This window comes from Rhinoderma darwinii, chromosome 6, assembly GCF_050947455.1.
Source record: "Rhinoderma darwinii isolate aRhiDar2 chromosome 6, aRhiDar2.hap1, whole genome shotgun sequence".
Taxonomy (NCBI): domain Eukaryota; kingdom Metazoa; phylum Chordata; class Amphibia; order Anura; family Rhinodermatidae; genus Rhinoderma; species Rhinoderma darwinii.
Genome location: NC_134692.1, coordinates 136,512,480 through 136,656,028, shown reverse-complemented (window position 1 = coordinate 136,656,028; position 143,549 = coordinate 136,512,480). Strand labels below are relative to the sequence as shown.

Sequence of the window (143,549 nt, the reverse complement as noted above, 5' to 3'; positions counted from 1 at the left end):
AGGGACATTATACTGTGTGTGGGGGGCACTATGGGGACATTATAGTGTGTGGGGGGCACTATGGGGACATTATACTGTAAGTAGAAGCACCATAAGTCCATTATACTGTGTGGGGGGCACTATGGGGGCATTATACTGTGTGGGGGGCACTATGGGGGCATTATAGTGTGTGGGGAGGCACTATGGGGACATTATAGTGTGTAGGGGGCACTATGGGGACATTATACTGTAAGTAGAAGCACTATAAGTCCATTATACTGTATGGGGGGCACTATGGGGGCATTATACTGTGTGGGGGGCACTATGGGGACATTATAGTGTGTGGGGGCACTATGGGGACATTATACTGTAAGTAGAAGCACTATAAGTCCATTATACTGTGTGGCGGGCACTATGAGGACATTATAGTGTGTGGGGGGCACTATGGGGACATTACACTGTAATTAGAAGCACTATAAGTCCATTATACTGTGTGGGGGGCACTATGGGGGCATTATACTGTGTGGGGGGCACTATGGGGACATTATAGTGTGTGGGGGGCACTATGGGGACATTATACTGTAAGTAGAAGCACTATAAGTCCATTATACTGTGTGGCGGGCACTATGAGGACATTATAGTGTGTGGGGGGCACTATGGGGACATTACACTGTAATTAGAAGCACTATAAGTCCATTATACTGTGTGGGGGGCACTATGGGGGCATGATACTGTGTGGGGGGCACTATGGGGACATTATAGTGTGTGGGGGGCACTATAGGGACATTATACTGTGTGTGGGGGGCACTATGGGGACATTATAGTGTGTGGGGGGCACTATGGGGACATTATACTGTAAGTAGAAGCACCATAAGTCCATTATACTGTGTGGGGGGCACTATGGGGGCATTATACTGTGTGGGGGGCACTATGGGGGCATTATAGTGTGTGGGGAGGCACTATGGGGACATTATAGTGTGTAGGGTCACTATGGGGACATTATACTGTAAGTAGAAGCACTATAAGTCCATTATACTGTATGGGGGGCACTATGGGGGCATTATACTGTGTGGGGGGCACTATGGGGACATTATAGTGTGTGGGGGCACTATGGGGACATTATACTGTAAGTAGAAGCACTATAAGTCCATTATACTGTGTGGCGGGCACTATGAGGACATTATAGTGTGTGGGGGGCACTATGGGGACATTATACTGTAAGTAGAAGCACTATAAGTCCATTATACTGTGTGGCGGGCACTATGAGGACATTATAGTGTGTGGGGGGCACTATGGGGACATTACACTGTAATTAGAAGCACTATAAGTCCATTATACTGTGTGGGGGGCACTATGGGGGCATTATACTGTGTGGGGGGCACTATGGGGACATTATAGTGTGTGGGGGACACTATGGGGACATTATAGTGTGTGGGGGCACTATGGGGACATTATACTGTAAGTAGAAGCACTATAAGTCCATTATACTGTGTGGGGGGCACTATGGGGGCATTATACTGTGTGGGGGGCACTATGGGGACATTATAGTGTGTGGGGGGCACTATGGGGACATTATACTGTAAGTAGAAGCACTATAAGTCCATTATACTATGTGGGGGGCACTATGGGGGCATTATACTGTGGGGGGGGGCACTATGGGGACATTATAGTGTGTAGGGGCACTATGGGGACATTATACTGTAAGTAGAAGCACTATAAGTCCATTATACTGTGTGGGGGGCACTATGGGGGCATTATACTGTGTGGGGGGCACTATGGGGACATTATAGTTTGTAGGGGGCACTATGGGGACATTATACTGTAAGTAGAAGCACCATAAGTCCATTATACTGTGTGGGGGGCACTATGGGGGCATTATACTGTGTGGGGGGCACTATGGGGACATTATAGTGTGTGGGGGGCACTATAGGGACATTATACTGTGTGTGGGGGGCACTATGGGGACATTATAGTGTGTGGGGGGCACTATGGGGACATTATACTGTAAGTAGAAGCACCATAAGTCCATTATACTGTGTGGGGGGCACTATGGGGGCATTATACTGTGTGGGGGGCACTATGGGGGCATTATAGTGTGTGGGGAGGCACTATGGGGACATTATAGTGTGTAGGGGGCACTATGGGGACATTATACTGTAAGTAGAAGCACTATAAGTCCATTATACTGTATGGGGGGCACTATGGGGGCATTATACTGTGTGGGGGGCACTATGGGGACATTATAGTGTGTGGGGGCACTATGGGGACATTATACTGTAAGTAGAAGCACTATAAGTCCATTATACTGTGTGGCGGGCACTATGAGGACATTATAGTGTGTGGGGGGCACTATGGGGACATTACACTGTAATTAGAAGCACTATAAGTCCATTATACTGTGTGGGGGGCACTATGGGGGCATTATACTGTGTGGGGGGCACTATGGGGACATTATAGTGTGTGGGGGGCACTATGGGGACATTATACTGTAAGTAGAAGCACTATAAGTCCATTATACTGTGTGGCGGGCACTATGAGGACATTATAGTGTGTGGGGGGCACTATGGGGACATTACACTGTAATTAGAAGCACTATAAGTCCATTATACTGTGTGGGGGGCACTATGGGGGCATTATACTGTGTGGGGGGCACTATGGGGACATTATAGTGTGTGGGGGGCACTATGGGGACATTATACTGTGAGTATAGGCACTATAAGTCCATTATACTGTGTGGGGGGCACTATGGGGGCATTATACTGCGTGGGCTGAACTGGGTGTATTTGGGGTGGGGCGGGGTTAGAGGCGTGACTTAATACTACATTTTTTTGCAGGTGTTGTCCCTCTTTGCAATCTAAGATAAAGGGGCATCGTTAGGTGGGGGGCGGCTGGTGGGGCATGTGCCATGTATGCCATTTTTCTTGGCCAGGGTTTTTACATACAGGGCTGGCCCAGTGAACTGAATGATGAACAAAAGCCCAGCTTTGACTCTTGCTGCAACTCTAGATATTTTTGCCATTCAGGATGCTAGGAAAGCTGGGTGACATTAAAGTGGCAGTTATAATGGCAGCGACGGCATATCTTAAAGCTCCTAGGCCCCTATGCAAAAGCTGTCTAACTGGTGTCTACTTATGTGGCAGAGGGGCCAAATGCACCAGGGCCCGTATGCAACTGCTGTCTTTGCACCCTCTCTAATATGACGGCCATATTGGGCATCACCCAGCTTTTCCAGATTCTGATATACATAAGGAATGTCTGATTTATTTTGTTGAGGATATAAAATGTAAGGAAGTATTAAGGGTTCAGCCTTGAATCCCAGCAGCCCCATGTCTCAGCATGGTGACGGGCCGAGTCTCCAGTAATATAATGTAACCAGGGTGACAGCGCATTATGTATTATGGGCAGAAGTCGTAGTATCGGCTCCCTGTCCGGTCTGGGTCGGTATAATATCTTAGCCGGGGAACGCTTGGCTCTGATATACAGATTTCATTAAAAAAAAACCAGCGCCAATGAATCCCAAGTGTTTGTGCTGAGGAATTATTGTGCAATAATCCCGGTTTGTTTTATGATGGCGGCCTGCGTTCCACTGCATGTGAGATACCACCGAGTCGATGACCCGGTGACATCGCCCTATATCTCACAGTATGGACCCCATTTACACACCGGCACTTTATCCACATTGTCACAGGTACATTTCACCCCGGGTGAGATATCATTAGGATATAAATACTCCCGTCCCCGCTTCTACTGATTTACTGGGGCTTTTTTAATCAATTCAAGGATAACAAAACGGAAACGGTGAGGCTGTCACCCAGCTTTCCAAAGACCCTGAAGGTCACATAAATATGCATTGTTATTTAGAGTTGCATATACAGCTGTGTTTTATGAAATATTATTCGGGATCTGAGGAAAGCTGGGTGATTGCATGTTGTGTTTTTGGGGGGCAAAAATGCAACAGAGGGTCGTTGTAGTGACACCATTGTTGCAGGTAATTACCCACAACTGTTGGATGCGGATACAACATGCAAATGGATATGTGGCCATGCTCCGTCAGTGGGAATTCAACCCCACAAAGCAACACGGGTCGATTACCCACCTTTGATTAACCTTTGCTATATAGTCAGAAAATGTAAAATCCACTTTTTTACTTTTACTCCATGGAATGTAGAATTTTAAAAAAAACTCCTGTTGCTACCTGGAAACCATCAGCAAGTAGGTTATCTGCTGTTGACGAGAATTACTATATTTTAATTCCAATTATAGTCTGTGTACGTGTACATATATAGAGGAGTGAGTACATAATAAAGATCAAAATGGTGCCCCCACCCAGTTTAGTCCAAACTGGGACAGGAAGTCCTAATTTTTGTTTGCCCCCCTCCTTCCTCCTTCCATGTTCCTTGGGTTGATTCCATTTATTGTAATGTGCTGTGCAGATTTTCATCCCTCACTAAGAAAAGGGCATTAGTTAAGATGTTAATGAGCCAATCAGCTCTCAGAGTGCTGCGTATTAGGACATATTAAAAATAAGAGATCCACCAACGGCAGCTTGCTGACAGTTTCCAGGTAAAAACATGTGGTTTTTTCTTACATTACATAAAAAATTAACTGACAAAAGCAGCAGAAAAAGTAATATAGACGCAAAGAACATGGGACGGGGCTTAATTTAAAGAAACCTTCCATTTAGATCACATGACCTGACGTATACCACCATGATTCGATTTATCCTGGCGACAGCTAACTCAATCTCTGGCATTTTGCAGCACTGGCGGATGGGAGGCAATGTGAACATTGTACATGGAGCGCTCATCCACTTCCGGGGGCTCAGATTATGTCTGTGATGGGCCAACAAGGGGCAAATTAACTTGATATGAACTCCATATATTCCATTCCCTATAGAGCCGTATGCAACTTACTTAAAGAATTCTTCCAGATTATTAGAAAACAAATCTTATTTTTCTGACCTTTGCCCATGAAACCTCCTCCTGCTGTGGAGAGTGAGAGGACGCTGGCATTATATTCTGTGTGTAAAGTGTTCTTAAAGGGACAGTAAACTAAAGTCTATTTTCTCTCCGTTTGTTGTGCAGTTGAATACAATCTATTGTTTCTCTTCTGTATGAGTATTAAATATGTGCCGTGTGAGTGCTGAGTGGATACTATTTTGGTTCTGTTTATGTGCTGAGAGTAATATATGTGTGTTGTGGGTCTACTGTTTGAGTAGTGTGTAGTGCTGTGTGGATACTATATTGACACTGTATACGCCGTGTGTACTGTATGTAGTGCTGTGTGTTCTGTATGTGTACTGTGTGGGTATTATATTGGCACTGTATATGCTGCTTGTACTGTATGAAGTGCTGTGTGGATACTATTTTGACACTGTATACGCCGCGTGTACTGTATGTAGTGCTGTGTGGATACTATATTGGCACTGTATATGCCATGTGTACTGTATGTTTGCTGTGTGGGTAATGTATTGTTACGGTATATGCTGCGTGCACTGTATGTATACTCTGTGGGTACTATATTGGCACTGTATATGCTGTGTGTTCTGTATGTATACTCTGTGGGTACTATATTGGCACTGTATATGCTGTGTGTTCTGTATGTGTACTGTGTGGGTACTATATTGGCACTGTATATGCTGTGTGTACTGTATGTATACTGTGTGGGTATTATATTGGCACTGTATATGCTGTTTGTACTGTATGTGTACTGTATGGGTACTATATTGGCACTGTATATGCTGTTTGTTCTGTATGTGTACTGTGTGGGTACTATATTGGCACTGTATATGCTGTGTGTACTGTATGTATACTGTGTGGGTACTATATTGGCACTGTATATGCTGTGTGTACTGTATGTATACTGTGTGGGTATTATATTGGCACTGTATATGCTGTTTGTTCTGTATGTGTACTGTGTGGGTACTATATTGGCACTGTATATGCTGTTTGTACTGTATGTGTACTGTGTGGGTATTATATTAGCACTGTATATGCTGTGTGTTCTGTATCTGTACTCTCTGTGTACTATATTGGCACTGTATATGCTGTGTGTTCTGTATGTATACTCTGTGGGTACTATATTGGCACTGTATATGCTGTGTGTACTGTATGTATACTGTGTGGGTATTATATTGGCACTGTATATGCTGTTTGTACTGTATGGGTACTATATTGGCACTGTATATGCTGTTTGTTCTGTATGTGTACTGTGTGGGTACTATATTGGCACTGTATATGCTGTGTGTACTGTATGTATACTGTGTGGGTACTATATTGGCACTGTATATGCTGTGTGTACTGTATGTATACTGTGTGGGTATTATATTGGCACTGTATATGCTGTTTGTTCTGTATGTGTACTGTGTGGGTACTATATTGGCACTGTATATGCTGTTTGTACTGTATGTGTACTGTGTGGGTACTATATTAGCACTGTATATGCTGTGTGTTCTGTATGTGTACTGTGTGGGTAATATATTGGCACTGTATATGCTGTTTGTACTGTATGTGTACTGTGTGGGTACTATATTAGCACTGTATATGCTCTGTGTACTGTATCTGTACTCTCTGTGTACTATATTAGCACTGTATATGCTGTGTGTACTGTATCTGTACTCTCTGTGTACTATATTGGCACTTTATATGCTGTGTGTACTGTATCTGTACTCTCTGTGTACTATATTGGCACTGTATATGCTGTGTGTACTGTATGGGTGCTGTATGGATACTACATTGTTACTGTGTATACTAGGTGTACTATATGAGTGCTGTGTGGCTATTATTAGCGTATGTGCACACACAAAATTAAAAACGTCTGAATATACAGAGCTGTTTTCAAGGGAAAACAGCCCCTGATTTTCAGACTTTTTTTTAGCAGCTCGCGTTTTTCGTGGCGTTCTTTACAGCCGTTTTTGGGCAATGAAATACGGCTCCAAAAATGGCTCAAGAAGTGACATGCAATTCTTTTTCGCTGGCGTTTTTTAACAGGGCCGCGTAAAAAACGCCCCGTCGGAACAGAATGACGTTTTTTTTTCATTGAAATCAATGGGCAGATGTTTGGTGGCGTTCTGCTTCCGATTTTCCAGACGTTTTTCATGTTATTTATGGCCCGAAAAACTGCTGAAAACACTACGTGTGCACATACCCTTAAACAATAATCAAGCTTTATATACATAACACCGGAAGACCCCTTTAATCATAAGGTAGTCTGAAAGAATATTGAAAAACCCATAGACATGACGGTGGTCAGTGAGTCATGAAACCATCCTGAAATCTCCAGTGTGGCCAACACCTCCATTACTCATGGAGTAGAAAACAATCATGTTCTTCACATATCCTGGAAATTGTAATTCTGCCATATTGGATCCTTCCGAACAGCAATGACGCTCATTATCTGCTAAGGCCGATCGTCATATTGTCCTCGGTGGTCAGAATAAACCGTTCGGACTATGACCCTATAACTGATATAATGGAGGAGAAAATGACATGTGATTATAGATAATGACTTATCATCCCGGTCTGACGACAACGCCTGCGGATGGAACAATTGATATAATCCTATAGAACTGTGGAGATGTCAGACGTATAGATAATAATGAGACCGAGCCATCGAAATAAGGACATTATCCCTTCAAGCTTCTACGTAAGTGAAGTCTAATCATTGTAGAATGTAATAAAAAGTTATAGAACTTTTCATGAAACAATAAAAAAAACCTTGAATGACTCCAGACCAGAAGTAACAAGCCGTGTCTGAGGACGCCCTGTTCTGCGCTGTGATGATACCGTAACATGTCAGTGATGGGACGCCCAGATTAGCGCAGCAGCTGCTGATCTCCTCAGCTCTTCATATCTCAATATCATGTGGGACAATCTTAACGGAACTTCGGTTGCACTTTAACAGAAAGTCGGGTCTTAGATTTGTTCTTATGTAAGTGGCAGGCGGACGGGCGACAAATGACTGGGCAGTTGCGATTAACTCCTTCTTTACTGTGGATGCAGCAAACAAACTTTAAATGGCTATGTTCACACAGGGCGGATACGCCGCCTAAAAGCACACAGCATATCCGCTGCAGGGGGATTTCGGTCGAAAAACCGCACCAAATTGTGGTAAATTTTTTCGCCCGGAATATCCGCTGCGGAATACTGCACAGGAAAAAAAAATACAATGGCGACGCGTCCCTCAGACGTCCTGACATCATGACGTTCTGCAGCCCTGGGATGACGTTTCATCTTATGTGAGCCTGTGATTGGCTGCGGCGGTCACATGGGATGAAACGTCATCCCAGAAGGCCAGCGTGGATGAAGAAACACGGAATTCTGGGTAAGTGCAAGCTTTTATTTTTTTCGGAGTTGCGATTCCACTGGAAAAATCACAACATCTATTATTTGTTGTGGGTTTTACCTCCCCATTGAATTCAACGGGAAAACCCGCAACCAATAAGCAGCGATTACACAAGTACAATTGACGTGCTGCGGATTTTAAAAAAAAGAACAACGCACCACAGGCCAATTTCTGAGCGTTTGTTCCGTTTCTCATTTACGCAGCGTGTGGATGAGATTTGTGCAAATCTCATCCACTCTGCTGCTACTGTACTATGTTGCGGATTTTCCGCAACTATATCCGTTGCGGAAAATCCGCAGTATTTACGCTACGTGAACTTGCCCTAAGGATATACACACTAAACAAAAAACGGCTGTGAAATGCGGAGCTGTGTTTAAGGGAAAACAGCCTCTGATTTTCAGCCGTTTTTTAAGCACCAGGCGTTTTTTGATTTGTTTTTTTACGGCTGTTTTTGGAGCTGTTTTTCTATTGACCCAATGAAAAACGGCTCCAAAAACGGCTCAAGAAGTGGCATGCACTTCTTTTTTACAGGTGTTCTTTTACGGGCCGTTTTTACAAACGGCGCGCAAGAAAAAACGCCCCGTGGGAACGAAACGCCGTTTTTTCAATTGAAATCATGGGCAGATGTTTGGAGGCGTTCAGCTTCCGTTTTTTCAGCCGTTTTTCGGGGAGGTTTACGGCCTGAAAAATGGCTGAAAATAAGCCGTGTGAACATACCCTAACAGTGCAGTAGCAACAGGTTGAATGACTATGAATATATATATACACGCAGTCAGTCTGTTACTCCGAACTCCGAGCGACAATGAGGACACTGCAATGCTTTTGGAATTCCCACCTTATATCAGAACAGTCTCTTTTCATTCAACGGAAGATAATATCAGAATAGTCCAAAGGGACAACTCAAGCCTCAGTATAAAGTCTGGGTGGCCGCTCCCTTTGTATTATGCTCTCCGGACACAGGTGATCTTTTCTGCATCGATGGCCGCTTCCTGTCCTTCTCCGATGCAGCCACAGTTTTGCTAAAGATTTAACTCTGCTGTTGACCCCAGCACAGATGCCCAGTGTCTGGCCGCCTTGTCTGCTGCTCAACTTCCACTCAGGTACTCACTGGCCTGCTCCTCTGCACAAAGCTTTTCTGCACGCAGCAGCTTATCTGTACACAACTCATACAGACCCCTTCTGGAGCAGATCTCCTTACACGTGCACTGACCGAAAACACCTCATGTACCCACTTCCTGTTCGGGCCAAATCTCCTTCCCTGGAAACAGCCTCTCCAACTAGTCACTTCTTCTATAGGTTACAGATTAACAGTTATTTTTCTCTCCCTTGGGGTGACTGAAAGGGCGTATGCATCATGAAAGCAGCCCAAGCAGCTGCTATGAGGCCCATGAAGAGAGGGGGCCCAGCTTGGATTGCCACTATTCCCCTTTCCAGTGGGAGATATCACCCCATGAAAGAAAGCTCCATTGTGATGTCATTATAGTTTCCTACCTTGTAGATTGTTATATAAAGGGTCATGAAGCTGTAGATGAGACGATCACTAGCCATATTGGACATATAGACAGTCAACTGATACATTGTATCTGCCTACAGCCACCACTAGGGGGAGTTTAATGCATACTGTATTATTATTGAGTTCTATATAAAAGCAGTATGCAGTAAGCTCCCCCTAGTGGTGGGTGAAGGCAAACAGAATTTTATCACGTGTTCAAGGGTGGACATTCACTTTACGGCACTTCTGATATCGGGACATACGTCAAACCTAAGTTCATTAAAAATAAACTCCAATCTGCTAGGAATCTGTAATTTCCAGATATGCAGATATTTACCCTCATCATGAGGTTCATTTTACAATGACGGTAACAGGAATTCTTTGTTGAAATTTCATTTTGGGACATCAAACTAGTTATTGTAATGGAATTAGGATGATAATTCTTCCCATGTTCAGAATTTCCCTTCACTGATGTTTCTCTAAACTAATAATGGTGAAATAAGTCTCTCAAACAAAGAACCTTGTATTTTTTTGATTTGACATTAATTTGTGTTCCTTTGGCCCGGGGCACATCTAGTCTGGGTCTGTAACGTAAAGGTCACTGGTTAAAAGTTCAGGATGTGATCTGCATCCATTGAGGGATCTGGCTGCTGTGCCCTCTAGTGGCAGGATCTGGAACTGCAGGTAATAATAGTAAAGTAATAACACAGTATAATATAAAGTGTAACATCCCCCTACTGCAATTTATAAGAATATTAGACGTCACCAAGGAGTTCCATGACCATATAAAAATACGAGGCCGCCGGCTTAGTGCTGTTAAACAGGCCACATGAACTCTGCGGTGACCTCTTATTATATAATTTATAGCAGAGGGCATATTATTCCATATAATTCACACAGTAGCAGCTGCAGAACCTCTTTGTGAAGACATATAGATAGCTCCTGAAAAAGCTCTGCAGCAGCTGAGGTTTGCATTAAACAGTATGTCCCAACTCCTACAGAAGAAGTGGCGCAGCAATTTTGTCTTGCGCTGTCACTTTGCACCAGTAGAAGTACCACCCACAATGTCCCCCATAGCAGTGCCATCCATAACATCCCCCATAGAAGTACCACCCACAACGTCCCCATAAAAGTACCATTACCAAAGTCCCCCATAGAAGTGCCATCCATAAAATCCCTCATAAAAGTGCCATACACAAGGTCCCCCGTAAAAGTGCTATCCAGAATGTCCCCGTAGAAGTACCATTTACAATATGCACCATAAAAGTGCCATCCAATGTGCACCATAGAAGTGCCATACACAACGTCCTACCGTAGAAGTGCCATCCATAATGTCCCTTACATAAGTACCACTTACAATGTCCCACATAAAAGTACCTTACACAACGTCCTCTCATAGAAGTGCCATCCACATTGTCCCCATAAAAGTGGCATATACAACGTTCTCCTTAAAAGTGCCATCCACACCTTCTCCCATAGAAGTGCCGTCCATAGTACAGCAACCGCTATTTACCTGGGTCACTTCACTAGAGTGGCTATTGTTCAGATGTTACTTTTACCTTCCATTTTGTATGTATTTCGGACTGTGATTGTCGCGGTGACCAACGCTTATTTTGCTAAATTGCAGAAAATTTTGTCAGACTTCATATGGGCAGGGCGGAAACCTAGAATTAGATTCAGGACCATGACCAGATCCTGGACCAAAGGCGGTATGGGAGTACCGGATTTGAAAAAATATTACTTGGCGGCTATTTTGGATCAAACAAAATTCTGGTGGAACAATTCGCACAAAAAAACGGTGGGTGAACATTTTGGGATCCCATTAAATGCGTTATTCTGTTTGTCATCATCGCCCCTTTACAAGGTTTCTAATAAATTGTCCAGTATTTCAGCTTCCATTTCTGCATAGAGATCGCTTTGTACATGTACCTCCGCATTAGATATGACTATTCTTGGAGATTTACCCATCCAATTCTTGAACACACGTATTCCTGAGCTGGACCTCCGTAATTGGACGGTAGCAGGTGTAAAGACAATTGGACTTTTATTCTCTGGAGATTCCCTACACACGTTTGAACATATCTCTCGTACTTAGGCGATGTTCACACGCAGTGACCAAAAACGTCTGAAAATACGGAGCCATGTTCAGACGAAAACAGCTCCTGATTTTCAGACATTTTTGTAGCAACTCGCGTTTTTCGCGGCGTATTTTATGGACGTTATTGGAGAAGTTTTACAATGGAGTCAATGAAAAACGGCCCAAGAAGTGACATACACTTCTTTTTCGCGGGCGTCTTTTTAGGCGCTGTATTTTCACAGCGACGTGTAAAATAAAGGCTTGTGGGAACAGAACACCGTAAAACCCATTGAAAGCAGTGGGCAGATGTTTGTAGGCGTATTAGGGGCGTTTTTTCAGGCATATTTCGAGGCGTAAAACGCCAGAATTACGTCTGAAAACACTGCGTGTGAACATACCCCTATTCTCTTCCTGCAAGAGATTTTTATAAATTCCTCCAAATCCGTCATGCATTACACAAAACTTCAATACACTCGCCAACATTCCCAGCGGTTATATATCAGTTCTTTGCATCTCTTAGGCCTGCTCTTTGAGGGATTTCATTGTTTTATAAATTGTTAGTGCAACCACAATTGATAAATGACCCCTCTTATATTCTTAAATGGGAACAAGATCTAAATGTTACTATAAATTTGGAAGAATGGTATACTGCCATCAAGGTTCTTAAAGAGGCTCTGTCACCCCATTATAAGTGCCCTGTCTCCTATATAAGGAGATCGGCGCTGTAATGTAGGTGACAGTAATGCTTTTTATTTAGAAAAACTATCTATTTTTACCACTTTATGAGCGATTTTTAGCTTTATGCTAATGAGTTGCTTAATGCCCAAGTGGGCGTGTTTTACTTTAGACCAAGTGGGCGTTGTACAGAGGAGTGTATGAAGCTGACCAATCAGCATCATGCACTCCTCTCCATTCATTTACACGGCATATAGTGATATAGCTATATCACTATGTGCAGCTACATAAACACACTAGAACATTACTGCAGTGTCCTGACAATGAATATACATTACCTCCAGCCAGGACGTGATGTGTATTCAGAATCCTGACACGTCTGAATCTTTTCTGTGAGATTTCCAGCAAGGCAAACGTAATCTCGTTTCAAATGACAGTTTACATCGTAATCTCGCGAGATTACGTTTGCCTTGCTGGAAATCTCACAGAGAAGCTACAGAAGTGTCAGGATTCTGAATACACATCATGTCCTGGCTGGAGGTAATGTATATTCATTGTCAGGACACTGTAGTAATGTTGTTATAGTGTGTTTATGTAGCTGCACATAGCGATATAACTATATCACTATATGCCGTGTAAATGAATGGGGAGAAGTGCATGACGCTGATTGGTCACTGATTGGTCAGCGTCATACACTCCTCTGTACAACGCCCACTTGGTCTAAAGTAAAACACGCCCACTTGGGCATTAAGAAACTCATTAGCATAAAGCTAAAAATCGCTCATAAAGTGGTAAAAATAGATCGTTTTTGTAAATAAAAAGCATTACTGTCACCTACATTATAGCGCTGATCTCCTTATGTAGGAGGCAGGGCATTTATAATGTGGTGACAGAGCCTCTTTAAAGAGGCTCTGTCACCAGATTTTGCAACCCCTATCTCCTATTGCAGCAGATCGGCGCTGCAATGTAGATAAGAGTAACTTTTTTTTTTTTTTTTTAAACGAGCATTTTTGGCCAAGTTATGACCATTTTTATATTTATGCAAATGAGGCTTTCTTAAGTACAACTGGGCGTGTTTAAAGTAAAAGTACAACTGGGCGTGTATTGTGTGCGTACATCTGGGCGTTTTTACTTCTTTTACTAGCTGGGCGTTGTGAATAGAAGTGTATGATGCTGACGAATCAGCATCATCCACTTCTCTTCACAACGCCCAGCTTCTGGCAGATCACGCTGTGACGTCACTTCCTGCCCCAGGTCCTGCATCGTGTCGGACGAGCGAGGACACATCGGCACCAGAGGCTACAGTTGATTCTGCAGCAGCATCAGCGTTTGCAGGGAAGTAGCTACATCGACTTACCTGCAAACGCCGATGCTGCTGCAGAATCAAATGTAGCCTCTGGTGCCGATGTGTCCTCGCTCGTCCGACACGATGCAGGACCTGGGGCAGGAAGTGACGTCACAGCGTGATCTCTCGAGAACACGCTGTGTGTCTGTGCACTGCGAGAAGCTGGGTGGTAACGAAGAGAAGTGGATGATGCTGATTCGTCAGCATCATACACTTCTATTCACAACGCCCAGCTAGTAAAAGAAGTAAACACGCCCCGATGTAACACACACAATACACGCCCACTTGTACTTTAACTTTAAACACGCCCAGTTGTACTTTTGCAAGCCTCATTTGCATAAATATAAAAATGGTCATAACTTGGCCAAAAATGCTCGTTTTTTAAAAATAAAAACGTTACTGTAATCTACATTGCAGCGCCTATCTGCTGCAATAGCAGATAGGGGTTGCAAAATCTGGTGACAGAGCCTCTTTAAGGGAATATCCAAGAGCACAAGTTATTGCGAGACGTCCTTTATCTTACTCCCGCGCACATTTCTAAAATGAACCCAACTTATCCACATTATTGCTGGAGAGGCTGCGGCTTGATAGGCACATACAGACACGTCTGGTGGGATTGCCCCCTAGTTTACTCGTTTTGGCTGGCAACGGCGGGTCTAATAAAGTCTGTTACTGGTCTCGGCGCTCACATACAACCGACATTAGCATTGTGTTTTATTGGCATGTCAGAATTTGATGTGGAGGTGCGAACAGTGATAGATCATATTATACTTGCGGCCAGATCCATGATCGCGAGAACTTGGAAATCCAATTCTCCTTTAACTGCCAAAGAATTACGTCAACATGTACAATCCGCACATAACATGGAAAGACTGTTGGTTAAATCGTCCCATTCTATTACTCAGTTTGATAAGAGATGGGATCCATGGGTTCCATATTACACGTCTCAGGTCCCTCATATAAGCAACTCTACTCCATCAAAAATTTGCAGGTGTCACATTCTTCAGATAGGGGATGTGGATTACCCTTTGGTCCGAGGGTCCTATTAGAGGTCTTTTTTTTTAGGATCGCGGTCATTAATATGCAAAGGTGTTGATATTTGTAGCGATGTATTGTATCTTCAGGGTGAATATGTGAGCAATGTTTTAAATGTTCTATGTGTTTTTCTCTGTTTTATTTTATGTTGTGCACGCACTGTTGTATATAAGTGATACATTGAGATTTATTGTTTGGGTTCCTGTGAGCACCCCATCTTTGCGGAATTGTATCATTTTCTGAAAGTTGCTATTTTATATGACTTTGGAAACTAATAAAAAATTAAAATTTAAAGACTGTCCCCATGGAAGTGCCATCCACACCTTCCCTCACAGCAGTACCATCTACAACATACCCATAGAAGTACCATCCACATTGTCCCCCATGGAAGTGCCATCCACACCTTCCCTCACAGCAGTACTATCTACAACATACCCATAGAAGTGCCATCCATATTGTCCCCCATGGAAGTGTCATCCACATTGTCCCCCATGGAAGTGCCATCCACGCCTTCCCTCACAGCATTACCATCTACAACATCCCCATAGAAGTATCATCCACATTGTCCCCCATGGAAGTGCCATCCATATTGTCCCCCATGGAAGTGGCATCCACACCTTCCCTCACAGCAGTACTATCTACAACATCCCCATAGAAGTGCCATACATATTGTCCCCCATGGAAGTGTCATCCACATTGTCCCCCATGGAAGTGCCATCCACGCCTTCCCTCACAGCATTACCATCTACAACATCCCCATAGAAGTATCATCCACATTGTCCCCCATGGAAGTGCCATCCATATTGTCCCCCATGGAAGTGGCATCCACGCCTTCCCTCACAGCATTACCATCTACAACATCCCCATAGAAGTATCATCCACATTGTCCCCCATGGAAGTGCCATCCATATTGTCCCCCATGGAAGTGCCATCCACATTGTCCCCCATGGAAGTGCCATCCACATTGTCCCCCATGGAAGTGCCATCCACATCGATCCTCATAGAGGTACCACCCACACCTTTCCTCACAGCAGTACCATCTACAACATCCCCATAGTAGTACCATCCACATTGTCCCCCATGGAAGTGCCATCCACATTGTCCCCCATGGAAGTGGCATCCACGCCTTCCCTCACAGCATTACCATCTACAACATCCCCATAGAAGTATCATCCACATTGTCCCCCATGGAAGTGCCATCCATATTGTCCCCCATGGAAGTGCCATCCACATTGTCCCCCATGGAAGTGCCATCCACATTGTCCCCCATGGAAGTGCCATCCACATCGATCCTCATAGAGGTACCACCCACACCTTCCCTCACAGCAGTACCATCTACAACATCCCCATAGTAGTACCATCCACATTGTCCCCCATGGAAGTGCCATCCACATTGTCCCCCATGGAAGTGGCATCCACGCCTTCCCTCACAGCATTACCATCTACAACATCCCCATAGAAGTATCATCCACATTGTCCCCCATGGAAGTGCCATCCATATTGTCCCCCATGGAAGTGCCATCCACATTGTCCCCCATGGAAGTGCCATCCACATCGATCCTCATAGAGGTACCACCCACGCCTTCCCTCATAGCAGTACCATCTACAACATCCCCATAGAAATGCCATCCACATTGTCCCCCATGGAAGTGCCATCCACACCTTCCCCTATAGAAGGCACAACTTAAACTGTTCCCCATTAAGAGAAAAATCCCAGTTGGTGAGTTTGCGGTAGTCACTAGGTCGCTTGGAATAATCTGACTGTAAGTTTACCACAATTCACACACGATCTATGTACACGGCCATATTATGTATCTGTGTTGAGTGGATCTGTCATATGACGTCCACCACCTGTATGGGCCAATACTGAACCTGTACCTTCCATTTTACATGTAAGCACATAGAGGTGTTGGCATATGCCAATGCATGCCGTCATGTGGGTATTCTTTCCTTTAAGTATTGTTCTTAGGGGACAGTATAGGAAGTAAGGCACCACATCCACAGATCTCACTGGGTGCATTAGAGAATGATCCCCCCATAGACCAGTCCGAATATCGTCCATACAGTCAGCGACTGGTACTATATCGGGCAGGTTATACCCCGGTGCCATCATCTCACATCATTATTATTTTTCTCTCAAGTCAGGAGCCTCATGAGGGAACCATCAAGGAATCAAGATAAATCGTTTTTCCACAAAGGCTGAAGATGGACGTCAAGTCTTTAATTTCCTCCAGACGTTGCGTGATTCCTCGCTGGCAGGTGCCGCGGTAATGACTCATTAATGAGTTGAGTGTTTCACCTTAATTAGGCTCCGATTTTCTGCCAGTCGTTTAGGCTGCCGTACAAACCACGCCGTTACCGCAGTATTGCAATTAAAACCATGTTTCACCAGTACCCGAAAAATAAAACTGAGTCGCAGAACGGCGGCAAAACTGCGTGTGATTTTGTGCCCTCGAACCTGTGGCTCTGAAGTGGTTGTGGAACTACATCTCCCAGCATTCCCTAAGAGCCTGGAGACTACTGCTGTAGAGGAGCTGGAGAATATGAATGTCTGCTATAGAGAACATAGATGTAATAGAGGGGGAGGCGGATCACCCTGTGATTATGCACATTGGTTTAGGACCAATCACATAGGTAGTGGTTCTCCAAACTGGACGAGCCCCTTTAAAAAAAACATATCCACCCCTAATGTATAGATTTTTTTAGTCCTGGGTTGTAAGTCTACCATTCTGTGCTGCTTCACTTCATAATATCGCCACAGCTCCAAATCCCCTGCATGGCTATATAGTGTTAAATAATACAATTCTTTCCACCACTAGGGGGAGCTCAAGGCATGTTTTATTATTTTGTAGAACTTTATTATGGGGATTTGGAGATGTATTAAGAAATTATTCAGACCAGAAATGTGGACATATATATATTTTTTCCCCCTTCAAAATCTATGCTTGCTGTCAGTGAATGAAAACCTCCAGACGTTTGGAAAAATTTGTACAGACCTAAAACTTCTCAAAGCTGAGAATTTGCTACAATCGCATCCATTCTAGTCAATCCACTGGGAGATAAACCATCTAGACTCCGGGCTGGTGCATTTTACCCGCACTGGTACATTGGAGCAAACTGTTAGGACCGGAGAGATTTGGACCGTTGATGTATTTAGGATGGTCTACACTGGATACAATTGTAACAAACCTTCAGCTGTGAGATGTATTAGGTTTGTACAGGTTGCGGACCACTGAGCTACACAATAGATGGGTCAGGGATACTCGGTGACATCTGAGGTAGACCCTGAAGAGCTTCATGAGAGAATAAATGAGGCATTTTTCACGGTATTGTCCTGCGCTTGTATAAAGGCAACGATGAGCATCGCAGCCCCTGAATATCATTGTGGAGAGGAGCGTCCCATCTGCTCAGCATTTCTCCAGGCAACAATAAATATCCCGTCCGGGGCTCAATGACCAAGCTGCCCTGTCAGCACCACTTCCCGACGTTAACAGAGGGACATTCAATCAGGCCCATTGTGAGGCCGTACACCTGATCCGCCATTATACCCGTACTTGATAGGAATGATAGATAAGGACCATTCAGAGTGAATTCTGGGAAAAAATGCTAAATAAATGGAGCTGGCGGACGGATACCATGAGAGGGGTGGAAATCTCACTGCGATCCTCTTCACTCACTGAATTGTGACCGCTAGTACTGCGATATAGATTGCTTTAGACCGCGGTAAACAAATCCGCCGCTATTAATCCAGTTAACACTATCTCACATGTGGAGAGGGGGCACATATATATATATTAATTTTTTTTGTATAGCAAAGCGGTTTAGACAACAGATACATAATGACACCGCTGTATATATTATCCCGATTACTCCCATCCCTATTGTCATAAACAGCTGCAATTTGTCGCAAATTCCACCACCCTGCAACTTTGTTCTCCATGCCAAACCCAGTTACCAGTAGTTAAATCGGCTGCACCAAGTTTTCACACTGGATTTTTAAAGGGGTTTTCCAAGCATGTTGGTGTCCATGGTGGATATGGCAAAAATTCCCTCCCCCCTTTATATGGACTGTCTAGGAAGTTACGGACTATCGGTAACCCTGGTAAATACCTAATGACGTCTAACTAGGGCTTTGGAATGGTGCAGGGGTTAATGGGGATAGTAAAGGCAGGTAAATGTACCTATAATTTAAATTTATTTAATCTTATTCCAAAATTCTTTCTAGGGGTCAGAGCTCTGCTCCCCTTCACACAGTCATAGTTTCATAATAAAATTCTGTTTCCCTGCAGCCACCACTAGGGGAGGGAGGGGGGGGGGGGGGCTCACTGCATACAGCTTTCATTGACCTATAGAAATCTATATGCAATGTGCGCCCCCTTGTGGCTGCAGCAAGAACTTTATCATTTAATTGATTTCCATGAATGGCTAAGCGCGCCCGAGGTTGGAAAAAAAACAAAAAATGTCAAATCGCACATTATACATATGGTGCAGGGGTGTGCGCCATTTTAAATACAAGCGAAAAGGCAGTACTCAAATTATCTTTAGGGTACATTTAGAGGTTACGGGTTTTTTCTAGTTGCAGCAGTCGTAATACAGATGCCCCTGCTGAACAGAGCCAGACAGCATCTACATTTTCCCAATTATTCCCCCACCCCGTTTATTCGGCCTCTGACAGGATATAAAGTTCACATTCTTGCAGCTCGTCCACCTGTGACTCCATATTAACCGTCTTGTCCTTGTGGCTAGGGAAGGGATAAGAACCGGGGTGTATAGCAACTGTATACTCCCAAGCGGCACATATCACTATAGATTGTAAAGTTCTATAACTTTCTAATATACTTTGTGTTTCAATTCATCACCATTTTCAAGATCTCCGCTGTCTGTCAGTGAATTAGGACATTCCGGTTTACATTCAAAAGCAGAAAACACATACAGACCTAATACTATTCACAGCTGGGGGTTTGCTGCAATGTATCCAGCCTCTGGGATCTAAGTACCAGCTCTTTCGAAGCCACTGTTCTCGTCTCACCCTCCATCATTTCGGAGAATAGGATCAGCAATGCAAGTGCACCATCTAGTGGACATTTCTGTGTACTACATCCTTCCTGGTGGGGGGGGGGGCACTTAGGTTTAGCTTTATCTTACCCACAAACAGAGTCCATTTTTCTCAAGAAAATAAAATATTTTAATTCATTTGTGCAAATTATTAAAATAAGAAATGTAAATGTTGCAGCATTAGATCTATTCCTTAAATTATTATTTTGTGCGCCATTTATTGCAGGAAAACGGTAGGGAAATTGGCACTTTTTTTTGTCACATGAATAAAGTCATAAAGCTCCATTCACTGACATGGCATAGCTAGCTGCGGTGCATAAAACCAACCTTTGGGCCCTTTCACATCACGTTGAGCGGCTTATTCATACGGCTGAATTTTTGTGGCGGATTCGGACGCAGAATTCCGCCTCCCATTCATTGAAATGGGAATTGGACATTTCTTTTTCCCGCTAGCGGATTATTTCAGCTAGCGGAAAAAAAGGAGCGTCCTGTCTGATCTTCGGGTTGATTCTGCCCAAATCTCACATTGAATTCAATGCGAGGAGGAATCTTTCTGTCAACAGCAGGAAGAATTTCACGCCAAATTTTGCGGTGGGACCCGCCCTGCAAAATCCGCCGTGTGAACTGACCCTAACTGTACAGGCGTCCTGTTTGACATCAGGTATTTTTAACATGTAAAAAAAATACAGGACATTTAAACAGGATGCTCAGTCATGATGTGAACGTCGCCTTACGGAGACATGAAGCCACGCCCCTCTTTACCTCCATAATAAAAGGACTGTATAAGGCTTCGTTCACATCTGGGTTGGAGGATTCGTTAGTGGTCTCCATCACAGACCTGGTCAAAAAAAAATGCCAGCGAAAATAGCGCAGCATGCTGCGCCATTTTGTCAGGTAAAAATTACAGGCACCATGGAGGAAACTCGACAGAACCCATTAAAGACGTCAAGTTCTGTCGGGCACCAATGGTGTCCACCAGGCAACGGATCCGGTGCTTCCGTTTTTTTCGTTGCTCTGCTCCTGTGACGGAGCAGAGAAACGGAAATACCAAACGCAGATGTGAACGAGGCCTTGTTTTTCTTTGCCCCACTCTTGTCGAGACCCCACCACTAAACAAAAGTGGCGCTGGCTATGGGACAACAGGAGACCCTTTACTTTTCTCGTACAAGCCTTTTAAATATGAAAAACGTCAACCAATCCAACAGGTCGGTATGAGCAGGCAACAGGGTGAAGGGATATTCCGATCTCAGACATCGCGGATATGCCATAAATGTCTGGTAGGTGCCGGCGCTGCTTGCGTAACTCCCATAGAACATAATTGAGAGAGGCGCGCGCATCCTCGGCCACCTGTCCATAGTCCCAGCAGGAACGGCGGTCGGGTGACCCCCGTTCTCAATGTAAGTGCGGGTCCCAGTGCTTGCACCCACATTTTTCAGTCACTTATGGCACACGTGGTTATGCCATAAATGTCCGAGATTGAAGTAACCCTTTAATTACACGATTTGGCTGCGGCACTTTGTGAGAAGACGAATCACAAGCACCGCGCCTCATGTTTACCGTCTTCACCAAAACCATCTTACAGCTACTATTAAAATACCGGCAGGCAATCACCAGTTACGTTTAACCCTTTGCTGCCATTCCTGGCATGATTGTCTGTATAAAATAACCAATGTGAGACCCTGGTCGCTGTGACCCGGGTGGGTGAGGTGGGTGAGATACTGTGCGTGCAGCTGAAAACATTGCAGGTACAATGCGGGCGGCTGTAGAAAGACGCTTCGAACCACATCCGACGCCATCACGTTATTTTCTTCAGGTGAGACGTCCAGCGGCGGCTTTACCTCATCCGATTCATCCGGTGATGGGCTTCGGGAAAGGTTCTGTGCGTCACGCTGATTTTTTTTTAGGCTTTAAGCTCGATTCGCTCCCCCATCGACTTTGTCTGTACAAGGAGAAAAAGGTGATTAACATTTAGTCTATTTTTAGGGAATGTAAAGTACCACAGTCTTCCTGTTGCGGAAAAAAAAAAAATATATCCGTCCTCAGCAGCTGCTAGTTCGCGCAGGAGGACGGATATATCCGTCCTGTGATGGCGCGGGTACTGAGACTGTACCCACGCGATCAGCGACAGGAGCACGGCTGTTATACACAGCCTGACTCCTGCTGCAACTGCCGGAATCGAAGCGCGCTCCGATTCCGGCAGTTTAACCCATTAAATGCCGCTGTCAATAGTGACAGCGGCATCTAATGTGTTTGACAGAGGGGGGAGCTCCCTCTGTCACCCCATCGGCGCCCCCGCAAACAAATCGCAGGTCGCCGTCGGGTTTCCATGGCAGCGGGGGGTCTAACAAAGACCCCCAGGTCTGCCTTCAGCATCTGCCTGTTAGGCGATGCCAGAGGCATGACCTAACAGGTTGCCTGTCAGTTTTACACTGACAGGCAATAATGCTTTGGTATACTAAGTATACCAAAGCATTATATATGCGATCGGCACATCGTATAGTGAAGTCCCCTGGTGGGACTAAAAAAAATGTCAATCAGTTAAATAAAGTTGGTGAAAAATAAAAAAATTATAATTACAGTGAAAATCAAATAAAACGACTTTTTTTGCCCAAAAAGTGGTTTTATTTAGTAAAAGTGTCAAAACAAATAACACAAACATATATGGTATCCCCGCGTTCGTAACAACTTGAACAATAAAATGAACACATTAATTAAACCGCCGGCGTCCAAAAAACAACGGCAAAATTCTCTCTTTTCTCCCATTCCCCCCATAAAAAAATTTAATAAAAATTCATCTATAAGTCCTATGTACCCCAAAATAGTACTAATGAAAACTACACATTGGCCCGCAAAAATCAAGCCCCAATACGACCACATCGACGGAAAAATAAAAAAGTTACGGCTCTTGGAATGCGGCGATGCAAAGACAAGTAATTTTTATCTAAAAGGCTTTTTATTGTGCAAACGGAGGAAAACATAAAACCTTTACATATTTGGTATCCCCGTAATCGTGCCGACCCATAGAATAAAGTTAACATGTTATTTACGCTGCATAGTAAACGGCGTAAATTTGTAATGTGAAAATCAATGCTGGAATAGCTGCTTATTTTCAATTCTCTCCTAAAATAAAGTTAATAAAAGTTAATCGATATATTATAAGCATCTAAAAATGGTGCAATTACCAAATACAACTCGTCCCGCAAAAAACAAGCCCTTATACGGCTATGTCGACGGAATACAAAAACAGTTACGACTCTTGGAATGCGACCGTGAAAAAACAAAAAATAATCCTTGGTCATTAACGTGCAAAATGGCCCAGTCATTAAGGGGTTAATGACCATCAGTGCCCAAACCCACTGCAACCAATCCTAGTTGAAGGGCAATTGCACCCAATATATAATATACATGGAAACTTCATCCATAAAGAAAGGGTCAGCGTTGTCCATAGCAACCAATTAGACTCCTACTTTCATTCTCCAAACTGTTCAGGAAAAATAAAAGCAGGAATCCGATTGGTTACTAGTGGCAACGATGACACTATCTTCAGCTGACTGTTTTCGCCACTAGGGGGCGATCTGTATACAATTGTATATGGCTCCTATTGACCTGAATAGGAGCTAAATACAGATCGCCCTCTAGTGGCAGCAGAAATTTTTACAAGCAGGTGTGTGGGGCAATGGTGCGTGTACTGAAGAAACAAAGCGCCGCAGCCTGACGAAGAATAGATGGAAAACGCTACAAATTTATTATAATTTGAGCATTATGGCAGGTGCACTTTACTATCAGTGCTTCGAGGTACAGATCCTATGTCTGTAGGTGTTGCACTCTTTTGTCCCCATGACAACACTTCCTGTCCTTGTGTAGATCCAGATCATCTTCCAAATGAATGCACATAACTACCATAATTAAAGCCAGTCAGGACGTGGACAGTGATGTGGACGGAGATCTGGATCCACAAACAGTCCCTGTGACGAGCATATAAACTATATATTGTTGGGGGGGCTTTTACCTTTAGGGACGAACTTAATCGAGTTGCTGAATATTCAGAAGCGGGACTGGCCTTTCTTCGGACCATCGTTTAAAAACTCATGGCCGAGTCCATTGCCGCACTTCCCACACGAGACCTGCGGGGAAAAAAAACGGCGCGTGAGATCACATATAGAAGTTTCAATAATAGCCAGTGATATAGACAGCGCCACCAGGAGGCCTGGCATAACCTCCCGTGACTACTGCAGCACCATTGTAATGTATAGAGACCACAGCGGTCTGCAACCTGTGGGTCTCCAGCTGCGGTAAGACGAGTGACCCGTCAGGGAATTCTGGGAGTTCTAGTTCCACCACAGCACAGGACCCACAGGTTGCAGATCACTGCCATACTAAAGGGGGTTTTACACTGGGCAGCGATCAGCAGATGAACGAGCAAACGCCCAATCATCGCTGATCGTATCGGTCTAAAAAAGTTAAATATTATCGTTGTCGGCAGCGAATGTGTGAACAGGGAGACGCGCTGCCGACATGATGATAATGTATAGGGACGAGCGATCGGAGTAACGACCGCTCGTCCCCCTCCATAGCTCCGTGTGACAGGAGCAAGCGAGCGCCGATCAACGAGGTCTCGATCGGCGCTCGCTGCCCCGGCTGATTATAAAGGGCCTGGAGTCTCTTATGTGTATCTGCCGCCCTAACCCCTTGTGCCCATCCCTTGTCTTACCTTAAGAGCATTGGGCCGTTCTACATACTTGGAGACGCTGTCCTTGTGAACGGTCTCTGAGAAAGCGGGCCAAGGGGAGGAATGCTCAAACTTGGTGCGGCTGGAGAACAGCTCATACCCGCACTTGGAACATACGTATACTCCTAAGGACAAAGTAAAAAAGAATAATTGCACATCATTATATAACGAAAAATGATACAACTTTCTAATATACTTTGTGTAGCAATTCCTCACCGTTTTCAAGCTCTCTGCATGCGGTCACTGAATAAAAACATTATCAAATATCCAGAGGCTGAAAACCCATCCTTCTCACAGCCGAGGGTTTGTTACAATTGTATCCAGGATAGACAATCCTCTTATCCAAGCACATCAACTCTCTCTTGTCTTGAGTTTGTCACAATGTATCAGTGAAGGTAAAATGTATCAGGCAGGATTGTCAGACTGGAGACCGATGTAATTTCACTTCAATGGGAGAAGGCTGCAATACTGTGAATCGTTGACACAGATGTAACGGCGATTCACAGTCAGCAAGTAGATATGAAGGGGAAGCAGCGCTCGTACGAGAGATGCACCCCCTTCAAAACAGCTGATCGGCGGTGGTCCTGGGAGTCAGACCCGACCCATCAGCTATTGATGGCCTATCCTGAGAATAGGCCATCAATTTTTAGGGACTGGAAAACCCCTTTAAGTATTAGGTCTGTACATGGTTTGGAGTCTGGATGTCAACAATTATATTCCCATTCACCGACAGCAAGAAGAGATCTTAACAATGGAGAAGAACTGAAATGTGAAGTCTATTAAAAAGGTGAACTTTTTATTATAGAATTATTAAACTTGGACACAAAAGCCCGTACCTGCAGTTCATAGACAGAATACAGGCTGCCATAAACAGCACCTCGTATTCTGCTGCAGGGGATCACTCCCTATTGCGTCAGGAGGAGATCAGGAAATTGCATAACTAGTAATTCCTTATGATAAAGAACCTTTGCTTTACATCCTCCCAGGCTTCACACTTCCCCTCAGTATATCCTGTGAACTCAACGCCTCTTGCATAAAATCCTATTGTGACAGCAACACAGGTGTATGACAGCAATCAGTGAGTGAATTCCGAGAAAATAACCTCAGTGAACCGTCTCCGCTGAACATCACTATAGGTAATGGGTAACTGCGACTGTAAGGATTAGGAACGATCTTCAGCGAGCTGCAATTTATTAACCCGACACAAAACCTCATGATTACTGAGAAAACTGATACACTGTGTAAAAGAAAACCTCTCACCTCTCCTGTCATGTGTTTGCCATGAAATAACAATTCTGGAGCATCTTTTCTTAAAACGTTGTGTTGTACAGTTCCTCTGTTATTCCTCCTGCAAATTTATGACTAAATTGTCAAATGGGGTTACCAGTTTGGGGGGGGTGGGGTGTCCCTACATAGACTGACACTGTCTAATCAGTGCTGCCAGAGTGATACGGTGAAGGGACACACTCCCAAATGGTAGCACACAGTTGTCAATTTATTCATAAATTTGTAGGAAGAGTAGCAGAGGAACGGCACAACGCAGAATTCTAAGGAAAGATGCTACAGAAGTATTTACTAAAATAAAAATGTCAGGAGAGGTGACAGATTCTCTTTGGGGTTGTGTCTGATACTGAAGTGAATGTTGCTGAACTGCAATACCACACACAACCTTTGGGGCAGGTGTGGTGCTGTTTTTTGGAAGGAACATGCCCTATTTTTGTAATCACGGACAAGGTCTTAAAACCTAGTGCTGGACCTGAGTGGGAGGAGCATGACACAGGGATCCCCGCACTAGACATAACACAGTGGATCAGTTTTGCGCAGTTTTCTTAGATGTTTACGGGTCACGGCCTCCATTTTCTGATCGTACCATCTGAGCTGCATCTCATGGATATTAAATCGAAGGAGATATTGCCCAGAGGAAACGCAACGAACAATCTCCAGACTCCTCCATTCCGGAGGATCATATCCCTCGCTATACGTGCGGCAGTTACCGGAGAATCAGCCTTACTACACCGGTGATCTACTTACTTGTAGTTAATAATTATTTGGTCATTGCTGTAATAGAAATAAACTCTCTATACAAGGACTGAACTGAATAAGTGGAACTGCAGTGTAAAGCATGGGGGATGAACAATCCACAAATGCTAAAACAGACAATCAGTGTGAGTTTCTGATCATAGCTGTGCCCTAAGTGGGTGGAGCTTAAAAAAAAATAAAAAAGTCATTGAAGAATGTAAACTGGTGCAGCAACATTTTCTGGAAGGGAAAACAGACAAGCCATTGAACGGCAGCGCCGAGCGGTCACATATTGTAGAAGTGTAATATATATTTTAGCCTAAACTCCACAGGGACACCCATGATTCATGGTAAAATTGTGCCCTTACACAACTTGTGCATGGTTATGAAACTACAAGTCCCAGCATGCCTTGACTGGCGCTGAGTGTCATGGCATGCTGGGACTTGTAGTTTCCAAACAGCAGACGACTGCGATTTTAGACTTCAGTAAATAAAAAAAAAATTACAACATTCGCAACGCGTAACGACATAGCAATGCAACATATTCCATGTGGTCAAAAACGCAGCGCACTATATCCCATGACGATATGTAACATATTACACAACACTCAGTAACTTTCAGCGGCGCGAATGACAAGCAGATCGTCTCATCCAGAACTCCCCTTATCCCGATCTAAAGTGATCAATAAAGTCTCCATTACCATTCTCGAAGTGATCTTTATAAACCTCCCCACCAAAGAACGAGCAGAACGACATGGCGTTGTTTCACGGGACCTTCCAATATTGACCCTCGCCGGCCACCACCTTTCACTGCTGAAACAAACCAGCCGTCAGTATCTTGTATAAAGCGTTTGGAGGGGCGGGGCTTGGCATTGCGTCATCAACATGCGTGGTTGCGTCCTTTGCGTGTATCCGCATTTGGCGGCCATATTGGTTGTGGTAGAAAACATTGAGGAAGATGTTTTGATATGTTTAGGGTGCAGTTTAGTGTCTTGTGACTGGTTTACGTTTTGTTGTGTTAAGAAATTGTTGTTATTACCGTAATTGGAGGTGAAATCATCCCTCTCTCATGTGTAAGGTTTGTTATTTTTTATGCAAGAGGTTGCATCAGCTAGTTCCCTGTTTTGTAGTGTTGCAATGAATCAGGGAGCTGCAGATTGTGTTTTAAAATGCATGTAAATAAACCTTTAATAAATAAGACCTGATATGTGCGCTGTAACTAGACCATGATGCACCCCAATATACGTAAATAAAAAATAGATACAATACAACTGGCGGAATATTCATAATGTATATAATATGCGTACCGTAGAGAATTTTACATATGAGAGGGTACAAAGTTCCCACATAAGAGAGCAAGCTGCACATGCCCCCATAACTGCGTGCCAGACATAGAAAAACCTATAAGTGCCAGCCATACATAACCCCATAATACTGTGACAATGCCAACCACAGAAGCTCCTTTAAGTGCCAGCCACAGATGCCACATGACAATGTGCCAGCCATAGAATAACCTATAAGTGCCGGTCAGAGATGATGCCATAGCAATGTGCCAGCCACATGCCCCCCAAAACACTAACATTACCAGCTACAGATGCTCCTACAAGTCTCAACTACAGGTGCCCTATAACCATGTACCAGCCACGGATACCCCCATAACACTGCCAGCTACGTATGCTCCCACAAGTGCCAGCCAGAGATACCTCCATTAAAAATTGTACCAGCCACAAATGCCACATAACAATGTGCCAGTCACAGATGCCCCCATAACAATGTATTAGCCTCTGAAAAACCTGTCAGCCAGAGATTACCCCATAACAATGTCAGTCGCACTGCCAGCCACAGATGCCCCCATAACACTGTAATACTGCCAGCAGCAGAAGCTCCATCAAAAGTGTTCCAGCCACAAATCCCCATAACAATATGCCAGCCACCGAAGAATGTAAGTGCCAACCAGAGATGATCCCATAGTAACGTGCCGGCCACAGATGCCTCACATAACACAGATGCTCCATAACAATATGTCAGCCATAGAAGATCCTATATTGTGCCAGCCAGAAATTATCCCATAGTAATGTGTCAGCCACAGATGTCCCATAAAACTGTGAGTCACAAATAGTCCCACAAGTACCAGCCACAGATGTCCCATAACAATGTACCAGCCACAGATTTCGGATAACAATGTGCCAGCCACAGATGTCCCATAACAATGTATCAGCCACAGATGTCCCATAACAATGTACCAGCCACAGATGTCCCATAACAAAGTGCCAGCCACAGATGTCCCATAACAATGTACCAGCCACAGATGTCCCATAACAAAGTGCCAGCCACAGATGTCCCATAACAAAGTGCCAGCCACAGATGTCCCATAACAATGTGCCAGCCACAGATGTCCCATAACAATGTGCCAGCCACAGATGTCCCATAACAATGTATCAGCCACAGATGTCCCATAACAATGTGCCAGCCACAGATGTCCCATAACAATGTGCCAGCCACAGATGTCCCATAACAATGTGCCAGCCACAGATATCCCATAACAATGTGCCAGCCACAGATGTCCCATAACAATGTGCCAGCCACAGATGTCCCATAACAATGTATCAGCCACAGATGTCCCATAACAATGTGCCAGCCACAGATGTCCCATAACAATGTGCCAGCCACAGATGTCCCATAACAATGTGCCAGCCACAGATGTCCCATAACAATGTGCCAGCCACAGATGTCCCATAACAATGTGCCAGCCACAGATGTCCCATAACAATGTGCCAGCCACAGATGTCCCATAACAATGTATCAGCCACAGATGTCCCATAACAATGTGCCAGCCACAGATGTCCCATAACAATGTGCCAGCCACAGATGTCCCATAACAATGTGCCAGCCACAGATGTCCCATAACAATGTATCAGCCACAGATGTCCCATAACAATGTGCCAGCCACAGATGTCCCATAACAATGTGCCAGCCACAGATGTCCCATAACAATGTGCCAGCCACAGATGTCCCATAACAATGTGCCAACCACAGATGTCCCATAACAATGTGCCAGCCACAGATGTCCCATAACAATGTGCCAGCCACAGATGTCCCATAACAATGTGCCAGCCACAGATGTCCCATAACAATGTATCAGCCACAGATGTCCCATAACAATGTGCCAGTCACAGATGTCCCATAACAATGTGCCAGCCACAGATGTCCCATAACAATGTGCCAGCCACAGATGTCCCATAACAATGTATCAGCCACAGATGTCCCATAACAATGTGCCAGCCACAGATGTCCCATAACAATGTGCCAGCCACAGATGTCCCATAACAATGTACCAGCCACAGATGTCCCATAACCATGTGCCAGCCACAGATGTCCCATAACAATGTGCCAGCCACAGATGTCCCATAACAATGTGCCAGCCACAGATGTCCCATAACAATGTGCCAGCCACAGATGTCCCATAACAATGTGCCAGCCACAGATGTCCCATAACAATGTGCCAGCCACAGATGTCCCATAACAATGTATCAGCCACAGATGTCCCATAACAATGTGCCAGCCACAGATGTCCCATAACAATGTGCCAGCCACAGATGTCCCATAACAATGTGCCAGCCACAGATGTCCCATAACAATGTGCCAGCCACAGATGTCCCATAACAATGTATCAGCCACAGATGTCCCATAACAATGTGCCAGCCACAGATGTCCCATAACAATGTGCCAGCCACAGATGTCCCATAACAATGTGCCAGCCACAGATGTCCCATAACAATGTGCCAGCCACAGATGTCCCATAACAATGTGCCAACCACAGATGTCCCATAACAATGTGCCAGCCACAGATGTCCCATAACCATGTGCCAGCCACAGATGTCCCATAACAATGTGCCAGCCACAGATGTCCCATAACAATGTGCTAGCCACAGATGTCCCATAACAATGTGCCAGCCACAGATGTCCCATAACAATGTATCAGCCACAGATGTCCCATAACAATGTGCCAGCCACAGATGTCCCATAACAATGTGCCAGCCACAGATGTCCCATAACAATGTGCGAACCACAGATGTCCCATAACAATGTGCCAGCCACAGATGTCCCATAACCATGTGCCAGCCACAGATGTCCCATAACAATGTGCCAGCCACAGATGTCCCATAACAATGTGCCAGCCACAGATGTCCCATAACCATGTGCCAGCCACAGATGTGCCATAACAATGTGCCAGCCACAGATGTCCCATAACCATGTGCCAGCCACAGATGTCCCATAACAATGTGCCAGCCACAGATGTCCCATAACCATGTGCCAGCCACAGATGTCCCATAACAATGTGCCAGCCACAGATGTCCCATAACAGTGTATCAGCCACAGATGTCCCATAACAATGTGCCAGCCACAGATGTCCCATAACAATGTATCAGCCACAGATGTCCCATAACAATGTGCCAGCCACAGATGTCCCATAACAATGTGCCAGCCACAGTATGTAGCCATAACAATGTGCGAACCACAGATGTCCCATAACAATGTGCCAGCCACAGTATGTAGCCATAACAATGTGCGAACCACAGATGTCCCATAACAATGTGCCAGCCACAGATGTCCCATAACAATGTGCCAGCCACAGATGTCCCATAACCATGTGCCAGCCACAGATGTCCCATAACCATGTGCCAGAAACAGATGTCCCATAACAATGTGCCAGCCACAGATGTCCCATAACAATGTGCCAGCCACAGATGTCCCATAACAATGTGCCAGCCACAGATGTCCCATAACCATGTGCCAGCCACAGATGTCCCATAACCATGTGCCAGAAACAGATGTCCCATAACAATGTGCCAGCCACAGATGTCCCATAACAATGTGCCAGCCACAGATGTCCCATGACAATGTGCCAGCCACAGATGCCTTCATGGTCTTAAAACGCAAATATACAAATGTAAGGTCGAGCCCTGGTAAGGACCGCAGGGTTAGTCGTAAAGATGATACAGTAGGCCCCAGTGTCGCAAATGAAAAGTCATTTACTGACCGATGATATATAAAATTTGGCCGCAAGGGGAATAAACACAGCCTCTTAAACGTTCAGAAAATACAAAATGGCGGCTCACCAACTTCTCTTGGCTTCTAGTAAAGATATTTAAACTCCTCCCTGGTGCAGGGAGTAGATGAACATCCACTTTAAATCCTGTCTCTCAATCTCTACATCTGCTTTCTTTTGTCTCTTTCACAGCAATAATCTGCGGGGAGGATCCTGCACTCCACCGGCCGCAGCAATGGACCCACTCTGAATTCAGGGCTTATTTGCTCCTGCTGGCGCAACAGCTCTCCTGCTGCTCTATGGGCCGCGCACTGAACCCCGGTATGTGGGAACAATGACCTTTTATAATTTAGGCGCCTCCCCCAGCGCGAGGCACCCAGCGTTACAACACTGTGCGTCCTCACTGTTATGGAGCTGTAAATTATATTCACCGATGGCGTCCGGGCTGTTTCTCCTGACACCCACGATAGACAGGGTAAGCCACCATTCTGTAGTAAACAGCTTTTCTGGTTTTGGGACCTGCCAGCTATCAAAACATGTGACCACAGGTCCTATGCACATAGCAACACAATGCATAGTAATGCAGCCTGGCCACTAGGTGGCAGCATAGCAATGGAATTACATACGTAATAAACTTGTAGGAAATGTTAACAAAAACATAAATTTGCACATTTCAAGAAACAGTTGCATTTTTTTTCGGAAGGGGCTGCTGCACATCCTTACATCCCCTGCATGCCGCTCCTTTCCACCCCTTTTACACCTATAACTAGATATATTTTTAGCTATTAATCTGGAATGTCACTTTAAGGTGACTCCAGGGTGCAGGTTCATGTTAAAGCTGTGATCATTCTAATTGTATCCCACAATCCTATCGGAATTTTTTTTTAATTTTTTTAAAGTGGTTACTGTGCCTTTAAGACGTTACAAGTAAAATCTTAGATTTTGCTGAGTTCTGCGCTTCGTGTCGAATCTCGTCAGTAATCTCCGTGACAACTTGGACTTTGTCTTTAAATTCCTCTGATCAGCAGCTGAGAGGAATTAATGCAGTAATGGAAGGATACCCTAATGAATTTAGCCGCTCAATCCCCTTTCAGTCAGTAAATCAGGCTTAGGGAGGGCGCAGTTTATATTTAATGTGTCTGATGCTTTGGGATCAACATCCTGGACAGAATTACTACACAAGCTTCCCGACAGAGATCTCTGTTTTTAAAAATGAGAACCATTTTGTTATGATGAGAGAAAAATACCCAGCTTTCCTCAATTCCAGAACGACCAATCTGCCCGTTTATAGGTGATACACTGGCAGGGGGTGTATCACCACAAAAAAAAGCATAATTGTCATTCAGGATACAAGGAAAGTTGGATGCCAACCTCTATAGGCATTGTAATGTCGTCCATATTAGATGTCACCCAGCTTACCCAGACAGATTTACCCTTCATGACTCAAGGAGAGCTGGGTGCCAGCCTGTATAGGAGCTGTAAAGGTGTCCCTATTAGATGTCCCAGGTAAATTTCCATGTATGACTCAAGGAAAGCTGGGTGCCAACCTCTATGATACTGCAATGGCGTCCATATTGGATGTCACCCAGGCAGATTTAGCCTTCATGGCTCAAGGAAAGCTGGGTGCCAACCTTTATAGAAATTGTAATGGCATACATATTAGATGTCCTAGGTAAATTTGACATTCATGACTCAAGGAAAGCTGGGTGCCAACCTTTATGTCACTGTAATGGCGTCTAAATTAGATGTCACTGAGCTTTCCTGGTCAGGTTTGCCATTCATGATTTTAGGAAAGCTGGGTGCCAAACCGTATGGGAGCTGTAATGGCATCGTCATCCAGCTTTCCCAGGTAGACTTGCCATTGATGATTTAAGAAAAGTTGTGTGCCAACCAATTGTTGGGAGCTGTAATGGAGTCCATATTAGATGTCTACCACCTTTTCCAGAACATGCCCCACAAATGTTGCCACCCAGCTTTTCCCAGGTCCTGAATGACAAATCTGTCTAATTATAGGCGATACAGGGTCTCGGGATGTATCACAGTCAGATTTGCCATTCATGACTCAAGGTAAGTTAGGTGCCCCTGGTTTCTGATGGTGTCCATATTAGGAGATACAATTTTATGGGGGATTTTTTTTAAAGGGGAAAAAATCCTTACAGTTGTGGTCCCTGTCACCTCCACCCCAGGTTTTGGCCCCCGGGGCCCGCTCTCCTGCTGCTGCCTGGTGCTTGTATTCCTGCATACGCCGGACTTGGATCTTTTACAGGGCTAATAAAAGCACCGAGCTGTAAATCTTGTCAATCTCCAGGCGTGTTCTTACAGTGCATTAAGAATTGATGAATAAATAGAGCTTGTGTTCAGACGCGGCCGCTGCTGAGCGTAGCAGAAGCTTCCTCATCCTCCGGAAAGTTGAACCCTATGAAACCAAATCACCAAATCTTAGCTGCCGCGAGTCAATAGGGCAGAGTTGGGGAATAGGCCGCTCCATAGCAGAGGCAAATCCTAGAGAACCTGTCCCAAGATCGACAATTCTCAATAAATGTCTGATCGCTGGCTGCCCCACCACTGGGACCCCCACAGATCACTCGAACGAGGGTCCCAAGCCCCCTGTTCCTCAATGTACGATCGCAGTGAGCAGACGTTTGGGTGCTGTCGCTTCATTCAAAGCCTATGGAGCTAACGGAGATCTCCGTCAGTCCCATAGACTTTGAATGGAGTGGTAACGCGCATACTCGACCTCCGATCTCAGGACCTTCATTCTAGTGATTGGTGGTTGTCCTACTGATCAAACATTGATCACCGATCCTGTTGATTTTGGCACAGGCCCTTTAAATAGTGCTGACTCCCTCCAGACTTCAGACCTTCCCTCCAGACTGCAGACCTTCCCTCCAGACTGTAGAGCTTCCCTCCAGACTGCAGACCTTCCCTCCAGACTGCAGAGCTTCCCTCCAAACTCCAGACCTTCCTGTTAGGCCGTGTAGCCGGCACAGATAACCTGCTATAAATGTCCGCCTGTCTGTGTGATCGGTTTGTATTTGTATATTCTATCACTGATCTTCTTTATGTTTGGAGAGATCCGCCTCTTATAGCAGCGAGTGACAGTATGTGGGTCAATTGCTCAAAGTGCAATTCCATAATATTTGAGAACGGGACAGCACCGTCATAGGAATGAAATATTTAAAAATCCATAATCTGCTAATCCTAATCTGGACATTATGAGGTGTCTATAGAATTTACATTTCCATAACTGTTGAAAAAATACAAATTCTCTGTTCCTGCTGTAAACCTTGAGGGCTCGTAGCTGTTCATGGTACTGGACTGTCAGTGACGTAGATCCAGGCCAAGGACAGGTCAGTGCTGTGTCCCTGAAATGAAGGCCGGTATATGACAGATAGAATATATTTTCAAGAGCTTCTTCTTTAAATGACATCCCTCCTACATGTCACCTAACAGCTGTACTTACTCCTGCTATTACAGCGCCCGTTCAGGTTGTCACCCAGCTTTCCACAGACCGTGAATAGCATATAAATCTGCATTGTTCTAAGTGTATATCTAAACTCCCAGCTTCTTACTGTTATGCCCATGTGTCAGTCTTTACTGTTGTTCTTGCATTCTATTCTTGAACTAGGTAGCTCAGCTGGTACAGTGCTCTAGATAGCGTTATATTGTTATAATAAGCCGGGTCTTCTCTCCTTTACTTTAATTGCTATAAAAGCCATACTCGTGTGCGAGAAATGAGCCAATATTAGCAATGAAGACAATGGCAGCAGCATCAGCATACCCCCATTAATAGTGCCATCATAGACAGCAGAGTGGCCTCCATGAACAGTGCCAACTGAGTGCCCCCTATGTACAAAACTGGCAACAGAGTACCCCCATAAACAATAATGCCAGCAGAGTGCCCCATATATACAGTGCTAGTTACGTACCCCAGTACACAGTAGTAATAGAGTATAGAAATGGTGGTCTTTGCCATTTAAGTGGTTAATGTATACATCCATGGTGGTTTAGGTTAGTGAAGTTGTCCATGATTATTACTATAATATATCTTTATGGGGGTCAGCACTCAAAATCACATTGTTTTTCAATGATAAGATTCTTGCTTCTTACAGCCACCACTAGAGGGAGCTCACTCATTAAAGTTAATGGAAGCTGTCTAAATTCATGTGTTCAGCTCCCCCTAGTGGCGGCTGACGGAATAAACACTGTACAAGCGCCTACACCTCTTGGACAAATAGTTCAGAATATCTGATAAACCGGCGTCTATCAGGTCCCATAATGCTGGATTAAAGGAATTTTTCTGTATATTTTGTCACCTTTGTGTGTATACTGCGTCTTGTGATTGTCAAGTGCTGCATTATATGCTCCATGAAGTATATTAGTATCATCATCATTATTATTATTATCTCCAGGTCCAAGCCGGACTCCTGCTAATCCCTCAAAGTGCCCCCCCCACGACTGTTCGCGCTAGTGAAGCGCAGCAGCCCCTGTGGATTGATATCCAGTCCAGTGCAATGCAGCATTTATCAATGGCAGGAGGAAGATCATCTCCCGGGATGCTCCGGATTCAGCTGCAGGCGTCCCCCACAATGTGCTGATCTGAGAAGAAGAGAAGGAAGGAATCTTGGAATAAACTAGGATAGAAGGCTGTGATATAGTAACACATAGCGGATACTGTAACGCCACAGCCAATAGAGGCAGGCACAGGCTGCGAGCAGGGGACGCACAATCCATCTGCAGAGCTATTAGTGCAGCTTTTATCCGCTCAGCATCCAATGGCATTGAGCTCCTCTCTTCTCCAGCAGCACATTTCACCCCTGAAGGAGTTGGAGGCTTTATTTTGGAGTCAGTCCTCCAGCAGCACCCCCTGTGTGTGTGTCAGAGGGGGGCTGGCTGCTCCAGTCACCGCACACATCTCTGCATTGCCCAGGCTGCCCGTCTGCTGGAGAAAAGACGCAGAGATGCTGATCCTTCCTGATCAGAGCACTCACCTGAGTCCAGACCGTAGCCGACGAGACGCCAGCTGTCTCTTGGGGTGAAGCCCAGACTCCCCCCCCAAATCACGATCCGGGGGCATTCCCAGCAGGTAAGTCATTAGTACATATTGCACTTCTCCTCAACAACCATTTTGGGTATATTCTACCAAGTGGCGAGGGCATCGGTTTCTACATATATGAGAAGTAACCCATTCTGTGCCCCCTGGCAAGCTGCTGGCACCGCACTTTTTTTTACCGCTTAGATACCAATTAGTGGAATACGTCGCAGTCATGCCAGGCAGGTGCCCATAACCGCGCACATATCACTGCAGCTGTTGCACCCATTGCCTACTCAACCAGTAACTGGCACGACACACAGCTGGTATCTTACCGCCTATTCTGGCTGGTACTGGTGAGATGGAGAAGCGGCCTTTAAAGCAGAGCCAGGGGGGGCACAGATTGGATCCAAGTCTATGGTCATTTTCCAGTACGTAGGAAGGAGCGATGATTCTGTAATAAGACCGTCTGATCCTTAAATCGTGTTACTATGTTCAAGTGTAGCAGAGCAGAGTTTGTCAGATGTAGCAGAGCAGAGTTTGTCAGATGTAGCAGAGCAAAGTTTCTCATTTGGCACAATGCCTCTGTTGTCGGTGGGTTTCCATAGAACTACAGGTGAGGATACTGTATTATCTCAGAGCAGTAGAAATGTAGTCAAATTACTTATTCAGCTCTGCTACATCTAGGCAAGGTTTAATATACGTCTATTAGATAAAACGCTGAGTTGTGGGCATCCACTCTGCTTCATTGCAGCTACGGTGTAGGTGACAGGTGCATAACCCGGGGGATGGTATCCCATTGGGAATCTCATAATCTGTTTCTTGAGGCCTCACTGGCAAAATGATTTATTTCCGAGTCCCAGATTGAGAAAATATTGATTGGTGCGGTCACTGAGCAATGTCACGGCGTCCTGAGGTCAAACGGACACTAACCCTAAAGTCGGCAGCTTATAATAGTGCAGCAGCGTTATAAGGGGAGATCTGTGACATAAGTAGCAATCACGGGGCAGGGACTTTTATACACTTCATGTCTCTCCCCAGGCTGAAATGGCTGATAACAGCGGACAATAGATTATATCCAACTCGGCAGCACAGAGGAATAAGTTTAAGCTCCTGGTAATACTGATGTCTTGTTATTTGGGCCCCTCTGACACCAGGGCCCGGTGCCCCTAACCTTAACCCCTGGTGCAGGTAATGGAGATAAGAGAGTTTCTGATTTGGATTAGCTAATTGGTCAAATGTCAACATTTATATCACCCCAAACAAAGCGCAGCACCCCATGAAGGAATATTAGGGGCTACAATGGCTAATTAAGGGCCCCTACCAGGAGGTGTTGTTTTGCAACAAGGCCCTGAAAGTATCATCAGTAGAATACAGGCGCTGTTAATGGCAGCCTGTATTCTGTTAGATAGTCTGCCATCAGTGCACTGAGAATATAGAAGCTGCTGTACACAATGCCCAAGTTTTGATGTTCCTGACTGTGACGTATTAAGGACCTGAAATGAATGCAATTCCCTGATATGATCATTACCCTAAGTGACCCCAAATGTTTTGCTTCTCAGATAGATAGATAGATAGATAGATAGATAGATAGATAGATAGATAGATAGATAGATAGATAGATAGATAGATAGATAGATATGAGATAGATATGAGATAGATATGAGATAGATATGAGATAGATATGAGATAGATATGAGATAGATATGAGATAGATAGATAGATATGAGATAGATATGAGATAGATAGATAGATAGATAGATAGATAGATAGATAGATAGATAGATAGATAGATAGATAGATAGATAGATAGATAGATAGATAGATAGATAGATGGATAGATGGATAGATGGATAGATGGATAGATGGATAGATGGATAGATAGATAGATAGATAGATAGATAGATAGATATGAGATAGATATGAGATAGATATGAGATAGATATGAGATAGATATGAGATAGATATGAGATAGATATGAGATAGATATGAGATAGATATGAGATAGATAGATAGATATGAGATAGATATGAGATAGATAGATAGATATGAGATAGATAGATAGATAGATAGATAGATAGATAGATAGATAGATAGATAGATAGATAGATAGATAGATAGATAGATAGATAGATAGATAGATAGATAGATATGAGATAGATAGATAGATAGATAGATAGATAGATAGATAGATAGATAGATAGATAGATAGATAGATAGATAGATAGATAGATAGATAGATAGATATGAGATAGATATGAGATAGATATGAGATAGATATGAGATAGATATGAGATAGATATGAGATAGATATGAGATAGATAGATAGATATGAGATAGATAGATAGATAGATAGATAGATAGATAGATAGATAGATAGATAGATAGATAGATAGATAGATAGATAGATAGATAGATGGATAGATGGATAGATGGATAGATGGATAGATAGATAGATAGATATGAGATAGATAGATAGATATGAGATAGATAGATAGATAGATAGATAGATAGATAGATAGATAGATAGATAGATAGATAGATATGAGATAGATAGATAGATAGATAGATAGATAGATAGATAGATAGATAGATAGATATGAGATAGATAGATAGATAGATAGATAGATAGATAGATAGATAGATAGATAGATATGAGATAGATAGATATGAGATAGATAGATAGATAGATAGATAGATAGATAGATAGATAGATAGATAGATAGATAGATAGATAGATAGATAGATAGATAGATATGAGATAGATAGATAGATAGATAGATAGATAGATAGATAGATAGATAGATAGATAGATAGATAGATAGATGATAGATAGATAGATAGATAGATAGATAGATAGATAGATAGATGATAGATAGATAGATAGATAGATAGATAGATAGATAGATATGAGATAGATAGATAGATAGATAGATAGATAGATAGATAGATAGATAGATATGAGATAGATAGATAGATATGAGATAGATAGATAGATAGATAGATAGATAGATAGATAGATAGATAGATAGATAGATAGATAGATAGATAGATAGATAGATAGATAGATAGATATGAGATAGATAGATAGATAGATAGATAGATAGATAGATAGATAGATAGATAGATAGATAGATAGATAGATAGATAGATAGATAGATAGATAGATAGATAGACTGTATGTCTAATGGATGAGTGAGATGAAAATTGCTTTTGTGGATCACATATCCATTCTTAGATGGGAGAGCTTAATGATCTGCCAGATGTTTGTTTTTCCTTAATCCGGGCTTATTATTCTGTCTGAACCCCCTGGCTGGAAGAAGCTTTTTCCTGCTCCCCCAGATCCTGTCACTATAAATTAGGTCATTCATATATCTGCAAATCCATGGAACACTATAGCTTCTAACTCGACGGAGAGACTAACATGAAATATAGCGGCAATTCAGCGTATCTATGTATTTCACTACCCTGTAGTAATATAGACATTGTGTGCAACTTCTCAATCATTCTGACCCTCACATACAAGAAGATCACAAAAATATAATTATACTGCAGTTTCTAAGGCTGTCCTACCAAACATAAAGGGGATGGCAGTATAGTAGTTATTGTCCTTGTACATAGGGGGCAGTATTATAGTAGTTATATTCTTGTATATAGGGGGCAGTATTATAGTAGTTATATTCTTGTATATAGGAGCAGTATTATAGTAGTTCTATTCTTGTATATAGGAGCAGTATTATAGTAGTTATATTCTTGTATATAGGAGGCAGTATTATAGTAGTTATATTCTTGTATATAGGGGGCAGTATTATAGTAGTTATATTCTTGTATATAGGGGCAGTATTATAGTAGTTATATACTTGTATATGGGGGGCAGTATTATAGTAGTTATATTCTTGTATATAGGGGCAGTATTATAGTAGTTATATTCTTGTATATAGGGAGCAGTATTATAGTAGTTATATTCTTGTATATAGGGGGCAGTATTATAGTAGTTATATTCTTGTATATAGGAGCAGTATTATAGTAGTTCTATTCTTGTATATAGGAGCAGTATTATAGTAGTTATATTCTTGTATATAGGAGGCAGTATTATAGTAGTTATATTCTTGTATATAGGGGGCAGTATTATAGTAGTTATATTCTTGTATATAGGGGCAGTATTATAGTAGTTATATACTTGTATATGGGGGGCAGTATTATAGTAGTTATATTCTTGTATATAGGAGGCAGTATTATAGTAGTTATATTCTTGTATATAGGGGGCAGTATTATAGTAGTTATATTCTTGTATATAGGGGCAGTATTATAGTAGTTATATACTTGTATATGGGGGGCAGTATTATAGTAGTTATATTCTTGTATATAGGGGCAGTATTATAGTAGTTATATTCTTGTATATAGGGGGCAGTATTATAGTAGTTATATACTTGTATATGGGGGGCAGTATTATAGTAGTTATATTCTTGTATATAGGGGCAGTATTATAGTAGTTATATTCTTGTATATAGGGGCAGTATTACAGTAGTTATATTCTTGTATATAGGAGGCAGTATTATAGTAGTTATATTCTTGTATATAGGGGGCAGTATTATAGTAGTTATATTCTTGTATATAGGGACAGTATTATAGTAGTTATATTCTTGTATATAGGAGCAGTATTATAGTAGTTATATTCTTGTATATAGGAGCAGTATTATAGTAGTTATATTCTTGTATATAGGGGGCAGTATTATAGTAGTTATATTCTTGTATATAGGAGCAGTATTATAGTAGTTCTATTCTTGTATATAGGGGCAGTATTACAGTAGTTATATTCTTGTATATAGGAGGCAGTATTATAGTAGTTATATTCTTGTATATAGGGAGCAGTATTATAGTAGTTATATTCTTGTATATAGGGGCAGTATTATAGTAGTTATATTCTTGTATATAAGGGCAGTATTATAGTAGTAATATTCTTGTATATAGGGGGCAGTATTATAGTAGTTATATTCTTGTATATAGGAGCAGTATTATAGTAGTTATATTCTTTTATATAGGAGGCAGTATTATAGTAGTTATATTCTTGTATATAGGAGCAGTATTATAGTAATTATATTCTTGTATATAGGGGCAGTATTATAGTAGTTATATTCTTGTATATAGGGTGCAGTATTATAGTAGTTCTATTCTTGTATATAGGGGCGGTATTATAGTAGTTCTATTCTTGTATATAGGGGCAGTATTATAGTAGTTATATTCTTGTATATAGGGGGCAGTATTATAGTAGTTATATTCTTGTATATAGGGGGCAGTATTATAGTAGTTATATTCTTGTATATAGGGAGCAGTATTATAGTAGTTATATTCTTGTATATAGGAGCAGTATTATAGTAGTTATATTCTTGTATATAGGGAGCAGTATTATAGTAGTTATATTCTTATATATAGGGGGCAGTATTATAGTAGTTATATTCTTGTATATAGGAGCAGTATTATAGTAGTTATATTCTTGTATATAGGGGGCAGTATTATAGTAGTTATAGTCTTGTACATAGGGGGCAGTATTATAGTAGTTATATTCTTGTATATAGGAGCAGTATTATAGTAGTTATATTCTTGTATATAGGGGGCAGTATTATAGTAGTTATATTCTTGTATATAGGGGCAGTATTATAGTAGTTATATTCTTGTATATAGGGTGCAGTATTATAGTAGTTCTATTCTTGTATATAGGGGCGGTATTATAGTAGTTCTATTCTTGTATATAGGGGCAGTATTATAGTAGTTATATTCTTGTATATAGGAGGCAGTATTATAGTAGTTATATTCTTGTATATAAGGGCAGTATTATAGTAGTTCTATTCTTGTATATAGGGGCAGTATTACAGTAGTTATATTCTTGTATATAGGAGGCAGTATTATAGTAGTTATATTCTTGTATATAAGGGCAGTATTATAGTAGTTATATTCTTGTATATAGGAGGCAGTATTATAGTAGTTATATTCTTGTATATAAGGGCAGTATTATAGTAGTTATATTCTTATATATAGGGGCAGTATTATAGTAGTTATATTCTTGTATATAGGAGCAGTATTATAGTAGTTATATTCTTGTATATAGGGGGCAGTATTATAGTAGTTATAGTCTTGTACATAGGGGGCAGTATTATAGTAGTTATATTCTTGTATATAGGGGGCAGTATTATAGTAGTTATATTCTTGTATATAGGGGCAGTATTATAGTAGTTATTCTCCTTGTACATAGGGGGCAGTATTATAGTAGTTATAGTCTTGTATATAGGGGCAGTATTATAGTAGTTATATTCTTGTATATAGGGGGCAGTATTATAGTAGTTATATTCTTGTATATAGGGGCAGTATTATAGTAGTTATATTCTTGTATATAAGAGCAGTAATATAGTAGTTATATTCTTGTATATAGGGGCAGTATTATAGTAGTTATATTCTTGTATATAGGGGGCAGTATTATAGTAGTTATATTCCTGTATATAGGGGGCAGTATTATAGTAGTTATATTCTTGTATATAGGGGCAGTGTTATAGTAGTTATATTCTTGTATATAGGGTCAGTATTATAGTAGCTATATTCTTGTATATAGGAGCAGTATTATAGTAGTTACAGTGTATATACTTGTATATAGGGGGCAGTATTTTAGTTATATTCTTGTACATAGTGGGCAGTATTATAGTAGTTATATTCTTGTACATAGGGTGCAGTATTATAGTAGTTATATTCTTGTACATAGGGGCAGTATTATAGTAGTTATATTCTTGTATATAGAGGCAGTATTATAGTAGTTATATTCTTGTATATAGGGGCAGTATTATAGTAGTTATATTCTTGTATATAGGGGCAGTATTATAGTAGTTATATTCTTATATATAGGAGGCAGTATTATAGTAGTTATATTCTTGTATATAGGGGCAGTATTATAGTAGTTATATTCTTGTATATAGGAGCAGTATTATAGTAGTTATATTCTTGTATATAGGGGCAGTATTATAGTAGTTATATTCTTGTATATAGGGGGCAGTATTATAGTAGTTATATTCTTGTATATAGGGGGCAGTATTATAGTAGTTATATTCTTGTATACAGGGGCAGTATTATAGTAGTTATATTCTTGTATATAGGAGCAGTATTATAGTAGTTAATTCTTATATATAGGCGCAGTATTATATTAGTTATATTCTTGTGCATAGGGGCAGTATTATAGTAGTTATATTCTTGTATATAGGGGCAGTATTATAGCAGTTATATTCTTGTATATAGGCACAGTATTATAGTAGTTATATTCTTGTATATAGGAGCAGTATTATAGTAGTTATATTCTTGTATATAGGGGCAGTATTATAGTAGTTATATTCTTGTATATAGGGGCAGTATTATAGTAGTTATATTCTTGTACGTAGGGGGCAGTATTATAGTAGTTATATTCTTGTATATAATGGGCAGTATTATAGTAGTTATATTCTTGTATATAGGGGGCAGTATTATAGTAGTTATATTCTTGTATATAGGGGCAGTATTATAGTAGTTATTTTCTTGTATATAGGGGGCAGTATTAGGGCATGACCACACGTGGCGGATTTCCTCCGCAACTGTCCGCATCAATGCCGCACAGAATCTGCGTTGCAGATTCTGCTGCGGATCTGCACAAAATGTGCAGTAAATTGATGCGGACTAGCTGCTGCGGACTGCGGGAAAAGTGCTTCCCTTCTCCCTATTCAGTGCAGGATAGAGAGAAGGGACAGCACTTTCCCTAGTGAAAGTAAACGAATTTCATACTTACCGGCCGTTGTCTTGGTGACGCGTCCCTCTTTCGGCATCCAGCCCGACCTCCCTGGATGACGCGCCAGTCCATGTGACCGCTGCAGCCTGTGCTTGGCCTGTGATTGGCTGCAGCCGTCACTTAGACTGAAGCGTCATCCTGGGAGGCCGGACTGGAGACAGAAGCAGGGAGTTCTCGGTAAGTATGAACTTATATTTTTTGACAGGTTGCTGTATATTGGGATCGGTAGTCACTGTCCAGGGTGCAGAAACAGTTACTGCCGATCGCTTAACTCTTTCAGCACCCTGGACAGTGACTATTTACAGACGTCTCCTAGCAACGCTCCCGTCATTACGGGAGCCCCATTGACTTCCTCAGTCTGGCTGTAGACCTAGAAATACATAGGTCCAGCCAGAATGAAGAAATGTCATGGCAAAAAAGCAAGACGTATCCGCAGCACACATAACATGTGCATGACAGCTGCGGACTTCATTGCGGAATTTAGAATCTCCATTGAAGTCAATGGAGAAATTCCGCCATGAGTCCGCCACTGCTCCGCAACAGACAGAGCATGCTGCGGACACCAAATTCCGCTCCGCAGCCTATGCTCCGCAGCGGAATGTTACGCATCGTCTAAACGAACACTTCTAAATAGAAGTGGAAGTCAATGCAGAAACGGCTCCGCTGCGGATTAACGCTGCGGAGTGTCCGCAGCGGAATTTAAGTGAAATTCCGCCACGTGTGAACCCAGCCTTATAGTAGTTATATTCTTGTATATAGGGGCAGTATTATAGTAGTTATATTCTTGTATATAGGGTGCAGTATTATAGTAGTTATATTCTTGTATATAGGGGGCAGTATTATAGTAGTTATATTCTTGTATATAGGGGGCAGTATTATAGTAGTTATATTCTTGTATATAGGGGGCAGTATTATAGTAGTTATATTCTTGTATATAGGGGGCAGTATTATAGTAGTTATATTCCTGTATATAGGGGGCAGTATTATAGTAGTTATTTTCTTGTATATAGGGGCAGTATTATAGTAGTTATATTCTTGTATATAGGGGCAGTATTGTAGTAGTTATATTCTTGTATATAGGGGGCAGTATTATAGTAGTTATATTCTTGTATATAGGGGGCAGTATTGTAGTAGTTATATTCTTGTATATAGGGGGCAGTATTATAGTAGTTATATTCTTGTATATAGGGGCAGTATTATAGTAGTTATATTCTTGTACATAGGAGCAGTATTATAGTAGTTATATTCTTGTACATAGGGGGCAGTATTATGGTAGTTATATTCTTGTACATAGGGGGCAGTATTATAGTAGTTATATTCTTGTATATAGGGGCAGTATTATAGTAGTTATATTCTTGTATAGAGGGGCAGTATTATAGTAGTTACATTCTTGTATATAGGAGGCAGTATTATAGTAGTTATATTCTTGTATATAGGGAGCAGTATTGTAGTAGTTATATTCTTGTATATAGGAGCAGTATTATAGTAGTTATATTCTTGTATATAGGGGGCAGTATTATAGTAGTTATATTCTTGTATATAGGAGGCAGTATTATAGTAGTTATATTCTTGCACATAGGGGGCAGTATTATAGTAGTTATATTCTTGTATATAGGGGGCAGTATTATAGTAGTTTTATTCTTGTATATAGGAGGCAGTATTATATTAGTTATTTTCTTGTATATAGGGGCAGTATTATAGTAGTTATATTCATGTATATAGGGGCAGTATTGTAGTAGTTATATTCTTGTATATAGGGGGCAGTATTATAGTAGTTATATTCTTGTATATAGGGGCAGTATTATAGTAGTTATATTCTTGTACATAGGAGCAGTATTATAGTAGTTATATTCTTGTACATAGGGGGCAGTATTATGGTAGTTATATTCTTGTACATAGGGGGCAGTATTATAGTAGTTATATTCTTGTATATAGGGGCAGTATTATAGTAGTTATATTCTTGTATAGAGGGGCAGTATTATAGTAGTTACATTCTTGTATATAGGAGGCAGTATTATAGTAGTTATATTCTTGTGTATAGGGAGCAGTATTGTAGTAATTATATTCTTGTATATAGGGGGCAGTATTGTAGTAGATATATTCTTGTATATAGGGGCAGTATTATAGTAGTTATATTCTTGTATACAGGAGCAGTATTATAGTAGTTATATTCTTGTATATAGGAGGCAGTATTATAGTAGTTATATTCTTGTATATAGGAGGCAGTATTATAGTAGATATATTCTTGTATATAGGGGCAGTATTATAGTAGTTATATACTTGTATATAGGGGGCAGTATTATAGTAGTTATATTCTTGTATATAGGGGAAGTATTATAGTAGTTATATTCTTGTATATAGGAGCAGTATTATAGTAGTTCTATTGTATATAGGGGGCAGTATTATAGTAGTTATATTCTTGTATATAGGAGCAGTATTATAGTAGTTATATTCTTGCACATAGGGGGCAGTATTATAGTAGTTATATTCTTGTGTATAGGGGCAGTATTATAGTAGCTATATTCTTGTATATAGGGGCAGTATTATAGTAGTTATATTATTGTATATAGGGGCAGTATTATAGTAGTTATATTCTTGTATATAGGGGCAGTATTATAGTAGTTATATTCTTGTATGTAGGGGCAGTATTATAGTAGTTATATTCTTGTATGTAGGGGCAGTATTATAGTAGTTATATACTTGTGTATAGGGGGCAGTATTATAGTAGTTATATTCTTGTATGTAGGGGCAGTATTATAGTAGTTATATTCTTGTATGTAGGGGCAGTATTATAGTAGTTATATTCTTGTGTATAGGGAAGGCAGGTAACATCTTAGCTCTAGAGGGGGCCATTAAATGCTGAAAAGTCACGTTCCAAGCATTTCCAGTAACATGAATAAAGGCTCCGTGTGAACTTGACAGGGGGTCCCAGACTCAAGTTCTGACACCAATCTAAATTGTGAGCGTGACACTTACTGCAATCTGCTGTCTAACAGATCAGAGGAAAATAACTTAAAAGTGAATAAGAAATGTGGCTAGGAGTTCGGAGAAACCAGCAGGATGCTGTGTTGTGTGAAAATATGTCAGCAGAAAGAGAAATACATTATCCAGCTTTATTGTTCATTATTTCAATGGTTGTGATCCCCTATATATGCTATAGGCAGCCATCTTGTAGGATGAACCAATAACAACACTACTTATTGGTTCAATATAAAGTGCATGTATCCAGTAGACCATTTCAAGGTGTTCTTCAGAATATAGTAAAATATAGTAGACAACAAAAACGTGTGCGTGCGCGTGTGTGTGTGTGTGTGTGTGTGTGTGTGTGTGTGTGTGTGTGTGTGTGTGTGTGTGCGATAAATATGTGCTGATGGCTGAGCACCGTGATCTCCCAAAACAGAGCTGTGAGTACAGAACTGTCAATCACATAGAGTGCCACCTACATTCAGCTGCCGAGCACAGTAAACACTGGTGGTAACACAGCAGTGGATAGTAAAAGCATTCTCAAGCTCTCATATGTGTGTACATGAGGAATTACATTATTTCTGGCCATTATATGACTTGTATTCTGCATTATTTAGCCATTTTCTCATCTGCAGACTCTCTCTCTAATTCTCAGTTGTCCATGGGCTAGTGGGCGAAGCCTAACGGCTATCAGGTCTTCTATACACTGCACACATAGAAGAGGAGAATCCTGCTCTCCTATCTATCACGTATATAGAAGCTGCAGCAGCAGCATGGAGGAGATTATACAGCAGTAATAAGCAGTGTAGCTGAGAATCCAGCACTGGGGTGACATAGAAATCTTACCAGCAGCATGTGTCTTTCACTCTGCTCCTACATCCCCTGCTCACCCCTCTCCATAGACTTGTATGCAGCATATATTCTCTCTCTCTCTCTGCTCCCTCCTCCTGCTCTCCCCTCCCCTCTTCATAGACTTGTGTGCAGCGTGTCTGTTGGTGTCTCACTCTCTCTCTGCTCCCTCCTCCTGCTCACACCTCCCCTCTCCATAGACTTACTTGCAGCATCTGTGTCTGTGTGACACTCTCTCTCTCTCTGCTCCCTTCTCCTGGTCTCCCCTCCCCTCTTTATAGACATGTATGCAGCGTGCCTGTTGGTGTCTCACACTCTCTCTCTGCTCCCTCCTCCTGCTCACTCCTCCCTCTCCAAAGACTTACATTCAGCATCTGTGGCTGTGTGACTCACTCTCTCTCTCTATCTCTCTCTCTCTCTTTCTCTCTGCTCCCTCCTCCTGGTCTCCCCTCTCTATAGACTTGTATGCAGTGTGTCTGCTGCTGTCTCACTCTCATTCTGCTCCCTCCGACTGCTGCCCCTCCCCTCTCTATAAACTTGTATGGACAGGCAGTAAAGTGGCACAACCCCACCGTCTGCTGCCCAGTCTGGTCTATAACCAGGGACAGACTTTGCTTGGCAAAAGGAGTGGACAGCAGATAACAGGAAGGGAGACACCTAGAGGCAGTAATTTCACACAGAATTTGCATGGATAAAAAAACTAAATTTTAACAGTAAGTAAATTACAAAGTTAATCTATATCAGGTATAATATTAGATTAGCATAGTTGTTTGAAAAGTTAGTGTCCATATAAAGTTGTGCTTAAATAAAGAGGTAGGCAGAATGCCAAAAAGGCTGACATAAAGAGAGTAACAGATTAGTAATAGTTTGGGTTTGGGTTGGACTGGCCAACAAGGGATTCTTTAGGGGGCCGAAGTTCTGACACACAAAAATGGTCTCCAAAGGTCCAACAGAAGACAGTGCCAATCACTTGCCACTAAGGTCTATAACCTATTAGGCCTTTTTTGATTATATAAATAAATGGAGGATGGGCACTCAGAATCATCTTCTTTGGTGGGCCGAAAAAACCTCAGTCCGACTGGTTTAGGTAGAGTTACATCTCAGTTCTTTTATTTATTTGACCCATGTTTCCTGCTCTATTCCAGATAGAATAGCCATGCTGTGAAGAATGTCTAACTCCGCCAAAGATAGTCCTGTGCCTGGTTCCCCTGCACTCAACCATTCTTTGCCAGGTCCCAAAGATGGACCAGTTACTCAACAGACCCCACAAAGAATAACAATCCAGTTAACAAAAGTCCACAGTGAAGACAACTGGGAGGACTTAGATGAAAGTGAACTCATCTTTACTTTGGACCAGGATGAAGAAGAAGCAGCGGCCTCCACTTTAGCATGTAGAACTGCTACTCCGCTGTACGGACCGTCAAGAGAACAAGATGGGACTGTTCTTAATGAGCTGGCACTGGCTGCTTATGAGTGTGCCGGTGATGTTTTGCTGTCCAATGAGACGCAAAAACATGGTTGTTCCCTCTTGCCAAGTTCACCCACATCCAAACCGCTCCTCAACTTGGTGAAGTCTGCCTCTTCAGAAATTGATGTCAAAGACCCCTCTCTTCATAAACCTCATCCCTTCGTCAATTTAGTCAAGTCCATTTCCACGGAGATCTCCAGACTGGAGCCAGAAGTAACACAATCCAAGTCAGACTCTAAACTCAATGTTCATCTTTGGAGACAGATAACACAACCCAAGAACAAAAATGGAGACTCTCGGACCGCTCCATCCTCCCCTAGCACATCACCTTCCGAAAGCAAAGGAATGTTCTTCAATGTTCAAGATGTAGAAGCTAAGTTAGAAGACACCAAAAGACGATTGTCAGAAGCTATGCAAGAACCGTTCAGTATGCTCAGTAAAATTATAGGCGAGGAGACGACTAGCCCGAACCCCAAATACAGAACTATGTCCCCGTTGTTCTTAAACCAGGAATCCCCATCGGGTCATTTAAAAGATCAAGGTATTTTTGAATCAAAGAACTCGTGTACGAACTATGGAAGAGTAGAAGAAGGAGACATCATGGACTATGCAGATACCCCTAAAGCTATCCACAGGGAGGCACCAAAAAACCATTGCAAATATAAGATCTGCTCTTATGGGGACATGATCCAGGTAGTAGAACTAAGCAGCGAGGGTGTAGAAGATCAAGGCTTGCCTTCACCCATGGACAACGACCAATCTCCATCCCACAACAATGACGTGCCATGCAGTGCCCTGGTCTGCGTAGCAATCCTGGCATATAACTTTTTCATCTGGCCCCTTCCTGCCTACATCTCTGGGCTTTTCATGGGCATTGCTAGTGGATTTATTTTAGGATTTTTTCTGGTCTTATTGTTGGTGCCCAAGCGTTCCCATTCCAGGAGACACAAGCGTTACCTGCAGGAATGTTCAACGTTTCCTCTAACCATTCATAACCTCCAGGAGCCAAATGTGCTGCAGGTAAGACTTCTTTTACGTACAGTGATATTGGCATTTTGTAGGTTTTGTTGCCTTGGCTTTATTGGTTGAACTCCTTAGCATCTCAGGGTCGATTGGCACTGTGTTATTACTTGGATCGCAGCCACATGTAGGAGAGGTGGCCACACATGGATAGTCCTTCTCACTTAATGGCCATCAGGGAATCCCCTTTTTCCTGAGTAGTGGGGATCCTAAAGTTGAGCAGTTTGTATACTACTCGTATAAATAGTGACTGCCCGGGGTGTAACTCGAAAATGTTTGGCCTCATAGCACCATAGGTGCACTCTAGTTGTTATTATGGGGGCACTGTGACTGACAGTGTTGTGTTGGGCACTGTGACTGTCACTGTAATAGGAGCAGTATTACTGTCATTATAGGGGCACTGTGGCTGGCATTATTATGTTGGCTCTGTCTATATTTATAGGGACATCGTGGCTGTCACTGTTATAGGTGCACTTCAGTTGTTATTATGGGGGCATTGTGGCTAGCACTGTTAAGATGGCTCTATGTCTGTCTTTATGGGGGCACTGTGGCTGTCACTGTTATGTTGGCTCTATCGCTGTCATTATGGGGGCACTGTGGCTGTCACTGTTATGTTGGCTCTATCACTGTCATTATGGTGGCACTGTGGCTAGCACTGTTAAATGTTTGTCATTATTGGGGCACTGGAGCAAAAATTATGTGAAAATTGTCAGAATATTTGAGGAACTGGCTTAAATATGAATAATTGTGCCCCTCATCCATGAAGCCATGTCCTCCAGCTGTCACTTTGCAGGTTAGACTTTGTATTGTACATGAGGTGCATTGTTCTCTTTGCGGGTCCCTCCAGCATTGTCCTGGCAGCAGCTCATCCGGGCCTCTCGCTACATGAAGGATTCTCTGGCATGGGGTAATTCTAGGGATGACTGCACACTTTCAATCACTTCACACTTTTCCTCCGAAATGTAATTTCGCAATGACTACAAAGGGTATATAAGAAGCGTCTTGAGCAGCTGCAGGAGCCGGGGGCTGTCATTATGGGCACTGCAGATCACACTTGATGAGTGACATCCTCAGCGGGCAGCACATTTTGCCAATACAGATTCTAAAATGTTGTCGCAAAATTTCATAGACAATTATTCTGCAAGTTTTAACAAACCCACAAGTAAAACTGCAATGTAAAACAACAAGGCCCGGAACAGAGGCAGCTGTGAACAAAAACACTCATGAGCACATATAAGTTGTTGTTTTTTAAATGGTTTTCTGATTTTATATAACGTTCAAGATTTCTGCTTGCTGTCAGTGAATTAAAACATTATTGTTTACATTCAGAGGATGAAAGCCTGTCCTTATCATGTCGTGTAAACACAGGTGCAGGGCTCATTACATCTGAGAGAGTCCTAATAAACGGTAATGCCTCATGCCCAGGGCATAGCCGTGTGCACAGTGACAGTCGGAGTCCTTAAGGGTCTGTACTATGGAGCCATAGAGACTCGGTGTATAGGGCTTCCATGCAGCACCATATTCTCCTCTTAAAACTATCCTTCCGGGGTAGAATAACTCTGTGATATGGCCTCCGATGGAACATGGCACCATTTTTTTTCTCACGGACTTGATATGAAATTGAAGGCATATGGAGCTATAGTATGGGCCTATAGATTTCTAAGAGGTCTGTATAATACTATTTCATAATACCGTTGTTCATGCATCGGTGTGAACAGGAATAGTTCATTAACAACCCTAACAATGCTGGCCCTTAACCATGGTGCCCTAGGCAGGGGCCAAGTTTGCCTACATATGGCTGTGTTAACCATAGGGGCACAGGGTGATGTCGTAATCATGGCAACAAAACGAAAGTGTAATATAAGCATAGAAAAAAAATCACTGTTTTTTCCTTTTAGGGCTGGATGAATGAGATGTTTTCTTACGACCCTGAGACCTATCACCCGGCTCTCACCCATTCTGTGTTTGTGACACTAGAAGGTACAACCTTGAAACGCAGTTATCCAAAAAGCAGCCTGCCCCGGAGGTCTATCTATGGGGAGGAGATTCCAGAGAATGTGTTTGTCGGTGACGAAACCAACCACTTGTCCAACGCCCAGGTAAAGGGGTCAAATGCCCACCAAAAATTAAATTAGTGACCAGAGGCGACAAGTTCTCCATAGTAGTCATTCATTGAGGTCCTTCAGATTCCCTGATGAATAATTTTGAAGGAGTTTGGCCAGCTGCTTATCAACAGGCACCACCACCAGATGTGACCACGTTGGGTCTTCACCGGCTTCTATACGACTGAAGCTTTCCAGCTCTCATTTTTGTAATGGGGCCATGATGAGTTGCTGGACTCCCCTATAGCAGTTCATGGTCCATACCTTGTAGTTTTCTAAAGTGGGGTGAACATAGTCAATCATGGTCTCCAGAAATAATTTATGGACCCAAACCCTATACTGATCCTATTGACCCAAGTAGAGACCCATATATAATATTCTACACCATCATGACTGGTGATCATCTATAGCTTTTGGAATTTGTATGCAGGAGGTTATGATGATGGTGATTGTTTCAGGTATTCCTGTATCCAGACGGACTGGCAAACAAGAGACTTTGGAATAAAAAATATCCAATCTGCATCCAGTTATGTGATCTTGAGGATCCAGAGGTCCAGAATGTAGAACCCGTGGAACAAGAAACTGAGAGCGGAGAATCTCCAAAAACGGATCCAGATGACTGTCAGAAGTCAAGTGGGGAGTGCAAGGCAGGGACATTATATCTGTTTGGACGGACGGGGAGGGACAAGGAAGAATGGTATCAACACTTGGTGAGGGCCTCTCGAGGGTCTATGGACGGAAAGCAAGATGCCAACAGAAGTGACGGCAAAACAGGTTAGTGGTGGTTGATTAATAAGTGCCTTCAAATGTCTTGGGTTCTGATGGCCACCCTCTGACTCAGACTCCTTCTTCATCTCATTTAGGGTCACTACCAAACCCCCTTTCCAGTCCATGCAGTTGGGGAGGCACAAGTAACAGTAGTGTGGAGAGCACAGAAGACACTTCACAGATGTTTAAACCAAAAGACTTGGCCGGGAACGTCAAACAGAAAATCCTCTTGGACTATGCCACATACATGTCCAGGTTCATCTCAACAGACCAAACCAGCCCAGCCCAGAGCCCTCGTCAGAGCGCTGCCAACAGCCCCACCCCTCCAAAAAAGGTGGCATTTTATCCTGCTTTACTTGGTTGTAATAATGTAAGAAAAATTGTATAGAGATGAGATAATATGTTCTTGACTAAAGCTTCTCCACCCACCATTCATAGACTTTTGTCATATCTGTCTCTGGTTAAATTACAAGCCTAATTCTGTGTTTTTACCCTAAACCAGCACCCTATAGAACCATTGCTCTCCAGTAACCTCCATGTGTGCTGGGTCAATGTCTTCATTGGACGTATTTTCTGGGACTTCTTGAGGGAGAAGTATTGGGAAGATGTAGTGGCCAATAAAATCCAGAAAAAGTTGACCAAAATCAAGGTAATATTGTGAGTAGACATTGACAGATTAAACTAGATGGATACCCATCCTACACGATGAGATGCTGAACACCACACAATACCACATCCCATAGGAATAACTTGACTCAACACAATGGGTGCAAAGTGGCCACCACAGAGCCTGGCATAAGGGCGATATTGTTGTTGTGACCTGGCCAGTTTCCCCCCCCCCCCCCCCATAAAAGTCAATGGAACTCTCTTATAACTGGGATGGTCACTCATGGTTTCCCAAAAAGTTGGTGGGAAAAAAAGTAACTAGAAAAAAGTTATGTCATGGTGTTCAAGTCACATGGTACTTTTTTGTGGGCATCTCGTGGCACAAGTAGCCATGGAATTATGTCCTATAGGGTATACAATAAGTCTGTGGCAAAGTTTATACACCCTATAATATTCTCTGTACATTTTTTTCACCCAGCTGCCAAATTTTATGGATGAACTGACACTAACAGGCTTGGACATGGGGACATCACTACCCCAGATTCTCACCATCTCCACCCCAAGCGTGAATGACAGAGGTGAGTGTTTTCCTCATACCCAAGGGCATTGTACCATAGAGCAAGACCCTACACAATAGTGCCCATGGAGATAGGGTCCAACTCATAGGCGGGCGGATGTGGAAAGAGAGTAAATGCCAGGATGAGATGTAGTGGTGGTGAGAACCACCACCGGAAAAGGAGTCTTTTTGACTATTTACGCTGGGCATTGCTCGTTGTAGACTTTTTTACATCCCTTTGGCCCTACTGCTACTTAGTAGGCATGGGCCATATCCCATAGAGATACCCATTAATAGGCCGCTGACTTCCGAGGCACAAAAAGAAGATCAGAACATCTATTTATAATATACGCAGCTACAGCTTGAGCACATTACATTCGCATTAGACTCCTCATCACAGAGATGTAATACAGAACAATGGAAGAGGATACACATTTTATGCATTATTAAATTCTGTTCTCTGAAGTCATTCCTGGAAAATGAAGATTCAGAAAAATTTGAGAAACAAACCAAGAGAGAAAACTTAAAAAAAAATGTAAACTACAATATACATATATAGTAAAAATCCTTGCTGGATTATCAAATATTACGGATTATTGGATGTTGATAGAAAAGTATCTAAAGCCCACTTGTAAAACCAAAATCTATCAAAAGCTATTAATTTAATTATTAATCAGATAGACTTCCTAATTGATTTTTTTGCATTTGGCCAATTGAAATTCTGCATTATAGTGCAGCTCTGCACAGGAAATAAATGCCAGATTATCTGATTTTACAGATTATCAGATATAAAGGGATTTAGAAATCATAGCTGCCTTCTTCTAAAAACAGTGCCACACCTGTCCATGGATTGTGTCTAGTATTGCAGCTCAGCTCCACACACACAACCTAATCCCGCCGGGCACGCCATTCTATTTGAAGTTTCAGGCTATCGAGATAGTTGGAATTTTATCATATATTGTGGATAGCTCTATATGAATATATTGTTTTTATACTTTCACCTACAATCTAGAGCTGTCCCGGTCTTGGTTCTGTACAAGATCCGACTTGTATGGACATGTAATATGGCACACATAGAAGTCCAAGGTGCCCTACTGAATCACTGTATGCCTTTGATTTCATATGACAGCATACAGTCGGACACATATGATGTTCCATCGTATTCCGTATTATGGAAGTATTACAACCTAAAAGTATTGCCTATAACGGAGAATGGAGGCACTATATGGCGGTACATGGAGTGCCTATGGCTCTGGAATATTGGAGTGTTATTCACATTGGTCTATGGGTATACCAGGAGAAGAATTTAGCTCCGTTCTTGCTTTTGTAATGAGGATGAGCATGATTTTTTAATCTTTCCTGCTTACTGCCAAGTTGCTGTCACCCCACCCCCACACTCATGTTCCCGGGTAGTGTCGTATAATCAAAAAACATGTTCTCTGCCTTGGACTATGATGATATATAAAGTCCAATCTATTGAGTGACATTACAGTTCAGATGCCAGAGATGTTTTCCTTGTGCCATTTCAGGGCTTAGTCAGGAGCAGCTGTTGCCGCTGGCAAGGGACAGTGCAATGTACTCAATATTAGCCACAGCAATTAAACTCCATTATGAGACAACAAGTCATTTTAAGGAGACTGTAAATTACAGGCTGAAGACTAAGCTCAGGATTATGAACATCTACTGTGAAGTACTGTTAACCCCTGATCAGCTTCATTTGCTATAAGATTACATGGGATGGAAAACCATGGTACTTGTGTCAGGCAGGAGCTAGAAAGGTAGCAAGGATTTTGGTTGTTTTTTAGTTAATAGTATAGAAATTAAAATTTGTATATTTGACATTTATGTTGTTCATTGTATTACACAGCCTTCTCATTCCATATCCTGAGATTTATTTTCCTAAGGCCTTGTTCACACTCCGTTTTTTTGATGCATTTTTGCCGCGTTTCACGTCAAAAACACGTCAAAAATGCATGCTTTAGGCCTCCCATTGACATCAATAGGAAAACGCGTTGTTGTGGATACGACGCGCTTTTTTTTTACGCACGTGTGTTTAAAAAAACGTGTAGTGTAAAAAAAGGTCTAATCATGTCAATTCTTGGCACATAAAATGCTCCGAAAACGTGCCTAATTCCCATACTCAATAGAAGTCCTAATTACACGCCAAATAACGCGACAAAATTGCATAAAGAAACACGACAAAAAAACGCATTAAAAACGCCTGTACTTTAAAAAGCGCTTTGCAAAACAGCTAGCGTTTTTGATGCATTTACACTTAGTTTTTTTTAGCGCCCTATGAATAAGGCCTTAAAGGGGAATTCCACCAAAAATACTGCATCTATCACTTTTTTTTTCTTTGGCCATTTAAATAGGTCCATAATTAAAAGTTGATTCATTTTATAAGGGCTTTAAACTCTGTTTCTTTGATAAAGAGCTCCAAATCACCAGTTTTTCTTCACATGCTTCAAATTATAAAATTTTGTCTGCATGCAGCCACCACTAGGGAGAGTTCTAATCAAAAGGGCTCATAGCACTCTGTGAAGCACCAAAGCGTATTTGGCAGTGCTCAGAGATGTGCATTACTCTGACCCCCAGATTTTAATCTTCTGGCTTGCCATAATGACATTTAAAAAAAAGTTCTTAAAATCTATTACCATACATCAGGAATAAATGCAGTACCAATTTTGACCAGCAGGGAGAGACGTAGACTTATCTAGTTCTTCTATACTTCAAAATAGTGAGCATTTATCATCTATTCTACGATTATACGCCTATAAGTATGCACCATATGTTTGTTTTTTCCCTCAGGGTTATGGATGGATATGGATGTGACTTACAGCGGATCTTTACAAGTAACATTAGAGACAAAGATGAATCTATCCAGGCTGAGAAAGGAGACGACAGTGAATGAGGGTAAATCATTTGACAACAGGAGACATCGGTGAGTTCTCAAACCATCACTTTATTGCATTCAGTAAGTATTTGAACAATAATGCAATGTAAGAATAAAGGAAGTTCCTCAGCACATCCATAAAATATAAAAAGAGCTTTATTTGGTCATCTTAAAAAAATCCAAGGAGGACACAGGTAAGGCATGTTACAGCTTACGCGTTTCGAACATGAATGTTCTTGCTCATAGCCAATGGAACTCATAGACATACATTTGAACAATAATACTGGTCCCTATGTACAAAAATATAACTACTATAATACTGCCCCCTATGTACAAGAATATAACAACTATAATGCTGCCCCCTATATACAAGAATATAACTACTATAATAATACCCCCTATGTACAAGAATATAACTACTATAATACTGCACCCCCTGTATACAAGAATATAACTACTATAATACTGCCTCCTATATACAAGAATATAAGTACTATAATACTGCTCCTATATACAAGAATATAAGTACTATAATACTGCCTCCTATATACAAGAATATAACTACTATAATACTGCACCCCCTGTATACAAGAATATAACTACTATAATACTGCCCCCTATATACAAGAATATAACTACTATAATACTGCTCCTATGTAGAAGAATATAACTACTATAATACTGCCCCCTATATACAAGAACATATCTACTATAATACTGCCTCCTATATACAAGAAAATAACTACTATAATACTGCTCCTATATACAAGAATATAACTACTATAATACTGCCTCTATATACAAGAATATAACTACTATAATACTGCTCCTATATACAAGAATATAACTACTATAATACTGCCCCTATATACAAGAATATAACTACTATAATACTGCTCCTATATACAAGAATATAACTACTATAATACTGCTCCCTATATACAAGAATATAACTACTATAATACTGCTCCCTATATACAAGAATATAACTACTATAATACTGCCCCTATATACAAGAATATAACTACTATAATACTGCTCCTATATACAAGAATATAACTACTATAATACTGCCCCCTATATACAAGAATATAACTACTATAATACTGCCCCCTATATACAAGAATATAACTACTATAATACTGCCCTCTATATACAAGAATATAACTACTATAATACTACCCCTATATACAAGAATATAACTACTATAATACTACCCCTATATACAAGAATATAACAACTATAATACTGCCCCCTATAAAGAAGAATATAACTACTATAATACTTCTCCTATATACAAGAATATAACTACTATAATACTGCCCCCTATATACAAAAATATAACTACTATAATACTGCCCCCTATATACAAGACTATAACTACTATAATACTGCCCCTATATACAAGAATATAACTACTATAATACTGCCCCTATATACAAGAATATAACTACTATAATACTGCTCCTATATACAAGAATATAACTACTATAATACTGCCTCTATATACAAGAATATAACTACTATAATACTGCTCCTATATACAAGAATATAACTACTATAATACTGCCTCTATATACAAGAATATAACTACTATAATACTGCGCACTATATACAAGAATATAACGACTATAATACTGCCCCCTATGTACAAGAATATAACTACTATAATACTGCCCCTATATACAAGAATATAACTACTATAATACTGCCCCCTATATACAAGAATATAACTACTATAATACTGCCCCTATATACAAGAATATAACTACTATAATACTGCCCCCTATACACAAGAATATAACTACTGTAATACTATAACACTTTGGTCAGAAGGGTTTGCTGGCAATAAGACGATCACAGGCTGTTCCCCTGCAGGGTAACCAGCGATTGGCTGTAATCTGTGCAGGAGCCGTCAGCAAGTGTTAAATTCCCCTGTAGCGCCACCACAGGAGAAATGGAGAATTACATAGTGCCAATTGAAAGCAGTGGACTGTCGGTGTAATGCACGGATGTACGGGGTCCTCCAGAGAGAGATACTCCAGGTGGCTGCTCTCCTCTCCGGCTAAATAAAGATTACGAGTGAAGACCCCCCCCCCCCCCCCTCTATCAACTCACCATTCGCTAATATGGGGTATGAAAATGGCTCTTCATAAGCAGACAGCCCCTCAACTGATCTATTCTCTATGGCGGGGGGTCTGCAGTGTTTCTATCATGTCCTGCCCCTCCCCCGTGTCGTTACGTAATCTCTTCACAAAGTTAATAAGACCTGTCACTGCGGTTTTTGCTCACACAGACACTTTAAACACTGGATTGTAGAAGGTTTAATTTTCTGGAATTAATTAGATGGTGCTCGTCGGCTTAATTAGACCTTCTGCTCCATCTCATTTTAATTAGGGCATACGAAGTTCACAGATGTGCGGATCGTCCTGCAGTTAACCCTTGTCACGCTGAGTACATAGTTCAGATGTCCAGTGATTGGTCAATATAATAGTTATTTCACTCATGTGAGACAGACTCTTATAGGTCTCATGCACATTGTACGCAGCATCCGAGGGATCTTCCTACTAAGCTTGGATTTAATACCATCGTCCCCAAATAACTCAGTTAAAGCGAAAATAGTACTGTGACAGTCTAAGCTACATTATAGAGCTGAGCTTATATACAAATCTAGTTCTACAGTCTTATCTACATGATAGAGCTGAGCTTATATACAAATCTAGTTCTACAGTCTGATCTACATGATAGAGCTGAGCTTATATACAAATCTAGTTCTACAGTCTGATCTACATGATAGAGCTGAGCTTATATACAAATCTAATTCTACAGTCTAATCTACATTATAGAGCTGAGCTTATATACAAATCTAGTTCTACAGTCTAATCTACATTATAGAGCTGAGCTTATATACAAATCTAGTTCTACAGTCTGATCTACATTATAGAGCTGAGCTTATATACAAATCTAGTTCTACAGTCTAATCTACATGATAGAGCTGACCTTATATACAAATCTAGTTCTACAGTCTAATCTACATGATAGAGCTGAGCTTATATACAAATCTAATTCTACAGTCTAATCTACATTATAGAGCTGAGCTTATATACAAATCTAGTTCTACAGTCTAATCTACATGATAGAGCTGACCTTATATACAAATCTAGTTCTACAGTCTAATCTACATTATAGAGCTGACCTTATATACAAATCTAGTTCTACAGTCTAATCTACATGATAGAGCTGACCTTATATACAAATCTAGTTCTACAGTCTAATCTACTTTATAGAGCTGAGCTTATATACAAATCTAGTTCTATAGTCTAATCTACATGATAGAGCTGACCTTATATACAAATCTAGTTCTACAGTCTAATCTACATGATAGAGCTGACCTTATATACAAATCTAGTTCTACAGTCTAATCTACATTATAGAGCTGACCTTATATACAAATCTAGTTCTACAGTCTAATCTACATGATAGAGCTGAGTTTATATACAAATCTAGTTCTACAGTCTAATCTACATGATAGAGCTGACCTTATATACAAATCTAGTTCTACAGTCTAATCTACATTATAGAGCTGAGCTTATATACAAATCTAGTTCTACAGTCTAATCTACATGATAGAGCTGACCTTATATACAAATCTAGTTCTACAGTCTAATCTACATTATAGAGCTGACCTTATATACAAATCTAGTTCTACAGTCTAATCTACATGATAGAGCTGAGCTTATATACAAATCTAGTTCTACAGTCTAATCTACATGATAGAGCTGACCTTATATACAAATCTAGTTCTACAGTCTAATATTATAGAGCTGAGCTTATATACAAATCTAGTTCTACAGTCTATTCTACATTATAGAGCTGAGCTTATATACAAATCTAGTTCTACAGTCTAATCTACATTATAGAGCTGACCTTATATACAAATCTAGTTCTACAGTCTGATCTACATTATAGAGCTGAGCTTATATACAAATCTAGTTCTACAGTCTAATCTACATGATAGAGCTGACCTTACATACAAATCTAGTTCTACAGTCTAATCTACATTATAGAGCTGAGCTTATATACAAATCTAGTTCTACAGTCTGATCTACATTATAGAGCTGAGCTTATATACATATCTAGTTCTACAGTCTAATCTACATTATAGAGCTGAGTTTATATACAAATCTAGTTCTACAGTCTAATCTACATTATAGAGCTGACCTTATATACAAATCTAGTTCTACAGTCTGATCTACATGATAGAGCTGAGCTTATATACAAATCTAGTTCTACAGTCTAATCTACATTATAGAACTGAGCTTATATACAAATCTAGGTCTACAGTCTAATCTACATTATAGAGCTGAGTTTATAAACAAATCTATCTCTACAGTCTGACTGATGCGTAACTCTACAATTCAACGTGTGCACTGCTCCACAATATGATGAGTCAACAGCAATACAGTCCCACTTATACACAGTCCCACTGGTGCACCACAGTCCCACTTATACACAGTCCAACTGGTGCACAGCTCCACAGTCCCACTTATACACAGTCCCACTGGTGCACAGCTCCACAGTCCCACTTATACACAGTCCCACTGGTGCACAGCTTTAGGGTATGTTCACACGACAGCGTCCGTAACGGCTGAAATTACGGGGATGTTTCCGCCTGAAAACATCCCCGTAATTTCAGCCGTAACGGCATGTGCAGGCGCTTGAACGCCGCGTCCATTACGGAAGGTATTTGGCGCTGCTATTCATTGGAGTCAATGAATAACGGCTCCAAATACGGCCAAAGAAGTGACAGGTCACTTCTTTGATGCGGGCGTCTATTTACGCGCCGTCATTTGACAGTGGCGCGTAAATATACGCCTCGTGTGAACAGACAAACGTCTGCCCATTGCTTTCAATGGGCAGATGTTTGTGAACGCTATTGAGGCGCTATTTTTGGACGTAATTCGGGGCAAAAACTCCCGAATTACGTCCGTAATTAGTGCGTGTGAACATACCCTTACAGTCCAACTGATGCACAGTCCTACTACTGCACAGCTCCACAGTCCTACTGGTACACAGCCCTACTAGTGCACAGCTCCACAGTTCCACTGATACACAGTTCCACTGGTGCACAGCTCCACAGTCCCACTGATACACAGTCCCACTGGTGCACAGCTCAACAGTTCTACTGGTACACAGCCCTACTAGTGCACAGCTCCACAGTTCCACTGATACACAGTCCCACTGGTGCACAGCTCAACAGTCCCACTGATGCACAGCTCCACAAAACCACAAATGCACACTCTCTTTCTCTCAGGATCAGTGAGTCCGAGTGGCAGGGCTCTCTGGATACTTCTGATTGGCATGTCACAAAAGTGCATCAGTGGAAAACTCCTGTCAATTCCTAGAAAGCTGAACTGCTCAAGACCCTAAAAATACGTCAGCCAATCATTGATCGATCCTGACAGTGTCAAATTGGTCAGATCATTAACAAATAAATTCTGTCACTTTAATAGTTAAAGGAGCATCCTAGCAATGAATTCTGCGCCCTGGTGCAGGCGGCAGCTGTTGACTATGGCAGGCGTGGGTAATGTCACTCGTGTTCTTAGCTTTTTGTCGAGAGAATGTAAATTGGGAAGTGTAAAGAGACTGTGAAGAGGCTGGAAGTAGCGCCTTGTCAGGTCGAGAACAATGCAGAGCTGAGGAACCGCCTGATTCAGCAGGAAAAGGGATAATTAAGAGTAGTGCTGGAATAGGCTTTACCCCGTGACCCCCAAACACAGGGGGGGGCGACCGCACCTGTCACATGAGGTCGCCCAATATAGCAACATGTGCAGAAGACACAGCAAAAACACTCCTTGTGAAACGTCTTCAGATGTAGTAGAGCTGGATTTGCCATTTAACACTTTAGGCTGCTTTTTATACCTTTTATACCTAAAGGGCATTTCCACCTTAAATCAAAAACTCCTCAGTAATATATATAATATAATAGACCCTTCTTGTTGTTGTTGTTGTTGTTGTTGTTGTTCTTGTTCTTGTTGTTGTTCTCTTCCTTCATGTTTTATAAAGTTCTCTTCAGCCGTTTCTTAGGTGTTTTTAGAATAAATCATGTGTTGCAAAGAATTGCATGATTTGCAATGTGAAAAACAACACCAAAAAAGTACAAAGGCAGGTACTAAAACAGCCAGAAAAAGCGCAACCAAAAAAAATGTGTAAAGGAAGCCGCAGCAACATAGGGGCAGGCAAAGTATCAAAGTATAACCCGCAGATTTATCTCTCCGAGTGTTGAAGAGGTAGGGAAGAATTTTTGGGAGACTCCCGGAAAAAAAGAGGAGACCTCTAGGGTTTGTTCACACTGAGTTTTTTGCAGGCAGAAAATTCTGCCTGGAAAAGCAGCTCCGTTTTTTTAAGTGGTTTTGCACCACATGCGTTTTTTGACGCAATTTTTGACGCGGGTTTTGCCGTGTTTTTAAAGGCGGTTTTCTTTACCTATGTCTTCAACAGACAAAGGGAGAAACCACGAGCGTTTTTTGCCAAAAAACGCGTCAAATAACGCGGCAAAAATCGCGGCAAAAAAACAAGTTTATTTCCATCTCCCATTGATTTCATTGGGGTTTTGAATGCGGAAAACGCCTCAAGATAGGGCATGTCGCTTATTTTTCCCACGAGCGTTTTTTTTGCTCGCGGAAAAAAAACACCTCCACCAATTTCGCCCGTTTTTTGCCGCGTTTTTTGCTGCGGTTTCCGCTGCACAAAACTCAATGTGAACAGGGCCTTAGACTCCCAAAAGAGCAGATGGATCCCCCTGGTGCCCTACGTTCTGACAAAAACCTCATCTCTCCCCGTTCCTCCTTCACTCCTGGGCGTCACTGTAGACAACCTCCTGACAGCAGGGTCGGCATCGGGACGTTGAGGTACGCAGGAACAGGGAGAGCTGAGTATCAGCTGGTCTGAGGTCTGTATTACTTTACAGGAGTTTGAGGTTTGTATTTAAGGGGGTCTGGGGTCTGTATTTTAGGGGTTGGGTCTGGGGTCTGTATCCGTTTAGGAGGTCTGGGGTCTGTATTAGTTTAGGGGGTTTGGTCTGGGGTCAGTATTAGGTTAGTGTCTTGGTCTGGAGCCTTGATCAGTTTAGGGGGACTGGTGTGGGGTCTGTATTAGATTAGGGGGTCTGGTCTGGGGGTCTGTATTAGTTTAGGGGGTCTGATCTAGGGTCTGTATTAGTTTAGGGGGTCTGATCTAGGGTCTGTATTACTTTAGGGGCAGGACCTTTGGGGGGGAACTGTATCAGTTTAGGGAGACTGGTTTGGGATCTATATTAGTTTAGGGGTCTGGTATGGGGTCTGTATCAGTTTAGGGGGTCTGGTCTGGGGTCTGTATTAGTTTAGGGGGTTTGGTCTTGGGTTCTGTATTAGTTTAGGGGGTTTGGTCTTGGGTTCTGTATTAGTTTAGGGGGTTTGGTCTTGGGTTCTGTATTAGTTTAGGGGGTTTGGTCTTGGGTTCTGTATTAGTTTAGGGGGTTTGGTCTGGGGTCTGTATTAGTTTAGGGGGTTTGGTCTTGGGTTCTGTATTAGTTTAGGGGGTTTGGTCTGGGGTCTGTATTACTTTACGAGGTCTGGCCTAGTGTCTATATTTATGGGGTCTGGTCTGGTGTCTGTATTACTTTAGGAGCAGGACCTTTAGGGGGTCTGTATTAGTTTAGGGGTTTAGTCTGGGGTCTGTATTAGTTTAGGGGTCTGGTCTGGGGTCTGTATTAGTTTAGGGGAAGGTCTGGAGGTCTGTATTAGTTTAGGGGTCTGGTCTGGGGTCTGTATTAGTTTAGGGGTCTGGTCTGGGGTCTGTATTAGTTTAGGGGTCTGGTCTGGAGGTCTGTATTAGTTTAGGGGTCTGGTCTGGGATCTGTATTAGTTTAGGGGAAGGTCTGGAGTCTGCATTAGATTAGGGGTCTGGTCTGGGGTCTGTATTAGTTTAGGGGTCTGGTCTGGGGTCTGTATTAGTTTAGGGGAAGGTCTGGAGTCTGTATTAGTTTAGGGGTCTGTTCTTGGGCCTGTATTAGTTTAGGTGGTCTAGCCTGAAGTCTATATTTAGGGGGTCAGTTCTCGGTTTTGTAATTGTTTAGGGGTCTGGGTCTATATTCATTCAAAGGTGCGATGTAGGGGGTCATATACTATTTGTGATATACATACCGTAGTTTGGTGTGTGTCCTATATAAAGGGGGAGGCATTAGGGGAAAAATTTAGAACTGTGCACTAAGCAGTTGGTGAGCATGAGAAACCAAATGACAGGGGAGAATTTTAAAAAACTTGAGTGGGGAGAACATCTCATGGGCTTCTGTTTATTGGTGATTTTTATTTTAGGTGGAAATGCTATTTTAGGGGGTCATGTGATTTGGAAATCCCCTTTTCATATTACAGGTCCCTCTATTACATAAAAATGTCTTAAAGGGCAACAGACAGTTCTTTTAACATAATACATGAGTTTTATTCGCAGTCCTATGTAAAAACACAGCTAGCACATCATGATATTACTTCGATCTATGGCAGATGACAAACTCAGCTCTGCTACATCTGAAGTGCAGTATTGCTTCTGTCGGCTGTCTGTGTAGGTATATCATCTTATTGCTAAGTAAGGAGGCAGCATTCAGTTAGATAATGAAGAGAAATTGCTTTGCCTCTGTACCCTGTGCATTTTGAAGAACGGGCCCTATCATTAAAAATGATCAGTATCCGATCCGGTCTAACGTCATGTCATTGATGGCGTTCCTTTGCTGCTACAAATAACACGTTAGCAAGAAAACGTAGCATTTTTTTATTTGATTATTATTATTTCTTTTTTACTTTTTGTATTTTTCTATAGTTTTTGTATTGCATGTAATACCCTCTCCTAGCCTCTAGGTGGCAGTGATAATGAACAAATTATCACATTTTCCTTTGGGCATTTTTCAGGGCAAAGATGCCAAGAGCCAAGATCTTCACAGACAGTGATGAGGAGTCTTCAAGTGCCGGCTCATCAGAAGATGAAGAGATTACCATCACAGAGACACCAGGAATCTCGGTCGACAGAGCCAACCCCAATAATGCTGAAAGGTGCCGTCAATTATAAACCACCTTCATATCCCATCATGCCGCACTCTGTCACGGCATGATGGGAGTTTTAGTTTTGCAACACCTGAAGAGCCACAGGTTGGAGAACACTGCATTAAAAATTGTATCCCACAAAAAAAACAGCATAGGCTCTTAATTCGTCCTCTTCTGTTTCTGGAAAAGCTGGGTGGCAACTCATATGTCCGCTGTTTGATTTGCTAGGGGGTCGTGAATGGCAAATCTACTTAGATATGAAGTGATACATGAACTGCTCACCACATAGCTAGATAAACGTGCCATTCAGGAGCCTTGGAAAGCTGAATGTTGACCGTATTGGTTATCACACAGCTTTACCAGAGACAGATATGTAATTTTTGAGCAATTTGACTTGAGGGTTTGTAGCTATTTGGATGAAGGCTTTGAAATCCTTGAATATTTTTCTACAGTTTTACAGGAGGAAACAGCACCAGTCGCCGGATCTTGCGATTTGTAGATAAAATCGCCAAGTCTCGATATTTTCAGAGAGCCACAGAGAACGAGTACATCAAGAGGAAGATAGAAGAGGTGTCCAACACCCGCCTGCTGCTGACTGTGGAGGTGCAGGAGCTGGAGGGGACGCTGACGGTGAACATCCCCCCACCACCTACTGACCGCATATGGTAACTGCTTCAATACGTTATAAAAATCGTCATCCCAGAAGTCCGCAAGTCGCCTCTTCTGACAAGTTCTTAAAAATTCTATTCAATTGTTTCTTACTTATATCCTTTCCTGGGAAAGCTGGGTGGCAACCAAAATGGCCGCCATTACAAGTCCAGTATACGCTGCCACTCAGCTTTCCCAGATTCCTGTTATGTCATCATTCGCTGCTCCATGTTTTAGGTACAGCTTCCGGGCGCCACCACGCGTGGAGATGAAGGTTCGTCCGAAGCTGGGGGAGAGGGAAGTGACATTTATACACGTGACGGAGTGGATCGAGAAGAAGCTGCAAGATGAGTTCCAGGTACTTGTAATGCCCCAAAGGAGATCATTTCACTTAAACTAGGAGTACCCACAATCCACCATGGTAATGGTAATTTACGCCCCTCCCTACCCGGCCCGATTCTTGCCCATATAACAAGTAAGCGGCATATGGCGAGCAAATTACTATTGACCGTTTTTTCTATCTAAATAAATCTAAAACTCTGCACTGATTAATTTCTTAATATCATTTTATAGCGGCGAGAGAGTTTTCTGTTTTTTAATAAAGAGCTCCAAATACCCTTTATAGCGTTAAATGATAAAATTCTGGCTTCCTGCAGTCACCACTAGGGGTAGCTTACTGCATACAGTATAATTATTGAGATCAATAATGCAGTAAGCTCCTAAGCACCCCCTAGTGGTGGCCTAAGGCAGCAGGAATTTTATAATTTGAGTCTTAGCAGGGATTTGGAGATCTTTATCAGAAAATGGAGCTCCGACTATTAAAATTTTAATTAGCACAGAATATTTGACCTAGCAATTAGTTTGGTCAAATGTGAACATTCCCTTTAAGAAATTATTTCCTGCTTTGTTAATCACAATACCACTTAAATACTTTTAGAATCTGAAAATACAGTCAAAAATTATTTTCAGTATCTCCCACACCCAGCTTTCCCTCATTCCTGAAAAGCTAAACTGCTCTCAGTACATTTGTCATTCAGAACTGAAACAGGAAATTGCTGACAATCCCTATGGGAGTGGCCATATTGTTTGTCACCCAACTTTCCCGGAATCAGATGTAATGGTTAAATAGAAGGAACTTTTATATTGATGAATGATATTTCCCATTGTTCATTGATATCAATTTATGTATTTTTTTTATTTTCGCAGAAAATTTTAGTGATGCCAAACATGGACGACTTATTATTTCCGATCATGCAGTCAGGTCTGGATCCGTCCAGGCAGCCACAGACTGACCAGTCAATACCAGTACCATTGTGAATAAATACAAGACCCTGCATGGTCCTACAGTCAAATACTAATATCTGGACAGAACCGAAATGCATGATCTACTGTAGGCCCCGCGCGAGGATCTCAAACCGTACATGGGATCAAGTAGATAGAGATGATCAGAGGAAGATCCTTCCATGGAAGCCTATCCCCCAATAGATGACCTGCAGATAAGATGGACCGTAGACTCTCTGTCTTTTATAGGTACCGCTACGGTACTGGATTGGACATCGCGCGACCACGACAGCGGTGGCAGCCATTTTTTGTTCAGATTCCTTTGGAGGGACATAGACAACCCCTCTCTCCATTGTTAAGCTGATCGCCGGAGACCAAGGTGGTAAATGCTCCTTTCCCCCACAGCGTTGGAGTCACATGACACGGTTCCCGTTAAAATCAATGAGCACCCATTGGTTTTAATGGATGACCCCAGTCTTCTAGATAGAAAGGGGGTCCGAATAGGGGACTCCCAGGGCCGTAGCTATAGGAGGTGCAATGGTCGCAGTCGCACACAGCCCCAGGGGTCCAAAAGCCCCTCAGCCGCATAAGAAGACACAAGTATTATAAATGATATATGGGTGGTTGGGGCCCAGTTATAGATTTTGCATCGGGGCCCCAGAGATTGAAGTTACGCCTCTGGGGACTCCCCTCTGTTACCTCAAAAGGCCCCGTTTGGGTTATGAGGGTGTCTATCCCTATAGGGCAGCATTCTATAGAGCATGACCCGTCGGCAGTGTTCTTAGATTTTTTGGGGGCTCTTTCTAGAATCTTGTGTCAGGTCCTTCTAATATTGGGCAATGTTGCTGAGGAGCAACTGCGGCTCTATGAAATATTCACACAGGAACCTGTGTGCTTAGAATTAGTGTCAATGATGTCCGTGTTTGTTTTTTCTCCATCCCATAAAATGGCTACCTCCTTTGTATGTAATGGAAAAACTTCAAGATTAGTTTGATTTTGGAACTTTGAATAATAGGGAGCTCAAGCAATAAAATATCATTTTGTCCAATAAAACAAATCTCGTCGTGTTATGTGTTCCTCCATCTCGGTGCAGTCCTTTCGTCGCTAGTAGCAGCGTACCGTCATTACACTCTTCATATTGAAATCAATGGACCAACCAGGTCTTCCAGAGGGTGATCCCTTTTTATAGCGAATAGGGGGGACCCTATGAGGGGCTTTGGATCGGGTTGTCCAAACTGGACAATCCCTTTAACCTGTGATTTACCTATGTAGTACATATTCGGCAACTTGGAGACTGTAGGGTAGAAAGAGATCTTCCTTGCTATGGCGCTTGGGATCATGGCTACCTTGGGATCCTTATTTAGTCCCTGGTGTCCGGACTGGTCTTTAACCCCTTACCGACATTTGACGTAACTGTACGTCATAGTCAGTATGGGGTAGTATGGAGCGGGCTCAGCCGCGGATGCTATGGCTGACACCTGGCCCTAACGGCCGGATCGAAGATAAATCCAATCCTGGACGTTTAAGTGCTCAGATATCGTAGTCAATAGCAACCGAAGCATCTAAGCCGTTAAAGATAGGGAGAGCTCCCCCTGTCACTCCATAACCTCTCCCGGCGACGTGTTCACAGGGGGGCTAATGGTTGTCATGGCAGCCTGGGGGCCTAATGAAGGCACCCAGGTCTGCCATCTTGGTGCTCCTATTAAGTCCTGCCAGAGACAGAGCTTAATAGGAGTCGGTAAAAAAATCACAATATACTGCAATACTTAGTGTACTGTACCAGCAATCTGACAACCTCTGGGTTGGACTGAAACAAAATGGTCTTAGTATTATACAAAAAAAAAAAAAAAAAATGTAAAAAAAAAAACTCCTTGTCAAATTTTTTTCTAAAGTAAAGTAAAAAAAAACAGAAAAAAACATAATTGATATCGCCGCATTCATAAAAGTTTAAACTCTTAGGGTATGTTCACACGAGGGCGTCCGTTACGGCTGAAATTACGGGGATGTTTCAGCCTGAAAACATCCCCGTAATTTCAGCCGTAACGGCATGTGCAGGCGCTTGAACGCCGCGTCCATTTTGGGGGCGTAATTAGCGCTGCTATTCATTGGAGTCAATGCATAACGGCTCCATTTACGGCCAAAGAAGTGACAGGTCACTTCTTTGACGCGGGCGTCTATTTACGGGCCGTCTTTTGACAGCGGCGCGTAAATTACGCCTCGTGTGAACAGACAAACGTCTGCCCATTGCATTCAATGGGCAGATGTTTGTCAACGCTATTGAGGCGCTATTTTCAGACGTAATTCGGGGCAAAAACGCCCGAATTACGTCCGTAAATAGGCCGTGTGAACATACCCTTACAATATAAAATAATTTATCTCGTAGGGTGAACACCGTAAAAACAACAAGAAAACGGCAGAATTGCTGGTTTTTGGTCACCTTAACTCCCCAAAAAAATCATCTCGGAATGCAAAAAAAAAAAAAATACAAGCCCTCACACCGCTCCATCGATGGAAAAATAAAAAAACGTATGGCTCTCAGAATATGGCGACGCAAAACAAATACATCCGTTACAATAACGGGAACGGGAGTCCGCTGCATCAAAAGGTACATCAATGGTTGCTAAGGGTTAAATCAAAATGGTTTCCTCTCTGGTGGTGTTTGATGCCGCCACACACTTACATTTCCGGGACAAGGTCATGAATTTGTTGCCTCTTCCCATTTTTTATCTATCCCTCGGGGCAGGTACAAAATATTGGATGTTGATGAACAGAACGATATGAAGGAGACGACACCGAGATCATAGGGTCATTTTTATTGCCATTTCTTGACCAAGAAAACAGAAAGGCACAAAGCCTACAGCTCTTCTGCTGGCTCCTGTTTGTCTTCTATCAGATGCTTCTTCAGGGGTCCCTGTAGGGGGCGACACAAATGTAATATTTGAAATGGTGATATTTTCATTATGAATCTGCTCAATACAACCAAGTTTATATTAAAGTGTTTTTTTTTCAATCTCTTATTGACTGTAATGGAGAGTGACTGTTCCCGTTCTCAGGATCGGTCTTCAGACTCCCACCAATCAGACTTTTTTGGCATATTTAGTCAAAGGGCCATAAGAATCTTTTGCAAGACAAACCCTACAAACCTACCATGAAAGCTCGCTTCTCCTGGTCTGTCTGGAAGCATCCATGGCCAAATTTAGATGTAGTGTCAATGAATTTCAGTTCGATGGACTCCAAGGCACGACGACTTGTGTGGACCAATAGAGACTATGGAGAAAGATATGGATTATGCGGCTGAAAAAGTGACATCCCATTAAAGGAAGTGATGGAGTGATTCTTCTATGGTTCTGATCTCTCTCATTAGTGGGCCAGTGGACGTTCTTCTTGACTAAGGGTCAGTGAAGTCCCACCATGGCCGACTTTATAGGCCATGTGTGGGTCTGATGTCAGGACCTCTTGACTGTAGGACAGATTTAATAATGACAAATCATGCTCCAATGAACTACAGAATCATTGGGTCTCAATAACTATATTTACCAAGGCCTTTACCCAGGCCAGTCTGGCATTGAGAATATTGTTATGTATTATAACAGGAAAGTGGTTCAGTTTTCCATGGCAACCAGTAGCTGCGTTCATTTCAAAACCTGCCTAAAGTGGGCGATATACATAAAGATTTGGCCCGATTTTCCTTACCGGGACGCTGGTCATCAAAGGAGCATACATTGAATGATATCGCATGTGGAAAATACTTGTTCCGACCAATGGATTAAATTTCTATCAGTTGGAAATGATTGTTATTACCACAGACATCATGATCATCATTAACGAAATTCGTATATGGTCTGATCGTCAATGATTATTTATGGCCACCTCGGATTGGTCGCTATGGGCAACACCGCTGTTTTAGTTGCACTCGTTTCTATCATCTTCTTCTAGTGGATGTGTTTCTAGCACACTTGCTTACCTTCCTGAGGGTGAGGACCCGCTTCTTGGTTCCTACAACACATCCCTTAACCATGATATAGTCGTTGTTTACTGAGCCATAATGTGGGAAACCTCCCTGGGGAACAAGTGAACAAAAAATGGTGAACATTAAAGTGGACCTCTCCAGGGGATAGGGGGCCATCATGAGTTGCTCTCGAAAATGATTGTTTTGTTCCTCGCTCCGGCATTGTTAGGCACTTTTGACGTTTAGTAGTCTGAGAAATATTGGGTGACAACGAGTGGGGTAATTGTAGGGTGCAGAGTTTGCATGAACACCCAGGTTCTAGCGTCTCAGGGGCCCAAAAAGACTACACAACAGGCCACGTGACTTTTCGGGGGGCCAGGTACAAATTTTACATTGGTGCCTAGATCTTCAAGTTACACCTCTGGTGGAGCTATAACTGTGGCCATATTGGTTGTCCCTTGACTCAAGGACATGGGGGATTTTTTTTATTTTAGGGGGAAATGCATTTTGATGTTGGGATGTCCCTCTTACTGGCTTACTTACCAGTGGTGTTATGGACTTGTCTGTGACGTCATACTGTGTTGATGCATTGTTCTTCACAACCTTACCATCCTGAAGATGGATACCTCTGCCGATACGATAAATCTGTGGGAAAAACAAAAACATCAATTGACTGTAAAAAGAAGAACATGGCGTGAGCCTCAAAAAGCAACACAGAAGACTTAGATGAGTGATACCCAACCTTTTTACCTAGAGGGAACCCCTTAAATAGTTTCTCCCAGCTGGGGAACTCCTATAACTTTCCCAACCCTACTATAAAAGTGTCATTTCTTGCTATTGCTGTCTTCCAGGGAGCCCAAGCTCAATAATCATCTGATTATAGATCCAAAAACATTTGATGTACCTTCTTGTTGATCTCTGTACGATGTTGGTATCCCTTCTGCCCAGCTCGGGCTATAGTATAGGCAACACGAGCAGGGTGCCAGGCTCCAATGCAAGCTACCTTACGTAAACCCTTGTGTGTTTTACGGGGTAACTTCTTGGTGTGCCAACGCGAGGTTACACCTAATACAAAATGAATAGTAAATACATATTTCTCTGCTATCATCATCTATATTACCTCCGTGAAATTTTTCTTGCCATTCAATTCCCTCTGTATCTTGGTAACCAAAATTGACCAAATATCTCTAGCCTTGCTACACTGGCTCCGGCTGATTAACTAGACCTAGCAAGGGGGTATATTTTTGGGGTAGTCAGTGGATAAATCCTGTTTAGTCACCTTTCATTCCCTTTCCTTTGGTGACACCGATTACATCAATCATCTCATCTTGGCCGAAGACGGTGCTCACTGGGATTTGCTTTTCTAGTTTCTCATGAGCCCAGTCCACCTTCTCAGAGATGGTCCCACCATTAAGCTGGATCTCCATGACGTGGGCCTTCTTTTGCCGCAAAGGAAGAAGTTTCATCTGCAGAGAAGAAGATCAATGACTTTAACGAGCCAAAATATTGAAATAGAAATGAGACTTGGATTTTCTTCATGTTTTTGGTCAACTAGGTGGCGCAGCAGAAGGTAGCACCTTCTTCTTTGTCAATGAGCAGTGCTCAGTGGGCTCAATGTGCCGTCGAGAGGAAGGTGCTTCATCTAATTTCTCCTCCTACTTGACCAAAAACTTGAGGTAGGAACTAGGAAGTACTAGGAGTCTATTCTTCTTCATCCATGATTCCTTACCTGTTGCTTACCTGAGTATGCGCTATAACCCGGATAACCTTGCAGTACTTCTTCATGGCAGCGAAGTCTCTTTCAAGCTGTTTTTTGCCTTGTTCATCCTGCCATTTCTTACAATACTTTGTAAAGGCCTTTTTCTTGCTCTTATACCTAAAAAAAAACAAGGATTCTTGTCAAAGAGTCCAAATAGGCCTGCAGTTCCATCCCTGGAACACTTACCAATTCCTGTAGAAACGTCTCTTGCACTCATCACTGATGTGCTCAGCAAATATGGTCTTCAAACCCCTAAAGCCTCGAGGAGTCTCCACATATCCCACTATCCCCACCACAATCAGTGGAGGAGTTTCTATGATGGTCACTGCTTCCACTTCCTCACGCTTAGACATCTCTACATTAATAAAAAGTTGAACTTATGTATTTACTTAATAAACATCAGAGATCATTTGTTTTTATATCTAGAAATGCCCAATGATTGAATTAGATAAGCAATTCATGACTTTATTTGAGGACACTTTGCTGCATCCTCTTCATTGACTGACCACATTATGTCTTATCTATAGTTGGACGTTGGTCAACAATACACAGTGACAGTGTCTCCAACCTGTGGCTACCCAGCTGTTAGAAAACTACAACTCACAGCATGCCCCATCAGCTGCTGAAGAGCCACAGGTTTGAGACCACTACTCATGGATAAGACTATACTCCTACTCCAGAATAAGACTCAATTCTACTGTATAATAAGACTAATTTATCATCTTGGATGCGGATTAGTTCTACTTTTGGATAAGGCTCTTCCCTGCTCTCGTATTGGGCTCAGACCTAGTATTGGGTAAGGCTCTTCCCTACTCTTTGATAAGACTTAGTTCTTCTTTTGGATAACGTTCTTCCCTACTCTTGGATAAGACTTAGTTCTTCTTTTGGATAACGTTCTTCCCTACTCTTGGATAAGGCTTAATCTTACTTTTGAATAAGACTCTTCCCTACCCTAAGATAAAGCTCAGTTTTACATCTTAAGGCTAATCCACACTCTTGGATAAGGCTCAGACCTATTATTAGATAAAGCTCTTCCCTACTTTTGGATAAGAGTCAGACCTACTATTGGATAAGGCTCTTTCTGACTCTAGGTTAAAGGTCTGTCCTACTTCTGGATAAGGCTCTTCCCTACTCTTGGGTAAGATTCAACCCTACTTTTGAATAAGGCTCTTCCCCACTGTTGGAGAAGGCTGCCCTACTTTTATATAAGGTTCTTCCCTACTCTCGGATAAAGCTCAGTTATACTATTGACTAAAACGCTTCCTTACCCTAGGTTAAAGCCTAGTCCTACTTTTGGATAAGGCTCTTCCCTACTCTTGGATAAGGCTCAGCCCTACTTTTGGATAAGATTCTTCGCTACTCTTGGATAAAGCTCAGTTCTATTTCTGGATAAAGCTGTTCCCTACTCTTGGATAACGTTCACCCCTATTTTTAGATAAGGCTCATCCCTACTCTTGGATGAGGCTCAGTTCTACTTTTGGATAAGGCTCTTCCTTTCTGTGGAATATGGATCAGCCCTACTTTGTATAATGTTCTTCCCTATACTTGGATTCAGCTCCGTCTTTCTTTACTCTTCTGGATAAGGCTGTTAGTTTAGGATAAAGCTCAGCCCTACTTTTGGATAAGGATCTTCCCAACTCTTGAAAAGGACATGCAATAGGTGTGCACCACCTCTCACCAAGTCCTCTTGGCTCAACAAAAGCACTAAAAGGGGCTAAAGTTTCTTTACATCCCTGTCGGGTAGATTTGTTCAAAGCAAAAATTCAGCCTTCTGTACACTACAGACTGGACAAGAGGGCTCCGTGAGAGTTGGCACATTGGGAGGGGAAAGGGTTAGTGGGTCAATTTACTATAGATCTATTAGGGCATCCTGTACATCCTATCATTTAAAGGGGCAAATATTCTTTAATAGAAGGAGGGTGTTACATAATGTTCCACATACTGAGTGCTGATCGGTGGACCTCTCGCAGAGTGTGGGTCATCCCAGCCTTGTAGCCGAGAAAGGCAGTAAGGTGAACTGGTTTGCTAGGATCATCTTTTGGCCAAGTCTTCACTTTACCACGGTGTCGTTTGCTACGCTTATGGGGAAGGAACCCAAGATGCCCATGACGGGGGGCTGAGAACTTACGATGAGACTGTAAGGGAAATACAAGCACATTTAGAAGAGGTCTTTTTGACCCATTAACCAAATCAAATTCAAGATTTCTATATTTTCTTGTGTTTTTCTTCTTGGCTTTTAAGAGATGAGATAATTTACTCAAGTTTTACTATTCTTTTGACTAAATTCAACCAGTTTTCAATAGAAGGAATAGAGTCTGATAGCCGAATCCTAGCAATAATGAGACATGCCAAAAATGAGCATTTTATAATAGAAGCATGAGATTCTCTGGGGACTGAAATTTGCGAGACATCTCCAAAAATTCGAGCTGTAGAAGTGCAGTATAATTTATGAACTATGTCGTTTTTACCACAGGGTGAACGCCGTAAAAACAAAACCCAAAAAACAATGGAGCAATTGCTGTTTTTTTTTCCATTGCACCACAAAAAATCATTTGTAAAAGTTTCTCAGTACATTATATGGTAAATTTAAACATTTTAAATGGCTGCGGCGGCAACGGGTTCATGACCCAAAGCCGAAAAACCATGAACGATAGAAATACAATCAACATCAAGTGACTGTCCCATAAACAATCTTCCTTCGGGTTCAGGTTTGCCCGAAGGTACTGAATGATTTAAAGAAGTACTCTTCAGTTCACACCATGTTTTTGCATTCTGCTGAAAGGTCCTGCTTTATTTTTGGTCAAATTTACCTTTAAAACTGGATGTAACTGATCACAAAAATTATGCCGGAGGATGCGCGTAATTTATTAAAAAGGCATGCACGTTTTAATAAATTAGGTGCATTTTACTCTAACTTTTTTGACTGACGTATAAAACGCAAGTTAAAATAGAAAAAACAGCAACTAAAAAATGACTAATACCAGGCTGCAGCATTTTTTTCTACCAAAAATTGCCAACGATTAAACGCTTGTGCCCTTTATTAAAGCGCCTGCTGGTCTTTGCTCGCAGATCCTTACTGGTGGTGATATTCAGAAACATCTCTATGACATGTCAGAAAATAGGCGAAGGTGGAAGACTCCTTTAAGACTCACCTTACAATCCACCCCCCCCCCCCCCCCCCGAAGAATAACATCATTGGAGAATAGGAAGAGCCTCTTTAAAAAAACATTCATAGCTGCTACACGGAGCAGAGGTGTAAAATGATCCATCTGTCCCTGTGAGATCATCCCTGTAAATATAACATCTGACTGCACATACACCGTGTAGGACCATGTGGTCAATAACACCAGGAAGATATTCTCACATATTCTATGGCTGGGACACGGGATATATAATTGTATAGAATCATTCAAACAAATATTAGCAATTTGCAACTTTTTTGACAAGTATTGGATCTCTCCTCCCTCCTCCACTCTATTGGTCTCCCCTTCCCTCCAGTTCTTTTCTCCCTTTTCCTCTCTCCCCTCATCGCCTTCACCCACTTTCTCTTCTACCCATCACCGTCCCTCACACCTTTCTCCTTTACCCTTCCCTGTTCTGCCCTTCCCATCCCTTTTCCCCGTCCTCCCTCTCTACACATTCTCTTCCCTTTTCCTCTAATCTCCCTTCCCTCCCCTTTTCTCCTTTACCCTCCCCTTTTTCCCGCCTCTTCTCTCCTCTACAGTCCCCTCTTCTCCAGTTTTTTTTTCTTTCCCTCTTCTAGCCTTCCTCACCTCTTCCGTTCACTCTTCTGCCCTTCCCATTCCTTTTCACCTGTCCTTCCCCTACTCCTTCTCTCCTCTCTTCTTTCCTTCTTACCACTCTTTCCCTTCCCTCTTTTTCGTTACTCTCCACTCTTTTTTTCCTCCTCTTTTCTGCTCAACCCTTTCCTCTTCTCCCCTCCTCACCCTCTTCCTTCCACTCTTCTTCCCTTCCCATCCTACTTTTCTTCCCTCCCCCCCCCCTCACCGCCCATACCCTGCGGTCCATTTCCTGTACCCACCTCTCTTGTCCCTTTTTCTTCTCCCCAATCCCCTCACATCCTCTTCCATTCTCCTCTACCCTCCCTTCTTCTCCTGGTCTTTTTTTTTCCTCCTCTCCCATTCTTTACCTCTTCTCCCCATTATTTTTCCCTTCTCACCTCCCCTACCCTGCAGCCCATTTCCTGTACTCTCCTCTCTAGTCCCTTCCTCTTCTCTACTCTCCCCTCACATCCCCAAATTTTCCCAAATTGAATGAAAAAATATACATAGAAAATTCACCATTGCCCCCTTTTTCTCCTCCTGTGACTGGCTGTAAAACAACTGGCTGCAGCAGGATCCACCTCTTCTGCCCTGTCTGCAGTACGACACACAAATCGTTAACCCCCCCCCCCCCCCCCCTCAGCCATTCACCAGCAGAAAATGGAAAAGAACAGCAGGAAATTAACCCCTGTGTTTTCTGCAGGATTTTTACAGGACTGTTCGATTCAGGAACCTGCAGACTGGGAGAAAGTTTAAATCCATTTTACTTTTATTATTCATGCTTAGGTTTGGTATTCCTTTAATAATATTCCCAAATCAGCCAGCATCTGAACACAGAATCCCAGAAGTGATCGGTAACATTAGGTCATTGGCAAGAAAATCCTGGAGGAGCTGAGATGACTAATGAGTGGGCACAGGACGTTTTCTGCAATTTGGCTGGAAATGTAAAGCATCCTATGAACATGAAAATCGAATTATTTTTTTGGACTAATTTTTGCTAATTAAAATCTATACAATTTTTTTTTCTATTTTTTTTTACTGCAAATGTTTTACTTTATTTTCAGCAGTTCCAGAGATTTCAAGAATGTGTTTTAAAGTACGTTGATTTAAACTTTTTTTTTTTTACGGTAGGTTCCCCTATAATTCTGACATGAAGCGACTGTCACTTTATATTTCACTAGTGTAAGTAAGCCCCTGATATGGGTGGCAAATTCTCACAAGAGATATAGTGGAATTTACTTACTTTTAAAACTTGTTGCTATATACTTCGGTGTTTCATTTATTTTTTTGTTGACCTCTACAGGAGCCCTAAACATTTGTATATGGTGCTGTTCCCCAAGTAGTGACCTGGGGGAACGGAGCACTACCCCTGACTAAAAACGTAGCAAGATCAAATAAATTGCTCTTTTTGTAAAAACAGCAATAGCATTTTATAAAAAGTTTTCTAATTGGACGTCCCTCACAACGCCTGGTAATAACCCACTGACTATGCATTACTCGTATCTTCAATTTCAGACCATATAACACATTTGTGCACTGCTGATATAATAGGCCCCAAATTCCCCAAAAAACAGTCATGCAACCTGATCCTCTGTCTACCTATCGACCACTTCATTCGCAATCAGTATATAAGTACAACGTTTCTCAACTCCATTTTGTCACCGACTAGGTGCCCCTTCACGCCCAAACTAATGGATATTGGGGAAATGAGATCCCGAGAAATTGTGACTGTGATAGTGAATTTACCCCTCAAAAAGTTGCATCTTCCCATGTAGTATATCCACCCGTTTATGGTGGTCCTGTTAGATAAGAAGAAGGTCACTGATGGGCACAAAATGATTGTCCCACCCGGAGTTAACCCCACTTATTACGGCTACGGCTATCAGGAGTGCGATAGAGACATACAGACCATAGGACTTGTCCCGGAGATGGTTGCAGGAGGTAAGAGGCCTGTGCCAAGTGCTGATCCAAACGTGATACTTAAGAAGTTGGAGGCACAAATTTAGCTTCGGGCGTCTATATTCATCTCAGAGACAAGGGGGATGCTGGGAACCCTTGATATTAATCAGGAGCGTCCTACGGGGGAAGGTCAGTTGTCAGAGAAGTGAACTCCCAGGGGAGCGTTAACCTAGAAAGGTGGCACCATTTACACAGAGCTTGTTATTGTCAGGGCTTCGTTGGCATCTTACCGCCTGCTACTTTATGAATGAAGCGGGGCATGAGCTTTCTTCTCTTCCCGAATAACATTAATGTCTTTTTTAGACAAAAGTTCTATCTATCTATTCCAACTTTTAGTTGTATCTGTTTCTAAGAAAGATAATTGACGGCCAACATGGCCGCCGGTATGGTTGACACCCAGCTTTCTCAGAATCCTGAATCTTTTGAGTTCTGCCATGATACATCCCTTTCTTTACTTTTTTGGAGCATTAAGGCCCTTTTACCAGGCCAATTACCGCGCAAACCAGCGTTCATAGAACGCTCGTTCACGATAATTGCGCTGTGTAAACAGGGCAGCGATCAGCAGATGAACGAGCAAACGCCCAATCATCTGCTGATCGTATCGTTTTAAAAGTGCAAAATATTCTGGTTGTCGGCTGCGCGTGTGTGAACAGGGAGACGCGCTGCCGACATGATAATAATGTATTGGGACGAGGGATCGGAGTAACGAGCGCTCGTCCCCATCCATAGCTCCGTGTGACAGGAGCAAGCGAGCGCTAATTAACGAGCTGTCTCGTTGATCGGCGCTCATTTACTGGGCCGTGTACGAGGACCTTTAGTCTGAAATCCACCTGCTATAATCATAGTCTCTGGCTGCTGCTCTGTTCCCCCCCATGATTGACACTGCAGCTTGTCTCCATCACATCGTCTGCAGTGTATGAGTAAAAGCTCACTAGGAAGTCGGTGCATTCAATTCAATTACATGAAGGGCAGAATTTAGGGGTTAAAAAAAGATTATCAGGTAAATAGTGCACATATAGTGGGGAGATGAGCCTCAATAAGGGGGAGAAGCCTGGAAATTCGCTATAAATGTTCGCAGTTCACATTAGCATCAAGGCTTCTGTTTCTAATGTGCAGTTGATTTTGCTATGCAGCAAAAAACATTAAATTCACACGGTGCGAGAATCGCAATTCAACGGCAACGGGTGCGTAGATAATGTCATGTGAGGGTCTATTCATTTGGTGAAGTCAAATTGCGATTTGTGAATAAACCCTAAGGCTCCATGCACACGTCCGTGCCGGTAATTATGACCCATGATTATGGGCATGGACCGCCGCGGACAGCAGGCCATATTTACGTATTTATAAAGTATGGGAGCACGGTCCGTAAAATAAAAAAATAAGACATGTCCTATATTTTTTTCGGCAAGTTTCTACAGCACGGACACCTTCCCGTAAATATACAAGAAAGTGTCAGTCGGCCATAGAAACGAATGGGTCCGTATTTATTACGGGTGATTTTACGGTTGTGTGCATGGAGCCTTAGTGAACAAGTTCAGTCGTTGCCTAGCAACATGTGCTGCAGCCAGTGTGTGACTACTCTGGATCTCCATGAGCTGCATAGTCGTCCATGATAAGACAGATCTGCTGAAGTCTCCATGAGCTGCATAGTCACCCATGATAAGACAGATCTGCTGAAGAACGTCTTTCGTGTCGTTTTTAAACATTGTGCTTCAACAGACAGGGAGGATTAAACTGCAAAATAATTTGGGGCAGACTTGTCAAAACTAGTGCAAAAGAGTGAAAGTGCTACCCATCAACCAATCACGTCGCTGCTTTCATTTTCAGAAGGTCCTCAGCAAACTGAGATCTGGATTCTGATTGGTTGCTATGAGCAACTCTAGAGATTTCTGCACTGGTCTTGATAAATCTCTGTCAATGGCTGCAATGTGGCATTTTCGCTGACTGGACTTAGAGCTCCCCCTGCCGGTAAACAAATAATACAACCACATAGTCCTACATGCGAGAGAAAACCGAAATCGAGGCTTGAAACGCAAACCAAGTAGTGGTTGGTTGTAAGGTACCACGTGAAGGAAGCAGCTGCCCCCCGGCGCCTGTTCTATAATGGTCACATTATATCTTTACATATGACAGATTGTAGAAAGTCACACGTGGTAGAATTACCTCATGAGAGATTAAAAATAAAATAAATTAAAATGATGCCACCATTGGCTTGTAATGTGTATGTATTATCTTACAGGGCGGCAGTAATGGGGTCCTGCATCCGCCATATTCCTTGTGACCTGGGTCGGGGTGACCTGAGAGATGCCGGATTCTGTGGATAAGGATGTGTACACGGAGCCTCCTCGCCAAACCCCGGTACCGACCCGACAGTCCACCCTACCCGACCCGATCCCCCTAGTGGTCGGTCTATTCAGTTATGCCGTAGATAAGCCGGTCACAGCCTTCCATGGTGAGAAGGGGACGCTGGGCTGATGACAGCAGAGATAATAGCTGCAGAATGACGTCTAATGCTGGCACTTGTGGTCCTACGAACCTCTTATGCTTTGCATTGCTTGCTTTTGCAACTTTCAGCTATACTTTTTCATTTCTTTGCCGTTTTTAGGATCTCTGCTTGCTGTCAGTGAATGGGAAACATTCACCGTTCACATTTTGAGGCTAACAGACCTTTGCTACAATTGTATCCAGGCTGGACAATACTCTCATTAATCGTTCTGTCTTGATAGTTTGCTACAATGTATCAGTGCAGGTAAAATGTATTAGCCTTGAGTCGGGCTGTAATCGTTCATAGAGGATTGATCAGACTAGATACAACTGTACAGGTTTTCAGCTCCTGGATGATAAGAATGAACTTCCCCATTCCCTGACAGCAAGCAGAGACTGAAAATGGTGAGCAATGCAGCACAAAGTATATAAGAAAGTTTCAGAACTTTTCAATATATAAATATCATTTTATTTCTATAAAAGTAGAAATTCTGGTGTAAATCTTCAAGAAAGGTCAAAAGGGTTTGGACAGTGTCACCCCTTTTATTTTGGGAATCGTGGGGGTCCGGTTCGGACCACCACTAATATTGCCCCTGACGTATCCATATATAAGTGGAAACCTGTATTCTCATTAGATGACATTGTTATGTTACTAGTTGGCATCCATTCACTTCTGTTAGTAACTCTGCTAATGAGCAGGATGTTTGTATGTGGTTTTCTGCGGAGAGGGGGGGGGGGGCTGGGGACCGCTGCATTATGGGAGTGGTCTGCGTATTGTTCAGGAACTCACGACTGTATATAATCTATTCCGCAGATTGGATGGAAAGTCAGCGAGCGAATAGGAGGCTTCACTATTATCACCGGGAGTTCAGACGTATCCCGGACCTGTCCCAGTGCCTGGAGGACGACTTCGTGTGTCACTATGAGGCGAACAAGCAGTGGAAGAGGGACTAGTGAGTGCAGAAAACATCCAGTGTAGAGTAAAGGTAGTCCCACTAGTCCAGCGAGGGACCGAGAAGTGCCGGACCAGCAGGAATGGACTATTGGATGTGACTACCTGGGATTTTAGGGCTTTTCCCATCTTGGACATTTATATCATATCCACAGGATGGGCTATAAATGTTCTGACGGACGCTGGTCCCACATCCGGGACCCGCACCTGTCTCTAGAACGGAACCCCCTTACCTCGTCCTACCTTTGTCTGTCGAGGTGGTCGAAGGAAAACCGCTTAGTACAGCGGTCTCGGCTCGGCTGTCTTTGTACTCTGGACCACCCTGTCCGTCAGTGAGCGAGAGGCAGCGGAAACCGGGCAAGGTAGGACGGGGTCAGTGGGCCCCATTCTAGAGACCGGTTTAGGACCCGCAAATCCTGTGGCTACTCCATAAATGTCCAAGATGGGAAAACCCCTTTAAAAGCGTTTCCAAGACTTTGATATTGATACCGGCTCGATGGGGGTCCGATTGCTGGCACCCCTCAATAATCAGCTTATTAAAGGCGCTCCAGTGAGTGTTGCGTCCTCTTCATTGTTTACCAGGCACCGCTCCGGTAGTGGTACTGCAGTTTACTGCTGCTCAGTCCCATACAAGTGAATAGGACTGCGTTGCAATACCAGGCACAGCCACTACGGAATGTACGGCGCTGTGCCTGGTCAGCAATATAGAGGATGTGATACTTGCTGGAGAGCTGCAGCCCCTTCAATCAGCTGATTGGTGGCAGTGCCAGTTGTTGGATCTTCACCGATCTGATTTGGATGGTCAATATCAAAGTCTCAGAAAACCCCTTTAAAGGGTTTGTGTGTGAGACGGTTCTCTAGTTCACCGTGCGTTCTCTGACCTCCGCAGTCACTGACCAGTGTTGACTTTCTTCCCTATCTATCTTCCAGCCTTGTGGACCAGGAGATCGTGAAGATCATACGTGGACGGGTTGCAGCGTGCAGGTCAAGAGAAGGAGACAGCGCTGACCAGAATTGCGCACAACTGCTGAAAGAGTACGCCGACGTCTGCAAGGCATATAAATCCAGATGTAAGGAGTCTGCGCTCTGCGACTAACGTTCCGTCGCTTCTATAAATTACCTTCATTTGGTTTTATGTGTTGGTCGGATGAGGTCAAGCTGATCCCAGTGTCCAGGCGGACAATCCCGTATATAAAACATGGCCGATAATATTACCTGGCAAGTGTAGGTTGTGATCAGCGTCGCTTTGTAGGTACCAGGAATCTTTGCCTTAATTACTTTTTATTAAAGATTATTTTTGAGATACAGCTGCTTTGTATCCTGTATATAGAGCAGCTGTATCTCAAAAAGTAAAAATAATCTTTAATAGAAAGTTTCACAAAACACCCTGATAGATTTTTTTGTTTTTTTTTATTAAAAATGTCTATTTCCAAGGTCTACATAGCCTTTAAGATGTGGCTGATTTTGACCAACTGATTGTCCCGACTCTCCCCAAACAGGTTCAAGGGGAGGGGGGGAGGGGAGGAGGGGGGGGAGGGAGAAGGAATTCGGCAGGTTGGATTTCAACAGCCTCGTGTTCCCCCTGTCTATGTATCACTGCCCTCTCACAGCACTAGAGCTCACGCGTTTTCTCTTCCTTCACAGATGAGGACCTTGGAGCGTATGGCGGAGCTAGGAAATGCCTCATGAAGCAGAAAGAAAGGATGATGGAGGAGAGGAAAGCAGCCGCTCAGGGCGAGGCCGGCCTGGAATAAAGACCTGTACATTTCGTGTTTCTTGTCTTGTGTCTCAGAATGGAACGATTAAAACCAAACAGAATAAAGATATTGTGCTGAATATCACTATGTTAAATGTGGCGCGTAGCTATTTAACCCCTTCCTGCACCCTGCCATACATTTACAGCGCTGGCGGGCGGTACTTCCCATACGGCGCTTGTATGGTGCAGGTCCGTGCCATCAGCTGTAATAGCCAGGATCAGCGCTAGCTGTCATCCCAGCCGTTTAACTCTACTCTGTGATCAGTAGGGACCGTGGCATCTGAGTTTGATAGAGGGAGGGGGCTCACTCTGCAGCCTGTCGGTGCGATCTCCTTTCAGCCAATTAGTAGAATACGGACCGCCATAATACACTGCACTAGGGATACTTCAATATGGTTTCGATACTGTTATTTCATGTATTTCGATCTTTAAGTATAGTAACATATGAATGTATGAGAGCGGGGCTGCGGCTGTGTGATACATTCATTGCCCCGCTCCTGACAAGTGCGTGCCGTCAGGATGATACGATGCGGCCAGCGCTGCACTAATGATTGCCGACACTGCCTACAGCAGGGCAGGCGCACTACAAAACACCCCCCTGTTCTGTCTTCAGTGCCTGAACCGCCGCTCATTAGTGCAGCTCTGGCCGCATTACCTCATGTTGACCGCGCGCACTTGTCAGGAGCAGGCAATGGCTGTATTACACAGCCCCGCTCTATAATGGCGGAGATCAGAGAAACCTCATCTCTGCCATTATTCCCCTGAATGGTGCGATCAAAGCTGACTGCAGCATTCAAGAGGAAGTGAGATGCCCCTTGCATCACGTCACGCGATTGATGGACATACCATATATGGGCAGACAGCCCAGGGTCCATTGAAGGCCCCCAGGGCTGTCCTACCATATTTATTGTTGTTAGGGCATACTTAGGTCTGTCCTAACAACTGCCTGTCTACTATCCGTACACAGGCTAATGTACTGGGATATAGATATATGCCTGTGTACTATCAGTATATAGATATATGCCAGTACATTAAAGTTTAAAAATAAATTAAAAACAAAGTAATGTTAAATTTTAAAAAAACTACACATACACATTTTTAACAAACATTAAAATAAGTCTCAATACATAAAATATACACATTTGTTATTGGCGCGGCCGTAATAACCTGCACAACAATTTTTTGGCGCCATTTATGATTTGTGCGTGATTTGTGGGGCACGAGGTGCGATGATGAATCTAACCTCCATGTGCCTCACATTAATAGTAATTAACCCCATCATGTACCTCACACATTAACCTAGTTACAAGGTTCGGATAGCACTAGGTAATGGTGTGGGTGCATGAGTAGGGACCCAACCCGATCCAGTAGAGAAAAGAAGTACTATGCACACCAATATGGAATTATTGATCAAAGTAAATTATTTATTTGTAGCCAGTGACAGTGCGTGCGACGTTTTGGTCAAAACCTTGACCTTCCTCAGGCACTTTAGTCAATGCTGGTCCTGCGTGGCTGGCGCTGTAAGATTGGTGGGTAACAGCAGTTACCCGCCAATCTTACAGCGCCAGCCACGCAGGACCAGCATTGACTAAAGTGCCTGAGGAAGGTCAAGGTTTTGACCGAAACGTCGCACGCACTTTCACTGGCTACAAATAAATACATTATTTACTTGGATCAATAATTCCATATTGGTGTGCATAGTACTTCTTTTCTCACACATTAACCTGTTATGGCTGAGAAACATGATGGGGTTAATTACTATTGGACCTTATTTACACGAGCGTGGCGCATCCATGCTCTGCGCTGCGGGACGCAATGTCTCGCATCCCCCATAGAGGAGTCTATGGAGGGATGAGTGACACGTGAAAAGATAGGACATGTCCATTTTTCTCACTGACCCTTCACGGTCTGTTGAAATAAACCACTAATATACTGCCCAGGGCTTCTGCAAACTTGCTAGAGTCCTGCAGGGTTTTATGGGCAATCCGAAATTTCATAACCCCAGTTATTTTGGTTTTAACCACCAGATTTCCTGGCTTGGAACATGCGATCAACACTATAGCTTCTCAATCAGCGCTCGTTTCACCCTTTACATGGAGCAATGGACAAAATGCATGGAAACGCATCAGGTTTACACACAGACCGGTTTTTTTTCCGACCCAAAAAAATAAATAACCATTTTCAACAAGCGTTTACTCCATCAGCTGATCACTGGCCACGAGCAGGAATGAGCATTTGTACAACTCAGTGGCCTGTGTAAAACGGCTCAGGCCTCACACACACACAACAGTATGATCATCTATCCCGAAATACTGTCCGCAAATACAGATCAGTAGGCATCCGTATATACAGAAGGGTGTCCGTAAATACGGTCCGTATTGCATTCGTATATACGGATCTGTACAAAAAGAGGGAGGTTGCAAAAGCCATCAACATGTTGCCTAGCAACGCTTCCATAAATAGACAGTACACAGATGCACATCAGTAGCCGTCCGTATTTACGGAAGCTCCCATAGAATTCTTGGTAGTCCTTGCTGTAATTACGGACAGGAATAGGACGGGTTCTTTAAATTTTTTCAGTACGGACACCCAGCAGTAAAAATATGGCCAATAGAAATGAATGGGTCCGTAATTACTGATGAAAAATACAGTTGTGTGCATGTGGCCTTAAGGCTGGGTCGTGGCGTTCGGGATTAAAATAAAAAAAAACTGAATTGTAACTGCGATGTGTGAACCCACCCAATAAGCTGTGTACTCCTCGGTGGTCATTTTTTTTATTGAAATCAATTTATTCAGTGATTAGAACCATTTTTGTAATGTACTTCTATAAAAAAAAAAAAAAAAGCTTAGTTTCACTTCTGCAGCTTCTATGTATCACAGGACGTAGAAGCTGCAGAAATCCGTTCTGAGCTGAATCAGTCAGCGAGCTGCAGTGAGTGTTCGGCCGACGGCTGCTCCTAAACTTTTTCTAAGCATTAGTCTTCGTGAAGCCATTTACTCGTAGAACTTGGTAACTTACACTCACGAGACAGCCAGGCCTCTCTTGAACTCTCCGTAGATTCCCTGTGAAAACCTCCTCTAGCCGACAGTGCCATTGTCTGACTGCTCTTACAGTAAAGAATCCCCTTCAATGTTGGTGTAGAAACCTTCTTTCCTATAGTGGTTGCCTCCTAGTGGTGTTGAGTTCACACAAAAAGTCAGCTGCGGAAAACGGCAGCACTTTGCTGGCCGGCCTCCTGGGATCACATTTCATCCCATGTGACTGCCCCTACAGCTTGTGACTGGCTGCAGTGGTCACATGGGATGAAACACCATGCCAGGAGGCTATGCTGGAAGGAGGAACACAGACTTCTGGGTATGAGGTTTTTTTTGCGACAGAAGCGCTGTGAACCCGTCGCAAAAAAACGCAACTGCTGCTATTTGTTGCGGGATTTACCTTCCCATTGAATTCAATGGGGAAAACCTGCAGCAAATAAGCAGCGTTTACACAAATACAATTGACAAGCTGCGGAATAAAATTCTGCACTGCAGGTTCTGAGTGGTTTTTCCGCACAGTATTTACTGTATTTGTTTGATCTCATCCACTTTACTGCTGCTGTGATTTGCTGTGGATTTTCCATAACGAATCCCGTTGTGGAGAATCCGCAGTATTTACGCTACGTGTGAACTGACCCTTACAGTCCTGGGTATAAATAGATCATGAGATCTCCGTACAGACATTTGTATTTATACATAGTTTAGAAAAGATGGTTGACAGAAGTAATTTTGCTAATTATTCTGGGTACTGTAGTCCACCCATTCCATGACTTTTTTTGCCTGCCTTTTAACCTGCTCCAGCTCTACGTCTTTCTTGTGCACTGGCGCTCAGTGCTGTACATAATATTCCATGTGCGGTCCGACTAGAGATTTATAAAGTGGTAGAACTAGGTTCTCATCGATGCTCCTTTTGATGCACCCCAAGGTCTTATTTGCCTTGGCAGCAGCTGCCTGACACCAATTGCTAGTTAAAGGGTAACTGAACTTTCCAAAAACTTTTGACATGTCAGCACTAACACCCCCAGTGATCGCTAATACAATGCAGCAGAAGCGCTCTAGGTGTCACTTTGTTTCCGATCTGACGAAGATCACAGTGCGTGATCGAAACGCGTTGCAGCACAAACTTTTTTTATTGTTTTTTCTGTAATCCAAATAAAACTTTTTTGCTTCACAACTGAAGATTTCTTGGAGGAAATAACCTATTCACACTTGAGCGCCCGTACATAGGAGCATTTTTTTCTTTAAAGCTTGCTTTGTTTCCAATCGGCTTTCCTCAAAGCTGAGTGAGTGGTGTACGGACTCCATACACCGCCCCAAAGAAACGAAGTGGCACATTGCTTGTGCCGCTTTTTTTTTAGCAGTTAGTGTGGAGGGGAGGGGGGGGGGGAGCGGCGGGGCACCTCAGTGCTCAAACCCCCGCCGATCAAAACTTCTGTCTTATGAAAAGCTGTTTTGTTACCCAAGTTTACAGTTTATTTCCATGTCCGTGTTCCCCTGAATTTTCCTATTTAGTATGTAACGTGACCTGTATTTTCCCTTCTCTTATATTAATCAGTATTAAACCTCATTTCTGCCTATGCCTCCAAATTCTCCAGATCCATTTGTACCAAAATATTTTGTTAATAACTTTACAGAATTTAGTATCTGCAAAAATAGCTCTACAAGGACATCAATAAGGACAGGTGTAGACCCCCCCCCCCCCCACCCCGCTGTAGACACAAGTCTTGATATAGTCTAACACTGGTTTATGCCACTTTGGTGTATCACGATAGAGCCAAGGTGACACGTCGGCTGCATAAAGTGACAAGCCACAGCACCGGCCGTACGTTACATGTGAGCGAACGGGAAGACGACACTTCAGTTTGAAAATCATGAACTTTATTTTTGTTCATGGAACACATTTAGGAGGTGGCAGGAACAGCGGCGGCCTGGGTCCTCTGCATGGACACCCGGGTGTGAGTCTTTGCCAGATGGTCCGTATACTCCTGGAGGAGAAGATTGACACGTCAATACATAATACACAACCAGCCCGGTCCTGGATGTCCGTTATGCAATGAAAGATCCATTTACCTGATATGGAGACTTGGTGAAGATGGTTTCCTTCCAGAGGTCAGGAGTCAGGTAGCTGTAGGTCTTCGAGATGGCGTCGAAAGTGGCTTTAGCTGCAGAAAACAGAAAGGAGTCACGAATGGGCTTGACATGGCGGCATTATAGAGGCCGTGGCTATAGAGCTTCATACAGGGACAAAGCCGCCATAATGGTGGCCGCCCTGCCGTGCACACGGGGTCCAGATTATTTCCTCTCTCAGAACGACAGGAACACCAAACACAAGTGTAACTGCAGCGCAGAGAGGAGGGAACCAGTAACTGGTCACTGTATACTGTTCTGACATTCATATATACACGTCCATATTGTCCAGTCAAGTCAGGCCATCACATTCTATATACAGGCCTATGGATGTCAGGGGGATCCCCAACTCCGGACAAGCCACTGCAAGTAGACTTGGGCCAGCCATGTAATACTACATTTCCCCTGTAGGGGCGGCTGCAGTACCTAGAAACTTAGACCCTGTTCACATCACGTCTATGTACATTTAGCCACTAAAGCTCCAGACGTACACGTTAAACGTGTCAATAGGGCTACATTAGCCCAAAGGGGGCTAGAACTCCGTTTCGCCTGTGAGGCCAGTACACCGCAAAAAAGATATCGGATAGTATAGTAAACACTGATCCATCCACATCCCATTTAAAAAAAAAAAACTGTATGCGTTTTTTTGTTTTTTTTTTACATGGAAGTCTAAGGCCTAATTCACACCAGTGTGTTTGGTCCGTGATATACAGTCCGCATGTCAGCAGTGTTTCCCGGACCTAAGAGTGCAGGGAGGAACGCTCCTAGCATCATAGTTATGTACAATAAACTCTGCGGTAAAACTGTTCCGTATACGTTAAACGGAGGCCGTAAACCGAGCCTTACCCAAGACCAGCTGTTTATCGGGGGTCTCTGGAGCCAAACCCATGGCTATTATCCAACTGCCACTGTGGCTTGGATATTAAAGGGGTTGACCGGAGAGACCACCCGTTACCCACTCTACATAATGAAACAAGTGCCGGGCAGAACGGATGTACTAGGATTTCATGCCTTCGAATACGTGTGTGGTGCCCTGAGAACTCACCATTGATGCCACCTATGCCAAGACCCCCCCCCCCCCCCCACACTGCACAGAATTGTCAGGAGCTCATACAAGACCGTGCACCCGATACTGAAGAGCGTTCCAGCCTCCTGGCGCTATTCTATACCATGAGAAATTCCCTTCTCCATTACCTCATGAGTCACTTCTTACAGGGCCCTGTAGTTTTATATTACTTCCAGTCAGTCATGTGACAGGCGGTGTCTGTATTTTCCAAAAGTAATAGCCAATTGTTCCAATATTCGCCAGCCCATAAAGTTTAGGTGTCAACTCACCAAAGTTACCCAAGGTAGCAGTGCAGCCCCTGGCCGAGGTGTAGCAGTCGTCGATACCAGCCATCATCAGCAGCTTCTTGGGGACGGGAGCGGACACGATGCCAGTACCCCTGGGGGCAGGGATGAGACGCACCAGTACAGAGCCGCAACGTCCGGTTACCTGAAACAAACAGTCACACCAGAGTCACCTCAATTCTAGATGCAAGACACCGGCCCTGCCGCCAACCTACACAGCGCCAGCCCTACAGGTAGAGACGCCAACCATACTACAGAGCTTAACGGGAGGGCCAGAATTTTGGGATCTTTCCTCTTTAGATTCCAGCGGTCACACATTTCGTTGTTTGGTCATCTTCGCTGTATAGGACTTTCTATTAAGACCGTAAACCGCTCCGAGGATACCAGATCAGAAACTAAGCAGCACAGCGATCGATGGGGGGGGGGGGGGGTGTCCGTGCTCGGGCCCCCACTGAACAAAACTTCTGTCATGTCACCATGGAATGTCAAAAGTTTTTTTTTTTTTAAAGTTTAGTTCCACTATAACATATTGCCATTGCTATATTCCAGTACTTTAGCCTGCGAGCCGATTGTACACAGGCGGTTATCAGGTCATACCCAAGTACACCCTGGCAAAAAATATGGTCAGACAGCCCTGGGGGTCTTTCAATAGACCCTGGACTGTCAGACCATACAAGGTATGGGCCTCATTCATCACAGGGGCACCCTATGACATGATTAAAGGGGGTTCCCCTCAGCCTCACCGTTTGAATGCCTCGATCATGTTAAACCACAGATCAGAGGTACTTCATCTCAATGTCACAGGCACAATTTTATACCCGTGATTGAGCAGAGCGGAGAACCAACAAGATTGTGGCGTAGCCGGAGCGAGAAGAGACGCTCAGCTTTAAGGTTAAGAAAATGAGGGGAATTGCTAAAATATTAGCGTAAAGTGCCATTGTTTGCCTTCTACTCCATGCCAAGCACTCCAGCCCAGACTTCGCCATCCAGGATCTCTTACCTTGCAGGGCACGGTGTGGGGTTTGCCGATCTTGTTACCCCAGTAGCCTCTACGCACGGGTACAATGGACAGCTTGGCCAGGATGATGGCACCACGGATGGCTGTGGCGACTTCTTTGGAGCATTTCACACCAAGACCAACGTGGCCGTTAAAGTCTCCAATTGCCACAAAAGCCTAAAAATTAAGTAACGAGAGAGAAAATGTTGACATTGGACATTGTGTGGGAATAATCAGCGAGATCAGGAAGAGCGGGGGAAGGGAACCCACCTTGAACCTTGTGCGCTGTCCGGCGCGGGTCTGCTTCTGCACGGGCATGATCTTCAGGACCTCGTCTTTCAAAGAGGAAGCCAGGAAGAAGTCAATGATCTCGGACTCCTAAAAACAGATGTGAGGGGTTAACCAGTGGGGGGAAAAAAAAAAAAATCTACAGTAAGGGCGGGGTTCCTGGTGACAACCACTGAGCACTATTTTACAGCAGAGACGTTGTCACTTGTCCTCAAAGCAAGTTTATCAAGTCTACCTGAGGGCAGTGAGGGGGACGGGATATATCTGAAATTGTTTGACTTTGCTCCTTACTTTACACTGCAGCACATCTCCAAAAAGGGACTTAATAGAAACTGTAGACATCACGTACCTTGATTGGCAGGGAGAACAGATAGATTTCCTCCAAAGACTTGATCTTCATGTCTTTGACCAGACGGCCAAGCTTGGTTACTGGAATCCACTGTAAAAAATTATCTATTAATGGAAACCCAAAACCATCGCCCTCCCCCCAAAGCGCAGAGAGTGGGGAAGGGGGAGCCTTGTGCGGTAAAACAGCCCCCTGCACACAAATAGATTCTGTAGTGACCGCGGTTACCTGCGGATTACTCTGCCCTTATCCCAGGTTATGTACGGCGTGAACCGTCCCTTTAAATCCGCAGAACATACTCACTTCTTTGTCATCGGCTTTGCCTCCACGGGCCCCGCGACCTCTTCCGCGGCCCCTGCCTCTTCCACGACCACGGCCCCGACCCCCACTGCCGAAGCCTCCGCGGAAACCTCCCCTGTTTGCACCGGCGTCATCCGCCATTTGCTGTAAGGAAAAGCAATACAATTAGATACGTGGAGAATCGCGGTTCTGGTCTTGTACATGGCGGCCACGACATCCTCCGATGCGCAGCACAAAAACCTAAACCACTGACACGTGGGCCCCAGTAGTGGCCACAAAGCAGATCCTAATGCCCGCCAGTGACCACCTCGTATATAGCGGGCATATGTGAAGTGTGGCAAGACAACATTTAAAGGGGTACACCACATAACAGGGGAACCCGCGTAGTCTGATCATGAAGGCCCCTTTCAGCCAATCAGAACCAGCATTTCTCAAATACTTCGGGAGGTAAATGGTCCGCATTTTCAGGCCGTTTTCCCATACAAAGTATGGGAGCACGGCCCGTAAAAAACGAAAAAGAGGACATGCTCCATAATTTCCGGCGCAGTTCTAAGGCACGGACACCTGTCCGTAGCGATGCGGAAAGTTGTCCGCAGCCAATAGAATTGCGGAGATTTTTTTCTGGTCGTGTGCACGAGGCCTTTAATGGGTTTATGTAAATAAATTCATAGAACAAAAAGACCTGCATCTTTCCAATAAACCAATTCAGCCCCATTTTCAATATATCTGCTTGCTGTCAGTTAAGGACAACACTCCTATCCACATCCATAGGCTGAATCCCTTGAAAAATCTTACACATTACTTTAGTCGCTCAGAATTTCAGCTTTCTACTAGGTCAGTGAATGGGGAAACAGTTTGTACTTCACAGCTGAGGGTTCGTTACAACTGTACAAAAAACGTGACAATCTAGGCGGATAATACCTGCACTTGCCGTAACCAACCCTAGGTTTATACAGGGTTTCCGTTACCAGAATGGTAAGTGGCACATTCACTAGGAGACATGGGTAATAAGACAGGAGGTAGGCAGCATACAAGCAGGCCGCGCAATTCACCATCGAGAACCTTCACATCTCCCCTCTAAATATCACCATGGTTACAGCACCCCACTTCCGCCCTCTCACGTAAACCCATCAGAAGTGGCTACAACCGTGGGATGCCCCCGATGCGCGCGGATTCCCTACCGGCCGCTCTCCCACCAGCCGCCATTACTTACGTGATTTCAATGGACTAGAAGGCCGGAACCCGATGGACGTAGAATCTTATACCAGCGAAATCTCGCGAGAGCTGGAGCCCGGGAACGAGCATGAGCAAATAGAAGGTTACCGCATTCTCACTACGTCCTTATGCTCCATGCTGGTTACAGGGTGATGTCCTTATAAGGGATTGTATATAAGGAGCCGCCCCGGACAGGAGCGGCCTCTTCTTACTCACGCTGCATGGAGGATGGTGAGAACCTGGGTGAGGGATGATGCGGGTTATTGTTAGTAATGGGATAATAGACTGGTTAGTTTTGCTGTGTTAAGAATCGCATGGGCTTGTAGGTAGAACAGTGGCGTCGTGGTTAAACATTTTAAGGGGTCCGTCTCTGAAGCCTCGTTATATCTGGGGGGGGGTCTTTCCTTGATACACATGGGGACAATGGTGTGTATATAGAGCAGTGCTGCAGGCTGGACACGTGTTATATATGCATGGTGGTTGTAGTCCAGGCTGGGCTTGTTATATAGGCATAGTGTAGAGCTGCAGGCTGGCCACGTGTTATATAGGCATGATGTATATAGTGCAGAGCTGCAGGCTGGGCTTGTTATATAGGCATGGTGTATATAGTGTAGAGCTGCAGGCTGGGCTTGTTATATAGGCATGGTGTATATAGTGTAGAGCTGCAGGCTGGGCTTGTTATATAGGCATGGTGTATATAGTGCAGAGCTGCAGGCTGGGCTTGTTATATAGGCATGGTGTATATAGTGCAGAGCTGCAGGCTGGGCTTGTTATATAGGCATGGTGTATATAGTGCAGAGCTGCAGGCTGGGCTTGTTATATAGGCATGGTGTATATAGTGCAGAGCTGCAGGCTGGGCTTGTTATATAGGCATGGTGTGTGTATATAGTGTAGAGCTGCAGGCTGGCCACGTGTTATATAGGCATGGTGTATATAGTGCAGAGCTGCAGGCTGGGCTTGTTATATAGGCATGGTGTATATAGTGCAGAGCTGCAGGCTGGGCTTGTTATATAGGCATGTTGTGTATATAGTGTAGAGCTGCAGGTTGGGCATGTTATATAGGCATGGTGTATATAGTGCAGAGCTGCAGGCTGGGCTTGTTATATAGGCATGGTGTATATAGTGCAGAGCTGCAGGCTGGGCTTGTTATATAGGCATGTTGTGTATATAGTGTAGAGCTGCAGGTTGGGCATGTTATATAGGCATGGTGTGTGTATATAGTGTAGAGCTGCAGGCTGGCCACGTGTTATATAGGCATGGTGTATATAGTGCAGAGCTGCAGGCTGGGCTTGTTATATAGGCATGTTGTGTATATAGTGTAGAGCTGCAGGTTGGGCATGTTATATAGGCATGGTGTATATAGTGTAGAGCTGCAGGCTGGGCTTGTTATATAGGCATGGTGTATATAGTGTAGTATAGGCATGGTGTATATAGTGTAGAGCTGCAGGCTGGGCTTGTTATATAGGCATAGTGTAGAGCTGCAGGCTGGGCTTGTTATATAGGCATGGTGTATATAGTGTAGAGCTGCAGGCTGGGCTTGTTATATAGGCATGATGTATATAGTGCAGAGCTGCAGGCTGGGCTTGTTATATAGGCATGGTGTATATAGTGCAGAGCTGCAGGCTGGGCTTGTTATATAGGCATGATGTATATAGTGCAGAGCTGCAGGCTGGGCTTGTTATATAGGCATGATGTATATAGTGCAGAGCTGCAGGCTGGGCTTGTTATATAGGCATGGTGTATATAGTGCGGAGCTGCAGGCTGGGCTTGTTATATAGGCATGGTGTATATAGTGCGGAGCTGCAGGCTGGCCACGTGTTATATAGGCATGGTGTATATAGTGCAGGCTGGGCTTGTTATATAGGCATGGTGTATATAGTGTAGAGCTGCAGGCTGGGCTTGTTATATAGGCATGGTGTATATAGTGTAGAGCTGCAGGCTGGGCTTGTTATATAGGCATGATGTATATAGTGCAGAGCTGCAGGCTGGGCATGTGTTATATAGGCATGATGTATATAGTGCAGAGCTGCAGGCTGGGCTTGTTATATAGGCATGTTGTGTATATAGTGTAGAGCTGCAGGTTGGGCATGTTATATAGGCATGGTGTGTGTATATAGTGTAGAGCTGCAGGTTGGGCATGTTATATAGGCATGGTGTATATAGTGTAGAGCTGCAGGCTGGGCACATGTTATATAGGCATGGTGTATATAGTGTAGAGCTGCAGGCTGGGCACGTGTTATATAGGTGTGGTGTATATAGTGTAGTATAGGCATGGTGTATATAGTGTAGAGCTGCAGGCTGGGCACATGTTATATAGGTGTGGTGTATATAGTGTAGAGCTGCAGGCTGGGCACGTGTTATATAGGTGTGGTGTATATAGTGTAGTATAGGCATGGTGTATATAGTGTAGAGCTGCAGGCTGGGCACGTGTTATATAGGTGTGTATATAGTGCAGTAGGCTGGCCTCACTATTGTTTGCATGCGCTCGGTGAGATCCCAGCATATAAAGGGGTCACGGTAGGAGTTATTGGAGTTTTATTCTAGGTCTAATATTATTGGGATGCGCTGAGCTTATGAATTGGGCGTCTTGGCTTTGGCACATACTGAAAATTACTTCTGGCCTCCTCGGTAGCCTTTAGTAAGATCTCTGTGCCTACATGAATTAGGAACATTAAGCTCATTACCCATTCTTTATATGCATGTAATGAGACCCGTGCTCCGACATTTATCTTTATTGTAGAGTAAGCCGTCAGCGGGTACTTGTGCCATGTATGACTGCAGCTGGGGGTATATGGGGCGCTCTGGATGAACTTAACTAAACTTTGTTTTCTTATTTCAGGCCTTCTGTGGTGACAGATTTATTCTGGCTGAACTTCAAGAATGACTGGTGTGAATCTTGTGAAGTAAAATATTGTAGGCGTTTTCTGAAGGGTTTTGTGGCAGGGCTTTGGTTGTCGATGCTCTTAAGGTGCCCGTATACCTTCAGTAGCTGTTGGTTGGGCACTCGTTTGGCTGATGGCTGTTCCCAACCTCCCCATACACATACAGGCTTGGCCGAGTGTTTGTGTTTACATTGGGAGAGGGAAAAAGCCATTGCCAGAGGAGTCCAGTAATGGTTTGGGGCCTGTTCACATCTGCGTTGGTGGCTCCCGTTGCCTCCGCCACAGATCTGGCCCAAAACGCTGTGGAAATGATAGCAGTTCATGCTACGCTATTTTACTCGTACAGTGGCAGACGCCATGACTGAGACCCAACAAAACAAGTCATTCTGCTATTATGTACTTGCTTCTGACCGAGCAGAGTAACGGAAACGCCTAACTCAAATGTGAACAGGCCCTTATCCCATTTAGTAACAAAGCATCAGTGTTAAAATCCAATATGCCTGATCCCTCCTGACCGCTGCTGTTGGGGGATAGTGAAGAATCTGCTCCATAAACATTAAGTCGTTGACCGATTTGGCTGGCTATTCTGTCATTTGTATGGGCACCGTTTTAGTGATCTATGGTCTGACGCCACGGTCTTATGGCTGGTGGCGCTTATTGCTTACCTTTTTACACTGCGCACATTCATTGATAAAGTACATCATAGGCTCAGACTGCTGGGAGTTGAACTCTGTTCACATTTGCATTGGAAGCTGCGTCGCAAAATCCATTAGACTTGATGGAATCCACTATGGTGGGTTGTATAGGCAATAGCGGTTTTGTGTCTGTAACGTAACCTCCCGCAGCACCTACAGGGTGATTTGATCACGTGACATCATGAAAACGCAGTCGCTGTGACCTAGTTGGCACACCAGAGGGGGGGGGGCAGGAACACAAAAATTGACAAAGTGTCTTAGAAATTCTGGTGTTCTCCCTTTTACAGGTAGCGACCTTGTAGACTGTCCTTTTAATAATCCATATTTCCAATTGGTTGCATCACTGGGGGAGGGGAATCTATACTGTAATAACATATTATATATAATGTATAGATTTGTGAATTGATCTCAACTTGGTTTCCTGTTCCATAAAAATAATTTATTAATAAAATTGAATTTTGTCTGAAGAACGGTGTGGTTTTCTGCATTCTCGTACCATGTTTGTATTTCACAATTTTCCTCCTCTGTGCAGTACAATGGGCGTCCATTGACCCCTCGGCTGCCATGTCCAGCGCTGGGGCTGATGACAATAGTAAACTATGTGCTCATTGATCTGTGGAGCCAATGGCCGTCCTTCCCCAGTGTTTGGAATAGCTGCTGACGGCTGGAAGAGTGTGGAGTGGGGGATGTGATGGGGTTTGCAGTCTCCCGGAGCGCCGGCTGCACATGATTTGTGTAATGAATGGGACATGGCTCTAGAAAGAGCGGCACGGTGGACGGCTGCGCTCGGACCTGTATTGTGACTCTCCCTGAGGCATTGGAGTATACGGATATGGTATGTAGAGGACTAAAGTGTGGGGTCTGCTTCCAGGAAGAGGGTCTTGTATGTACTTGGGGGTTAGTGGGTGCCCAGCAGACTTCTGAGGTCCTGATGTTCTGTGCTATGTGCTCGGGGTTCCCCATACAACACCAGAGCAGTCACAGTAGGATGTGTTGTCTGGTCCCACCCCAAGCTTTTGGGTTGGGGTACCCGAAGAATCCCGCTCCATGGGCTTGCACAAGACATTTAGCTGACCTAGGAAATAACCCTTAATTTGCTGGATACTAAACCTTGAAGGGGCTGCTCACTATAAACGTGTCATAAATGTCTGATACATGTGGAGACCTGCACCGCCCAGAAACGGAGGTCCCTTGTAACCACCTGGCATGGGGGCAATTGGTCGCTGCATCTGTGTGGGGAAGGTGATAGATTCTGGAAGTAAATGAGTTGAGGAACAAGCGTATCGCCACGGCTTCCAGAACCCCAAACACCTTCACTGCCTGGGTCTGGTGGCCAGTAGCTGCCCCACTGGGGATGGGGGCTTCTAGAGATAGGTGTGGTGGGTTCTTCCTCTGGGACCTATATTTGTGGCATCTCCACAGCCATGAACTTTTCATGAGAAATGTGAGCTGACTGTCACAAGTTTCTGCATCAAAATCTGCTCCAAAAAACGCAGTGTAAACAGGGCCTTAAGGCGTATACACACGTGGTCAATTTGGCAAAAACTGCAGTATGATCGAAACTATTGCAGACTCCCTTAGGCCGCGTGCACCGGGCTGTATTATGTCCCCATTACGTATGGCGCTGTAATAGCGTCCTAGAGGACTGAGGTCTCTTCTGTACTCTAGGACTAGGTTTTAATTCTCCGGGTGTAGCAGTTGCCCATAACAACCAGGGTCAAGCTTGTTTTAAGTATTGAAAATGAAAGTAGCAACCTGATTGGTTGCCATGGGCAACTGTCCCACATTTGCACTAATTTTGATAAATCTCACAATGTCTGCTATACATTTTAAATGCCATCTATTTCTCCATGTTATCAGCCGTCTTAGGCTATGAAGTCTGAATAGTGTTTATCGGGGTGCATAGTAACAGTATATACCATGTGTCCCCCGGTTTTCTGTACTTTCACCGGTTATAGGACACAGCGCTGTTCATCCTGGTTCTGATATAGACCGCAATGATATTGTGTGTATGAAGTTTACATGTGTTTCCAGGGAGGCGGATACGATCTAGATCTTTTTACGGAAGATCCAGACTATGATCTCCTATGTGCCATCTGCCATGGTGTCCTGAGGTGCCCGGTCATGATCTCCTGTGGGCACATCTTCTGCAGAAAATGCATTTTACAGTGGCTGAAAAGGTGAGATCTTATCATGACCATTACCAGGGAGAGGTTATTAAATGTTAGTTCAGCGTTGTGTATGTCCGGTATATTATCATGGGGGGCTCTTCTGGGTACAGTGCTCCTTAGCTTTAGACCAACCATCTAATATTTGTGCTGCCATAGGAATAAATGCAGATGTAATGTCTAATTGTATATAATGTGCATATCAGAAAAGATCAGTCAACAGCAGCTTGTATGACGTGGGACCCATCGCCTGCTCAAATCAATGGATTCCAAGCAACTAACGTGCTCCTATGGCCTTTTTTTTTTTTTTTTTTAATTTGAGGGTGTTGCCCTAGGGCTGTGTGCACATGTTGCTTATTTTATTGCAGAATATATGCATCAAAATAGCAGCGGGGGGGGGGAAAAAAACGTGTTTTTTACATTTTGATGCGTAAATCGGTGCGTTTTCATTCTGCAGGTTTTGGGGTGTTTTTCTTTAGAAATAGACAGACATACAATTTGCAAGTGGCAACGCAGGTGAATTACGTGCAGAAAAAAATAATTCAGCGTATACGTGACTTATTGAAACCTCACTTGCTTTGCTGGTACTGTGTTACTCTGCAGGCAAAACCGCACGTAATACGCATCGTGTGAATTGAGCCTTAATGCTGATACTTGCGTGGGTATCTGCGTATTAAAGAGGTCGTCTTCTGGTTTAGGGTAAGGCCCCACAGAGCGGCGTTCGCCGAACTGTGAAATTGCTTGTTAAAGGCCGTGTGATGTTGCAGGTAAAACTGCTGGTTATCTGCAAAGTCATGCGATTCTATTCGTTAATGTGGCCGGGTCAATGGCGCACTGTTATGTTCTAGTGGATGAAATCCTGCCCACATGCGGTGGCCAAAGGCTGCACGGTTTTGCAGCCAATACCAGTGTTACTAGCGAAATCGGGAGGCCATTGGCCACCGCAGGTACGCGTGGTTTTGCCTGCATGTATCCGCCGACGTGTGGGAGTGCACCCTTAGAAAACACACTTTGGGGTAGATGGAGAGCAGTTACAAGGAGTGTCTCTTGTGCTGGAGGACCCAGGCCCTTCCTATTGATGTCAATGAGAACTGTAATGCTTCATTTCCCCTGTGGTGGTGCTGCAGGGGAGTTGAATACTTGCTGCTGTGTTCCCCCACAGGTAATCGCTGGGGGTCCTAACCGCAACGTATACTACGATCAGTTTATTATCAGGGGACCCTTCTAACAAAAAGGTCTAAGAACCTGTCTTAAGTGTCAAGACAAGGGGTAGGAGTATATTATGGTGTGTATATAACGTAATCAGACTTGGGGCTTATTCAGACATTTTAAGCCATGCCCCCTAACCACACCCAATATCCTGCATAAACATATCAAATGATGAATTAAAATTTGTTGCCACACACAGCACTCTAGGTAATGCCACCCAGCCCCCCTGGTAGGTAATGCCACCCAGCCCCCTGTAGGTTGCACCCATCCCCCCCTTCCAGGAGAAGTCACTGACTTCAATGTCCATATATGGACAGTGTAGTCACTGACTTCTCCTGGAGAGGAGTCCCCGGCCACAGGGTCGGGGATTCCGCTTCAGAAGTGAGTGACGTCGCTGTGTCCATATATGGACTGTGTAGTCACTCACTTCTCCTGTAGCGGATTCCTCAGCCGGGGATTGGGGATTCCGACTCCTACAGGGAACAAAAAAAGACCCTCACATTAACTCTGCACTGTGAGGAGGAGTGAGAGTGCGAGCGACGGAAGACACGGCTGGCACTCGGGACACATCCGGTGATGGCCGTGTATTACCCGGCCCCATAGACTTCTATGGGGGCAGGGTAAACGGCCGAAAATAGGGCATGTCCCATTTTTTGCCGGCCAGGTTTACCGGGCTGTCAAAAAATCGGTCGTGTGAATAGCCCCATCACTCACTGTCAGAAGGAGGCAGGAGTCTTGCAGCGGCGTTCTCACTGGTGTCGATGCCGGCCCAGGAGTGAACCAGTCCAGTCACCTGACCGGTGACCAGTCAGCAGGAATCAGCTGTTTTGATGCAGCGCCCAGCGGGACATTTTGAAGACTGGCCGGGAGAGCGGTGAGAAACCGGGACTGGCCCACCGGAATCGGGACAGTTGGGAGGTATGCGTATAATACGTCCGTGCACGGACCTATGTTAGTCAATGGGGCCGTTGAGAGTGATTTTCACGCGCCTCGCACGGACTTGTTAGTGAATGGGGTCGTGCAGACTGTCAGTGAAACTGCGTAAAACTCACGACATGTCCTATATTTCTGAGTTTCTCGCGCATCACGCACCCATTGAAGTCAATGGGTGCGTGAAAATCACATGCACCACACGGAAGCACTTCCGGGTGCGGCGTGCGATTCGCACAACAGCAGTAAAAACTATGAATGAAAACAGAAAAGCACCACGTGCTTTTCTGTTTACAAACAACCAAACAGAGTGTCATAATGATGGCGGCTGCGCGAAAATCACACAGCCACGCATCATACGCTGCTGACACACGGAGCTTTTGCTGACCTTTGGCGCGAGCAAAACGCACACGCTCGTGTGAATCCGGCCTTAGACTATTTACAGCAGGACATTATTATGGACTCAAAAGTGTTCATTAGATGCTCCGTCAACAGCAGCTTGTCAGTGGTTTCCATAAATTTATATTAAAAATATTTCTGGAGTTTACATTTGCTAACCGTAAAGTGATTACGCATCTGCGCCATTTTCACAAAAGATTGAACTTGCAAGTCCGCAGCACGTATAGTATAGATTTTTTTTATGCTGCGAGTGAATCGGGTTTCTCACGCTGTAATCTACTTCGATGTGGAATTTCAGTGTGGATTTCACAACCAAAAATTGTGCGACAAATACGCAATAGGCGATGTGTGAACCTGGCCTTAAAATCAGTTGTGCTTTACTTTCTCAGGCAGCAGACCTGTCCGTGTTGTAGAACAGAAGTGAGGGGTAAACTCTATGTACAGATGCACAAACTGAAGAGGAAAATTAACCGTCTGCAAGTCAAGGTAAAGGAGATGCGGCGTCATTAGACGGGAATAGACGCAGCCCCCTCCCCCACCGTTCCCAAAATTGCAATGAGACTTAATGGCGGAAACAGTGGTATACCTGGATATCATTGGAAATTTCAGTGCATCAGGTATCATTTCTCCCAATAAGTTGCTCACCTATTGGTGAATATGTAACCGGGAATAACTCCATAGGAACCGATCGTTTTGGGTTTTAATCAAATGCAAATTATGGATGGTTGCCATGGGTTCTTGAAAAAAAAGTTTGGATTTATATAAATGAGGCTTAAATCATTGTATAACAATAAGTTCAGCAACTTTCCAATATAGTTAGCTGTTTAATACAGATTTCAAGATCTCTGCCTGCTGTCAGTGAATAGAAATGTTCATTGTTTAGCTGTAAAGCCTGTTACGAGATCTGCGATGCATTTGAAGGGATTTTGATATAAGGAAAAGGAAACCGCACCACTGCTGTCAATAAGGTCAAAGCGAACAATTGAACGGAGCTGAGCTGCAATACCACAGACTGCCATATAGACAAGAGTGGTGCTGTTTCTGGAAAATAAGACCTACCTGTGCCAGTAGATTGGGATTTCAGCCTCTGGGTGTAAACCAGGATGATTCAAATTACAGCAAGCAGAGGTCTTTAAAATGGTGGGAAACAGAAACCTAAAGCATAAAAAGAAAGTTGGTAAAGTTGGCATTACAAAATTAGTTTTAGGGTCGTAATTGATCATTTGTGAAGGCCGATGACCTCATACGCATGTATCTGTTTTTGATTGTCAGTGTCCTAATGCGCAGAATGGCTGTCCAGCTCTGTTCCCTCTGCTGAGGAGCGAGGAGCACGCCGACACGTGCGCTTTTGGGTTAGTGGCCTGCTCCAATGAAGGATGTCCTGCCCAGGTCATGAGGAAAGACGTAGGTGACCACAACCACAGCTGCGAGTATTGGAGCGAGATGTGTCACATGGGATGCGGAGCGCTGCTGACCCCCGAGAGCCGAGATGAACACAACTGCTACATGGAACTGAAAGAGACCTACAACAAACAGCTGCACAAGCTGCGGCAGAAGGCGCGGAGGATAGAGAGTCTCTCCTCACAGATGAGCAGGCAGATACAGCTGCTTAGTGAGGGTCTGGAGGGCGTCCAGGCCTCGGCCAGCACAGAGGAGGCCGAATAAACTGCGCGCAAGCAATGCGGTTCACTGTCATGGCGTCATAACGCTTTAAAGGAACACAGGGCAAAACTGTAACACTATTATATCAAGTGATGAGTCTGAGGGGGCGGGGCTTGACAACGGTTCTTTATATAGTGTCCTTTTAATCCTTGTGTCATGCTCCGCCCTTCAGGCTCTGTGCAGTGTACAGGTTTTGCCTGGAGATTTCCTTTAAATAGACTTCTATTAGCCGACTCCTTGTAGAGAGTTGGGGAGCGGTCCCACGTAGCGGCGTCCGCGAACCAAGGCCTCGTGCGGTGGGCAGAGGTTTCATACAAATTGTTATTGACTGCAGGATTTTGCAGGTAAACTGCAGATTTACCTGTAAAAACGATGTGCCCATTAAAGGGGTCCTCCCACTAATCACACTCATCACCTATCCACGTAATAGGTGATTAATGTATGATCGCTGCACTCGGTTGTCTCCGTCCGCCCAATAGATGTTGAATGGAGCGCTCGTGTGCGACTGCTGTCCCATTCAAAATTATCCTCACAGCGATCGTACATTGAAGAGGAACCGGGATCGTGGGGGCCCCCAGCGATCATACATTTTTTACCAATCTTGTGGATATCTCATAAGTGGGGGAAAAAAACCTTAATGTCCACACGGTTTTAGAGATAAAACTGTTTTTTTTCGGCAAAATCGTGCGACCAATACGAATCTATTATGTGGCAATGGTGTGCGGACGCCGCTACGTGGGACTACATTCAAATTATTTGGGACCGCCATCGATTGCAAGAACGGGTACTCTATCCTTCCTCACCAGGATGGACACAGGTGGCCCAGCAGCTTGCCCGGCTGTTTCTCCTCATAGAGTTGTATGGCGCAGTAACGGGCCAATCCACACAACTCATTGTGGCCGTCCTGGTGGGGAGGGACAAGGGGTTCCCCGTTATAGCAATCAATGATGGTCCATGTGGCTGGTCCCCCCCCATCTACTAAAATGGTCTTACAATTAGCTATTTTTAGATGGGGAAGGGGCATAAAATATATATACATATCCTGATGGACTTTTACTTTGAATTTTTTTTGTCTTTTTTAAAAGGGGCTTTACGTAAATCTTTTTTTGTACATTAAAAAGTTCTGCAACTTTGTAACATACTTTGTGTTAACATTTTTCACCATTTCCAAGATCTCTGTTTGCGATCAGTAAATGGAAGCCTTGTTTACATTTGTCAACGCAGGCGCAGGTCCTGTTACAATGTATGAAGGACTCTGTTGGAACGAAACATGCAGCTGTGTGGATTGGCTCAGAACACTTTTCATCCTCTTGATGTTCCCACTCACAGAGCAAGCAGGGATATTGAAAATGGTTACGTTATAGAATGGTCAAACTTTATTCACATAAAACCGTAAAACCCCTTTAATAAAACGGAAAATATACTTGGAAATGCTGTGATTTGGAGCTTTCATATATTATATGAATGTTTTCAGTGCACTTGATCTTGTGAACATTTGTAATAAATACGCAGAATTTTACAATTCTCATTGTATGTTTTTGGTTTTTTTTTAACTGATTTTTGTCACAATTCATGTTTTTGGTCAATGGTTGCAGCCTTTTGCGTTTTTCTCACCCAGACTTCCTACAGGTCTTAGGGTATGTTCACACGAGGTCATTACGTCCGTAATTGACGGACGTATTTCGGCCGCAAGTACCGGACCGAACACAGTGCAGGGAGCCGGGCATAGTTATGTACGACGCTAGGAGTCCCTGCCTCCCTGCGGGACAACTGTCCCATACAGTAATCATGTTTACAGTGCCCTATAATACAGCAATATTTCCTCTATCAGCAACGCACATATGTGCAGCCAATCAGCAGCCACTTGGATGTAGGCATCACCTGTGCCAGTCACTACAATCAGAGATTGGGGGAAGTGATCTACGACAGTTCTGTTGTCTGAGGGCCTGGACTATGGGACGGCGTTAATGAATCCCGGACAGCGGGTCATAGGGAGGCGTAGCTAGGGGTTTAGCACAGGGGGAGGGTGAAACAACCCATTGGGCCCTCCACAGTACAATGCCCTATAGCTGCCCCCATACAGTAATGCTCCAAAGCGGCCCCCCATGCCCTGTGTAGTGCCCCCATATTGCCTAATAATAAAAAAAAATATTCACCTATCCCTGTTCCCACGACGAGTGGAGGAGATCCCGCTGCTCCTCTAGTCTGTGTAGTGTCTGCCTTGGCAGAGACAGGCGCAATGACGTTACTACTTCGCGGATGTCTGCGCAGAGCTGCTCACGACCGGCAGTACATAGTGAATGCTGGAGCAAGGAGCTGTCAGCTCCCCGATTCCAGCATTGGATTGAACTGTATCTGCATCTTGGGGCTCCAACTTCACCCCGCTTCTCTGAACCAGCTGTAATTTTAACAACCGGGGCAAACCAGCCGGATCCCACCCCTGGGTACGGGGGACTAGACCACCCTGTTCTATGGATTAGTGGGGGCTCCAGTAGTTGTTCCCTCACCATTCAGACATTTATTATACCTGTTGATTTCCCCTCTATTTAACCATGCTCAAGTCTCTGTGTTGTACCTAGAGGTTTAGCACAGGGGAGCGATCCACATCTGAGTTGGCCTCAACCCAATAGGTGCCCACACAACATAATGTCCCCATAGATGCCCCCATACAGTACAATGCCCCCATAGATGCCTCCACACAGTATAATACCCACAGTATAATGCCCCCAGCTGGCGTCTTGAGGACGCAGATAGTTGAATCCGGTACATGCCACCGCTGGGAATCGCCCATGGCCTCTACCATCGCAGTGCCACCCCCCACCCTTAGCTACGCCTCCGCTCAGAAGACACCCAAAATAGGTCAATGAGCCGGACTATGGGGGTTATATTTGGTATGGATATATGCCGGGTATCTTTAAGATTGCCAGAACAAAGAGCTGCAACTTGCTAGAAGCTGCTCATTTTGACAGCGCATGCTGGGAGTTGTAGTTTTGCAAAAGCTGGAGACCACAGGTTCAAGAACACTATAGTAAGATATTGGAAAATTATTACATGATTATTATTTTTTTGTCAGTACCGTGGTGAGGGTGGTGCTATAAGGACAGTACATTATAATAAACTATGGTCTTACACACCAGCTATACTGAGGTATCCATGGGGGGAAATGGCTGCTATGGATTTGATGTTGAACAGTCTATAAAATTACAGAACTGCCCTTTACTGGACCGATTCAACCATCTCACCCTAACGAACACATTCACATCATGCAGCAACGTTATTTTAGGAGCAGCAAGATGGCGACCACGGTACTTCCTGCGCCTTGGATGACGTAGAATGATGGCGCCGGAAGTGTACTGTACGGAACGCATGTGATGTTGCTGTCCGCGTGTGTGTGGAGTGGATGGTTCTGATCAGCGGGAGGACCGGATAGAAGAACATGGCGTCCTCCGGTGTACAATTCAAGACCAAGTAAGAGAGAGGAGGGAAAGTTGTCTTCTTTTTATTAAATCCTGAAATATGTCTGTACATCATGTGTGTAGTACTACAAGTCCCAGCTATACCATGACAGTTAAGAGGGCCCATGCTGCAGTCTGCATTCTCTACACATATGTAACATTAAAGGGGTTTTATGTAAATCATTGTAAAATTAAAAAGTTTACAACTTTCTCATATACTTTGTGCATCTATCCCTCCCTCACCAATTGTCAAGGTCTCTACTTGCTTTCACAGAATAGAAACATTCATTAGTTATATGCAGAGGCTGAACATCCATCCTAATGAGATGCTCACGTAGGTGCAGGGCTCCTTACAGTGTATTGGAGCTCCTGGTAATCCCTACAGCTGTGTGAGCAGGACATTATCAGGATGTGTTTTTAGCTCCTGGATGTAAGCAATGAAAGGGGCTCTGTCTCTTTCTAAATAGGTCACCCCCGATGATCAGCTGATTCCACTCCATTCAAAGTTCTCAGCTCTGCAGTTTTGCAGTGAGTGAGAACGGGGGCGGGGTTTGGACCCCGTTCTAATGATCGGTGGGTCCTCCATCTCCTGTTAGATGCATGTACGGCCACATCCCTCTGATGTAATGTATGAACACAGTGACTCCACCAGCAGAATAGCGAGTGCAGCTCTGGAGTATAATACAGGATATAACTCAGGATCAGTACAGGATAAGTAATGTAATGTATGTACACAGTGACTCCACCAGCAGAATAGTGATTGCAGCTCTGGAGTATAATACAGGATGTAACTCAGGATCAGTACAGGATAAGTAATGTATGTACACAGTGACTCCACCAGCAGAATAGCGAGTGCAGCTCTGGAGTATAATACAGGATGTAACTCAGGATCAGTACAGGATAAGTAATGTAATGTATGTACACAGTGACTCCACCAGCAGAATAGTGAGTGCAGCTCTGGAGTATAATACAGGATATAACTCAGGATCAGTACAGATATGTAATGTATGTACACAGTGACTCCACCAGCAGAATAGCGAGTGCAGCTCTGGAGTATAATACAGGATGTAACTCAGGATCAGTACAGGATAAGTAATGTAATGTATGTACACAGTGACTCCACCAGCAGAATAGTGAGTGCAGCTCTGGAGTATAATACAGGATATAACTCAGGATCAGTACAGATATGTAATGTATGTACACAGTGACTCCACCAGCAGAATAGTGAGTGCAGCTCTGGAGTATAATACAGGATATAACTCAGGATCAGTACAGGATAAGTAATGTAATGTATGTACACAGTGACTCCACCAGCAGAATAGTGAGTGCAGCTCTGGTGTATAATACAGGATATAACTCAGGATCAGTACAGGATAAGTAATGTAATGTATGTACACAGTGACTCCACCAGCAGAATAGTGATTGCAGCTCTGGAGTATAATACAGGATGTAACTCAGGATCAGTACAGGATAAGTAATGTAATGTATGTACACAGTGACTCCACCAGCAGAATAGTGAGTGCAGCTCTGGAGTATAATACAGGATATAACTCAGGATCAGTACAGGATAAGTAATGTAATGTATGTACACAGTGACTCCACCAGCAGAATAGTGAGTGCAGCTCTGGAGTATAATACAGGATGTAACTCAGGATCAGTACAGGATAAGTAATGTATGTGTACAGTGACTCCACCAGCAGAATAGTGAGTGCAGCTCTGGAGTACACTACAGGATGTAATTTAGGATCAGAATAAGATAAGTAACGTATGTACAAATTGCCCCAATTCTTGGTATTAGTGGGGGTCCTGGTGACGACTGGTGGGGGTCCTGATATGCCAGAAGTCTATGATAGGAACCCTTTTGATGATGATTTTGCAGGATTTTTTTATCCATTGTTTGTATTTTCTAGTTACGCTGTGGAGAAAAAAATTGATCCGTTCTATAAAGGAGGAAAAGTTCAGGTATTCATCAGATTTTTAAGTATGTAACCTTTGATGATATTGGGACCTGATGATGATGTTTTTTTTTCTCCCCGACAGATCAATAAGGATGGGACACATCTAATATGTATATGTGGTAATAAGCTGAATATCCTAGAGATCGCCACCGGCGCCATAACTCGGACCATAGAACAGGTAAGGATATAAAAGGGACATGCACGGTCCTAAAAACGCTGTCATGTAATTGTAATGGGGATGGGTTACAGCTTTCTGATTTACACCCCTTCGTAATTCTGCCTTTCTGTGCTAACTGGGGCCTCCAAGGGGCAATAAGGCTGCTGTTCAAGAGCACGTCCAGGAGGGGGAGCTCTCTCATGTTATATAATGGACCTTTCTTTACCTCCTGGTCATGCCCGTGCCTGACTATCGTCTGGAGTGCTATTTTATTAAGCTTTACAACCCCTATAGAAACAATGGCCTCTGTAAATACTGAACTCTTATCATTTTCTTCTAGGATGATCAGGAGGTCATCACGTGTTTCGTACTCAGCCCCGATGACGAGGTAAATATATAATATCCAGGAGCCTCTTCTATGATCTAAACCTCCAGTTTCTATCAGAGATGAATTTTTTTTTATTTTTTTTATTGCTTCAATGCATTTACAATTAAAAAAAAATGAAGCAACTTTTCAAATAGTCTTGATGAAGCTTCTCCTACCGTCTTGTGTATACAGCTTCTGTGCAGACCTATGTGTCTCCATGGTTACTGACTACATACCAACTCTCTGTAGTCTGGTCCTGCAGTCGTACTTTCAGGAGGTTAGCAAGAAGTATTGGACATATGGATGTGACTGCAGGATCAGACTACACAGAGTTTGTTTGTAGTCTGTTACCATGGAGACACCTCGGTTTGCATATGAACTGTAGACACAACGGTAGGAGATTTGTAACCCAAATTGCTTCTTTTTTTTTTTTTTTTTTTGAGGCAATAAAATAAAAAAAATATTGCAAAGGTGGACGTACCCTTTAAGTCATTATATTGTAATGTTTTCCCTGCAGATTCTAGTAACGAGCAGCCGCGCTCTGCTACTTAAACAATGGCAGTGGCAGGAGGGCACGTGCACTCGGACATGGAAGGCCATCCACACTGCGCCAGTCTCCAGCATGACCTTCGACTCTACCTCCACCTTGCTGGCTACAGGTGAGCCCCGTATTTACATAGATGTTTATAATTTTACGTTGATTTAAACTGGGAAGTCTTTTATGTTGTGTTCCTTTTAACTTTTGGTTTTGTGTGTATTATTCTCACTACATATTTATGACGGCTGAGCTGGTGGCCTATTGACTCTGTGTAACTATATCTTGAAAGATAACTGTACTGTGGTTCTCTACCTATAGGTGGCTGTGACAGCACGATCAAGATCTGGGATGTGGTCAAACAGTACTGTACCCATAACCTGAAGGGGTCCTCTGGCGTGGTCCAGTAAGTTTTAAGGGGCCAGTTTGGGCACACTGCTGTTAAAGGGATTGTCCAATTCCGAAAAATCCCATTTCCATACACCCTAATAGGGAATTCTGAGTTAATAGAGGGGGGTCCTCTGTTCAGGACCCTCATCTCTTGAACAGAGTTGAGAACGGCTGCAAAGAGCATCTCTGGGGGACCTGTCCTGTATTACACAGGCAACACGTTGATATGAATGGACACTGTGTAATGCTTAATTTCTCCTGTGGTGGCGCTGCAGGGAAACAGAACGCTTACTGCCAGGATTCCTCACAGATTACAGCTGATCGCTTCAGGTCCCAGGTGGGGGACACTTTGTCATCAGCTTATTGTCAAGGAATCCTTCTAACAAGTAGGGATTGTCCGAAGCGGAGAACCCCTTTAAGTATTTTGTTGTCCCATGTGCGCCATCTTGAACAAGCATCGCTATAGCGGCAGCAAAATAGTTCTGCTTGTGGTTTAGATCATGCAGTTCTAAACGGAGTTGTCAGATTTCAGCGCCACTCCTTGGCTGTGTTTGGTATTGCGTCTCCGCCCCATTCAAGTGCATATGCAATGAATAGTGAGATAACGTGACATAGACGTGTCGTACAATAGCGGCAAGACAGAGTGACAGGGATGCCACCTCCATAGACGTTGAAGGAAAAAGTTGCTCGTTTTATGTCTTGTGTGGTCCCCTCCCCCACCCCTCCGTTTCTTACCGTCCCTCTTCTCTCTTTCTAGTCTAGTGCATTTCCATCCTGACATGTCCCGGCTGCAGCTCTTCTCCTCCTCGATGGATTATTCAATCCGTATCTGGGATCTGACATCCAGCAAGTGTCTTTGTATCTTGGAGACTCACTATAGCGCCATCACCTCCCTGTGCTTCTCCCCCGATGGAGACACCATGATCAGGTGAGTGATCTCAATGAAGAAATATACCAGGATTTCATAGGTTCTTATTAAAACTAGTATAGCAAAAAAGATGGCGCATGTACCGCTGATAATCCGGCACCTGTCGTTATGAATGTCAGATTAATGGACTCGTGATGTAGTAATGTGCTCTCTGGTTTACAGCTCGGGGCGGGATAAGATCTGCACCGTGTGGGATCTGGTGACCATGACTCCTAAGAAGACGGTTCCAATATACGAGGTGAGTGATCCTCCGGCGCTGACTGTGACCGTGGACGTTACATCTATTAGATATATGTTGTCTTTTTTTATTTTTCTGACAGTGTGTGGAAGTTGTGCTGCTTCTCCCCAATTTACCCAATCTGATCGGCAGAGATCAGGACACAGATTCTGTACTCTTCATAACAGCCGGCAGTAAAGGTGAGACTATGCTCTATAACTAAACATGGCCATGGACTTAAAGGGATTGTCTGGTTTAGAAAACCCATAGTCAGTTGCTTTATTAGGGCATTCGGGGGAAACGGAATGTGGTCCGCCATTATGGGCCCCAGATATCGTTCTGATCTTCAGTTTCAGCCTGTATTATACTCCAGAGCTGTATTCACAATTCTCCAGGCTTCAAAGCAGAGATCTCTTTGCATTCCCTGCTTGTTTAGTCTATGTACCGTTTACTCTGGTGACTTGTTTTCTGGGAAGTGTCGTCTTCACACATTTTATGTAGGAGAAGCTAACTGAATTATAGGAACTTCGCTAAGCTGCTAGGGGTGTGCCTGACGACAAGTTTGCTGACTCTTTCCAATAATTACCAGCAGAATAGTGAGTGCAGCTCTGGAGTATAATACAGGTTGTAACTCAGGATCAGTACAGGATAAGTAATGTATGTACACAGTGACTCCACCAGCAGAATAGTGAGTGCAGCTCTGGAGTATAATACAGGATAAGTAATGTAATGTATGTACACCGTGACTTCACCAGCAGAATAGTGAGTGCAGCTCTGGCGTATAATACAGGATGTAACTCAGGATAAGTAATGTATGTACACAGTGACTCCACCAGCAGAAGAGTGAGTGCAGCTCTGGAGTATAATACAGGATGTAACTCAGGATCAGTACAGGATAAGTAATGTAATGTATGTACACAGTGACTCCACCAGTAGAATAGTGAGTGCAGCTCTGGAGTATAATACAGGATGTAACTCAGGATAAGTAATGTATGTACACAGTGACTCCACCAGCAGGAGAGTGAGTGCAGCTCTGGAGTATAATACAGGATGTAACTCAGGATCAGTACAGGATAAGTAATGTAATGTATGTACACAGTGACTCCATCAGCAGAATAGTGAGTGCAGCTCTGGAGTATTTTAATAATTGTCCTATTGACATCTTTGAATCTAACTAATAACCAACTGTATGTAGCGCTCTGTAGCTGTGGTACTTAACCCTTTCTAGACAGAGCTCTCACGTCTGGCACTGTGCTAATTGCTGTCAGAAATGGACATTAACTTTTAAATTTCATGTAGTCTGGCCTTGTTGCAAATCGAATAAAGACTTTTTTATTTTTACTCTTTAAATAATAGTTGGAAAACAGGGCTCTTCTCTGCCGGCAGGCAGCCTTTTTTTGAATTTAACTGTTTCACGCCCACCAACTATTTAGGTCCGCTCCATTGTATTTATTGTAATACAGGATGTAACTCAGGATCAGTACAGGATAAGTAATGTAATATATGTACACAGTGACTCCACCAGCAGAATTGTGAGTGCAGCTCTGGAGTATAATACAGGATGTAACTCAGGATCAGTACAGGATAAGTAATGTAATGTATGTACACAGTGACACCACCAGCAGAATTGTGAGTGCAGCTCTGGAGTATAATACTGGATGTAACTCAGGATCACTATAGGATAAGTAATGTAATGTATGTACACAGTGACTCCACCAGCAGTATAGTGAGTGCAGCTCTGGAGTATAATACAGGATATAACTCAGGATCAGTACAGGATAAGTAATGTAATGTATGTACACAGTGACTCCACCAGCAGAATAGTGATTACAGCTCTGGAGTATAATACAGGATATAACTCAGGATCAGTACAGGATAAGTAATGTAATGTATGTACACAGTGACTCCACCAGCAGAATAGTGATTACAGCTCTGGAGTATAATACAGGATATAACTCAGGATCAGTACAGGATAAGTAATGTAATGTATGTACACAGTGACTCCACCAGCAGAATAGTGATTACAGCTCTGGAGTATAATACAGGATATAACTCAGGATCAGTACAGGATATGTAATGTAATGTATGTACACAGTGACTCCACCAGCAGAATAGTGAGTACAGCTCTGGAGTATAATACAGGATGTAACTCAGGATCAGTACAGGATAAGTAATGTAATGTATGTACACAGTGACTCCACCAGCAAAATAGTGAGTGCAGCTCTGGAGTATAATACAGAATGTAACTCCGGATCAGTACAGGATAAGTAATGTGTGTACACAGTTATGATTGGTTCCAGCAGATGTAAGTCTATTCACACTGCCATCGTAGATTCAGTGTTTTCTTGTCCTCAGGCATACTGCGGGTATGGGACGCAGCCACCTCAAGGTGTTTATATACGCAATCATTGCCCCATACCAGTCAGCAAGCCTCGGAAGAAGAGCGGGATGAGCACCGTCTGACCCACTGCCTGCTTCTTCCTAACCAGGAGGAGATTGTCACGGTGAACGCAGAACACAGCATTATCATGTATGATCTCCACAATTTGGAGCTGAAGAAACAGGTGAGTCCATACGTTCCATTCCAGCTCCTGAATTCCCACAGTCCTCGGCCTCCTCGTAACACTCACCTCCTCAGTTTGCAGGATATAACGATGAGATTCTGGATGTGAAATTCTTGGGTCCGTCCGACTCTCATATTGTCGTAGCTACAAACAGTCCACAGCTGAAAGTCTTTGAGCTGGCGACGTCTAATTGTCAGATCCTGTACGGCCACACAGGTAAAGTGGTGCCCAATGTGTTCTGTCTGGCAAAGGACAATGCAGGAAAGAAATTTGCGTGGTCACCCATGGCAACCACTTGCGTTTAGTTACGTTCTCTTAGACAGTGGGAATCCGGTTGCCATAGGCAACAGCAACGTTTGCACGGTTATACTTCTTAATTCTGCAGTGTCCCGCACCAACGCTCCTTTTTGTTAGCCAGCTGTCTGTGATGATGGTGGTGACTCATGATCATGGCGGCCACTCGAGGCCTGCAACTGAGATTGTTTGGCCTTGCGTATGTCGCGCCGTACGGAAGCGATTGACTGCCACAAATGAGTGATGTCACGTTATCGCATACAGCTGGCAAACATACTCGCCTGTTGGATTTGCGCTTTTAACGGGTATGTACACTTTTGCAATTTATTTTTTATTGCTCCAGTGTATCTAAAATAAAAAAAGAAATAAATGAAATTTGTTAAAAGTCTTGCATAGAAAATATCCCTCTGTTTGGAGTATACAGCTCCTATGCAGACCTATGTGTCGACATGGTTACAGACTACAAACCGACCCTGTGTAGTCTGATGCTGTAGTCATCTGTCACTACTCCCTATACGCTCTATTCTTACTAACCTACAGAGAGGGGGGTAGATGGAAGGGAGTAACCTTAGGACACATAGGTCTTCATAGGAGCTGTATACGTAAAATGTTAGACATTTCATCTAGACTATTTGCAAAGTTGCTTCATTTTTGTACTTCATATGCAGTGGAGCAATAAAAACCTGGTTGCAAAAAAATACAAATGTAAATTATTCTTTAAAATTCCTTGAGCAATACTGATGTTCGCCACAAGGGGCAGTATTTCAGTGTGTTTCTCTGTATGTGTGCACCACTCTCAGCATGCTCAGCGATCCCCATTTATGATCTCTCACGTTTCAGAGACTGTTCTTGCCCTGGACGTCTTTAAGAAAGGCCTCGCGTTTGCCAGCTGTGCCAAGGTATAGAACGAAGATGCAAAAATGTGTGTATAATAGTTATCTCTCTGTTTTGCTAACGTTTTTTTGTTTTCTGCGCTTTCTATAGGATCGAACGGTCAGAATATGGAAGATGGATAAAAACACAGGAAAGGTGGCTTGTGCAGCCATGGGCGGAGGTCACACCAATGGTGTTGGGGCGATAGCATGTTCAAGGTATATAAAAATTAGCTATGTGTGTGTGTGTGTGTGTGTGTGTGTGTGTGTGTGTGTATGTATATATATACACACACACACACACACACACACACACACACACACACACACACACACTCTTTTAGGTGATCATTGACATATGAAAACTGTCTTTTGAATCCTTCATACATCTACACGTCCAGCTCTGCAAGTTTATTTCAATAAGAATTATGAATAAGTGGCTCCCAGACACTTCTGACGCCGCTTATCTCTAGGGAGACAAAGACTTGGTCTGGGTAAAGTGTAACCTTTCCAATCATTCTTTCACCGTCTAGCAGACAGGGGGTTCATGAGATGGATATACAGGCGGCGTCTCCATCTTTTGTCTTATTTCTTTCAGATTGAAGGGTTCCTTTGTTGTGAGCGGCAGCCAAGATTTAACCTTAAAGATCTGGACACTTCCCGAGTCCATCTCCAAAGCATCCAAAGACCAGACTTCCAAACTAGAGAGTTTATACGCTAGCGTGACCGAGCAGGGACATGATAAGGTAAGAGTGTGGACCATCAGTGGGTGCGGATTATACGGCTATTACAGGTCTCTCCGTCCACATGAAGGCGTTGGGAGAGTTCTCTGTAGGTATTCGGTGTCCGTGATCTTCACCACGTTCTCTGTACACAGGATATTAACAGTGTGGCTGTATCTCCCAATGACAAACTGATCGTGTCCGGGTCTCAGGACAGAACAGCCAAGCTGTGGTCATCGGACGACCTCTCCCTGGTCGGCGTCTTACGAGGACACAAGCGAGGAGTGTGGTGTGTGCAGTTCTCACCCGTAGACCAAGTTGTAGCCACTTCATCTGCAGATGGAACCCTCAAACTCTGGGGTCTTCGAGACTTTAGCTGCTTGAAGGTAATTTTGTTATTTCTGGACATGACCATAATACAATTCTACGATAGAACACTACAACCCCCAACACAACCCGAACACTGGACATGATGATAATAAAATTCCATTATACTCTATACATAGAACACTACAACCCCCAACAATGGCCGATCGCTGTACATGACCAGAATTGGTATCTTATAACCTATACATAGAGCACTACACCTCCCAACATGAACCAACCAGTGGACGTGCCCAATATACAATACTATTATACTATAAATAAAGCACTACAACTCCCAACAGGACCGGAGCACAGTACATAACCCAGTTCTATACACGGAGCTCTACGTGAATGTCCTGCTTGTTACATTTTCTCTTCTTTCGCTCCTGCAGACATTTGAGGGTCACGACGCCTCTGTACTGAAGGTTATATTTGTGAGTCGTGGCACCCAGCTACTGACCAGGTACCTCCTGACCCGTCTCATCCCGATCACGCTGCGCCGTCCGTATTTCCTTACCTCCTCTTTAACCCTTTGCTGTTCTTATCGTGTTCAGTGGTTCTGACGGCCTGCTGAAGCTTTGGACCATTAAAACCAATGAGTGCATCAAGACACTGGACAATCACGAGGACAAAGTCTGGGGGCTCCATAGCAACAAACTGGACAGCGCCGTGGTTACCGGATCGGCAGATTCCAGCATTGTTCTGTGGAAGGTAAGAAGAGGCTCCTCCGTATTTGCCAATATTTAAAGGGGTGTTTGGCTAATGACCTGTTTATGCTCCTTTTAATTGTAAAGATAGATTTACTTAGGTAGAGATGGCCGCTCCGGCAGTCAGAAGCGCCGTTTCGCCCCATTATCAGCGCCCGTCATGTGATTACATCAGCTCTGCCTCTTCATAGGTAGTCGGTGGTATCGACCCCGTCCTCCACATCTCTGTCCTAAACACGCCTTCAATGATTGGTGCAACACCCTATGATCGCAATAATCCCGCCTATTTGAATGCCCTCTGAAAGAAAGGCGCGCCATGACTACATGACTGGCACGGGGCCAAATGGTGCATCTGAGCGCCATCTTTGTGCAAGTAACTCTCTTTACATTTAAAGGAGCATAGACCTGTTGTTATCTGGAAAACCCCTTTAACTACCAAATCACGGGACAATTTAAGCCCCGCCCTGTTCTGCTGGGAACATCCCCCAAATGCACCAGAAATGTCTCTTTTCATGCAAATAACCATAAACTCCGCCCCTGTTTGGGTGCCATTTGCAGGACAGGATTGGTCCTTTACTATCTGGTTTTCATTGGTTGGGAGGCCATTGCTTGGTCACAGGCTATTGGCGCACGCACTGGTTGCTGAATATATTTTCTTGTATATGGCCGTTTCTGTATTTTGTGTACGGAGATCCCTGGTGGTCACCGATGTTTGATCTCTGCAGGATGTCACAGAGGTGGAGTTGGCAGAGGAGCAGGCAAAGCAGGAGAATGGAATCTTGCAGTGAGTATTAGAATGTTATCAGTTCAATATATTTAGGTCTATTAAAGAGGTTTTCCAGTCGCTAAAAATTGATGGCCTTTCCTCAGGATATTCCATCAATAGCTGATCGGTCAAGGTCCAACTCCCAGGACCCCCACCGATCAGCTGTTTTGAAGGGGGTTTCATCGACACGGATGTAGCGGCGATTCACGGTATTCCAGCCTCCCCCCCCCCCCCCCCCCTTCTCCTCAATGGAAGAAGACGACTGCAATACCTGTGAATCGCCGCTACATCCGTGTCAACGATTCACAGTGAGCGAGAAGAAATGAAGGGGAAGCAGCGCTCCTAAAACAGCTGATCGGCAGGGGTCGGACCCGACCGATCCGTTATTGATCGCCTAGCCTGAGGATAGGTCATCAGTTTTTAGCGATTGGATAACCCCTTTAATGGCTCTGTTCCGGCTTAGACCCTAATATAATTTTTGTATCTTTTGCTCCTCTAAGACAACAAGAACTGTCAAATCTTCTGCACGAGAAGAGGTTCCTCAAGGCTTTGGGCCTAGCAATCTCCTTAGACCAGCCCCATACTGTGCTCCGAGTCATTAAAGGTTGGTGGCTAAGTGACATTTTGAACCCCCCCAAGTCCCATTGAAAACCTGCACCGAGATGAAGGGGCACTTAACCTGCAATTTTCTTGCCCCCAAACTCTGTGGTTAAATGCAATCTATTGTTTGCTGTTATCAGCAATTTCATGCTGCTGACAGACTGACTATAGTCTTCTTCAATGGGTTGAGTAGACCAGAAGTCTGAAAACAAATCGTGTGCCCCATGATCACTCATATGAACAAAAAGAAGAAAAAAACGCGGGCACCGCTATGAAAATAGTGGTGCAAAGCACCGAAAAGAGACGGTATATACAGTTGGTTGGGGTCCGACTTCTGGGACCCCCTACTTGTCAGCAAAAGAAAGGGGCCACGGTTTATCCAGTTGCAGATGGTCCTGCAACTCAGTCCCAATACGAGTGGCCCATTCGTTCTGCTGATTGTGGGGGTCCCTGGGGTCAGACCCCCCCACTAGTCACAGACCCACACCTATCAGACATTCCTGGTTAAAAAAAAAAAATATGGCTACTTTCTGATAAAAGCAGCGCCACACTTGTCCACAGGTTGTGGATGGTATTGCAACTCAGCCGTATTCACTTCAATGGAGCTGAGCTGCAATACCAGACGCGACCCATGGACAGGTGTGGCGCTGTTTCTGGATGAAAACAGCCATGTTTTTCTAATCCTGGACAATCCCTTATAACTTTATTGGTTTGCTGCATATACCTTTCTTTTTTTTTTTTTCGTTCTTGATCTTAAATCTCCCTCCAGATACATTTACTCTATTGTTGGGGTTGATATACGCCGCTCCTCTTATAACGCTGATGACTTTAGATGTACCGGCCCTTTAAGTATATGTTTTCTACTAAGATGTAATAATAATTAGGTGTTTAGTCCTGGTAAATCCTCATATGTTCTGTTCCAGCGATCCTGAATGAGCCACAAGGGAAAGATGACCTGGAGAAGAATATTCTGAGATTACGACAAGACCAAAAAGGTATCCATGTCTGAGGGGCCTGCCTGTTACTAGAAAACGATGGTAAAGTAGTTCTCTGGCCTAATATCCTCAACCTCCGTGAATCTGGTTGTCTTTCCAATCTGGACAACCCATATCCATACACCCAGTTAGGAAATTAATTTCATAGAGGGCGGCCGTCGTCTGGTATGACACTATATTAGCCAGGGTATAGAGCGACCCCTGCTGGTGCATTTAAGGGCCACATATTATGTGGGTGCCCATTCATTTAAATAGGTGCCATGTAATTTTACATTTCCCCTGCAGCGAACACTGACCGCCAGGAGAGTTTTCTTTTGAGGAGGGTGGGACAAAAGCTGGCCATAGAAATGATCAAAGATGGCGATGCATGAGAGCAACCGACCCCCCCCCCCCCCCCCCCGTCCGATGCTAAACTTGAATATTAATAGCAATGATCAGCTGTCAGACTTGTGCTGTTCCTTTTAAGAATAGGGGGATGGGTAATAACTGGAAATCGATCAAATATCCCCCCTCCATACTTAGACCAGACCCTAATGGTCCATATAGAGACATCATATTATTTGCAGATCTTCCTATGAGAGGAAGTAGAGCTGGTGTGTGCGTGACTATATCATCCGGTAGTGATCCCATTGTGAACGGTCTGTCGCTTGCTGTCACCAGAGTTCATCTTAAGATACTGCAGCATCTGGAACACCAACTCGCGCAACTGTCACGAAGCCCAGAGCGTATTGAACATCCTGCTGATGCACGAGGCGCCTGAGAGTTTGCTGCAGTACAGCGGCATCAGGGGCAACGTTGAGGCGCTCATACCCTACACAGGTGAGAAAGCGGACAACCCGCAGACCGCGCACACCAGCAGAGAATGCCTCTCACTCGCTCTCGTGACGTCCTGTTTTCTTCCATTCCTCCAGAGCGACACATGCAGAGGATGGGGAGGTTGCTGCAGGCCTCCATGATTGTGGACTTCATGTGGCAGCAAATGCGACTGAGCGATCTACCGATGGAGAAGAATACTATGCCCGTCCCTATTCCCAGGCTTACTCGGTCCTTAGAAGAGAATGGCAAGGCTTGAGGACGTGATCGGGCATTCAGAGACTAGTCATTCGTGGGTGGGTCACCCGGAGGGTTCTTCTCATCTGTCTTGCATGGATCCTGGACCAGTTATCCGGATGCTTGATGCTCCAGTTTTTAACCCTTGGATCTCTTGGTAACGAGGAGCAGGAGCCACTCGCTGCCTCTTACAGACATTTTACCGTGAACGTTTATGGGACAGACAGATGATGTATTTTGGGTATATACAGAGTATATAATAAAGACGTTTTCCAGTCTCGCCATCTCTTGGCCACATAGTCAGCAAAACAGATTACCAATTTATTACTGGGAACAATATAGGGGCAGGTTTAAGAAGCCGGTCATATTTGGTACATTGTCAGCATTTATAGATCTGCGGGCGCCATATCTACCAGCGGGTGATGGGTAATGTACTGCACGCTACTGAGCAACAGCCAAGAGGCAGAAAACTTTAAAGTAAATGTCCACCCTTTTTATCAAAACCGATCCCAAATCCTCTGCTGATTAATTTTATACTATATCTTTATAGTTCTCAAAATGCTTTTCTAATAGAGAGCTCCTTAGCTCCCCCTGGTGGTGGCTGCAGCCAGTCAGAATTTTGTCTTATCTTTCCTATGCAGAGGATTTGGAGCTCTGTATCAGAAAATCTGAGCTCCAATTGTTATAAAGGTATATTAAAAAAATGAATCGGCACAGAATGTTTAATCTAAAAGCAATATGGTGTTGAAAATTGCACGTTTACTTACAAAGAGGACCCGTTGCCATGATATACAGCACAATGTGACACATGTAAAGATAATAAAGCCCTTTCAAAAGATCTTCGTAATTCCAAAATTCGGTTTTGAAAGTTTGTCGCTACATGTTCTGCATGTTCATGAGTAATTTAGAGGAGTGGTAGCATCCTATTTTATGCATTTTACCGGTATGCTTTCTCCGGTGGATTTGCTGATTTCAGGGGTAGGTGGCTTTATTTTAATGTTTTATTTAAAACAAAAAACACAAAAAAAAACTGTTTTTGCCCGAATCAGATCTAGTATCGGTGGGGGCGCTGTTGCATTGGTGTCTATAGGAAAATATTTGGTGCCAGCAGTGGTGAAGAGTGGTACTGCAAGTGGTGAAAGTAACCAAATTTTAATAAGATTTAAAAGGAAACCTCAGAGGCAGACTGGAAGAGATAAGAAGTCCTACATCCTTCTCTGATAATACATATTGGAAAGACTTGCCACGTATTCAAAATTGTATTTATTTCTCATTGATACAATGTAACATAGTTAATACTGATTGTCAGACAAAAGATCATTATGATTGATGTGCGGTAAAAATATAGTTCTAGTTTCAAGGAAATGAATGGGGATGAGCTGCAATACTAGACCCAGCCCATGGGTGTCACTGTCTCTGAGGAAAAACATTCTTCCTCCAGGGTATCCGTTACCGTACCACAATGATAAACGATGACATAATAAATAAATCTACTGAATAAATAGTTCAAATAAAATAGATATAAAAGGAAATATCCCAATAAACGGTTTAGCCGTACATGAGAGCGCCCTCTCTCTTCTTCATGGCTGTCTTCGTTGTAGACGTACACTTGTTAAGAATTTCATGTTGTTCGGGCCGTTGAGGAACCCGAGGGGTGACGTCGGGGACAAGATGAGAGTTGGTGGGTCCACTAGTTACTGTAGGTCTACCTGGACTGCTTCCCGTGGCCAGTGCTTCTACAGTTATCTTCCTCGGATGTGGTATGGGCGGCAGGTCTTGTTGCTTGGAGGAAAGAGGTCGACCTCTGATGGCGTCTTTCTTCCGCAGCATAGGCTTCATCTCGGCTTCACGGTTTGGAACCACCGCTCTGGCTTTTTCCCTTGGTGGCATCTCTGTTGGAGAGTGTTGGAATCCATATTGTGTATTTAGTGGTAAACCACTTAACGACCTGGATTTTTTTCTGTCCAGCTTAATATGTGCATTATTAAGGGCTGAATGGTCGTCATCACTCCAGGACTCTTCTGGCTGGCTCAACTCTAAGGTGCTGGAGGCTTTGAAGAGATTTAGCATAGAGGAGAACATTCCTTGGTTCGTCTTGGCTTCAAGCTGGTGACAGTTTCGGTAGGGTTTCAAGTACATCGCTGGGACAAATCCAGTTTTTCCATTATACCTGGTGATGAAAATAAAGTTAGGAGTGATGTTGGAGGCAGTATTATACCAGATACATTCTTGTCCATAGGGGGCAGTATTATAGTATTTATATTCTTGTATATAGGAGGGAGTATTATAGTAGTTATATTCTTGTATATAGGGGCAGTATTATAGTAGTTATATTCTTGTATATAGGGGGCAGTATTATAGTATTTATATTCTTGCGTATATATAGGAGCAGTCTTATAGTAGTTATATTCTTGTATATAGGGGCAGTATTATAGTAGTTATATTCTTGTATATAGGGACAGTATTATAGTAGTTATATTCTTGTATATAGGAGCAGTATTATATTAGTTATATTCTTGTATATAGGGGGCAGTATTATAGTAGTTATATTCTTGTACATAGGGGGCAGTATTATAGTAGTTATATTCTTGTATATAGGAGCAGTATTATAGTAGTTATATTCTTGTATATAGGGAGCAGTATTATAGTAGTTATATTCTTGTATATAGAGGGCAGTATTATAGTAGTTATATTCTTGTATATAGGGGGCAGAATTATAGTAGTTATATTCTTGTATATAGAGGCAGTATTATAGTAGTTATATTCTTGTATATAGGAGTCAGTATTATAGTAGTTATATTCTTGTATATAGGAGCAGTATTATAGTAGTTATATTCTTGTATATAGGGGGCAGTATTATAGTAGTTATATTCTTGTATATAGTGGCAGTATTATAGTAGTTATATTATTGTACATAGGGGGCAGTATTATAGTATTTATATTCTTGCAGATAGGGGGCAGTATTATAGTAGTTATATTCTTGTATATAGGGACAGTATTATAGTAGTTATATTCTTGTACATAGGGGGCAGTATTATAGTAGTTATATTCTTGTATATAGGGGGCAGTATTATAGTAGTTATATTCTTGTATATAGGAGGCAGTATTATAGTAGTTATATTCTTGTATATAGGGGGCAGTATTATAGTAGTTATATTCCTGTATATAGGGGACAGTATTATAGTAGTTACATTCTTGTATATAGGGAGCAGTATTATAGTAGTTATATTCTTGTACATAGGAGGCAGTATTATAGTAGTTATATTCTTGTATATAGAGGGCAGTATTATAGTAGTTATATTCTTGTATATAGGGGACAGTATTATAGTAGTTATATTCTTGTATATAGGGAGCAGTATTATAGTAGTTATATTCTTGTACATAGGAGGCAGTATTATAGTAGTTATATTCTTGTATATAGGAGCAGTATTATAGTAGTTATATTCTTGTATATAGGGGACAGTATTATAGTAGTTATATTCTTGTTTATAGGGGACAGTATTATAGTAGTTATATTCTTGTTTATAGGGGGCAGTATTTATAGTAGTTATTTTTGGACATAAATTAGATGTTGATTCTATTAACACTATAAACCAATTTAAGTTGTTGTTTTTTTCACCTGATCAGCCACCATCCATTGTTTGACTTCTCAATGACCTCTACTAGGACCCCTCTGGAGATGGACATTTCATCGCAGCTCATGGCTTCATAAGATGTTGTTGCATAGTAACGGACTCCTAAGTAAAGAGAGTAGCGCACATTGTATTTGTATGGGATCAGTGATAACGTCTTGATATTTTACATTAAAACTGATAATTCATTTTCACTTCATTGTCTGACCACATGGTGTGCTGTTAAGGGAAATCATGTCTATAAGCACCACAGAACACAAAACTCTTCATCAGTGCATCATAATACTAACGTGCCACCTAGGGGTGAGCAGTATAATACTAAAGTGGCACCTAGTGGTGGAAACCTCTTATGTAGAAATTTGTGTCTATGAGGTTCACAATGCTTGTTTTGTTAGATAACACTATTTAAGCCTCATCCACCTGTATATTATATTATACGTGGTGCATAGCTTACCCTCATCATCTGATTCTGTCCCCGAATCCATGTCCTCTTTCTCCCCTAAAGTCCTGAGGAAAGGAGCTGGAAACCAAGCCACTCGTTTCTCCTCGTTCTCCACCAGCCACCACCCTAAAATGTAATTGGGGTTAATACAACCTCCTTAAATTGTATACAGCCCTGCATCTAATTGTAATCGGTAGGTGACCTCTTACCTGAGCCTTCCTTCATCAACACCCCCAGCTGCTCATTGCACTTGACTTTGAAGGGCCTGTTCTTGGTGTCCTTGGTCTCGTAGTCCTCAATACACAGGTACATTTGTGATACAATAGGTTCAGAGGCTGGTGGTTGTGGTAGTTGTCTTTTCTGCAGGTTTTTTACTTCGGATGGCATGATCACTATGCTGTAACCAGACAGCCAAGTTATATTTCATTTATTAGTCTTAGAACATACTGTATCTTATGTCTTAGCACTTTATACTCTTCCTTAAAGAGGTTGTCTCATATGGATAATTATTATTTTTTTTATTAGAAAACTACCTAGATGAACTGGGACCCCAGCGATCAGCTGTATTCTGTAGGGAACCCAGCACCAAGTGTTACGTTCTCCTGCAGCGCCCCCACAGGGGAAAAGAAGCATTACATAGTTACCATTGTAATCAATGGTCGCATTGGGTCCTCCACAGCAAGAGACACTTTTTGTTACCACTCTGTTCTCCAGTAAATAGGCGAGGCTCTTGAATCGGAGACACCTGACTATTAATTCACTAATAGGTTATTTGAAAATGGGGTTTTTAAACCAGATCACCCCTTTCAAGTAAATTAGACAACATGTCCCCTACTGCAGTGGGTGCAGTGTTGTCACAGAGACCGTGTATGGAACACCAAATACAACAATGTCTACATCCTACCTTGCTAGAATAGAGGCAGTTGTGGGAGACATACCTGTTTTCGGGGAAGGCTGCGTTCAGGTCACTGTTGGCGGGTGTAAAAAACGTCATCACGACGTCGCATTGTGAGATTTTGTTGTCGGTTTTCAGAAGCTCCTGGGAAAATGTCTCCAGTAACCGCAGCCTCTCTATAAAGCGACTGCTGCGCCTGTTTTTCCTGAAAATTGGCACATCTATAGGGAGGGAGAGGAAATTAAACATGTGAGTTATATGTATGGCTGTCAAGGGAATTTCCCTATTGGTTATTTATAGTAGTAAGAAACTGGTCTGTCACCTTGTGAGGAAACACATTGCGACACCGAATATTATTATACCCCATGTGACATACCCATTAAATGGACCAAAAATAAACAATAACAGGGCGGTTAAATGGTTGTCATTGGTTAATATTAAAATATACCATAGAATGGAGCCCATGTGGCAACTCTGGGGCCCTTGGAGAGAAGGGGCCCAGCAATGGTTGGTTCTATCACTTTTGTTGCTAGGTGGTGAGACACTATGCAGGACTCCCCTCTACAGAGGAAGTGCATTATTAGCAAATACGAGGGTCGGGAATTAACCTAAGGCTAGATTTACACGAGAGTGGGGAAACTCGGACGTGAAAAACGTGACCAACGGCCACATTAAAAACATGAGTCCGTATGAAGGCCGGTGTTTCAACGCTCGTCGCATGGATGTATTCAACGCTCGTGTAAATGAGGCCTAAGGATTATGGAAAGGAGGTAGAGGGGTTAAAAAAACAAAACACCAGACCCTTCTGCCCTGGGTGGCAAAACCTGGCACCATATTGGGACCGACAGTTTGACCTTTGCTATAGGGCCCCCCTCTCTTCTATGTACACCATTGGTTGGAACCCTAAAGTGATAAATGGGATCTGTTAATGGATGTCCGATACAATGGAGTGGGTTATTACCTCTTAGTTTGGGGATCACGTTCTCTGATTTTCGGAGTAGCCCGGATTCCAGAGGGAATTTTTCTCTTAGTTCTCGCTATGAACAAATAATAGAATTAGTATTGGTTTTTGTTTATCTTATAATTGGTAAACCAAGTTGATAAAAATGGCGCATGCATCACAAGAAATTTGCCGCAACTTGCCAGACATGTTAGACACTTTGATACTTATCGTACATGTTCTCCAATATTTTGTGCAAAAAATATTGCACGGTTTAATACATTTGGAGCATATTATGACTTTTTTAGCCATCCCCATTTTTTCTAGACACTGGTAGATGCAAAAAAAAAGTCTACTAAATTTGGCGCCATGACCTCTATTTTTATTTTTTTTTGTGTGCAATTTGCGACAGAATTCTGGCTTATTAAATCTCCCCGTTACATATTATATTATTTCGTAATCACTATATTTTATCGGGTTTGTGATTACGCCACCTCATGGCCATAGTACATGCACGCCAATATTTTTCACTATAGTAAATTTGGTGTAACTTTTCATCCTGCACAATTTATTCCTAATGTTCTCAGTCTGTCATCGCCAATAGACAATTTTTTACTCTTAAACCACACTTACATGCATCTTTTTGAAATCGTTAAACGTTCGGTAGATGACAATGTCGTTGTGGTCAGACCACAAAATTGAAAATATATTGACCTGCCAAAGTAAAAAAAAAAATATTATTAATTCACTTGGTCAATCACACTCTTTGGCTATAAATCCCAGTATGAACTGGGGCAAGAAATTCAACCCACTAGGATCTGACTAGTCAAGGCTGATATATATTTTAAAGGGGTATTTTGGGATTCAGGAACAAATGGAAAGAAACAAAAAACTTGTAAACCCTCCATTGCTTGCCCTGTCCTACGGCTGCTTCTACGGGGGACCTTCAGGAGCACGTGTTTACTTGCTCAAAGCCAGGGCCATGGTGGCCAAATGGATACGGGTGTAGAGGTAGCAGTCGCACCTGTGCCCTGGTGCATTAGGGGGCCCAAGGGACCCTCTGCCACAGTATTATAAATGGCACTGGTAGGTGCTGGGCCCTGTTACAGATTTTGCATTGGGTACCAGGAGCTTTACGTAACGCCTCTAACATTAGGACTTCTGCCTGAATTTATTTCTTGAAAACTCGGAAACACATATGCGGATATATATCCCCCCAAAACATACTGGAATATAACATATGCCGGGTGGGACAGTCGGAAAGACATTTATGAAAACTGATTTTGTTGCTCGTAGCAACCAATTACAGCACTGCTTTTGTTTTGCTAGACAATTTGAAGAAATTAAACCTGAGCTGTGATTGGTTGCTATGGGCAACCAGCCCAGTTTTCATGTTCGACAGTTTTCCTAAATCTATAGGCCTCATTTAACAAGACTGTTTAATAGAAAAACTGGACTTGTTGCCCAGAGCAACCAATCACAGCACAGCTTTCATTTTACCAGAGCAGTTTAAGGAATGAAAGCTGAGCTCCGATTGGTTGCTAGGGGCAACAAGCCCAGTTTTCATAAAACTCCATTGTCATATATCCAGTAGGCATTTGGCAACCTCAAGGAGAATCAAGGAGGTCAACGGTTACAGAATAATCATAAACTGGGTCGTAATTACCATGTTAATAAGGCTAAAAAATACACAATTCATAAAGATCATCCTATTATTTCCATTCTATGTTCATTCAGAAGACGTCAAAAACAAAAAAACTCGCAAGTGGTCACCCCATGGGTCCTCGTGTAAAGTGGAAAGAATCCTTCCTGACTCCAAATATCTCAATCAGTAGTCCAGGAATTCATTCTAACGATAATTAAAACACCGACAAAAATATACAAAACCTTTATACCCAAATATAAAAAGATTCCCAAAAGATAAGTTCATGAGTCATACTCCATATTCTATTTCCAAGTGTGCCATTACAGTACAAAGAAGGAGTGGAAGGGCATATGCCAGGAGCTGCCAACAAGCCACGATGCCTTGGTCAGAGTATTAAGATTCAGGGCTTAATCTTTGCCCTGGGTAAAGGAAAGCCCAGCTAAGACAAGGGTATGCCACCTGGCTCTCCACTGACCCTAAATGGTTTGGGTCTCCATTATTATATATAGGAATATATAATTGTGGTACGCTACCTTCCGTTTCCCATTCTGAAGAACGCCAACAGCTTTGACTTCCAATGGATAGCGCCCAATCTTGGTTTGCTGAGGCATCTTGCAAACCAACTTGTCCGTATAGACAGTGACAGCAGCTTTTTATAATAGTCTAGAAGTACCGGTTAATAATTGCTCCTCCCATCAAAAGTCAATGACTCAAAAGATAACTTCACGCCTTGCAGGAAGTAAAGGACTCAACGTTCAGGCACTCGGGTAATTCCTATTCTTTAACATCATGTGATTTCCACAAGAGCACAAATTACTGCAAAACCTGTCATCGTGATTTGATGCCACATTGTATGAATGTTAAAGGAGTTGCGGGTTTAGAAAACCCATTGCCAAATACCCTATTAGGGGATTCTGAATTAATGAGGGAGGGGGGTATTCAGGGCCTCCATTATTAGCCCAAGAGTGACTACAACGGGTGTCTTGCTCTGGAGGACCTGGCATGTCCACGCATTACACAGACAGCACACCAATTTCCATGAGGACCGTGTAATGCTTCATTTCTACTGTGGTGGCGCTGCAGGGAAATTGAACACTTGCTGCCAGGTTCCTCCCCAGGTTACAGTTGATCTCTGGGGGTCTTAGCAGCAGGACATGTTTATCAGCTTATCTTTGAGGAACCCTTCTAACAAAAGGGAAATGTCCAATGCGGACAATTCCTTTAGTTTTGATAATATATCTGGCATATACCAAAAATCACAAACCTTTGGTCATTAAAAGGTTTGTCTGAGGAAGGAAACCCCTGTCCAATAACCCTATTAGGCCATATGGAAGTCATAGAGGGGTTCTCCCACTCGAGATCCCTATCAGTCATGATGGAGAGCCACTCTATCGGAATCCAGCCGTCAATGTATTATATTCATCTGACTGGCCGCCATATAAAACTACATTTCGCTGTAGGGGTATTGTCTGGCAAGGCAAGGTTTCTCCCAGCAAAATCAGCGGGCTGCCGAGAGCCGGACAATGGGGGTTAAATTTAAAATGGGTTGCCTGAAATTTCCACAGATCCCACTATCAGCGCCAACCTGTGAAACAAATAGCAAGATAAAAAATAAGTGTAATATACACCCATTGGGCCTATGTATACACCAGACCACAGAAACGCACAGTCCATGGTATAGTAATGTCACATGGCTGTGTGGTTTAATACCTCACGATGAACGGTAAAGCCTAGAATCTACACAAGCCCAACAGGGACCAAAGGAGAAGCTTTATGGTATGTTGTTTTGTTGTTGTTTTTTTTAAAGCCAGAACCAGAATTGAATCCCGGCGATGACACTTTAAGGCATTCCTTTACATATTTCTTCTGGTTTTGGCTTATAATAAAATGTATATAAAATCTGCATCAAATTTGCACTGTGTGAACAAGTCCTTAAACTGAAAATGTCTGCTTATAAAACTGCAGCAAAATAAGACAGCACGTCATTCACCAGCTGATATCATTCACAATAGATTTGTTTCAGCTACACAACAATTGGAAAGGGCACATACTTTTTCGGGTGTGATGTGGATCCATTCTTTTCTTGAGGATGCCATGTCCCGGGATTGCTCATTATATATTTGTGTATCTATAACATGTGTATATATGGATGGATAGATGAATAGCTGGAAAGATACACACACATTCTATATATGTATATATATATGTGTAAGGTAAGGGTGCAATATTCTCGTTGGGGCACGTGACCAGTGTCCCTAGAAATTGATCCAATCCTCCAAAACACGGGACAGCACTCCTTGAGAAAGGCCCCATGAAGTAGGGCTGAAACGTCGCATGTGGTGAATAAACCTCTATTTTTCACTAAACTAAGGAGTGCTGTCCAGTGTTTAGGAGGATTGTATATTATAATATATTTATATTGGATGGATGGCTGGATATACATACACATACACATGACTGGTGCTGGTGCCATTATGATGTCATCAGGCTGTGACCTTTGTGATGTCATCTATAGAACCTGTATCCACCACTTGCTGCAGTTACTTTTTAGTTTCTTTCAGGGAAACAGCATTTATCGGAATTGCAGATTTTTGTTGTTGTTTTAAAGTTTGTTTGTTTGTTTGCCCATGTAGTACCCCCTCTACTGTGGGTAGGAAGAAGGAGCCATGCCAGTGCGTGGCATCCTCAAGACGGGTGAGCCAACTTCACACCCTAAAAATCATGTCCACTGCAAACCAGAAGCCAACTTGAAGGGCTGTGGAAAATAATTCAGTGGAAATGATAAAGGGCTGAGAAAGAAGTCTCTTCTCAGCACCAGGACCGAGACAAAAAACGGGCGTCATCACCAGCAAATGATGCCATGGGACAAGAGGGAGCAAAGTTTGTCTGATGACTGTGCCAGGAGGACAGCGACTCCTCTACCTCGAGAGAGTCACAAATACAGATTAGAAGGAGAACGCTGTGAGGTAAGACAAGGGCTCTTGTTCTATCCTGGAACTCTGTATCCAGAGAGTGAAAGAAAATTGGCACCAAAAGACAGTCATACATGCCCCTTAGCTGTACAGGGTCATACCATCCCTGTCAGGCAGAGAACTGACGTTACTGCTAAGAAGAGCACGAGACGGGATCTGCCAGAACACCAAAAGAGGCAAGAAAACATCTCCAGGAAGAAAGAAGGAGCAAAGACACATAAAAGTATCCTCAAGAAAGCCAAGACTGATGGGTCAAAGTCACACGCGAAGAAACAAGTGTCCTTCAACCCATACGCCAAGATTAAAGAATATGCTAGAGAAGAGGATAGCGGTATGAGCCAGGAGCGGCTGTGCCTTCCTGTGATACAGACGCCACTTCCCGGTGTACATACATGCCACTTAGCTGTGGAGGGTAATCGTATCTTTTCTCAAGGCTAAATAGGTTTAGTTCTTTTAATCTTTCCTCATAACTTAGATTCTCCATGCCCCTTATTAGCTTCGTTGCTCTTCTTTGTATTTTTCATCCTTTCTATGAACTGGAGCCCAGAACTGAACTGCATATTCTAGATGAGGCTTCACTAATGCTTTGTAAAGTGGTAATATTACATCCCTGTCCCGCGAGTCCATGCCTCTTTTGATACACGACAATATTTTGCTGGCCTTTGAAGCAGCTGATTGACATTGCATGCTGTTATTTAGTTTATGATTTACAAGTACACCCAGATCCTTCTCAACAAGTGAATCCGCCAGTGTAGCTCCCCCTAGGACATATGATGCATGCAGATTGTTCGTACCCAGGTGCATAACTTTACATTTATCTACATTAAACTTCATTTGCCAAGTGGACGCCCAAACACTTAGTTTGTTTAAATCTGCCTGTAATTCATGAACATCTTCCATAGTCTGAACTATATTACATAGCTTGATGTCATCTGCAAAAATAGAAATAGTGCTATTAATCCCATCCTCTATATCATTAATAAATAAGTTGAATAATAGTGGTCCCAGCACCGAACCCTGGGGTACACCACTTATAACCGGGGACCATTCAGAGAAGGAATCATTGACCACAACTCTCTGGATACGGTCCTTGAGCCAATTCTCAATCCAATTACAAACTATACTTTCTAAACCTATAGTCCTTAATTTACCCATTAGATGTCTATGAGGGACAGTGTCAAATGCCTTTGCAAAGTCTAAAAACACTATATCCACAGCGGCCCCTCTGTCTAGGCTTCTGCTTACCTCTTCATAAAAACAAATCAGGTTGGTTTGACAACTTCTGTCCTTTGTAAAACCATGCTGGCTGTCACTTGTAATACTATTTATTGTCACATAATTCTGTATATAGTCCCTCAATAGCCCCTCAAACATTTTCCCCACAATTGATGTTAAGCTTACTGGTCTATAATTACCCGGCGAAGACCTAGAGCCCTTTTTGAAAATAGGCACCACATTTGCCCTGCGCCAGTCCCTTGGCACTATACCAGTCATGAGAGACTCTCTAAATATTATGAAGAGGGGGACAGAAATAACTGAACTAAGCTCCTTAAGAACTCTAGGGTGTAACCCATCTGGTCCCGGGGCCTTGTGTACATTTATTTTATTTAATTTAGCTTGCACCATATCTACATTCATCCAATTCAGTATATGAACTGATATATTAACAGCACCGGCAGCGGCTACATCAGCTGCTCTTTCTTCTGTTGTATATACAGAGCGGAAGAACCCATTTAGTAACTCTGCCTTCTCTTGATCGCCTGTGACCAACTCCCCATTACGTTGTGCCCGGCTATCACAAAAGTTTATTATAAAGAGATTCCAGATGCCCAGCAACAGATTCATGATACACAAAATTAACCCCGTATAGAAAGTATCAAGGAGAAAGTTTTTTTTATATAAACCAGAGACCTGGTCAGCAGCCCCAAGACCGCCATCAGAAATATTTGGGTCCCATTCAATCAGAGCGTGGCCCCCCCATTATCGGGGGGGAGGGGGTGGCAACGCAAAGTGGTGGCAGCGGGACTGAGGTGGGACGCAAAGTGGCAGTGGCTCTGTGGAGGGGTACGGCGTAGACAAAAGGTGGGCAGGAGCTCTGTCAGGGGACAAGGGGAGAGTCTAGGTGGAAGAGCTCTGTGGGGGGGGGGGGGGCTGTATTACATTACCTGGCCCAGCGAACGTCCACCAATGTGGTTTCTTGCTAAACACCTTCTGCTTCCTCATGAGTTAATTTGGGGTCCCCTTATCGGAAGAGAAAACAGAGGGCCCGTTTACTTCGCTGTCCTTTTTGAGCATTGAACTGGACACGACCCTGATGGTTTTTCAATTGCCTGCGGATAAGCTGTAAAAAATGTGCGACTTCGTTGACGGTTTTTGTTCGGTTAAAAAGGTTACCCTCCGACAAATGCAATCACTGCTTGGTTTGCTGGTCTTTGCCTGCCGCGTCATGCCCATGGGCTGTGTTTTTTCTCGATGCCCCTCTTTGGCCTCCCAGCCGGTGAGATGCCCTTGGCACAGGATCTGTATAACCAATGCATTACGTTTGGATTTACTGGTATGGAAACAAGTTTTGTCCCAATATAATGGTTACATGTTGTTAAGATGTGAAAGTATCACATGAGGACATAAATTTGTACACTGATGCTGCAGGATCCACAAGTTTTGGTGCTATCCTGGGATGTCATTGGTGCGCCCACCCTTGGCCACCGGTTTGGGAGGCCAGTGGTCTGTGCAAGAACCTCACTTTGCTTAAAGCTCTTCCCCATTGTAGTAGCAGTTGAGTTGTGGGGATCGCAGCTAGCTAATAAAAGGGTAGTCTTCTGGACGGATAATCTGAGTGTGATTTTCTGTCTTAATCATATATCTTCTTCATCCTTCGCAGTTTTGAGCCTACTTCGTAATTTGGTCTTTCGTTTCTTGGACTTTAATATCTGGTTTAGAGCCCGTCATGTGCCTGGTGTTCGGAATACTGTCACTGATGCCTTGTCTCGCTTTCAATTTCAGGTGTTTCGAGAATTCTTACCGGGAGCGGACAGGAGGGCTATCTTTGCCCGGATCGGCTATGGGAGCTGGTAACGGGGGACTAATGCCACCTGTATCCAGAGAGTAAAAGAGAATTGGCACCAAAAGACACTCATACATGCCCCTTAGCTGTACAGGGTCATACCATCCCTGTCAGGCAGAGAACTGACGTTACTGCTAAGAAGAGCATGAGACGGGATCTGCCAGAACACCAAAAGAGGCAAGAAAACACCTCCAGGAAGAAAGAAGGCGCAAAGACACATAAAAGTATCCTCAAGAAATCTAAGACTGATGGGTCAAAGTCACACGCGAAGAAACAAGTGTCCTTCAACCCATACGCCAAGATTAAAGAATATGCTAGAGAAGAGGATAGCGGTATGAGCCAGGAGCGGCTGTGCCTTCCGGTGATACAGACGCCACTTCCCGGCGTACATACATGCCACTTAGCTGTGGAGGGTAATCGTATCCTTTCCAGGCAGAGAACAAAAGCAGACGGTACTGCTAAGAAGGCCAACATGTCTATTGCCCAAAAACCCAGCATGAGAAAAGATCTGCTACAATGCCATGGGAGGGAAGACACCGCCTACAAAATAAAAAGTAGATTTCCTATGCTGGATAGAAGATAAAGCCCCTCCACCCTGAAATATCCCATGCCATGGTATCCTGAAGACCAAGACGGATCACCAGCAAACATCATTAATGGTGGAGAAGATGGAGCCTGGTGTCCGTGATGACTATGCCAGGGGAATATTGAGTACTCCACCCACAGAGACCAACACCTGGGATGTGACAGGAGACAACTATGAGGTTCACCCCAAGAAAAGAACAACTGTTTATCTATAGAAGACTGGCGGACACCAAATAAAGTTACCTATTCCACGACAAAGAAAGTCCAGTATTCCAGGGGGAGACCTAGTGTTGTGTCTGAATTCCAGCAAGATGCATGTAGAAGACCAGCCCATGCCACCCAGACACACAGAAACATAATCTCTACCAAGGTCATAGTGTCCGGTGTAACCCTGGAGCCAGTAGTCACATCATTATTACTGCACTGTTACCGGAAATAAAAATTGGGAATATTATTTGTTCTATTCTTCCAGTTCTGCTTGTTTTTGGTTACATCTCTTCAGAATATTCTTCTTTTCACGGTTTTATGTCTTTCTTCTGATATCACAGTTTTTTGTCTTTCCTCCGGTAGCACGTTGTGCCCGGCTATCACAGAAGTCTATTATAAAGAGATTCCAGATGCCCAGCAACAGATTCATGATACACAAAATTAACCCCGTATAGAAAGTATCAAGGAGAAAGGTTTTTTTTTATAAACCAGAGACCTGGTCAGCAGCCCCAAGACCGCCATCAGAAATATTTGGGCCCCATTCAATCAAAGCATGGACGCCCCATTATCGGGGGGGGGCAACGCAAAGTGGTAGAAGCAGGACTGAGGTGGGACTCAAACTGGCAGTGCCTCTGTGGAGGGGTACGGCGTAGATAAAAGGTGGGCAGGAGCTCTGTCAGGGGACAAGGGGAGAGTCTAGGTGGAAGTGCTCTGTGGGGGGGGGGGGGCTGTATTACATTACCTGGACGATTTCTTATTTGTGGGCCCAGCGAACGACCCCAATGTGCTTTCTTGGTAAACACATTCTGCTTCCTCATGAGTTGATTTGGGGTCACCTTATCGGAAGAGAAAACAGAGGGCACGCTTACTTCGCGGTCCTTCTTGACCATTGAACTGGACACGACCCTGATGGTTTTTCGATTGTCTGCGGATAAGCTGTAAAAATGTTTAACTTCGTGGATGGTTTTTGTTCGGTTAAAAAGGTTACCCTCCGACAAATGCAATCACTGCTTGGTTTGCTGGTCTTTGCCTGCCGCGTCATGCCCATGGGTCGTGTTTTTTCTCGATGCCCCTCTTTGGCCTCCCAGCCGGTGAGATGCCCTGGGCACAGGATCCGTATAACCAATGCATTACGTTTGGATTTGCTGGTATGGAAACAAGTTTGGTCCCAATATAATGGTCATACATGTTGTCAGGATGTGAAAGGATCACATGAGGACATAAATTTGTACACTGATGCTGCAGGATCCACAGGTTTTGGTGCTATCCTGGGATGTCATTGGTGCGCCCACCCTTGGCCACCGGTTTGGGAGGCCAGTGGTCTGTGACAACCTCACTTTGCTTAAAGCTCTTCCCCATTGTAGTAGCAGTTGAGTTGTGGGGATCGCAGCTAGCTAATTAAAGGGTAGTCTTCTGGACGGATAATCTGAGTGTGGTTTTCTGTATTAATCATATATCTTCTTCATCCTTTCCAGTTTTGAGCCTACTTCGTAATTTGGTCCTTCGTTTCTTGGACTTTAATATCTGGTTTAGAGCCCGTCATGTGCCTGGTGTTCGGAATACTGTCACTGATGCCTTGTCTCGCTTTAAATTTCAGGTGTTTCGAGAATTCTTACCGGGAGCGGACAGGAGGGCTATCCTTGCCCGGATCGGTTATGGGAGCTGGTCACGGGGGACTAATGCCGTTTGTAAAAAATTCGGTAGTCCCTTCTACTTGGACTTCGTATGGTAAGGCATGGGGAGAGTGGTTGGCCTGTGTGGGCTCGCAGGACATCTATGGTCCTCATGACAGTCGCCTACAGATGACTGACGATTATTTGCAACGCTTGCTCGACTTGGGTGTGTCGGCAGCGGTTGCGCGGCGTTGTTTGCTCGGCAGCCTGCCTTCCTTGTGTTCTTCCCCGTTCAAAGTGGCCTTGTTTGGGGCGGCGTTTGGTTTGGCATTTTTTGTAGCTCTTCGTGTTGGTGAATTAGTGTGTCCTTCCAAGTCCAAACTGGGCGGTTTGGGTCTGGGAGACGTAGTGGTGGGGGTTAGTTTTATCCGCCTGCGTATTGCCCGTTCTAAGATGGACCAGTTGGGTAAGGGAACTTGAATATTGCTAAACTCTGTGGTCAGTGGCCCTTGCCTGGTTGGTTTGGTCACCTCGTTTTCCGCTATGCATGGGGGGGGTCTTAATTTCTGTCTCATGCGGATGGTATCTCCCTTACCAGATTCCAGTTTTCGGCAATGCTGAAGAAATGTCTAACGGCTGCTGGTGCCCTCCGGATGATTACGGGACCCATGCTTTCCGTATAGGTGCGGCCACAGAAGCGGCTAGGGCCGGTCTTTCTAAAGGCGAGGTTATGCGCATTGGTCGGTGGTGCTCGCAATGTTATACTGGTTACGTTCACCCTGAATTGTTAAACTGTTAATGTTTTTCTTTCCTATTTTAGGTTGACCAACTGTGTGGATAGTTGGTCACTCCTACGTCTTTTGGGCTGGCCAAAGAGCAGAATATCGGCCTGGAAGGCGAAGTTTGGGCTTCCAGTCTGCTGACGTACATTGGAGGGGTGTTTGGGGCCCATGATGGTCCCAAGTTTTGTCTGAAATTGTTTCCATTAGTAGGGATGTTCGGGTTCTTGTTGTATTGGTGTTGCATGTAGGGGGGAATGATTTGTGTTTCGTAAGAATGGCTGAATTGTTGAGAGCCGGACAAGGCGGGGTTCAATTTAAAAGGAGTTTCCTGACAATTGCACAGATCCCACTATCAGCGCCAACCTGTAAATAAATAGCAAGATAAAAAATAAGTGTAGTATACACCCATTGGGCCTATGTATACACCAGACCACAGAAACGCACTGTCCATGGTATAGTAATGACATATGGCTGTGTGGTTTGATACCTCATGATGAAAGGTCCCTAGAGGCTAAAATATACACGAGCCCAACAGGGACCAGAGGAGAAGCTTTATGGTAAGTGCATTCAAATTATTTAAAAATAAATAAATAAAAATGCTTCCTAAATCTTGTTTATACAGTGCAGATTTTTTATGATTTTTTTTAACCCAAAACCATAATTGAATCGAGGTGGAGACACTTTAAGGCCTTCCTTTACATATTTCTTTTGTTTATGTTCTGTTACTGGTTTAGGCTTAAAAAAAAAAAAAAAATGCATGCAAAATCTGCATCAAATTTGCACTGTCTGAACAAGTCCTTAACTTGAAAATGTCTGCTTATAAAACTGCAGCATAATAAGACGAACTGCTGATTTCATTTAAACAAATGATTCTTGAAATGACTGAAGCAATAGATTTGTTTCAGCTACACAACAATTGGAGGGGGCACATGCTTTTTGGGTTGTGATGTGGACCCATTCATTTCTTGAGGATGCCATGTCCCGGGATTGCTCATTATATATCTGTGTATCTATAATATGTGTATATATGGATGGATTGATGGATAGATGAATAGATAGAAAGATACACACACATAATATATATATATTTAGATTGGATGGATGGATGGATGGATGGATGGATGGATGGATGCTGGATATACACACACATACACATGACTGGTGCTGGTGCCATTATGATGTCATCAGGCTGTGACCTTTGTGATGTCATCTATAGAACCTGTATCCACCACTTGCTGCAGTTACTTTTTAGTTTCTCTCAGGGAAACAGCGTTTATCAGAATTGCGGATTTTTGTTGTTGTTTTGTTTGTTTGTTTGCCGATGTAGTACCCCCTCTACTGTGGGTAGGAAGAAGGAGCCATGCCAGTGCGTGGCATCCTCAAGACGGGTGAGCCAACTTCACACCCTAAAAAACATGTCCACTGCCAACCAGAAGCCAATATGAAGGGCTATGGAAAAGAATTCAGTGGAAATGATAAAGGGCTGAGAAAGAAGTCTCTTCTCAGCACCAGGACAGAGACAAAAACCGGGCGTCATCACCTGCAAATGATGCCATGGGACAAGAGGGAGCAAAGTTTGTCTGATGACTGTGCCAGGAGGACAGCGACTCCTCTACCTCGAGAGAGTCACAAATACACATTAGAAGGAGAACGCTGTGAGGTAGGACAAGGGCTCTTGTTCTATCGTGGAACTCTGTATCCAGAAAGTAAAAGAGCATTGGCACCAAAAGACAGTCATGCATGCCCCTTAGCTGTACAGGGTCATACCATCCCCGTCAGGCAGAGAACTGACTTTACTGCTAAGAAGAGCACGAGACGTGATCTGCCAGAACACCAAAAGAGGCAAGAAAACACCTCCAGGAAGAAAGAAGGCGCAAAGACACATAAAAGTATCCTCAAGAAAGCCAAGACTGATGGGTCAAAGTCACACGCGAAGAAACAAGTGTCCTTCAACCCATTCGCCAAGATTAAAGAATATGCTAGACAAGAGGATAGCGGTATGAGCCAGGAGCGGCTGTGCCTTCCTGTGATACAGACGGCACTTCCCGGTGTACATACATGCCACTTAGCTGTGGAGGGTAATCGTATCCTTTCCAGGCAGAGAACAAAAGCAGACGGTACTGCTAAGAAGGCCAACATGTCTATTGCCCAAAAACCCAGCATGAGAAAAGATCTGCTACAATGCCATGGGAGGGAAGACACTGCCTACAAAATAAAAAGTAGATTTCCTATGCTGGATAGAAGATAAAGCCCCTCCACCCTGAAATATCCCATGCCATGGTATCCTGAAGACCAAGACGGATCACCAGCAAACATCATTAATGGTGGAGAAGATGGAGCCTTGTGTCCGTGATGACTATGCCAGGGGAACATTGACTACTCCACCCCCAAAGACCAACACCTGGGATGTCACAGGAGACAACTATGAGGTTCGCCCCAAAAAAAGACCAACTGTTTATCTATAGAAGACTGGCGGACACCAAATAAAATTATCTATTCCACGACAAAGAAAGTCCAGTATTCCAGGGGGAGACCTAGTGTTGTGTCTGAATTCCAGCAAGATGCATGTAGAAGACCAGCCCATGCCACCCAGACACACAGAAACATCATCTCTACCAAGGTCATAGTGTCCGGTGTAACCCTGGAGCCAGTAGTCACATCATTATTACCGGAAATAAAAATTGAGAATATTATTAGTTCTATTCTTCCAGTTCTGCTTGTTTTTGGTTACATCTCTTCAGAATTTTCTTCTTTTCACGGTTTTATGTCTTTCTTCTGATATCACTGTTTTTTGTCTTTCCTCCGGTAGCACGTTGTGCCCGGCTATCACAGAAGTCTATTATAAAGAGATTCCAGATGCCCAGCAACAGATTCATGATACACAAAATTAACCCCGTATAGAAAGTATCAAGGAGAAAGTTTTTTTATATATAAACCAGAGACTTGGTCAGCAGCCCCAAGACCGCCATCAGAAATATTTGGGCCCCATTCAATCAAAGCATGGACCCCCATTATTTGGGGGGGGTATTGGCAACGCAAAGTGGTGGCAGCGGGACTGAGGTGGGACGCAAACTGGCATTGGCTCTGTGGAGGGGTATGGCGTAGACAAAAGGTGGGCAGGAGCTCTGTCAGGGGACAAGGGGAGAGTCTAGGTGGAAGAGCTCTGTGGGGGGGGGGGGGCTGTATTACATTACCTGGACGATTTCTTATTTTTGGGCCCAGCGAACGGCCCCCAATGTGGTTTCTTGCTAAACACCTTCTGCTTCCTCATGAGTTGATTTGGGGTCCCCATATCGGAAGAGAAAATAGTGGGCCCGTTTACTTCACTGTCCTTCTTGAGCATTGAACTGGACACGACCCTGATGGTTTTTCGATTGCCTGCGGATAAGCTGTAAAAAATGTGCGACTTCGTGGACGGTTTTTGTACGGTTAAAAAGGTTACCCTCCGACAAATGCAATCACTGCTTGGTTTGCTGTTCTTTGCCTGCCGCGTAATGCCCATGGGCTGTGTTTTTTCTCGATGACCCTCTTTGGCCTCCCAAGGGGTGAGATGCCCTGGGCACAGGATCCGTAAAACCAATGCATTACGTTTGAATTTGCTGGTATGGAAACAAGTTTTGTCCCAATATAATGGTTACATGTTGTCAGGATGTGAAAGGATCACATGAGGACATCAATTTGTACACTGATGCTGCAGGATCCACAGGTTTTGGTTCTATCCTGGGATGTCATTGGTGCGCCCACCCTTGGCCACCGGTTTGGGAGGCCAGTGGTCTGTGTAAGAACCTCATTTTGCTTAAAAGCTCTTCCCCATTGTAGTAGCAGTTGAGTTGCGGGGATCACAGCTAGCTAATAAAAGGGTAGTATTCTGGACGGATAATCTGAGTGTGGTTTTCTGTATTAATCATATATCTTCTTCATCCTTTCCAGTTTTGAGCCTACTTCGTAATTTGGTCCTTCGTTTCTTGGACTTTAATATCTGGTTTAGAGCCCGTCATGTGCCTGGTGTTCGGAATACTGTCACTGATGCCTTGTCTCGCTTTCAATTTCAGGTGTTTCGAGAATTCTTACCGGGAGCGGACATGGAGGGCTATCCTTGCCCGGATCGGCTATGGGAGCTGGTAACAGGGGACTAATGCCGTTTGTAAGGAATTCGGTAGTCCCTTCTACTTGGACTTCGTATGGTAAGGCATGGGTAGAGTGGTTGGCCTGTGTGGGCTCGCAGGACATCTATGGTCCTCATGACAGTCGCCTACAGATGACTGACGATTATTTGCAACGCTTGCGCGACTTGGGTGTGTCGGCAGCGGTTGCACTTCGTTGTTTGCTCGGCAGCCTGCCTTCCTTGTGTTCTTCCCCGTTCACAGTGGCCTTGTATGGGGCGGCGTTTGGTTTGGCATTTTTTGTAGCTCTTCGTGTTGGTGAATTAGTGTCTCCTTCCAGGTCCAAACCGGGCGGTTTGGGTCTGGGAGATGTAGTGGTGGGGGTTAGTTTTATCCGCCTGCGTATTGCCCGTTCTAAGATGGACCAGTTGGGTTAGGGAACTTGAATATTGCTAAACTCTGTGGTCAGTGGCCCTTGCCCGGTTGGTTTGGTCACCTTGTTTTCCGCTATGCATGTTAGTGGGGTCTTAATTTCTGTCTCATACGGATGGTATCTCCCTTACCAGATTCCAGTTTTCGGCAATGCTGTCCGGAGGGCACCAGCAGTCTAACGGCTGCTGGTG

General features: G+C 43.4%; 8 protein-coding genes, 2 long non-coding RNA genes and 1 other non-coding gene across 18 annotated transcripts in view; 6 read left to right on the top strand and 5 right to left on the bottom strand.

Annotated features, from left to right (window-relative positions):
• The window catches only part of LOC142656514 (uncharacterized), a 26,044-nt gene extending 8,707 nt beyond the window's left edge, over positions 1–17,337 (top strand). Inside the window, exons 2-4 of one of the 2 annotated variants that reach the window (XR_012849704.1) lie at positions 10,392–10,498; positions 11,442–11,612; positions 17,088–17,337. This is a non-coding gene — a long non-coding RNA (uncharacterized LOC142656514). Of the gene's footprint in view, positions 1–9,891; positions 10,499–11,441; positions 11,613–17,087 lie in introns of those variants that run through there. The other variant, XR_012849703.1, reaches the window with a different exon arrangement.
• Positions 7,158–9,729, bottom strand: LOC142656513 (uncharacterized). Its single transcript, XR_012849702.1, has 3 exons — positions 9,158–9,729; positions 7,695–7,967; positions 7,158–7,441 (listed from the first exon to the last, which is right to left on the bottom strand). It is a non-coding gene; the product is annotated as an uncharacterized LOC142656513 (long non-coding RNA).
• A 2,770-nt stretch (positions 17,338–20,107) lies between the features above and the next one.
• On the bottom strand, positions 20,108–27,600 carry MSRB1 (methionine sulfoxide reductase B1). Its single transcript, XM_075831446.1, has 4 exons — positions 27,451–27,600; positions 24,713–24,855; positions 24,011–24,125; positions 20,108–21,940 (listed from the first exon to the last, which is right to left on the bottom strand). The coding sequence occupies exons 1-4, from the start codon at positions 27,503–27,505 to the stop codon at positions 21,909–21,911; spliced, it is 345 nt and encodes a 114-aa protein (XP_075687561.1). The 5' UTR covers positions 27,506–27,600; the 3' UTR covers positions 20,108–21,908.
• Positions 27,601–36,250: 8,650 nt separating this feature from the next.
• Positions 36,251–69,898, top strand: TEX2 (testis expressed 2). Its single transcript, XM_075830576.1, has 12 exons — positions 36,251–36,885; positions 49,588–50,930; positions 52,829–53,029; positions 53,491–53,806; positions 53,896–54,134; positions 54,303–54,449; positions 54,885–54,984; positions 57,771–57,903; positions 66,798–66,938; positions 67,382–67,594; positions 67,815–67,935; positions 68,784–69,898. Exons 2-12 carry the CDS (start codon positions 49,611–49,613, stop codon positions 68,892–68,894), a joined length of 3,042 nt encoding a protein of 1,013 aa, XP_075686691.1. The 5' UTR covers positions 36,251–36,885; positions 49,588–49,610; the 3' UTR covers positions 68,895–69,898.
• Positions 69,899–71,668: 1,770 nt separating this feature from the next.
• RPL3L (ribosomal protein L3 like) lies at positions 71,669–82,808 on the bottom strand. 3 transcript variants are annotated; one of them, XM_075830571.1, is made up of 10 exons: positions 82,545–82,805; positions 76,509–76,701; positions 74,753–74,921; positions 74,548–74,683; positions 74,087–74,273; positions 73,712–73,872; positions 73,351–73,452; positions 72,823–72,918; positions 72,006–72,125; positions 71,669–71,769 (listed from the first exon to the last, which is right to left on the bottom strand). In XM_075830571.1, the coding sequence occupies exons 1-10, from the start codon at positions 82,575–82,577 to the stop codon at positions 71,713–71,715; spliced, it is 1,254 nt and encodes a 417-aa protein (XP_075686686.1). In that variant the 5' UTR covers positions 82,578–82,805; the 3' UTR covers positions 71,669–71,712. The 3 variants fall into 3 exon arrangements, with proteins under 3 accessions (XP_075686686.1, XP_075686688.1, XP_075686689.1); XM_075830573.1 differs by lacking the exon at positions 82,545–82,805 and adding an exon at positions 80,258–80,505; XM_075830574.1 differs by lacking the exon at positions 72,823–72,918 and having other exon boundaries at positions 82,545–82,808.
• Positions 82,567–85,587, top strand: NDUFB10 (NADH:ubiquinone oxidoreductase subunit B10). The gene is made up of 4 exons (XM_075830575.1): positions 82,567–82,759; positions 83,606–83,744; positions 84,674–84,813; positions 85,388–85,587. The coding sequence occupies exons 1-4, from the start codon at positions 82,612–82,614 to the stop codon at positions 85,495–85,497; spliced, it is 537 nt and encodes a 178-aa protein (XP_075686690.1). The 5' UTR covers positions 82,567–82,611; the 3' UTR covers positions 85,498–85,587.
• Positions 85,588–90,396: 4,809 nt separating this feature from the next.
• On the bottom strand, positions 90,397–104,596 carry RPS2 (ribosomal protein S2). 2 transcript variants are annotated; one of them, XM_075830566.1, is made up of 8 exons: positions 104,501–104,596; positions 93,947–94,087; positions 93,647–93,736; positions 93,280–93,387; positions 93,013–93,186; positions 91,998–92,157; positions 90,606–90,697; positions 90,397–90,520 (listed from the first exon to the last, which is right to left on the bottom strand). In XM_075830566.1, exons 2-8 carry the CDS (start codon positions 94,082–94,084, stop codon positions 90,437–90,439), a joined length of 846 nt encoding a protein of 281 aa, XP_075686681.1. In that variant the 5' UTR covers positions 94,085–94,087; positions 104,501–104,596; the 3' UTR covers positions 90,397–90,436. The 2 variants fall into 2 exon arrangements, with proteins under 2 accessions (XP_075686681.1, XP_075686682.1); XM_075830567.1 differs by lacking the exon at positions 104,501–104,596 and adding an exon at positions 95,157–95,179.
• Positions 95,325–106,608, top strand: RNF151 (ring finger protein 151). 3 transcript variants are annotated; one of them, XM_075830569.1, is made up of 5 exons: positions 95,325–95,389; positions 97,998–98,045; positions 100,770–100,915; positions 103,831–103,927; positions 104,714–106,608. In XM_075830569.1, exons 3-5 carry the CDS (start codon positions 100,860–100,862, stop codon positions 105,104–105,106), a joined length of 546 nt encoding a protein of 181 aa, XP_075686684.1. In that variant the 5' UTR covers positions 95,325–95,389; positions 97,998–98,045; positions 100,770–100,859; the 3' UTR covers positions 105,107–106,608. The 3 variants fall into 3 exon arrangements, with proteins under 3 accessions (XP_075686684.1, XP_075686685.1, XP_075686683.1); XM_075830570.1 differs by lacking the exon at positions 100,770–100,915 and having other exon boundaries at positions 97,998–98,061; XM_075830568.1 differs by lacking the exon at positions 95,325–95,389 and having other exon boundaries at positions 96,179–98,045.
• LOC142656762 (small nucleolar RNA ACA64) lies at positions 97,757–97,885 on the top strand. The gene has a single exon (XR_012849743.1). It is a non-coding gene; the product is annotated as a small nucleolar RNA ACA64 (small nucleolar RNA).
• A 1,832-nt stretch (positions 106,609–108,440) lies between the features above and the next one.
• On the top strand, positions 108,441–122,882 carry TBL3 (transducin beta like 3). Its single transcript, XM_075830565.1, has 22 exons — positions 108,441–108,571; positions 110,469–110,520; positions 110,599–110,694; positions 111,014–111,061; positions 111,558–111,699; positions 111,897–111,981; positions 112,723–112,893; positions 113,056–113,131; positions 113,214–113,310; positions 115,466–115,674; positions 115,749–115,890; positions 116,809–116,867; positions 116,953–117,059; positions 117,439–117,586; positions 117,718–117,948; positions 118,321–118,391; positions 118,483–118,639; positions 119,361–119,419; positions 119,902–120,005; positions 120,925–120,996; positions 121,657–121,815; positions 121,908–122,882. Exons 1-22 carry the CDS (start codon positions 108,540–108,542, stop codon positions 122,066–122,068), a joined length of 2,478 nt encoding a protein of 825 aa, XP_075686680.1. The 5' UTR covers positions 108,441–108,539; the 3' UTR covers positions 122,069–122,882.
• A 463-nt stretch (positions 122,883–123,345) lies between these two features.
• On the bottom strand, positions 123,346–131,973 carry LOC142656511 (NADPH oxidase organizer 1-like). Of its 2 annotated transcripts, none has more exons than XM_075831445.1 (8): positions 131,652–131,973; positions 128,589–128,669; positions 127,977–128,052; positions 127,059–127,236; positions 126,330–126,517; positions 126,133–126,246; positions 125,666–125,783; positions 123,346–124,216 (listed from the first exon to the last, which is right to left on the bottom strand). In XM_075831445.1, the coding sequence occupies exons 1-8, from the start codon at positions 131,694–131,696 to the stop codon at positions 123,595–123,597; spliced, it is 1,422 nt and encodes a 473-aa protein (XP_075687560.1). In that variant the 5' UTR covers positions 131,697–131,973; the 3' UTR covers positions 123,346–123,594. The 2 variants fall into 2 exon arrangements, with proteins under 2 accessions (XP_075687560.1, XP_075687559.1); XM_075831444.1 differs by lacking the exon at positions 131,652–131,973 and adding an exon at positions 130,134–130,211.
• Between the last annotated feature and the right edge of the window lie 11,576 nt (positions 131,974–143,549).

Excerpts from the sequence above, each read along its gene's own strand:
- TEX2 (XM_075830576.1), top strand. The coding sequence starts at position 49,611 with ATGTCTAACTCCGCCAAAGATAGTCCTGTGCCTGGTTCCCCTGCACTC. Across the intron at positions 50,931-52,828 it reads AGGAGCCAAATGTGCTGCAG|GGCTGGATGAATGAGATGTT; the intron begins GTAAGACTTCTT and ends TTTTCCTTTTAG. Across the intron at positions 67,936-68,783 it reads AGCTGCAAGATGAGTTCCAG|AAAATTTTAGTGATGCCAAA; the intron begins GTACTTGTAATG and ends TTATTTTCGCAG.
- RPL3L (XM_075830571.1), bottom strand. The coding sequence starts at position 82,577 with ATGGCGGATGCAGGACCCCATTACTGCCGCCCT. Across the intron at positions 76,702-82,544 it reads GACCCCATTACTGCCGCCCT|TCTCATCGTAAGTTCTCAGC; the intron begins GTAAGATAATAC and ends TTTCCCTTACAG. Across the intron at positions 72,919-73,350 it reads ACAAGTCCATAACACCACTG|GGAGGTTTCCCACATTATGG; the intron begins GTAAGTAAGCCA and ends CTTGTTCCCCAG.
- NDUFB10 (XM_075830575.1), top strand. The coding sequence starts at position 82,612 with ATGCCGGATTCTGTGGATAAGGATGTGTACACGGAGCCTCCTCGCCAA. Across the intron at positions 83,745-84,673 it reads AAGCAGTGGAAGAGGGACTA|CCTTGTGGACCAGGAGATCG; the intron begins GTGAGTGCAGAA and ends TCTATCTTCCAG. Across the intron at positions 84,814-85,387 it reads CAAGGCATATAAATCCAGAT|ATGAGGACCTTGGAGCGTAT; the intron begins GTAAGGAGTCTG and ends CTTCCTTCACAG.
- RPS2 (XM_075830566.1), bottom strand. The coding sequence starts at position 94,084 with ATGGCGGATGACGCCGGTGCAAACAGGGGAGGTTTCCGCGGAGGCTTC. Across the intron at positions 93,187-93,279 it reads GACAGCGCACAAGGTTCAAG|GCTTTTGTGGCAATTGGAGA; the intron begins GTGGGTTCCCTT and ends CTTAATTTTTAG. Across the intron at positions 90,521-90,605 it reads TCACCAAGTCTCCATATCAG|GAGTATACGGACCATCTGGC; the intron begins GTAAATGGATCT and ends CTTCTCCTCCAG.
- RNF151 (XM_075830569.1), top strand. The coding sequence starts at position 100,860 with ATGATCTCCTGTGGGCACATCTTCTGCAGAAAATGCATTTTACAGTGG. Across the intron at positions 100,916-103,830 it reads ATTTTACAGTGGCTGAAAAG|GCAGCAGACCTGTCCGTGTT; the intron begins GTGAGATCTTAT and ends TTACTTTCTCAG. Across the intron at positions 103,928-104,713 it reads TTAACCGTCTGCAAGTCAAG|TGTCCTAATGCGCAGAATGG; the intron begins GTAAAGGAGATG and ends TTTGATTGTCAG.
- TBL3 (XM_075830565.1), top strand. The coding sequence starts at position 108,540 with ATGGCGTCCTCCGGTGTACAATTCAAGACCAA. Across the intron at positions 111,982-112,722 it reads GGGTCCTCTGGCGTGGTCCA|TCTAGTGCATTTCCATCCTG; the intron begins GTAAGTTTTAAG and ends CTCTCTTTCTAG. Across the intron at positions 119,420-119,901 it reads CAGGAGAATGGAATCTTGCA|ACAACAAGAACTGTCAAATC; the intron begins GTGAGTATTAGA and ends TGCTCCTCTAAG.
- LOC142656511 (XM_075831444.1), bottom strand. The coding sequence starts at position 130,211 with ATGCCTCAGCAAACCAAGATTGGGCGCTATCCATTGGAAGTCAAAGCT. Across the intron at positions 128,670-130,133 it reads TTCAGAATGGGAAACGGAAG|GTCAATATATTTTCAATTTT; the intron begins GTAGCGTACCAC and ends TTACTTTGGCAG. Across the intron at positions 126,518-127,058 it reads GCAGCCTTCCCCGAAAACAG|CATAGTGATCATGCCATCCG; the intron begins GTATGTCTCCCA and ends GTCTGGTTACAG.